Source organism: Pempheris klunzingeri, chromosome 22, assembly GCF_042242105.1.
Source record: "Pempheris klunzingeri isolate RE-2024b chromosome 22, fPemKlu1.hap1, whole genome shotgun sequence".
Classification (NCBI taxonomy): domain Eukaryota; kingdom Metazoa; phylum Chordata; class Actinopteri; order Acropomatiformes; family Pempheridae; genus Pempheris; species Pempheris klunzingeri.
This window is the reverse complement of record NC_092033.1, coordinates 4528752-4672930: the sequence shown is the minus strand read 5'-3', so window position 1 is coordinate 4672930 and position 144179 is coordinate 4528752. Positions and strand designations below refer to the sequence as shown.

General features: G+C 40.4%; 1 protein-coding gene across 1 annotated transcript; it reads right to left on the bottom strand.

Annotated features, from left to right (window-relative positions):
* Positions 1-53138: 53138 nt before the first annotated feature.
* Positions 53139-135027, bottom strand: tafa5a (TAFA chemokine like family member 5a). Its single transcript, XM_070854089.1, has 4 exons — positions 134937-135027; positions 99334-99483; positions 61149-61276; positions 53139-53177 (listed from the first exon to the last, which is right to left on the bottom strand). Exons 1-4 carry the CDS (start codon positions 135025-135027, stop codon positions 53169-53171), a joined length of 378 nt encoding a protein of 125 aa, XP_070710190.1. The 3' UTR covers positions 53139-53168.
* Positions 135028-144179: the final 9152 nt, after the last annotated feature.

Genomic DNA, 144179 nt, shown 5'->3' with positions numbered 1-144179 from the left:
AAGTCATTGAAATGTACTGCTAATGGGTAATCTCCATCCTGTCTTCTTATGGTGCATTTGCATTAATTTATTCTTTTTTCTGTGAAGGTGATAACTTTCCACTGTAGGCTCACCCACAAGGACGTTTGATCATATGAGTTACATATGAAGCACCTTACCTGTATGAGGATGAGTAAAGTGGTTACATTGGACCATGTTCTTACACTGAGCACATCCTCTTCATTTGTAGCACCCACGTACAAGAGGATTAAACAAGCCCTGTGTACTTTTTTCCCCTGATTTTACATCTGCATGAACAACACTTTCTCTGAGATCATATCCTCTTTGATAGACTATTTATATAGACAATTGACTATTGGAAATTTCCCCCTCGTGGGACTTATAAAGGAATATCTCATCTCTCCTCATCTCATCTCTGAGGGTGTTTTTTTTCATATCCATGGACATTTCTGTTTTTCTGTCGAGAATTCTTTTGTAACAATTTCTTGATTTCTGTAAAGCCGTATTGGCTTCCTTCACACAAACACAATGATATCTGCACTCTAAAAACCTTTGTTTTATATCTATCGATTTGTCAGTGAAATCCTCTGTGGTGTGACAATTTCGTCAGGGTCTGAAGAACTCGGCAGTGCTCATTTTGGCGGTGTGGGGAGATAGCTGTTGGCAAGCAGTGTTTCCATCGGTATCTTTATAGCTGACATCTTCTCAATCTACAAATGAACTCTATCCATAGTTTAGGGGGACTTTAAATTGCGATCTTTTTCATTGATTTCTCGTGAACTCTTCATTTTATTCATCTGCGTCCTCCTCAAACAGACTAAAGATGTCATCAGTGTGTCTATACTGTTTGAATATTTTACCAATAAATGGATTCTCTGTGGGATTATATACGATTCTTTCTTGAAAAATACTAACATATAGATACTTAGAACTCTGGGCTTTATTACTGCCCATTGAACAACCATTCACTCGAAGATAACAATACTCATAAAACCTCCTAAAAGTAGCTACATCTTAACACGACTTCAAAATAAGATGTAATCTCCCCCCGGGACATGGCATTCTGTATCTCTGAGATCTTATCAATGAAGTAGTATAAAATCTCTAATGTAAGACAGTAGTGATTGCACATACGGTCTAACAAAATAATCTACAAAGTATGAGAGTAGTTCTGATAATGAACCAATCCCAGCCACCACTGCTCTACCTGCATAGTTATTCTGATGAGTTTTAGCCGTATGCACTTTGGGCGCTTCACATTGAAACGAATAGAAACGATTTTATGACACAGTTAAACAAAATCTTCTTCCTGACAACTTGGTCTGACTTTTTTACTGCCGATTTTCTCATAATTTCTTCCATGTATTTGTCACATTAGTCCTGAGCTGCTATAGATCCCCTCTTGTCTGATGATTTTCTCTCACAAAGTAATTCAATGCTTTGCAGAACAGAGATGTTTGCCTCAGTCAGTTGTTTTTCAGAGAGGTTTATTGCTGTGTCCTCCTGCTGCATCACCAGGCCACAGTCTCTTGTTGGACCGTTTCCCTCGTCTGAAGTGTTCTGTCTCAAGGAGATGTGTCTGCACCGATTTAAATCTGCATGGCCTTGATGATAACTGTTGCTTTGATATTGTCTTTCCATAGTGAAGACATCTGGATATGGTATGGCACTCCTCTAGGGCTGACGCACCTTTTTTTCCCGTAGATTTTAAAGCTAAATTCACGTATTTGCTTTTAACTCATTCTCATTATTTAAGAAGTTCTTAAATTTTTCTTCTTTTCTATGATTGAAATGAGCATCTCTACTCATTTTTATGTCATTGATATCTTGGTTATCCTGCTGAAGTCGCATTTCTGACATCATAAGCACACCATCATGATAGAGAATGCCTGGGCTGCAGGCTTGCACAGGTATGAACGCACATGCATTCGTACATGCGTGTTTACTGTTGTGTGTGTTTATCAAGAGGTTATGCAAACTTCCCTTACATGCTGCCTGGTTTGATACTCTCTGTGCCGAGCTGTCTTGCTCCTGGGGGATGAGACGGACTCAGAAAGGCATTATCACCTTTCTGCCAAAGCATAAGAATTCAATGAATTATTTACGTTACACCAGGCAGGCCCCTAGACAGCTCCGAGACTGAACAACATAGGATTCAGTTAGGGAACCTGGAGGCCAGGGGCCAGCTGAGGAACCAGGGGGAATCGGTCGGGATCCCAAGGTAATGAGCACGGGGAAATTAAATGACAAAAAACACAAAGGAGGTGTAGGATCAGGGGAATGGAGCGCACATTCATACACAATGTGTGTATGTTCATGCAACCACGGATATCATGCGCAGATAAACTCACAAAGGAATACACATTTACAAGACCCTCATCACTGATTCACACACGTTTCCTGTAAACATACACACCTCACACACATAAACAGGTATCTAAGAATACATATAATAACTTGCTGGATTCCACACACACTCGAGCACATGCACACGCACACCTTAGCTATCATCAATCTCAGGCTTCAGGGCCGTTCCCCCCTTGAGTCCGTGGCTCTGTTTTTGGCTCCATCTCCATACAGGTAGGAGGTCTCCTGATACTCACCACTGGGTTATCTCAGTACACATTAATGCAACATACTCCCCCATTAAGAACCCTATATGTGCCTCTGTTCCTTTTCTTCAGCACTACGGAGTCCAACTATAAAACTGTATCCAATCTCTGCATGTACAAGTATATCTGAAAGACTGATGGTGAATCACAGTTCGAGGCCAGTGAATCTCTTGTTTTTTCTTTCTTTTTCTTTTTTTAATAAGACATCAGATGTATTGTTTGTGACTGTGCTGTGTTTTCATCTAAATGCAGACTGACTCAGAAGCCAGTACAAGCATATTCCATGTTCAAGGACCACACTCGATATCCCTGTGGGATTTTTCAAGGGGTTTCTTTTTCTTTCTGGGCAGGGTTTTACACCACTGGCCTATCTTCAAAGCTCTCACAGCCAAAACAAACATCACAAATTCAAATGGGGGGATGGACAGGGTTAGCACCATTTCCTATCACAACAAAATAGAGAAATATGTGATAACCTATTTGGGTTTCAACCAAAAGCGCCCCCGTTTTCTTTTTCTTTTTTTTCAATCCACTGTCGAAAACAAGGTGACCTGTGTTGTTAGCTCGCAGCTGTGGATGAAATCGGGACATGAAACGACACCCGGATGTTTGTGAGAGATACACATTGAAGCCTACATTGTGCCAAATTAATTAAGTAATTAAAAGCAGCAAAAGTTCTATTTAAAAACTGACTCGGTGCCAAGTACATCAGGCAGCTAAATGAGCAACATTTCAGCATCCTCAGATTCATTAAACACCAGACTGTCCACAACATGTAGCAACAGAAACACAGCAAACATTCATGTGAATGGAGCAAGTGAATAGCAGGAAGTAACTATGTATATTTACATATGTGTATTTCCTTTTTATACAATTTACTATATTTCAGAAGATTATTGTACTTTTCACTCCACTAAATCTATTTATCAGCTATTCATTACTACAGATTAAAGGCCCAGCATACCCAGAATATGATGTCCCTGGTTCTCTCCCCTCATTTCGTGCAATCTCTCCACTGCTGCTCTCTAATAAAAGGTATAAAATGCTCCAAATAGTAATAATAATCATTAAAAAGTTGCAGCACTAGAGTTAAAGGCGTGTCAGCCAAGTGCAGTACTGAGAAGGACAAAATAAGGCAGCACAAGAGAAAATCCAGTCCACATGCAGTGGATGTGCAGCGCTTTGACGTACCAAACACATACAACAGTGCAAATTCTGCTTCTACTTCATCAATAATCCACTCAAGTAATTAATTTTAAGTAATGATTCAGTATGGAGCCTCACAGTGACTGACTTTAAAGGTGTTCCAGAAACATTTCTTACTGTACTTTTTTATTTTTGTGTCCTGGAACATTTTAAGTCGTAAATATAAAGTAAATATATATTTTTGACGGATGATCGTACAGTGCAACACAAAGATTTACCCTGTAATATTACCAAATTGTTAAAAATGAGCTGTGTAATCCCGCTGGCTTCAGACTTAAAACGGCACGGTTCTGCGCAGCAGGTGGCCTCCTTTGCATTGTGGCAACATTTATTTTTAACGTTGACGCCCTCTGTATTTCTATTTTTACCATTAAAAGTAATATGTTAAACTGCAGTAAGTAGGTTTATTAATCATTTCACCACACCTGTTATAAACACAGGCCTGTTTAGGTAGCACATTATTCTACGAGACAGGCTTTTCCTTTTCTAATCCCAGAATGTTTGTTTATGCTGCTAATTTTTACTTACAGACAAATCAAACTTTCTCTCCCTAATGTTTGATCCGAGTAAAATTCATGACTGGTGATTTGATTTCATATACACTTATTTCACTATTCCTTTTATGGATCTGCTCTGTATTAATGAAAAACACCTCAAACGTAAGATGAACGTCTTATATGTTTTCAACATGTAGAGAATGTTTATACAGTGTATACAACTTAATAGAGACGGTGAAATTCTCTTTTCACTTCCCAGCCTCCACAGGAAGGTCATGGAGGAGGTAAACAGTCCAGCAGGGCAGGTGTTTTGCCAACCTGAACACCTGAAGCCCACAACACTCCATTCAAAGGCTGCTCTCCCACTCACTGCACGACTGTGATTTTTTTTTTTCTTTTTCTTCACCTTCAGAGTAAAACAGGGTCCAGAGGAAATGGGGCCGGTGAGTAGTAAAGGGTGTAGTACAAGCTTGGCACTTTGTTCTCCACAGCTGAGGCTTCGTCCTGCTTTCAGTAGACTATTCCCAGATCAGGTCCGCCTTCTCCGCTGCACTTTCCTGTCCAACTAAGGACAGGAAGAAACTTTTTCCAAACTTTTCAACTAACTTTACTGTAACTTAAATGATATAATTTATAAACTGCTAGATTGATAAGTGGTTATTTGTAATGAAAATAAAACCAATAGGTATATATATATATATATATATATATATATATATGTTATGTTCTTCCAAGTAATAGTGGGGGCAAATCAACTCAAATGAGTCCCATCAAATAGATGATTTATCTTTGTTTGATGATTGATTTAACTAAAATCTGAGTAAAAGGCAAATTTTTTTTATTTTAGCAAATGACTTTTTAGGATGCTTCCTGCTAGTTTATGTTTCACATTGAAATTGATGCTGCTTCTTGTGGCAAATCTTTTTTCATGTTAGCAATTAAGTAAGTGCAGTGTTCTGTCAATGAATTCTGGTCACTGGTTTACCTGCTACTCCGCTGTCTTGTAGGTCTGTTAATTAATAGTTATAAAATAAAACAAAATAATTATTTGCTACTATTTCACGAAGATTTTTCCTTATCTAATGATGAAACTCTCAATATCAGCTGAATATTTTATGTAATGTATAATAATATATCAGTACTGTATTGTGTAAGTATAAATCCTTCTTTATGAGAACTGAGCAAAGTCCATCTATTGATTGAGGCCATGACGACATGCAGCTGACAGCCACGGAAAAAAATCTCTATAAAAATATGTGGACCTTGAGTAAAGAACTTTTTGGTTATATTACTTTTTCCGAGGTCAAGAATGAACCTTCATGCTGCACAAGTCATCTCATCAGTTTCAAACACATTAAAAAAACCCAATGATTTAAATCTGGCTGTGAATGATTAGTATATGTGTATAAACACTTAAGTAACACACTGAAAGGATTTTGCTCACGTGTGTAATCACATATCATAAGATAGTTACAGCGATGCTACACTGTTTTATGAATCATCCCATGAGTTATTAATTATTATCGACATTTTAATATCTATACTTCTACCTATTTTAGCTCAAAATGAGTAAAACCTGCACTGACTCCAGTATATAACAAGAGACTGTAACACACTATCACAGTTGTTCTAGTATGTGAGGAGCTTGATCTGAAATTATATTTCAAATTGAACTTTAAATATGATCTCAACATATAAAACCACTTCACCTGTCATGGAAATAACATTACTGCAAAGTTGATGTGTACTTATGTATCTATACACATATCTATCTGTATACTGTCTCTTTAAAAACTAGATCAGACACAAGTGTTACATTCTCTTCAGCAGAAATATATTTCTATGTTATTCAACTGGACTGATTAGTGGAAACAAGCGGTAATCAGTGTATTTTGTTATTAAATGTATATACTTTACGAGAGGCATGGCATGTTACACATTAAAGCTGTTGAATATATACGACTACACAAACATATTTCTTTATAAATGTCTTACTTTATAGCCTAATTTTTATAACCTCCACCCTAAAATCAATTTCTAAGTCTAGGTAGTAAAACTGGGGCTGGTAAGCAGGGAGAGGGAGCGAGTACTACAAGCTATGCATTTTGTTCACTACAGCTGAGACTCCGTCCTGCTTTCAGGCTATTCCCAGGCCAGGCCTGCCTACTGTGCTGCACTCCCCTGCCTGCCTATGATTTGTGGAGCCCACTGGGGAAGAAGCTAGCTCTCCCATAGGTTAAAATCTGCAAACAATGAGTCCTGTGTCTGTGACGGATGGCCTACATCCCTCCCCATTTGTCTGCGCTTTATCCCCATCTCCGAATCAATTGTTAAACCCCAAAGTTTGCTTAACATGCACTCCCTGCTATGCCGGAGAAAAAAATGAGGGGAGGGCGCAGAAAATAGAGGCGAGAGTGAGAACGGGAAAGAGAAAGAGATCAATGTTGTCCCAAAGTAGAAGAGTGGATGAGAGGGACTTTCAGTATGACTTTCAGGGTCCTAATTAGGGACAGGACAGCGAGCTACCTCTCTCTGTGACATTTAGCTGGACATACTTGATAAATGTCACACTGCTGGATACAGGCACGACAAATGGATGCATCAACAACGGCTTAATAACCTTTACTGATAGTCCTGCCAGGAATTCAAATTCTTTATCTGCTCTCCCTTGCATCCCTAAAACACTGGGCCCTAATAATCCACATTGTGTGGGGAGTATGGGGGTGGATGCCTGTGTATTTGCTCATGTTTGTTAAGCCAAATTAAGTGTACCAGGAGGCTGTCGCCATGTACCCCCGTGCTGCATCAGTGTGTGCGGCTGCGTGCTCGTCCACAGTTGTGTGTGGCTGCCAAATTATCTTGGCCGAGTATCTTGGCCAGGGTAGCGGCAGCAAGAGAGAGAGACCTTTGTAAGCAATCAGTGAAAATGGAGAGCTGTAGACCTCCCTCGTATCTTTCTAAACTTGTATCTCTTATAGACATGGAGAGGCCAGCTGAACGAATCGGCTCCCAAGACAGTAACAATCAAAAAAACAAAAACAAAGAAGAAGCAGAAGATTGAGACAGTTCTCCGTAATGAGATCATTCAGGGAAAAATGCCATGTATGTCGTGTATAGAACTCATAATAAAATAATTACAACTTTGCCTAAATAGGACAAACAATGCTACTTGGGACTACCAGAAAATCCTCAGAGGTATTTTTAAGACTTATTACCAACGAGCCTGTCAGGGCTTTCTCTCTGTTTACTTGATTTTTAATGAAGAACACAGTCAAATTCAGACACTTTTTACCGGATCTGCTTTGGTCCCATTTGGAACTTGTAATTGGCCTCTGATTAGAAGTGACATCCCAGCAAGTAGCTGAGAGATTTGATGAGTGCAGAGTGTTTACGAGAAGCCCCGGCCAGTTGTGAGTCAACTGACAACTACATGGCATATTTAGGGCAAAATACAAATAATGTGCTGTTGGTCTTTTGGTCCATTGTGTCGGAGAGCGACTAATTAACAACACAAACTTCTGTAATAAGAAGTCGGCAGCTTTTACACTTTTCTTATGTCTTCTTCTTCACTTTTCCTTTGTGATTATTTTTAAAAGAACAAACCCCAAATGGACATGCTAAGGCACAGCACTTCTTTTCTTTTGAAGTCTGTCTTTGATATGGAGAATATGTACATTTATATTTATGGTTGTCTGCATATAAACTAAAAACATTTATCTGATTAAATTAACCGTCTAAATATATACGCCTTGGTTTGTTTCAGAGATTCTTTTATCTGTGAAGTGCATTGTGCTCTCCCTGGAACTAAGCTCCTGAGTGATTATGCCTTGTGTGTGTGTGTGTTACTGCTTGGCAACATGTGTGAAGCCCATGTACAGTGTGTGTGTGTGTGTCTAAGCATGCCTTAAGTGCATTCACAGTGTTTCCGTATACCTGCGTATGCACATGTACATGCGTGTATGTGTGTAGTATGTTTCAAATCATGCAGCCGAAGCTGCTGCGTGGTGGCTAATTGCCTCTCCTGAGAAATAATTAGGTGACAAAAGCAAACGTAATGGTGCCTTGGCTACAGAAAAAGATATATGTGATGTCTTGTGTGTGGTTCAGCATGCTCTGCCATTTGTTTGCCGGTGGTAAGGATAGGAGGAGAGGACGTAGCAGAGGCCGTACATTTGGAGGCCAAAACCTGGAGAAACAAAGATGGTGCAACAATTAATTACGGCTAATTAGATGTATCCGTTATATTTACTGGGCCAACAATAAATCAAATGGTCAAGCTATTTTTGTCCTAAAAGACTTGTAACTAACGGCCAGTATGCGTGTGTGTGTGTGTGTGTGTGTGTGAATATGCTGATGAGGGTATGTTTGTGTTTATGCACCGTATTTTTGTGCCTGTGTGTGTGTGTGTGTGTGTGTGTGTGAGAGAGAGAGTTTGTGTGTGTAAACTGCTATTTACTGTTTGCTTTCCAGGTGTTCAGAGCTGGGTCGCTGCGGACTCCCTCCTCTTAGATTAATAATCCATTAGTAATCCATTTCACTAATGAGCACTCAGCGGAGAGTCGGGACCGAGGGGGACACGGAGACGGTCAAGGGAAGCCAAGTGCATAATTAATGTCTCAGCCAATCAGATGTGCTATTACAGTCGCTCCCCTGCTGGAGTGAGATGTCACCTGTCCAATGAAATGTGAGCATTTTTTCTTTTCTGTTGAGTAAAAATGTTAGATAATGAGATAAAGTATTCTAATGATCAAAAATGATTAAAATAGTCAATAAAATGACAGTAAAGAGGCAGAAACAAAAATGTCGGCACAGAATCATTTCAAGTCTAATCGAAAGTAAAATGGCAGCGCAGCTATTTTGCATGAATTCACATTGTCAAAAGAGAATAAATCACTTTGGACATATTTTTGTAAAACCTATCTGAGCGTCAGGCCTCCACAGGAATGGGGCATGTTTCTCATGGCAGTTTTGATTGACATTTGAGTGTCGGCGTCGCTTTCAACAAGCCCAGTTAGTGTTTGTTTTAGCGATAAACAGCAACTTTACAGTACTGAGCTTTTGACACATAGTGCCATTAACTTTGTTTTCAGTCAAAGATTGAATCTAGCCACCAAGGCCAACTAGCTTTCAGTCAGAACGTGTGCTAACCAGCTTCCACTAGTAAAATGGAAGCTAACCTGCAAACATTAGCTCTCATTTTCACAAAAAATTACTGTTGGTTCACGTTATTTCAACACCTCCAGAGTCAGGGGCAGCTCTCACACACTTAGTGCTGTGTTTGTCCTGCATTATAACGAGGAGGGAGGTTTTACCAGTGTTTAGTGGGCCCACTTATGGTGGCAAATAACCCTGACGATGAAAACTCAAAGCAACAAGTAGTCCTGTAACCTCAGCCCTCCATACATGAATCATGATTTGTTAACTAACATTTAAGGCAAAATAATGTACAAAGTGCTCAAACCACAAATGGGACTAATAGCAAAAAATCAACAGCAACCAATGTCAACCCCTCAGCAGGTTCACTGCCTCTGGCCATTGAAACTGAAAAGTAGCTATTAATGTAAGACAGTCCATATTATGAACGATTATAAGTGCCCGCCTCCACAGATATTAGATCAATGAAATTATAAACAGAACAAATCACAGCAGAAAAGCAAATAAAACCAAAGATGTGTGTGTTAAAAATCTGTGTGAAAGCTTTGAATTTAGAGGTGACGTTTTAATGATTCTCAGGCTCAGCTCCTCCACTCGAGTTACGCAGACTTGATAAGTATGTGGCTGTCACGCCGTGATGGGCAAAGCAATGTTGTGTGCTTTTTACTATAGTTCCAGAGGGGTTTGTGGCACCTAAAAGCTGTTACAAGGTCTGGCACATCAAAATGAGCTGGTAAACACAGAAGATTCCTCACAGCCACCGCCAATCCAGCACGACTACACCAATCTAGCTTCTGTGTTTCAAGCCTAAACAGAAGATTTCCCCAGTGCCTCACCTGGCTTCCCCATGGATCCTCTCTCTCCTGTTTAGCAGTCAGAACATGATGGAGCCTGACAAAAGAGGCCGTTAAAAATTGAACACCGTAAGTGGGAAAATGTGGTGGGCGGGCCTATTGTTACCTCCACCAACATGCATGGGTGAAATCTGACACCCTCTTCTCCTCTCACTCCCTCTGCATCTCCTCTCTCCTTTTCTCCTCACCCTCCCTCAGGGAAGCCCTGTATCCCATTCATTCGATTGCCCTACATGATGGATGTGCAGTGTGAGGAATGGGCCGTCCCGGGGGCCATGGCGTCGTTTCTGGGTTAAACAGCATCCTATATCAAACCCATCTATACCTTCACAAGCAGGAAGCCTGTTTACTGGGGCGGGAAAGCACCGCAATCCATTTCTTGTCAGGGTGTCTCGCGCATGCAACAAAAACTTGGACAGCCACAGCTTTGGGAAGCGTTGTGAGACAGAGGCGGTGATAAATATCTACTGTGGTTTGGGGAGCTTTCGGAGCCGAGGAGCAACACATAAGCTTGCGCTGTCACTGCTAACATCATTTTAATTAACATCAAATTTATACGAATTTTGTCAAACTATAAGACTACGCTCACAGCCGGTTATCATTCAGTGAGAGTTTTAGCCAAATCACGTACTGACTATTCTGAAACACATTTTATTGACCTCATGCCGCCTTATTATTTATTTATTTATTTATTCTACAGAAAACGCAAGTCATCATTGGTCCTGATCAGTTCAGATAATCTCCTGTACATTTCTCAGATTTGGAAAACTCCACATTTATTCATCATTATTCTCAAGTAGCTTTGTTGTGTTTTAGCAGGAGCTTGATGTTTCTGTCTGGAAACCTCTGATAGAACTGCAAGTTATTGACATTATTTGCATTCTTCACAAACAATCAATAGACTAGCAGATTTTTTGCTGTTGGTCTGAAAGCTGTCCCCGATGCGCTCAGTGTAAAAGAAATTGTATTATCACACATACTGAATGCCCACACAGCGATGATATTAAAATAGTTTTAATATATAATCTAATGTATGTACTATATATGCACAAAAATATAAAAACCAACACATTCTGACCAGTCGCCAGGGTTATTATAACACTAGCTGATGTGCAGGAGAATTGATCTAATTAGCAGCTACGTATGCTCATTAACAGTTGATGTTCATAAAACTGCAGTATAAGGAAGCCTTTCATTTTCCTCCAACTATGGCAGTCCTCAATGCTGTGTGATAAATTGTAAATGCGTAATTGTAAATTTGGTCGAGTATTTGCTAAAACGCAGGTGCATTATGTTGACAAGCAGCAGATGTCCACCTGTAATGTGTGACTCACTCTCACATTATGTGCAGACAGGAAGTTAAAAGATACACAGTTTTAGATTCATGGCATGTTTTCTCCCATACAATCCACTGGTTTCCATTGATTTTCATATAAATCTATTGCTAGACTATCTGATGTTTTGTTGTGTAACTCTTTTGCGTTTTAATTGATAAACTAATGGCAGTTCCAGGAGGAGCCTTTTTAGTCATTTGAAAAATAAAACCAATTGTCTCATAAGATGACTGTTGATGGTTCCCTCAGTTGAAACCCCACTAATTAAATGAGAGAACAATACATTCCCAGTCTGGCTACCCTGTGGCTCAACGCTGTGAACTTCCCCTCTCTTATTAACACATTTTCAATAACTTATGTAAGCTAAAATGGAAATTCAGTCATGCCTTGTTGTGCAAGCATATACATTATTCTTTCTAGGATCTTTTCAAATCTTTTGATATCCTGCAGCAGCCTGGGAAATAAACTTAGGAGTGACTTCTTTCAAAATCTTTTCCAAAATGGCAGCCCAGGGATCCACTTTATATAAAAAAGGTGAGATACTATTTGATACTAATACTTGACATAATTCAGTACACACAGTGAGTGCAGCCTCTATATCTGCCTCCCTTTGAACATCTCAGCTGCTGAGAGACTAGGCTGGCTGTCATTCTATGTGCATGTGCATCCTGGAGGAATCACATGTGCATGCGTGTACTTGCGTGTGTGCTCATGTTGTCAGGTAACTCACTGTGGCATGTTTCCTAGAGATAAGACTGCAGTGCATGGCCCTCTGCAGCCTTCGCCCCAGGCAAATAGTGATCATAGGAATCTGTTCTCTTCCCTCCGCAGCCAGCAGCAAGACATCCTTAATGTTCACACTGAGACACAAAGGACCTATGGTAGGTGATTCTATCTTGCTCTAAAGTAAGATTTTGAGCAACTCCATAGCTGTTAGGAAAGTATTATGAGCATAATTTTGCCGTTGAGACCTGACGTCTTTGGGTGATAAGAATAAAGAATCAAAAGCTGTGCAGGTTAACTTCAAGCCCTCTAATGTGTCTTTTCAATTCACCAAGAGTCTGGTTCTTTTTACCCCACCAATAGAGGGGAAGACCCGAGAAGTTAAGATGATATTCCTCACCATATTGTGCGTTAAATCCAAGCTAATGCGGCGTGGGCTCACCCGTGCGCTGTGGGAAGATCAGGAGTCAATTAGTGGGATTGGTGGGTAGTCTCGGCCAAGCAGCCCAAGCCGGTGACAGTTTGTGGTGGACCACCACACGGCGGGAGCCAGGTGAGGAGCAGGGGAGCCTAAATGAAATGCTAATACAGGCCACATAAGTCAGGGCTCTCTAATTGGAACACAGCTGCTGCAGGGACCAAGTATCCCATGAAGCGCTGCAGAAGCAAAGGAACCAGTGGGTCACTGTGATCAGGTCAGGTTCTCTCTCTGTGTGCAGCTCAAAATACTTGGCCTAAAATGGCTGGTGGAATCCACTGGAAGGGAAACACTGAGCACTTTAAAGAGCAAAGAAGCCTGCCGCAAATGTTGCTTGGGGTGACATCTGCACTACAATATATCAGATTAAATGCCAAATAAATCAGGATAATGATTAGCATTACCTTTCAGACTAACAGTTAACGAATAGTTGGTATTCTTTCAAATATTCTTATTTGACATTTCATAATGATGTGGTACAATGATACAGGCGTCATGCAGAACAACAGTTATCACAAGTTTGTTTTTCATGTTGTCTAAAGTGTTGAATGTTTCCCTTTGTGTGGTTTTCACATCCACTTAAGGCAATGTATTTTTAATTAGCGAGACTTATATGTGTGGGTAGATGGATGTTTTCTTTTACTTTAGATAGAGCGAGGCTAGCTTCATTTTCCTCTTTTCCAGAGTTTTTGCCAAGCAAAGCTGTCTGCTGGTGGTAGCTTCATATCTACAGACATGCAGACATGAGTGGTATTGTATTTGAATAAGCATATTTCATTAAAAAAAATTAGATTTTGCCCTTTTATGCAAATATTGTAATTCTTCACTCTGCAGTGTTGAAGCTCTAAAAATGACAAAGGTGATTAGCAACTATTGATGGGAAGTAATTTGGCTCATGGGGATGTGCCAACACAGAGACAGATGTGCTTTTAAAAACCTTCAGCGACTTGCAAAAGATTTATACAAAAAGGAAGGAAAAAAAAATCCTGCTTCCCTTTTGGGCTATGACTCGGCAGCATGTACTCCAATCTTTATTCTTTTTTTGCTCTGAGGAGATATTCTTGGAGGAGAGGATGTTACTGAATCACAAGCCAAGCTTGAGCATTTTGACAGCTTCTTAAACCTTTTCTCAGATTTTAAGCTTCTCTTTCATTACAAGTGCTGATGTCAATGCAACATGGCATGACATAAGTTCAGATGAACACATGATTAGCTGAAAAAGCGGTGTACTGCATTTCAGCTTTTCACACAGGCACAAGTCGAGCTGAGATGGAGAAACAGAAACATACGCAGTGGGAGGAACTGAGAAATAAAGGAAGATACTGACTTGGAGAGAATTTAAGAGTCAGTCATCTTTCACTGCATTTCAAGTCCACCAGACTCTGTCCACAAGCTGTCTTCTTCATGTTTCAAGGCCTTCTCCCTTCTCGTCAAATGGAGAGGGAATTTGCTTTAGAATAATGCATGAGCTCATCGTGGGCGACGGACAGGAGGCTCCAGCCTCAGAAGTCTGACTACCTTATAGACGGCAAGGCAATTGACATGAACCACCCATGAGAGAACCTCAGGTGGCGAGGTATTAGGCGAGCCTTTAAAGCTGTTGCCTGTAATAATGAGGTCATCTCCCACAGTCACATAAGTTCTGACACAGACTCTGAGAAAATTCATAATTTGGGTTTTAAATTTCAAATGAAAGCTTATATTGCTGGTTTGCTCTGGTAAAAATCAATAATGCTCTCCTATTTATGACGCCAAACACATGCCTGCTTTTCTTCGGAGACATCACGCCAGCCATAATAAGCCTGGAGTGAGACTAATGTGGAAGCACCAGTACGCCTACAAGACTCACTGTAGCCTTCTGCCTTAAGCTATTTCTACTGATTCAAATGCAGCCTCCTAAGGGGGAAAATTGTTGATCAGTTTTACTAACATTCATCCTTGAAATTCTTAAACAAAAACGTCCTTTTGCTTTTCTCATAAATAAAACTCAATCATGGAGTAATACTAGATAGAGTAATACTAGAATAGACACCATAGAGAGCAACTGTACTGTGTTTCACAGGGAAGCTGTCATGTGTCTTGCTCGTTTTCTCTATCATACGTTTACAGCGTGAGTCAAACTGTACAAACTGTCCCTCACTGTCATTTCTTCTCTCAACTCAATAATTTCAGTGTCTTCTCTGCTGTCAGCGTTTATCAGCCACTTACAGCCCCTAGATGTACCTTGCCTGGACACCTCTGGACGCAGAACACAAAAACAAGCGGAGGGGCTGACAGATAGAAAACTGATTCTTTACAAGTGAGGTCAGAGGACTGTATCCAAACCGTCTGGCAGAGTACACTAATATCCCCATGCTGAGCAGCGTGGTGCTATTGAGCGCGACCATGCGCATCGGTCTCACTCCACTGCACTCAATGAGCCAAACCCATGGAATTGATGGGCAACGAGAGAGAAATAGGAGAAAGGAGGAGTGAGAGGAGGAGAGCGAATGATGTGCTGCACTGGCTAATGCACATTATTCCATCACATAAACATCAAGATTCTTTGAAATGGAGGGGGTGAGAGATTCAGCTTTGTTGGCCAATTCAAAGTCCAGGATGGGAATTGTGAAAAGTGTTGAGCTAAAGCAAAATGCCTCCACCGGCAGTCAGCTGGAGCTCCTTTTACCAGCTAGAACTCGTTCATTATGACAACAGCCCACTGCATTCCCACACTCCTCTCCCCGGACACTCAAGCCTCCTACCTTTTTTTTTTCTTTCTTTTTTTTAAAGCTATTGTCTGCCCCCTCTTCCAGCTTTGAAAACCATAAAAGTCTGGTGTGTTGTTCATCAGCCTCCAGTGACATTTGATGGACTGTTGGATTAGAGCAGCTGCAAGTGTCTGGAGAGAGAAAATAGAAATGGCAGGAGTGGGAAGTCACTGTACCCAGTCATGATGCGATGTTCTCTTTCCCTGCCACATTATCTCGTCCGCCTGACTTACATGCAGTAAAAATGCAGCGCTGCAGCTTTCATTAGTGCACTGAGCAAAGATTATGGCCCAATGCAGGGCTATGAATTATGCATGGGCTATGCACTGGGGTACAGCCTTTCCCTGTTCATCCTAACATGAAGAACACACCCACAGAATTTAGCTCAAGCACACGCACATTGAATGCACAAAAATTCAAATTAGCGGCACACGTCGGCTCCCGAATACCCACGAATGAGTAAAAAGACAAGTTTTAGCCCTGAAAAGTGCAATCAAGGCAGTCATTGATTCACTCTCACAGACCGTACTGTGAACTCTTAGTTTACCTCCTTTACCTTTTGATGATTCTCACTCTCACTTGAATCATCTTTGTGGACTTTGTTCAGGCAGAAAAATCCACAGAGGCAGAATCACTTGGACTGCAGTGGAAGGACAAGATTAGTAGCTTCACTTGAGTGCCCTTGAACATACAGAGGCTTTGGAGTTTCACCAGTCCGAATTCGCTTGACACATTAGATGCATCAACAGCAACCATAAAATACACCTCAGATAGTGTTGTAATGTGCATGTAAATCAATTTGCTAATATTACTGAGAGAAAAAAAAGTGTTTTCAAGTTGAGGTTGCACCACAGGGAGATAGCCCCTGAGGTGATGATGTTGAATTTTAGCTTGACAGTATTACTACCCAGTTTAGGGTGCTTTAAAATCAAAGTAAAATAAAGTTTTTGAAAGTAAGCTCTTCAAGGATTAGATGGAGGAAGTAATATCAATAAATTAAGACTCATGCTATCTCATACCAAGTTTTGTTTTTTGTTTGTCTATGGCCAAAGCCTTTCCTGAACTTTAGAGCCATTCATTTGGCATAAGAGTGTGATTTCAAAGCTTGTCCAACTGCTGTTGCATACAGTGCTGCGAGCAAATGGCAGGATATTTACTGTGGCTGGAGGTCTATCGGTTTTATGACATTTAGATCTCCACAGCAGATGGTGGACATGACAGAACCAGCAATATTAGTGAAACCCAATTCAACACCAGCCATAACTGCAATGAAATTACACATGACAAATAAAAGAGGAGATGGAAGATTGTTTCGAACTGGCTCTGGACTTACAACAGCAATAAACAGGAAAAAGGTGTCATGTTTGTCCCTGTAACCAAGCTGGATGGCAACTAGGATGAGGGAGGAGGGTGAAAATAATGAAGAGTTTTAATCTCTTCCATTAATTGATGCGTGCCAGGTGTTCATCTAAAATAAGTGACCTCTTTCACCATCGACAGGCTAAACTGACTAAAACCATAATCCTGAAAAGATGCTTAAATGCCTGTATAAACATATGAACCTTTCAGGTTAATAGGGGGACAGGATTATCAGCAGTCACATTTAGCCTGTATAGAAACGGTGGTGACTCAGACATGTCATGGCCATAACTAAACCATTACCAAGCACTCATTCATTTAAAAGCGACGGCAGTGGCAATGGTTAAGTATAGTGCCGAAATATTTGGCATAGAAGCAGTAAATTGCTATCTCAACCTTTATTTTGGTAAGAGGAAGGGGAGGACGTACACTCATTCCCTGTTATCAAAAGAATCAGTGTTTACCTTAAATAACGGAAATGATCTCGGGGCACCACCCTCCAAAGTGGAAAAATGATGGCCATTTAATTAATTTGGTCTTGACCTGAAGGTTTCCACAGAGTAATTGACTTACTTCATACAAACAAAACACGTCCATAGAAAAAATGAAAGATTTATTTAACTACAAACTTCACACACAATTAATAGCTAATAAGCATACGATACTAACTATTTAACATACAAATAAGCCCATAAATAATTCACACACAAATAACAACTGCTAAACAGACACATAAAGACATGAATAAGTACAACTATTAATAAATGCAACTATGAAGTAATGTAACCATGAATAAATGCACTGAAAGCAATTAATGATGAACAAATGAGTAAATGAAGCCAGCGATGGACCAAATTAGCGAGTGAAACCCAATCAAGCATAATATCTTAAACAGATGCATTAATTAGATGAGCAGACACACAGGAGAATGAAAAGTTTAGTATTAAACAAGAGCAGCTTAGAGAGCCATGCTAAGACAGAGAAGATTGGGATCATTAACACTGGGAAATTAATAATTATCCGAAGCAATTTAAATATGTTAGCCATGTTGATATTGGGAGACCGTACTCTGACCTAACGTTTCTTTTACTAATCAGGAGCATCACCCAAAAACTATAGAAAAATATCACTTCACCTGATTTCAGGTGTTCAGGGAAGATGTTTTTTGGAAAGACAGGAGGTGCTGTGTCGCTTCTTTTTCTTGCCTCATGGCTCTTGGGCTCTCTCTCTCTCTCTCTCTCTCTCTCTCTCTCTCTCGTTGGTATTTTTTCTTGTTTTCTCTTCACAGCCCCACTGGTCTGGGCTGTGGTGTAAAAGCAGTGGCAGCGTTTATTAAATGTTGGTTTAAGCTCAAAGTTATTTACCACCTTGATGATGATCTCACTCGGCCACAGGCGTAGCAGAAGAAGGGAGCACACTCCTCCATTCTAACGTAGGGCCGCTAGCATGAGCTCTTTTAGTGTGAATAAACTAAACTGAACTCACAGGAGCTTGGATTTTACTGCCTATCACTGCCAAGGAAGGAAGGACCCTTACTCACACACACACACTCACACACACACATAACCACCTACACCATGAAGGTGCTTTGGGTTTGACAAATAAAATCTAATTAAAAATTTCAAGCTATGATCAATATACTAGTTAGATAAAAGCAAATTCATTGTTCCTGGTCATTATCTACAAAAAGAATGTAAACACTTGGCATCTTTATTTTGATTTCATGTGTGAATATAAACATTTCCTGATTATACAGCTTCTACTTTTTAGCATCAAACATCAACATGCGCTTGTTTTTTTTAGTTGGTTACTTAAACAAAGCACATGAGATGATGTTCATTTGAACTCTACATAACAAAGTCAGTTTATGGTGTAGATGCTTGAGTAAAGAATTGCACAAACTATTTGTTTTCTGTGAAAGTGTATCATTTTTCATCATCACCAGCTTCAGTACAGTAGAATTATTAAAGGTGAAGCTGTCCTATAACCAAACATTGATCATGATGAAATCTACATGCAAGAACAACAACACTGGATCCTGCAACTCAAATATTGGCTAAAATCTAAATTGTTTTCGCCCTGTGAGTCTGTGTGTGTCATCATCACAAAATGTGTTCCTGGAGTCACCTATTGTAGCAGGAACTATCAGAGAAACGGCTTTGAATACATTGCCAGACCCTTTTGTCAATGCGATACCGTCACAAAACTTTGCAGTTGTGTAGCTGAGATGTTTTTCCAGCCCATGAGTGCGCTGATTGTTTCAGGCAGCTGTTTTCAGCTAGAAGCCCAACGTGCACGGCCTGTCCAGCACAAAATGGCAGATAAAGACAGAGGAAAGCTGGTAGCTGGTAGAAATAGTGATCTTTAGCGGCTAGTTATTTCCCCCAGGAGCTGGCAGAGTATTACCCTCATGTGGTCAGAATGTTGATGTGTAAATAGGCAGCACTTTTGCTAACAACTTAAAGGGTAATAATTTGTCAGTGTTGTCTTTACAGCTTGTTTCTGCTGTCCCCAAAACCTTAGTAGCACATTTTTAGACTTTTTATAGATTTATAGACTTGGTCCAAATGTAACTTTATACCTCACCTCATATCAACATCTTTATGTGTGTTTACATAATTGCAACTGCAGTTTGTGTTTGTATCCGTCTAGCAGACTGTTGCTTAATTCATTTAAATGGTAGATAGATATGTGTGCGTTTAAAGGTGTGTGTTTAAAGCTCTGACAAAGAGAGAAGACCTTCACTATCATCACCTGATACTCCTGTATTGTTGCATAACTGCGAGAGAGCTGTGTGAGTAAAAGGAAATGTGTAAATCACTCCAAATTCACAGGAAAAAGTGGTTTGAAAGGAAGCTGTCATTTCAGAAGTGCGCTCTCTATTACCTCGCTCTCGGCTCTTCCTGTGCGAACATTGTTTATGTAAGCAGGCATGGTTTTGAATGATAAGTGCTTCCTTTAATCAGCCTCTCCGTAAACCATCAGCGAGTTGTTTACCCCGCCTTTTAAGCCCTTGATACTAAATTAAAAGCTGGTTTAATTTTTTCCTTGTGACTCCTACAAAGCGCTTTGTCCATCAGTCTTGTTTGTCATTGCCCACTAACAACCCTGAGCATGTACACCTTCCTCTCTAGCTGCAGCACATGTGTAAAAACACAGTCACACATACAGAAGTCACGTGAATCTGCTTAGATAACCTAAAGGCAAAATCGAAATACTGCTGCCACCATCGTTTTCCCATCACATATCAAACTGATCTTCACAGAGCCGTGACAGCCCCCCTCAAATTTATTTCTCAGCCTGTTTACATTGCAGTTTTCTCATTTTCAGCAAAATTCACTATGTTTTATGTCCACAGTTATGAGGCGGTGATAAAGAATAAAGGGAAGGGAAGTGAGGGAGGAGTGAAGAAACAACATTACTTCAATTTTTCCCCCCCATTTGCTCTGTTGCGTCCTGTTGACCCCTGGGCTTTTGGCAGGCTGGCCGGTGTTGATTTTAGCCCACAATCAATTCATTTTAATCACAATGGGCAGCGCAAGCAGCGGGCGTGGGAGGGGTGGGGGGAGCGGCGTGCTAATTGATTGGCAGGTATTTGCATATACAGTATGCAACAAAATGTCACGACCGGCCTTGGTGGTGACCTGTGTGGGCTGCTGGCAAAACAAACTGATGAGGGTAATTTATCATGCGGCTTGCGCTTTGCTGAGCAGGGGCTGCCGCACCCACTATTGTTAGCGTCGCCAGTCACCTGTCACGCCACGGTGGGCACGAGGAGAGGAGAGACGAGAGGAGTAGACAGGAGAGGAGAAAGAGGGGGAGGAGCTGGGGATGGAGAGATAATGTGGGAGAGGCAGATGAGGAAGATACTGTCGCGAAATGTCAAACAATCACTGCTGCCGATCAGGAGATATAGCATGCACAGATACTCCATGGTAGCCACAATACCATGAAAATATGTTGCGCTGCAGATGTATGGCTATTGAATGGAGGGATATATGGATGGATAGATGCACCTCATCTATTTTCATTTCAAATATTCTCAAGAAGCAATATCAGATTTATTGTTTCTCCACTAGGCACGACTGGTCAAAGCACGCTATAATGAAAAATATTCTATTCATATGTCTTTATACCAGTAGAACAGGCAATATAGTCATTATGCTAAATTTAAAAATAATCCCCAAGTCACTACACCTTTAAAAAATGCTTTTCTATGTTCATTTAAGTGGAATAAATGTAACTGATACACAGCTTACTACAGCTAAATGTGGCCTGTAACCTAAAGTTATGAAGGACTTTTTTTTCCACCTCCAAACTCCAGCAGCTCTGATCCTCCTTCAGTCCTCTGTGATCCTTGAAGAAAACACATTCTTGACAGCTCAGACTGTTCACGATAAAGTCACGACTGGTAGAAACAAACTATGAGGCTTCGACTCGGCTTCAACTCTAACTTTTGAAAAAAAGAACAGAATTTTCCTCTTACAAATGAATCGTTGAATTAAATTATTGTTGAATTGCCTCCTGTTCAGTTCAGTACACTGAGGGATTTTGCTGAGTGCAGCCTTACTCGGCCTGGTCCGACCAGTATCTTATGGTAATGCTAATGTTATGACTCCTCTCTCTCAAACTCCAAACTGTCGACAGAGTTTCACTGGGATTAACACTTGTAATGTATTTACTGAAATTGACATTGCAGTCTCTTGCACTACTCAAAACTGTGTTGCCTTTGCTGGGTTTTAACGATTTGGACACATTTTTGTTGTTCCTCACAAGATTTTTCTTATACTGCATTTTACTCTATTTTCCATTTGTTAATACAGCTTAACGAGAAACTGGTAGCACTTGGTTTGATGCAAAAGATCTCCCCACTAATGCAGCAGAATCAGTGTCCCATAAAAATGAGATGGCATGGGTGCTTGCTTGAGATGTGATCTTAATTCGATTACTTGTGCGGAACATTCTGCATCAAAACTGTACATGCGAATCAAAGTAATGGTGCGATTCTGTAGCTCAATATGTAAAGTGACACTGATGGGGTTAAGGCTTTGATTCCCCTCCGCGCCATCATGTCTAGGATACACTAAATATTGGTTGCCTTAGTGAACTGAAGACCAATAGCATGAGAGAGTTCTGTCCTCTTGATTTGTTTTAATATCTCTCTATAGGTATAGATGGATCAATGAAAGTGCTGGATGTTCTGCTGTGGAATAACCAAGCAACTGAGGCGGGTGGCTGCATCGTTACTCTCACCGTTATTACAACTGTATGGAGTCTGCAGAAATCCTCCTGTGTACCGACTCTGCTTATAAGGTAAACATTTGGTCATCATCACCATAATTATGCCCAAGTACAAGTCCCCATGCACAGCCTGAGCAGAAGTATAGTTAGGGGGCTAAAGGGAGCCAATGCAACTCATTAATAGTGTGCCAGACTCAGTGTGATAACATTGGATCCAATTCCTGAGAGAGGTTTTATTTTTTGACCAATTAGCTGCCTGAACAACCTATTGGCCATGAAGTGATCTCTGCAGGGACTTTATCAGACCATGCTCTATTAAATCAGCTCTCTGGCTGAGCAGTTATGTACCATCACAGTGCTTAGAATTGCTGGCTCTGATTGATGTCACTGCCAAATGCCAAGTAATAACGGCTGTTATTGCGCGTCTCGATGCTGCTGTTTCCTTATGGGTGCATCCATCGCTTTGTGTGAGTGTGCATGTATGGGCACCTTCAGATGCAGACATAATGGGTGATTTCTTTTATTTTTTCTTTTGGTGCATGTGTGTGATAGACCATTTTCAGCTATATGGCTGGTTGGAAATATTATCATAATGCTCAAGGGTGGAAGCTGTTCTGAATCTGAAATACAGTGTTAAAGTATTCACAGTATGTCTTCAGGTGGGTCAAAAGGCCTGGCAATAGGTGCTGTATAATTTAGGCATGTGGGAAGTAATCATAATGACTTTGTAAACTCTGCATGAATGCATCCGCTGACACGTCTGAGTAACTCCACGTTCGGGGAATTATTTTCTGAAGCATGATAATTGTTGCACATATGAATGCTGTAGATTAAGGTTTTGTGCACTGATTTCATTTTAATCTAGCTCTTTTAGTTGTGGGTCAGTTGCATCATTAGTGGGTGTTTCTCAGTGAAAACAGCAGAGCGGTGAAAGGTACAGGTAACACAGAGATGATGAAATAACGTCTCCAAAGGCTTGTTTGAGTAAAAAACACATGAATTTGAAAGCTTATCAGCCGCTAAATCTGTGTACTGCAGTTTATAATACAACAAGATGAGGATTTTATCACTGTTTGTCTTTTGTTCTGTTTCGTTCAGTTAACTTTTTTAAATTCTAGATTTACCAAAATGTTATGAAAGCCAGTTACAAAGATTAAGGTCAAAATCACGGGTTTGTAAAGTTTGACTTCTCTTGAATGTCTACATTAAGGTTTTTTCTTTCAAACACAGCCGCTTTGTTTAAAAAAATCCAAAACTTAATTTAACATTCATAGTTTTAGTTGAATGGCGGTTGCATGCTATTGCTAGCTAGTACTTGTCAAGTGAATTAAAGCTTTAATATGATTATTCTCTCTGGCACCATAAACAACATCATGATACTAGTTAGCAAAACTGTCTCTAATAACTGTGTCATACTGTATAACTGTGTTGTACTGGTTGAACCATAAACCATAAAATACCAGCCACGTGTAGACTTCCATTATAGAATCACAGCCCTGAAAAATATACCAGGAGTGTGTTTTTCAATGCAGCACTTTTCTTATTTTGTGCACATGTACCTGTGCTCATATTTTGGTCATCCAGGTCCTGTGTTTTATTTCTGGTTTTCTCCCTCAGTCTGAATCACCTCAGCTCTTTAGTCATAATCCAAAGCAAAGACTGAAGCCAGCCCTTCTGGCTATGCAGACAATGGGCCAGCCTTGATCCTTCCATATGAAACACAATGAGAGGTGGCTGGCAGCAGAGAGGTTGCATGGGGTAAAAATGTTAACCTCAAAACACAAATCATACTGAGGAGCGAGCAACACAGAGCCTGTGTAACACACCTCAAACGGTGTCTGCATTTTCATTACCCCTGCCCTTTCTGTGGTATGTGCCATGTATAAGGTTGGGCTTGGCACTCATAAGGGCAGGCAGTTCTCAACCGCTATCATTGTTGTGTTGGCAGTGTGAAGGCGCACTGATCCCCCTGAGCAGGATGATAAAAATCTGTCACAGTCCCCTGCATGGAGGACCCCATTGTTTTGGGGATTAAAGGGGATTAAGGGCGGATGCTGGCGACCGAGGGGTTTGAGCAGTGTGACCCTTTCACTAATCATTATGAGACAGATACAGCGCACTCAAACTCTTAAAGCCCAAGATCGCATTGGATTATCAATTATTCATGGCTGACAGGAGCAGAGTGAGTATGAAAGAGAGGGAGAGAGTATGGGTATGTGGCGGCAATTTGAAAGGTCCCTCGGCAATGACTGTCCAGAAATGTCCCACATAAAATTTATAAATGACTCGTAAATGGGATCCTTAGTTTGCTCATAGTAGCACCCAGTGTGTGTCATTGTTTTAAACTTTTAATCTGATCAACATGCTGAGCTGCAAAACAAAAATCCTCATTGCAGCAACCCTTCTTAAAAGGTCAGCATGGCTTCATGTTCTACTGTGCCAGGGCGTGGTGAAATTGTAGTGAGGAGGGAGAAAACTGGGTTAACTGACCAGGAAATAACTCAAAGGCTACTTTTTGAAAATATTCCTCAAAGCTGCAATATCTATATTTCATATCTACATTGGAAATAATGACTGTGTCATGTGGATGAAGTCAGCCGTAGTGACAGTAGTGTATTATCAGCTGACTCTGCAGTTCCCTTTAGGAACATTCTAGCATCGTTCAGCTCATTGTTTTGGTTTTAGGGGCCACAACTTCACTGTTGTGGTCCACACTCACCGCTCTCCATTTTTACATTCTTTTCCTATGGCAGCGACAAAGCCTTTATTACCCACTGTACGCTGTCCTCCAAACAACAGACAGACAAAGTAAGCAACCAGCAAACATAACATGTTTGCTCTTAAATGTATTTGTTTTGGCTTTTTGCAGCATGTTATTTCAGTTGCCGCATTTGTTTTGGATTTTTATATGTTTTTTTTAATTTACATTATTTCTGAAACTGCACGAGGTTTCCCCCAACAGAAATGTTTTGGGCCGTGGATGATTGTTTGCCACAATAGCTAACACATGTGCCATAACAACTTCATAAGGTGACACATGTATACCACGTTTACCATGTTCACCATCAAATAACCATGAAGCAATGTCGCTAGCTTGGCTAAAAAGTCACCTTTCGGTCAGTAGTTTTCAGATGCACTGTTCCTCTTTTTCCAGGGAACATTCGATAAATACATAGCCCCCAGACATGCATTTACTTACTGCAAGTGATTACATGAAGTATAACGTCTGTTATGCAGTAGGGGAAAGAAAACACCATGAACTGCCTTTGGCATCACATTATATATGTCAGTGTTTTCAGTGTCTGTTAGCAATGGCAGGTGGATCACAGTGGTTATAGATCACCGTCACTTAACACAATGGACTCAAATCTGAATGCAGCCCAATTAAATCCAAAGTCATGTTTGCTCTGTCTGTGATGTGTGGGTGGAGGACTATGAATAGCATGCAACAGTCTTCTCCTTTCCTGATATCGCTTTTCATCCTAAAGGCATTGCAGGCATAAGAAGACACGAGCCGTGACTCGTGGTTAGCGTGGCACACTAACCGGCAACTAACTGTCTCGGCAGAGCTGTTTCAGATGTTAGCACGCTTTGAGCTTCAGCGCAGCGTTTTACAGCACAGTCAGCAGGGTCTCACAGGATAGGAGACACATAGCTAATCAAAAGCATCACCCAACTGTTTCAGTCAAAAAAACAGGTTGGTAACTACAAGGTACTGTGGATCTCTTAACACTGTAACTACAGCGTTGGAACTCACTTGACATTTCCGTTCACTGTCTTTCTTTTTAGTCGTATCTTTTTTACTCCAAAATGTTGTTATATAACTAAAAGAAATCAAGTGTTTTCAGGAGGTGATGCTGCACATTATAAGTTGCGTTTTTAACCTTGGAGGTCATCTGGAACAGAGAAGAAGTGAAGTCAAAGGTGTGAATTTGAAAAGTTTCTCACCAACCTAAAGCTGTTCACAAAAAGTTACTGGGCTCTTTTCATGGTTTTGAAGTAATAGAATGATCAAAAAATAAATAATACCAGTAAAGCAGAATGTAGTCTGTGAGAAATAATTAATGTAATCCACAGCTGCCTGTTGGCTGTATGAAGGCCTTTCCATTCAGCTGACTGAATCTCTACATCTGAAGGTGACGCAGAAAAACGTTACAAAGAAAAGGCAAATGAAAAGCTATTTAAACTCTTAAATATTTATCAGCAGTATAGGAGACATGCTGCCCTCAGAGACACATGCAGCTCTCACATTTATATTAAAGAATATTTACAGTTATTGAAGTTGTTTGCATTCCTCTCTATATATTCTCCCTATAAATACTTTGGTACCAGTGGGAAGCCACAATCATCATGGAGATGTGAAGCGGTAGAGCAAAATGACTGCTGTAATTGTTTCACTTAAATTTGAAGAAGCAGGTTGATTATTGTAGAAAAAAAACAAACCTTTTTTCCAAAATGTAGTCTCGATAGTCACTTAACAGGATTTCTTCAAGGAATTCAGCTTAAACCAGCTACTTTTTTTCCTCACATTTTTGACAGCCACTTGGTTGGCCAGAGCTAAGAAATCAAATTGAATGCAGCAAGAAGCAAAATAATGTAGCTGTTCAGAGACATTTCACTTTCACTGAACTTGTTTTTTTTTTTATCAAACTACAGAGATGCTATCTGCAAAATAAAAGCACACATCCTTACAAGTGAAAATCATGACTTGAATTAAAAAGGCACATCAACTGAATTTATGGTGCCATAAATATTTGCCACTTTACACCTCCTGGTTTGCAATGTCATTCATCACTTAATTTGCGGAGCCATTTTCATCATGTGTCACTGCAGATGACATGGCTGTTAAAACAGTACGAGGTGAGTAATATGATTGACTAAGGACATAATGATTAAACACAGCACCCATGTGTTTGAATTCCACTCCAGCTGTCCTTTCATGCACAGTGTGTATGGATGCCTGCTGCACATACATCACAGGTAAAAGCTACTTGGATGCATCAGTTGCTGTCATTGCGATTAAAATAGCACCCACTGCTCTTACAAAAAGTTCACTCTTTAGATGTATCTTCACCTCTAGTTCGAGGGCACTGAGTCCTTCAAAAGGTGTCAGGGTGCCACGGCACCACCGGCAGGCGTGCTGTGAATTGTGTTGGTGAGGGGTCACGTCCTCCTCCTTTCAGTCTCTGTCTCCCGTCATCCTCCCTGAGAGAATTCCTTGTGTGAAGCTGTTAGTGTGCTAATCGCTTCAATCCCACTCCATTATCAAGGTGCAGTGTGCCTTGGGTAAGTGCAGCCCCTCACTTCTCACCTGGTCTTTTGGGGACAGTTTCAATAAGTTGATGAGAGCTGCAGGAAGGTGGAGAAGAGTTGTGACCACCAGAACACATAGACAGCAACTGACTGAATCATCCATTCCCTGCAAATAAATGCCAGCAGCCTATTGATAATTTTAATTAGAATAACAGGTTTTACTAAGTTTCAGTGGAATGAAGGCAGTATAGCAGCAGTTTGTTTTGTAGATCACATCAAATGATTCAAATCTGTCTTACAACTATAGTCAGAAGCTTATATGTACACTACAGAGTGCACCTTTCAACATCATGAATGCAGCATTTCCGTTGCCGGGTACCAGAACCAGATCATTGTTACACAGACCAGAACAGTCCTGGACAAACCTGGACTTCTGATCACTGTACTTGATCTCCTGGCTTTTCCCATTGTGTCAACATGAGGTGCTAATCTGAGGTTTTGAGTGAAATAACTAAACAATTATTGCATGGATAAATTCATTACACACATTTATGCTCCCCTCAGGATGGATTGCAATGACTTTGGCGATCCATTAACTTCTCATGCTGCGCCATCATCGGCAAATATTTGCATGCTAATGCGCATTACACTAAAATGGTAAACACGGTAAACAGTATACATACATAATATCATTATGTTAGCATGATGGCATGCTTTAGTTGTTTGATCAAAGCAGTGCTGTGCCTCTGTACAGCCTAACAGAGCTGCTAGACACAATGCAAAAGCTTTATGATAACTTGAGATACATTTTTGAATATGTTTTTTCACAGAAAGAGGACTGGGAATTTTATCCACCCATGTCTTCCTTTGAAAGCAAGTTAGAGAAGAATCTTTTGATTTGCAGTATGAACAGGGAGAATGATTGCAGCAAGCAAAGGCTGTTGAGTGTGATATATACATGGGCATATAAGAAACTGTGACCCTATCCTTTAACTCTCCTTTTTTGCCCTGCTTCTTATACCATATTGTCAGGGAAGATTCATTTAAAAAGCTTGGACAGGGCTGCTTAACTTGGACTTTTATTCAAATGCTTCAGATATAAAAGCCCAACTGACCTGCCCACTCTCCCTTCCTCTGATTGCATGTGTGAAAATATCATAAATGACATTTAAAGAGCACATAGGCCCAGCTCGACTCTTCTTTGTCATTTCACCCAAATGGAATCACAGTCATATAACCATTAAAGCAGAAAGCAATCAGGAGTCAAAGTGATTGAAAAGTGAACTTCAGGACAGGCATGAAAACAGTTTTACATATAGGTCTGTGTTTTCCCATAATGCATCCAGTCTCCAGCCGAGAGGGATATGATGATGATGATAATAATGATATTGGATCTGTGTGCTCTGTTATTTTGTCAAATGAATAATTTAAACCCTGTGGTGTTCTTGTATCAAATTCTGCTGAAAAACATATATCACGCCGAAAGAGCAGTTAACTACCAAACGTCCAGAGCAAAAACCATCACGACAGTGAGTGAATTAAAGTCTGATGTGAAATTTCCTGCATGACAAAACAAGACAGAGAAACGTATATGGAATTACTGAGATTACCGAGGCAAAGGGGGACACGGGCTGCCTGTCACTCCTGCAGAAGACAGAAAACAGCCATTACAGTCGGGCAGATGGGCCGTTCTTCTCCATAAGCCGTTACGAAGACAAAATGCAGAGATTCACTTCAGTGCGGTGACACAAAACTCCTGTGATGCCGTAGAAATGACAAGCTGATGCGCAGACGTGCTTTTGAAGTAATAATGGTGGTTTGACAATGCTGAAATAGAGTTGTCAAGCTCCTGACCCCATTGTGGGCTGAAATTCCTTAACAAACTTTAATCCTTTGGAAACACTGAAGAATGACAATGCGATTTAAAACGCTTTGCCCTTGCTCATGGGGACTATTGACAGCAGTTGAAGCTTGAATTTACTGACTTCTATTGAAGTAAAGAGCTCATACTGTAGCTCCAGGTCTCTTTTCATTGAGCTACTCCTTCCGTTCTCACTTTCGTGTTGCTCTCTTGTGAGTAAGTAACATCAGGTCATAAAAATGTGTGTAGGTCTGTGTGTCTGATGTAGACTGGTGCAACCATGTGTGTGACCTCACTGTGTCTGAACCTGCAAACATCTAAATATCTCATCTTTTCACCATCTGCAAACCCTTTGTAAAGTAGTAACACCTAAATATATGTAACACTGTTGCAGTTATCCTCGAAAAACAATGTAAGAAACAATAACTTCTGCAGTGAGTCATTTAAACCTGCAGTATTCATGAAAGGTTGTCACCTAATTAGATCCAGTTAGACTGATGCCTAATCAGGTCATCAATGGAAAATGACTCTAGTGTCTGTTATCAGATGACTGCACGAATGATAACAGATTTGATTAAAGGTCCCAGTACAGCTATGCAGGAATTTATGTTGGAGCCTTTTATGAAGCCTTTTATAACCCTCAATTAAGCCTTAACTATGTATGCAGTCATCTGACATTTGAAACCGAAAGACACATTATAGGCAACAACAAGAGGAAAGTGCAGCTTTAACATGAATACACGAGTAATAATATAATTGCCTAATATAAGATATATCATTTAATACACTATATACTCTAACAGAGGTCATCGCTTTTCATTGAATGCTTTTACTCCTGATACTTCAAGTGTATTTTCCTGAAGATACTTTAGTACTTTTACTTTAACTATTTAAATGTAGAGCTTTTACTTGTAATGCAGTGCAGATTGAAACGAGGCCCTTCATTCATTTTTAAGTAGGAATATACAGCGACTTTGTTTGTGTGTGTTGAGTGTTTATCAAGATGGTCCATTGCATGTTTTCACCCTTATTTTAGACACAGCCTGTTAGTAACACAGACCAATCATTTATGCAGCCTGTTACTGTGGAGGACACTCATGCCCACGGTGGAGGACATATTCAGATCTTTAACTTAAGAGCAGTATCACACTGTACTATTACAAGAAATAGTGTTCATTTATTTTACTCAGAAAGTACAAAACTATTCATATTGTTAGAATAGTATTAGCGATGCACTACTGTGTCAGCAGAATTTTAATTTTTGATTGTATGAGGTGGTGCTATAATAGACACTATAAAGTTTTGTTCATTAGATCATAATTTATAGTGTCAAATCACTATTTTTGTAGCATGAAAAACCTTAATCTTCAAAGTAATTATCATAACTGTCAAACATTGTAGTGTAAAAAGTACAACATTTGCGTCACAACTGTTGTGGAGAAACAATGTAAAGTAGCATATGATGAAAATGACCTCAGTAATACTTGAGCCCACTACTTGACTAAATGTACTGAAGAGATGCTTGTGTGATCACTCTCAGAATATCAATTACATGCACAATATAATTAACCATTGCTGTTATACTTTGAGCAGAGCTCATTATTTCAGAGTGGCCAATTTACAAATACATAGAAATGATTACTTATGTTGTTTACTGCCTTATTTTAACTAAGGTGAAGATGTGACCACTGCACTCTGGATAAGATTAAACAACTCAGACATAATTTAGACCTTAAGTAGCAGCTATCACAGAGAGGTCATATGAAAATAGTCAATTCAAAGGCTTAATTGATGATTTATTAAGATGTAGATATTTAAAAACCTAAATATCCTAATATTATAATGTATAATGTATGTATACGATGATTTCAGTATAATAATACTCCCAGGCTGCCTGCAGTTCTGGGATCAGATGGACTTTATATTCAACTCAATATATGCAAAGGTCAGAAATATGCATACACACTGTTTGCAAGTTAATCAATGTCATTAATGCATCACACATGCACCTGCAAACCATCATGTTGTCACTACCGACTCACTCATTAATTGGGTGCTTTGTCACATTAACAAGAACGACACGAGCAGTGTCAATATTATCAGCAATATTGATTATTATTCATTTTGATGCAATAGGATCTTGGGAGAGGGATTGGCCCGCGGCTCAGATGTCCTCAATCTGCAGATCTCTGTGGCTCCGTGGCAGAGGGCACCTTAACGGCAGCTCGGGGCAGCAATTATTCTCACTTCTGTTGGTCAAATCCATTTCATCCAGATATAAGTTTTAGCTGCGATCCACTCGGGAACTTGTTCAACATACATTGATGGGATTTGAATATGCGTGTTGCAGTCGGAGAGCCTACCTATGCATTACTCCACCACGCCTGGGCTTTGGCCTCTCGTCCTTCTCTGTCCTTTCACTTTCAGTCTTTTCTACCTCTTGTTTGACTTTGGGCCAAGGCTCGTCTTGGTTAACGCTCCGTAAGCTCCTGTTTGTCTCAACCCTTTTGGTTGATGTTCAAATGATCAAATCTCTTGAATCTTGAAGCCTGACCATTGATAGTCAGTAAACAGAAGTGATGAGGCACTTACCAGATGTGCTCCTCTGAAAAGACTTCGTCCCATCGTCTTTTTGTTAGCTTCACCTGGGCCTCGGTGGACCTCCCACAGATGCTCCCACAGAGCCTGGACAGAGTGACTTCTATGGGGTTTTGAGGATCCTTGTTGTGGACTACTCTTAGCGCTGGACGCTGCTGTGTTGTGCCCTCACTTATGCACAGTTTGGCCATGGCAGTCGCACAGTCTTCAACACTCTCACCATTGTGACAATCCTGAAAAAAAGAGATTTGAATGGTCTGTCATTTTAACTTAATGAAATAAATACGAATAAATAGAATTAGAATATCAATAAAAATTCTTATATGGATATTACCACCATATAAAAGTAAGTATTCATATTAATAGTAAACAAAAACTAACACTCTGAACTTAATACATAAATGCTTAACCTCCTGTTCAAATGCCATTATACATTATTTCTCAGCAAACTATAGATACAAATATATTTATTAGATTGATAAATTTGACATGTAGAAACATGAGGAAACTATACGAGTATCTACTCTATCTACTCATCCAGTTGTGTGTCTGCTTCTGATTGCTTCTGTCAGTACATGTGACTGAAATATAAACCTCTAAAATCTCTAAAGAGTGTTTTGTATTGTTACAAGCCAAGCAACAGTTCAGGATGACTTGCTTGAATGAATCAACCTACCCTGTTGTCACTTGAGTTGTTCTGGTCAGGTGCAGACATGTTTGTTCAAAACCCGATTGATTCCGCTAACAAAGGTTTTAGTAAGGATCACACGAGTCGAATGTTTGGAAATTGTGACCAAACTCTGATTTTCTGTCCCGTGAACTCGAGGTGACATTAGTTTGATTCTAGAACTTGTAAAGTGTCATAACTTGGAACATGAAGTCCTTCTGTAGACCAGACTCCATTTAATTAATGCCAAAAAGAATGAAAACCATAAAACAAACACACACATGCGTGAATCAGTAGATTCAATAGACTGTTTGAACACTCAGAATTACAAGGTTAACATACTTATCGTTACCTGGCTTCTTTTCAGCTACATTCCTCCTCTCATCCAGTCATTATGATTGAAAGTGATAACTGACAGCAGATATATCTGTTCATAGAAGTGAATGTTTATTTGTCTTATGTAATATTACAAAGATTCCATTCCCACATACATTAAAATGTCCTTTTGCCCGTAACATTGACACTCTCTTTCATAAATCTAGGAACTGACTTTTTTCTTTTGTAATGTTTTTTGGGGGATTTTGAGTCCCTGCACTGCAAAAGACACACTTCAAGTGGTGTGCGTCTTCTCTTTGACTCGGCTTTAATGTTACATTACACTGAACACACATTGTTCTTACTGTGGTTTTGGGTTCACCTAATTATACCAATACAGCAGAAGACTGCAGGCTCATCTTAAGACTTCTCCTCAGGCACTTCAGTTACAGAACATAACTGAGCTCTGAGGCTCCAAAGGACCCAAAGGACTTTACTGATGTTACATCTTTTATTGAGGCCAAATGTGAACCACAGTCAACAGCGATGTTAAAAAGAGTCCATGTAACTTCCTCTTACAAATGAACAGATGGATTAATAAGCTGGTAAAAGCAACCAAGACCACAGAGTGCATGTACGAATAAAGTGAAATAAAATCAAATGGGTAACTTCATCTAAAAACAACATTGGCATAGTAGTGACAGTTAAATGTATGAAAAACCTTTTGTTGTCCTGTAAATGTTTTAACATTTTACCCAGTAAAATGCATTTAATACAACAACTTAGTGATACTCGCAGGGACGAAGGCAGAGCCAAGGCAAAATGCTCCTATAATGACATGATATCAATTACACTGACATGCCACCACACAAAGTACCTTGAAAACCCAATATTACTACCTTATATTTAATATATTGCTCTCTAACGCTCAAATGGTGGAGATTTAGGAGGAGTACAAGAACAGCATTTTCATCACTTTGGCCGAGAACCAGTCAGTCTACTGATTTAGAGCATCCTCTAGTACATAAACACATGGAGATGTAAGATAACTATGTTTCCATTTTTGGCAGGTGGAGGAATTCAGATTCTTTATAACAAGCCAGAGCCATAATAAAATCTGTTTAAACAGTCTGATGCTATATTAGTTTCCAAAACCGATAGCTCGATAGCTATTTGGCCTTAGCGCTTACACCTTAACGTACAGCATTCCCAGCAATTAAGTGTGGAGCAGCATTAATAGGTTGCTCCAATAAAAAGCAGCCAGCAGCTTCAGTGAGGACCTTTTCCACCAGTGTGCATCAGTGGGTGAAGTGAGCTGTGTTGACTTGGCATACAGTAAAGGCTCACTGCGTCTATTTCAGCTCTATTTGGCTTCAAAAGCATTTCTGTACTAAAACGCAGTAATTGATCAGAGAGTCAGCTATGGCTGTTTTGATCAGTTATCAGTTATCCTCATTGGTTCTTGCTACAGGAGATTTATCAGCCAGCTCTTTCAGCTCCTATTTTTTTTTATCTTATTTTTGTATTGTTTTGTTTTCCCAATATTTCTATTGTACTGTTATTTATTTGATGAAAGTTAAAATGTCAGCCCAGCAATAGGTTTTCTGCTGCTTGTTGCCATTAGATGCCACTTGATAGGATTTTTATCTTACAGCAGTATATATTTGCGGCAGTTGATTACAGTTGAAAGACCAAATGAAGAAGCCGCCCTCATCTGTGAATTTAATATTCTGTATATTGAAAAGCTGTAGGTGGCCTTACCATATTTACTGAGGTGATAAATCCTGCGCTAGTGCCACAGACAAATGTTGCCTTGAGCCAATAAAATAATCCACATTTGATCATCACTGAGTAATATGACTCACAGTGTCTGCAGTTTTCCAATAATCAGTAATATAAGCATGCAAGCAAGTATTGAGAGACGTTTTAGCTATTTGTTCCCAGAAACTTGCAACTGACACCCACATGATATGTCAGCATGTCCCCATTTGGTTCGAATCACTAGAGTTTAGAGAAGTGATCGCATTCATCATAAAAGCAGATGGGAACAAAGAACAGCATCTACCTGAAAGACCTGGTTTAGGGATCAACTGCTCTGCGGAGCGAATGTTGTTGAATGATAAGACTCTTAACCAAACTCAAAGACAGCTTTGGCTATCGGCATATATTGCTGCTAAAAAGCTGTTGGTGCTCAGGCGGCAACCGACACACACTCTCTCTATTCTTCAGCAGAATAACTCTTTAATAGAGATTTTATCTGTGGTACTCTGTTGCTTGTCTGAACACAGTAGGCTTGAGGCTAGAAAGGAGGCACTAGAGGTAAACTTTTTATTTTTCAGCTTGTTTTGTTTCCTTATTTACTTTGCAACGTACTGTTATGAAATAGCTGCCAGTATATAGTAGAAATTAAAGACAGACGTGGAGATGGGGTATGTCAGGGTCAGGTGTCTGCTTGCTATTGCTTTTCTTTATCTTTTACTGTCTTAGTCAGACTGGTATGGCTGTATGTTATGTTGCTGACAGAGGTTAAGTTGATTTACACCTGCAAACTTTGTGGAAAATACAATAAATTAAGAACTGATCACAAAAAAAGGTTTTAGAACAAATCTGCTCTCCTCAACAGTGATGGTGCACACTGCAGTGTGCCATGCTACATGTTTTAAGTAACCGGACAATTGAATGACTCTAATAACCAAATAAAAAGCAGACTGTTATCTCGCGTTATGTTGAAGGATGGGGCTCATGCACCTCCACTATTATGCCTGGGCTCCATGTCATCAATCCTGCCTATAGCACTAAATCCTGGCCGCGATCTATGAACCCCTATTGGTATTGGATTTCAGGACAGCTATGAAACCCTCAGTCAAAGCTTTAAAACATCATCTTTGTCTTAATCCACTGATCGATAGGTCTGACAGGTTGAAATAACACAATAAAGTAGATTTAGTGGTCTAGCAATGTGGGGACATTTCATACTTCAGATTAAAGGCCGGTGCATCGTGCTCTGAAAGAAGAGGTAAAACACTGTCTTTCCCAGCGGAGGACTCAGAGTGTCTAAGGGGAAAGAGGAAAAAAACACACCAGCTGTGTACGGTGATGCATTTATGGTGAAACACTTCAAAACCCTTTTCTAGCATGTAGGTCAGCCTGTATGGCACTGCTTCGCGTTTCCCCCACTGGAGGGGCACCCTAGAGGGCACTGCATCGCGTTTCTGCATTTTAAGGGCACCCATTTGTGCATTACGTCATATTTTTTCCACTGCAAGGGCACCCTTAAGGGCACTTCTTCACATTTTCTCCACTGGAATAACAATAACTCATATTTATAGAGCACCTTTCCAAAACAAGTTTTACAAAAGGCTTTACAAAGCAAACACAACAAACAAGAAACATTAAAGTGTTTATCATGAAAAATTAAGTTTTTTCAGACAGCCATCCTTTGAAGAATATAATACAGGATGTTCTTTCACATAACTATGAATTAAGCATAATCAAATCAGAGTGTATATTACTATATGTGTATTAAAGCTGCAATAAACAATTTTATTTCATTATAATTGTGGTTAAAATAACATTGACAATTGCATGCCACTAAGAACAAAGACGTAAGACGTGTTTTCCTCCGTTGTTTCTTTTGGGAAATACGATAAAATCATATTTTAAAGTTACAGTGACATTCATAATCATTTTTGGGGATATGTCTGCCTCCAAATGGGACACTTTCATTTTTACACCAGATGGTTCCATGTGGTTGGTTTCTCTCTGATCAAACCAAGTGCCAATCTGGTGTAACCTTGAGACAAAAATATCCTCTTACCCCAACTTTTTACATAAAAGAGGTGCTCATTTAACATTTTCAACCACTTTCAACATTTCTGATTTAGGACAGAAACGTTCTCGACTTACTTATTCCTTGACAGATTCCTACACAAATCTATCCCAGTTGAATCCTATATTAAGTGAAAATGTTGCTGCAAAATTAGCCAGCATAAATCTATGTATCTATCTATCTATCTATCTATCTATGTAGTTAAATACAAAAGAAATCTTTTATATGCTTATTCATTACTGCTGTCTCTATAATAATGACCCTCCAAAACTCATTTGTAATGTAAATGTACCCTGTTTCAAGACATGATGGAACACCTTTTTCTGTAAATATAATCACACTCAACTGCCCAGGACAAATGGGGAGATATTATTGAAAAAATAGGTTGAGTAGGATCCCATTATCCCATCTCTGCTGTATTATTCATTTGCTTGGGAGGACGGCCAATAGCAGTGTAATGCAAAGAGATATTTTTAAATAATGTTTCCATCCACTGTTTAAATAAAGTTACAAAAATATTATTCTGTTTATTTCATTATGATTTTGGTTATTATAACTTATTTTATATATTATAACAAATATTTGATTGGAGGGTTTCTTTAAGTGTCTGTCAGCACTCACCACTCTGTATTTAGTTATTCAAAAAACTGGATCGAGTTTGACTCAAATAGCCAATCAGGGTTAGCTAGCACAGAACTAGCCAATCACAGCGACTGTGTACAAACAATCGCTTCTGTGGAAACAACTGGCAATCCATGTTGAGACACAGCAGAGATGGAACAATAGGATCCTACACAGCCTAATCTTTTCAATAATATCTCCCCATTTGTCCTGAGCAGATGAGTGTAATTATATTTAAAGACAAGATGTTCTATCATGTCTTGTAACAGGGTACATTTACATTACAAATGTGTTTTGGAGGGTCATTATTATAGAGACAGCACTAATGAATATTTCTTTCATATAATTTGTAATAGTGTACTTAAGCTGATTAATGCTAGCTCACTTTGCTGCGTATAATATGGGATTTATCTGGAATACATATGTGTAGGAAACTGTAAAGAAATAAACAAGTTGAGAACCTTGCTCTTCTCAATTAGAGGTGGTTGAGGGTACAAATGTTACAGGACAGCCACTTTTATGTGCAAAATTGGGGTAAAAGGATGTTTTAGCCTCACCAAAGTGGCATTTGGTTTGATCAGGGAGAAAACTGGCCATCTAGTTAAAAAAAGATGCATAAAAGTGTCTCATTATAATGCAGATATATCCCATACATTCATCATGAGTCAGTCTAACATGATCCAACGTCCTCCAGCCAGCTTCTGACCAGCAAAACAATTTTACTATTTTAGCTAAAGGTCTGTCTGTTTTGTTATTACACTGTCAAACATGTCACTGCCATGTTTGCAGAACAAATACAGATACAAATTCCAAGCAGTTTTTAATCTAAGGACGAATGGTGTAGATATTCAGAGAACATGTTTGCTCATACATACAGAGCCTGGAGTGATGGTCCTGTAATGGTTGACAAAAGGATGTAAACAGGGAAATAGATGCTCCATAGCTGTGGCTTTAGGTGCCTCTGACATCTAATGTCACCACTAGAGCCTCAGCATTAGGCTGGCTCTAATCACAAGTAACATTTCAGGATCACCAGAAAAGAAAAAAACCCACAAAACTACAGTACAGTTGATGTACGGTTACAGTCCAGAAAAGTAACCCTCCACCTGATTCTCCAAAGCCTGACTGACTGCAAGAGTTCACTTAATATTAATTTGAACATGTACATACATTTATGCATTTATGTGTAACATTGCACGTGGTCCCAGATGCCGCTTTATATCTACTTGCTACATTGTTACTTAAACCTCCTTCGAGCTCATGGGATTTGAGCAGCAACACTAGTGGAAAGTCAAAAAGCTTTAAGACACTTAAACTGATATTCTGTCTTAATCCTAAACAATCCCAAAACGACATTGTTGAGTGTCACACAAGCCTTTCCTCTGTGACAGAAAGCCACAGATATTATCTGAGGGGGTAGTCTACTGCTATTAGTTACAAGCTGTCTGTCATCCATGTCTTCTTCTAGGCGACATTACATTGACATGTAATCTCACATAGATGTGAGTGCTGCTCAAGAAGACAGATTGAGACTGGAACCCAGGACCCAGTTTTTTTTTCATATAAATCACACTGCATGACAAGCTGCCACCACTGATAAAGGCCCATTTAAATGTATAGAGGGGTGCCATGTTAAAAATCTGTCGCTGGGAGGTTAGGGAAGTTACTCTATCAGGAGGGTTCCCCCAGGGGTAGTAAGAAGCTGAACCACTGAGTGCTCACCCCACGAAGCCTATTGTTAGTCTAATGAACAGACAGGATTTGATTAAAACATTTCAAACATCATTTGGCCCGCGATGCGGCGCAGAGAGGCTCCCCCACCGAGCGCACTTAACACCCTGATGATCTGAGGCAGGAGGCCTCTTACTCCCGCTCAAAGGTGAGCCCACAAATCACTGTAATGCATTCAGCAGGGGTCTCACTCGCCGCCTCTGTTTCCCGCTCCCCTTCTCTTTGCCACTCGCAACGTTCGTCGTTAAAAATTCATTAGACGCTGTTTGTATTGCCTCCTCAAGGATGTCACCCTTGAAGGCCGACTGTGTAGGAAACGGCAGCTTCCGCAGGCCGGAGGGGATTGATGGGGCTCCTAGTGTGTGCTGAGGTACTCTCCGTGGCTTTGATGTATGCGTCAGATCACGGTGTTACAGACATGCTTGGAGTTTGAAGCAGGTGGCTTAATGCATGACCACAGACTGTGACCCCTGTGAGTTTAACTGCCGTTAGAGTTCTTTCCCAAAGTGCACTTACAGAATATTTGAATAGGCATATTTTTGGGCCGTACTTACCTGCTGCTGTCGTGGCACACTGTGTTGTATGCGCTGTTAACACTGTGTGTACATGTACTGCAGATCCAGAACCACGACGGCAAATGTGGAATGTGTCCAGTGATGAAGAAGGCAGTAAAGTAATTGAGTTGGCTGAATAACCATACAGTAGTTTAAAAACTCCATCATGGCACAAGCTTTTTCCCTTGGCTTTTAAAAAGCCCTCTTGCAGGCGTCCTCAGTGGGATGTAGTTTGAATGAATTAACCTGCATTAATAAATTTGAATGAGGATAAACTTCCACGCTCCACCATTGCAGCTTAATTATGAATTCTAATTGTGATCTGACAGAAATATTATGATCATAATAGAGCATTAATGCGTACGTCAGGAGCGAGGTTGAACCCCTGACACACTAAAGTCTACGCAAATTGATGCTGAAACAACTCTTTTTGTTATTAATTTTTTTTTAATGAATACATTTAGCTCATGATCTTCCGCGGGAGATGGAGCTGCCCAGTTGTCAAATTTAATTTTTTTTCTGAGCACGTGGAGGACTTTTCATCCATGTTGGCTATAGGTTGGAATTGAATTGGATCAAATATTGAATTTGAGATTGGATATCTAACTGTGATATGATATGAACCACTTGCGCTCATACTCGGTAATAGGAAATATTTGTTACCATATATAATTCTCTGTTGGTCCAAAGAAAACACAGTGGCGACTGTAAAGTATTAACATACAAACACAGTCACAAAGTGATGGATGCTCCGGTGAGTCTTGAGTCTCATGATAATGGAGAAAAGCATTTACTGGTTCTTACTAAAATTAGCTGAAATTGAAGTGTATTTTTTTTTATAGTATTTTTACTTTGAGAGGCACAATCCACTAGCTTTTCACTTTCCCACCCTCCCCGTCCTTCTTTCTTTTAATGCTAACCCCCCCAGCAGATAATTTATTCAGGGCTCAGCATTTAGCAGAGCTAATCCTCTCTGCTGATGCTTTTAGGTCCACATACTGTACAGTAATTGTATAAAAGAGAAAAAGTGGGGTTTCAGGTACTCTGATAATCACCTACTCTTTGCCAAGAGCACACCGAAGGGAGTGTGGAAATGGAGGGGGAGAGAAAAGCGAAGGAGAGAAGCCAAAAAACCTTGACACAGGAGAATCAGCTGTCCACTGGACCGGTGAGCCGGGTCAGGCTGATAGGAGCTTGGCCAGCACGGGTGGTGCACTCAGGCTCAGTCCTGTCCTGCAGCTCCGGTGCAGGTCCCCGGCCATAATGGAATCTGACAGGATGTAAATGAGTTTTTAAAAGAGCTGGTGAAAGCTGGTCATTTTTCTCATTTAGTGGTCCAGTGTATTGGCCAGGTCCCCAGCTGTCACCCTGCATCCCTGCCTTTCCAGGGATACGGAGGGGCACTCAGCGAATGGTAGCAAACCTTGATTACTGATGCTTCATAGGGTGGAAGATGCATTTCACACACTTTGTCTTTCTTACTTCATTCATTAATCTTTTTTCTGTAGTTTAAAGTAGCGTATGTAAATTATTTTAATAACGAGTATATAGGTGTTTATTATATTATTATACAATACTGTATTTAAATAACCATCATATAACTAATTATTACTTTTATCTAACTGTTCCAAATGTTTATTTTTTAACTAAGAACAAACTGTTTATCCCCACTCTTAGATAAATTATTTAATTCTTAGCCTGTTAACCTGGGAACTGTTAACCCATAACCACATTTATACACCTATTAATTTATAAAAATCTATTTATAAACAATTTCAACCATTTATCCAATACTTGGATTTTTAACTTTCTAACTTCTCTGCTTGGTTTGATTAACTATGATTCATTTTCACACTCTTTCACTTGCAGCATGCAGAGTTAATGTGTTGAAACTGACTTAGGCTGATTGGCAGCAGTACATTTTTTAAAAATCGTAACTGTGCTTCCATTTGTCTGCTTACTCTCCTCCTTATGATAAATGTGTGGATTTTCTTTTAAAGTGAAGTAAATATTTCCATTTTTAAGTCAAAGGTAATTAGCTGAGCTCTCCATGTACCCATGGCAAGAAGAATCCCTTTGAGTACAAGTAGCCCTGCTTGGGAATGACTGGCATAGAGGACTTTGTAGTGAGGCTCCAAAGGTTTGTTCCTGTCCTATTTAGAGGAAAATAAACATTAGCTCTTAAGATGATTACAGGAGTCCTCATTATAATGAAGGTTTATGTTTGCAAATAACCTCAGTATAACACGCTATTAGGATTATGTATATGCCATTAATTGTGTAACAATAAAACTATCAAAAGCAAATACACAAGTCCTGCATGGTCTTAACAGTTATACATAGAGCAGTCACCTCACCCAGATGCTCTCCGGGCTGTGCAGCAGTACCAGCGCAGCATTAATGAGCAGCGATAATGACTAAAGGCAGTTAGTTAGAGTTAAATGGAGCTTGAACACCCAGCTGACAATGAACCATCTACCACAGAGAGGTTGATCGGGGGAGTAAAGGCAGAGCTCAGGCCCGAAGCCCTGGGGCTTAACCTGAAGCTTCACGTGTCAAACTCCACAGAACAGCAAGGCGCTCAATGGAGCAAAAGGTGAGGACAGCACTAGTGCTGGAAATATACACTAATTAAGATTATAATGCCAAGTGTGTCAGACTTGGTTTTCAAAAGTTCTTGTTAGCAACCGCCTAATTACAGTACGTCAATTTCATACTTGATAAAAGGTATTTACAGTCATGGGATAATGATCAGCATTTACAGCATACAAATGTTCTTGCTGTAGATCACCTATCTGAAATAAAAAATGAATTCTACAATTCAATACAATACAATACTACAATACAAGTGTTTAACTTTCATTTTATTGGCAAAAATGAGTTCTTAACATGGCACTATTCTTTGAGAAGTTTATATCTTTTGTATACTGTTGGTTTTAGTTTTATTATTAATCTTTTATTAATCTTCTATCTTCAAAGTCACTTGTGTCTTGCAAAAAACCCATTTAGAAATGTGTGAATGTGGATTTAGAGCACCTCAGGGTGCCTGTTATTTCAGCCAGTAAGAGAGATTTTTAGTACATGTCAGCTTTGCTTTCTAAGATGTGAAATCTTTGTACCTCAATATCTGTAATCTACCAGTTCACACACAGGGACTCATAATTTCAAGGTCAGGAAAGTGTTATATGTGCACATAGAAACAAGTATTTTAAAATTGTAAAGATCTTTTTGGCCTCATGGGGGCAAAGTTGTGAATACAACACTGAAATATGGCGTTATAATATGTGTTAGCATACAGTTGCTATGCAACATTAGCATTGATTTGGTGGTGTTTTTTTTTATTATCTGAGGCACTTGTTTAAAAACAGAAAAGAAAATAGTTACTAATACATTCATTCTCCATTTAGCTCTATTGGTTGTCTTCACAAAATTCTGATATCTTGCTCTGCTAAATGTTCCACCATGTTCACCAGCTAGCCGCTAGCATTGTCTGTCAGCTGTTTGGTGTCAGGAAAGAGGTGTTGGGCTGTTTTATGTTTAGCTGAAAACAGCTTCCTGCTGTGGCTGGAGGCAACATCGATGAGAGTGAACCAAAACCGGAAAGTTGTGGGCTGTAAAACCAAAACAAAACTGTGACCTGAAAAAGGCTCAAATGCTCCATAAAGCTGAGGAGAGCTGCAGCGTCGGGTGATAGTGATCTGTGGAATCGTCACTACAAGCGACCCCTTTCACATTACTCATATTTATTTGGTCCATTGTTAATTAAAAAAATATTGATTATAGCAGCTTTAAATAATACAATATTACTGGTAGTGAGGATTCACTCTCAATCACACATTAAAGAGAATAAAAACAAAATGAAAGCAACACAGGTGCAACCTCCCACTAAAGCTATCAAAGTAAAAGAAATGAGGGATAAAACCTTAAAACCACACGACTCTGGTGTAGTCATTTGTTCTTATGTAGCCAGCCTGTCACCCACTGAGGTAATGTTTTGTCTCTCGTTGCCCTTACCATGACAGATTATTGGCGACGCTGAGAAAACCAGAACCTTTTTATAGGTTGAAAATATTGGCAGGGGAAGGCATCCTTGTGAGGTAAGCAGCTGTGCTGGCCATATTGTGTATCGATCCACCTTGTGCTGCGATGGCTGCACTTAATTAGATTTATATTGTAAACAAAAACTCACACTATGAAATTTGAATTAGCAGGTAAATGGTATCCATCAAAGCAAATAATAATATTTTGTGCAGTGTGATGCAGTATTGGTATTTCAGAGATTTATCTGGGCTGTAAACGGAGGGAGGATCTTTTACCCGTAGGGTTTACTGCAGGCTGTGGAGCTGCATGCTCTCTGCAGGCGCTGCTCAGTGACACATCGACCGACATATACGCACAAACATGGATGAATGCAAACACAGCCGTATTTTAAAGCTTAAAAAAGGTGAAGAAACCCACTTGAGGCACCGATCGACTCACTCCAGAGTCGTGGCTCCAATCAGACTCCATACTCTGCAGAATCCCTTCTGACCGTACCTGCTTATAGTCGTGGCTCCAGGAAACCCCACATTGTCCTGTTTTAATCAAATTAAAACGTGTAGAGGCATGACTCCAAACGCTGTCAGAAAAACCTCAAGGATATGGAGCAGATTATTGGAATTCAATCTGATGTAATTAAACCCCCCCACCCCCTTTTCCCAGCCCCACAATCAGTCTCTTACGGAGGAAAAAAAAAAGCCTCTCAGTTACTTTGAGGTCTCATCTCCGGCTCCAGATATTCCTCTGTACACAGAGTCATAGAGGGCAGTGCACAGGATGATCCAGCCAGATTGCTGTGTTTGCTCTCTGGGTAAAAGTCAAGCGTAATGGTTCAAACTTGGATTCGGTGAGGGAGACTGGGGTTAAGACTTTTGGTTCTCCGTGTTTATCTTAGAATCAAAAGACTTTGTTTCCTGCATGAAGTCAGGGGGGATTCAGATGGATTTCTGCTTCTTGTTTGAGGAGGTTCATACATATTCCCCTTGGTCTAATGTAGCAAGTACTTACATCTACCTACAAGTGCCTATAGTGTTTTTTTCCCCTCACTGTGCAGTGTGTATACTTACTTCCGAGCAACCACTGATGTGCTTATCCGCTCCAACATTGCTTCGTAATAGAGGCGTTGTGCACAAAGTAGCTTGATCCTCAGTCTTTGTGATGTCTGCCAGGTCAGAGCGAGGGAACAAGCCAACTTCAAAGCAGCCTCAAAACAAGCAATTTTATACAATGTATACGCAAATGTACTGGTACCACTCTGGCCCCAGACTATCTAGTGTGTTCTGTGAGTCTACAAGCACCTAATTCAGACCCTGTGTCCACTTTGATGGACATCACCTGTTTTTTGGTTGGTCCAGATATTGGCTTCAGTTTACAGTAGTGACTAAAAAGACTCTAAATAACCAAACATACGAGGTTTCGAGGTCTAAGTTTGAAGAGAAGATCAGCATGACACCGTATGAAGAGGAACTGCTCATCTTATAAATATTAATTTAAAGTCATGTTGACCTCTGTTTCTTGAACAGGATATGATGATAAATGCTTCATGGTTTGAATTAAAAGTTAATTTGAATATCATTTTAATGAGGAAAAACATTTTTTTTTCAAACTCACTGTTCGTCCATGTGTAAATGATGTTTAGCAGCGTGCTTTTAAAGGAGCATAAACATCAAGCTGTTCTACTACACATTCTTTGCCTACACGTTGTTTCCCATTAATGGTTTTAAAAGGCAGTGATTTTAAATTCCCCTCCACACGTGTTGTAAGACATATACAAATATTAAATGTTACTTTATGGAACAAGCTAAAAAAATGATGACATTTTAGAGATACATGGTTCCACAGGTCAACAACAATATTACTGGCTAACTTACTTCATCACTTGCTCATTAGTTACTGTTTTTAGTGGAACACATGTAGAAGTGGATTCAAACAGTACAAAATATGAGTAAAAGAATAAATTCCTGTTTTTTAAGCAGCGCTGACAATAATGAGCCCTACTCCACTCTGGAGCCTATACTCTCACAATGCAGTCATTATTGCAAGTGTCATCCACTGAAGTCAACTCAGTAACCCTTGAAAAGCGTATTGGAAAATCACATGACAGCATTCATCACCGCACAAAACTGTTCTGTTGAATGCATAATTGTATGCTTATATGGATTAATGCCATCAAATGATATATCCTCTTTCACTGTCATGGCCTGTTATTTTGTGGAACTCCATTGTCATGAGAGGAGCTCTTTTCATAGTTTAATCGACATTAATTAACACTCACCTATGTTACCAAAGTATTCAAAAGAGGGGGATCTTTCTTTACATCGCCTTTCCTGAGAATTTTTATAGTCTATATCTTTTTATACTTGACAGAAATGTTCTGTGATGTTTTTTCAAACATTAATTTCTCTGGGAATATTTAGTGTGCATGTATACTCTTATTGTCTGGGTGTGAAATATGAACTGAACCTAACTGAGCCATCTCCACCACTCTGTTGAAATATGTGAGACCCAAAACCAGAACCAGACCTTTTTAGGTTGCTTTCTTGCAGAAAGTTAGAATTACAACTGTCACTGTTGGCACAGTTTATGATGCAGTAATAAAAGAAAATCATGTTTTTGGTTTAGTTTACTGAACAGAATTATGTATTTGAATACCCCTTAAAAAGCCTTTAAAAACATGTTCTACTAAATTGTTGCGATGTCCATTAATGAGAAAGGTGCCATTACTATTGCAATTAATATCACATAGGTTACCTTTTTTACCCCTAATTATAAACTGGTACCAACTTTTCTACAAAAAGAAATAAAAGATAGAATACAGGTGACTCCAGATGATCCACTGCCCAAAAACTGCTCTAACCATTATGCAATGTTTTCTTTTTTAATCTTTGAAAATCATGTGCTCTTGTTTATATTTTATTTCACTTCACTTACAGGTAAAGGTATGCAGGTTGTTGAAAATGCACCTTTGCTGTAAATGGACATCTCAACTGTTTGATAGAAGCTCAGAGTTAAAAATCTACGTGGTTCTTCAAAGAAACAAAAATCTCTGTTAGTGTCCAAGAAAGAAATTCAAATAATAACATTTCCATTGCTTTTTACTGGGGTATTCTTTTCCAGCAGCCACCAGTTTCAAAGTTATGCACTTCCTGACACCTTACATCTGACTAGGACCGGCTGACTGAGGAGCCTTGATGCCTTTCCCCACACATATTTTCCCACAGAGCCTCTTGGCCAGAGATGATCTGATCCTAAACCCACCTGATCACATGGGAAAGAAAAGGAAACTTTCATTTTGTGCCACTTCCTTGGTGACAGAACACATACAGTCATCAAAAGTAAGACCAGAACAAAAACATCAGATTTTTCTTTTACTTTGATGACCTTGAACACCAAGACCATCTAAATTTGCAGGGGATGTTTTTTCATGTATTTAATTTATTCTTAAAATATTTCATGATAAAAAATGTATGTAAATGACTCTAATACTTCTGCAAGGCTTCCTCTGCTTTCACTTTTCTCTCTCTCTCTCGCCTCGTTGAACTCATCGCCGTTGTGAGAGAGGCCAGATTTGTGCGAACAAACACAAGCACAAAAATAAATTAAGAGATCAAAACCCATAGAGAGGAAATGAGTCAGTATTCCACACCGTGTACAATACAATATCATAGCAAATTAGCAGATTTCAATGGCTTCCACTGACTACCATAGATTTACAATGTTCAGCTGGCTGCAGATCAGTCCTCAATAAATTGTGTCACTTTCCTTTTTTTCATTAATGGTTCTGATAGACAGTGACTTGTAGATGACCATGAAAAAAAAGCGGCTACTGAGGTGTGAACAGAAAACCTGGGACTACGAGCCAGCAGTAATGAGAACAACAGCATTTGTTCACATTCTACTAAACTGCCATTGTGACCACATTTTAAGTCCAATAAGCTTCTCTACAAAGGTACAACATATAAAACTGTTAAATATATAACTTTTTAGGGCCTTTCAAAATACATTTAATGACATTTCTTTACTCGTTCTTTTCAGACTCAACAGCATTTATACTCTCTGTAGATATTCGTCATCTCTTTGATATGATTTGCACTCCTTATCCATGACCAACGTGACAATCCTGCAAGCTGTCCCAACCGTAGCTACTGAAAAATGCAAATCAGATTTTTTTTTTTTTTTTTGATACACAGTTATACGTATGTAGTACCTATATCTCCTGTTCCAAAATACAGTGGTGGGCTCAGTCTGAGAAAAAAATGTCTGGAAAGTTTTAAAAGTACTCCTTTGATTGTGTGCGGTACACACGCCACCAGACGCAAGGTTCGGTTTGCGTCGGTCCACTTGTGCACCAAGTCTCTGTGGGGGCAGTCGTCGGTCGGTGACAACACAAACAGCGAGTTCACAAAGTCTCTGTGTGTCTTTGCCAGATGGTCCGCTCTGTCATTATGATCATATTTGTTGTTTTGCTCTTTGGTCTATAAAAATATGGGAGGTTTACTCCAGCAGAAGGCCTATTCACAGCAGAGCGCACTCAGTTCGGTTTTTATGGCCTCGCAAGGTTGTCAGAGGAGCAACAGGGTCTGGTCTGTAATGATCCCCTCTTTGTTCTGGAGCTCCTGCTCTAGAGGCTAGGATGTGATGTGGGAAATCCCTTATTCAAAGCAGTTAGCAGTTTCAGACAGAGGACTTCCAATGAGGCAAACACCATTCATGGGATTCTAAGGTGTCCAATCCTCCATGGCACGAGCAGGCGCTGCTAATTTCACAGAGCAGGCAGATAAAGTGAAGAGGAGGTGGACGCAACATTTTGACCCAGTGACAGATAGCAGGAGGGAGCAGTCACAAACCCAGAGGAGCCGGTCACGGGAAATAAAAAGTGTTTTACAGCGAGTAGTTTGTCCAGTGTCCACGGGAGAGCTTGCTCCCTCAAATAGTCACTCCCTGGTTTTCCCGTCCCTGGCTGTGTTACGAGACCTGCGGATCAACAAGAACAGAGCAAACATGAGATGATTGTTTTGGCACAAAGTCATTTTCACTGTCCTCATAGGCTCCTGGAGGAAATGAAAGCACTTCTGAATGTGTCTTTATTCCAAAAGATAATTAAAATAATTCAACTTTATTTGCATTTTCTTTTGTATTGTCTGTATATTGAGCACTTTCAGTTTTGAAATTCACGATATAAATGAAAATACAATCATGTCCTATCTCCTTATTTATATGCAGCAACACAGTAGAGCTTTTGTTTCACAGTTGCTTTGTTCAACATTTTGCAAAATAAGCTTATTTGCCTTATTTGCCATAACTCAGGACACCCAGCTTGAAAGCGGGATAGTTCTGGACAAACCGGGGAGTCTGGTCACCCTTAGCTAGAGCAAGGGGATGGCATAGCTGATCATAAAGGCAGGAAATAGGGAGAAACAGCTAGCCTGGCTCTGTCCACTGGTAACAAAATCTGCCCACTACCAACCTCGGAAGCTCACTACATAGCAGATTATATCTCATTTGTTTGGCTGTAGCTTTGTATTTAATAGACAATAGTACTAATCTGCAAACGATCTTTCCCAAAATGTTGAGCTATTCTTTTCAAGGAAAAAAATGCTTATTTCTAGAGCACAATTCTTGCATACATTCATTGTGTGTTGCTATAATCATTGTGTCTACCCGTTCCTCCTTGCCAAACGGAGGTGTTAATTATAGCACTCTGATAGCAGCGTAACAGGAAAAATAAAAACTCAACAGCTGACTCTCTGTCAAACCAAGTGTTTTGACAGTCAAATATTTGGAGTTTTTCAGCGGGTGTAACCCAATAACAAAGCCAGTCTCACAGCGAAGCGTCGGAGATACAATTAATCTACCACAGAAAGACAGATCTGGAGGCCTCCTCGCCATCTGGCCCCTGCCAGTCACACAGCCAACTCGATCGAGCCGCCGATGCCTTACAAGACTTCTGCATTGCCACTGAAACGTAATTCATAATAATGAACTCTTGATGATTTCACAAGGTGCAAATTAGCAGGAAAGAGGCAGGTGTCAGATGGAGACGACAATGTCTGATGCTCCGCGAATAATAAACATCTCAATGAGCTCGTGGCATTAATAGAGATAATGTTGTGCTTTTGTTGGAGCTTAGGCATGAAATGACCCTGAGGTACAACATCTTGAAGCAGAAGCATGACTGTGCTAACTGCTCGACTGTGACCCCTGCCCAAACAGGTGGTTAATCCCAGCGTAAAAGCACAGTTTTCTATGTCAGTGCCTCCTTGTGTGCAAGCTGAGCTTACAGTGGCACTGACTGGTCAAGGAGCAACAAATAAAATGGAGGCAGAACAGAATCACTGAATAGAAACCTAGAAATCTCAAGAGGAATGGAACGCAATTGAATTTAAATAGATGCGAGGGATAGAGAAGGTGTTGTTTATGTAAGCTACCACACAGTCTGTGTCTACTATGGTAATTTTCTTATATTCTCTCTACGTTCCTCTCCCTTTCTGTCACACCCACACTGTGGCAAATGGTTCCCCATAAATCTCACACACAAATCTCATCTCAGGGAAATGCAAGCCTTCTATTAAAAAGAGGAACGAATGTCAGATGAATATGAGATGAATTTGCCCTATGAATAAAATTCACAGGCCCTAGGTGATTATTACCTCGGGTTTATCAGGAAACGACCATATTACTCTATTTTATATCTTATAACAGCGAGAGAATATTTTACATTTTCGTGCTGGAGGAATACAGAGTTGAGGGAAATGTGGTGCAGAGCCCGTTTGGGTATTGAACACATGGACAAACTTAGAGTACAGTGGGGGTGGATGTTCAAACAAGACCAGAAAGGTCTTTGGACTTTTTGAGTGAGACTGATAACTGCTGCAAGTGCCGTAGTAACAACAGGGAAAGTTGTAGACAGTATCCATCTGTGTTAATGTCTAATTTGTGCAGACTTCTCTTGTTATGGAGCAAACAGGCAATCCACTCAATACATATTGATATGTGCCCAGCAGTGCTCAATAGAGGCCGAGGAAAACGTTTGATTTTAGGGAAGTTACATATAGTTTCCTGTCTGTGAGCAGAGCTGAAATGCTTTGATGTATAACTGAGGACATGCATTTATGCTGGCTTTTATATGCATTTTTCATGGGCTTTAAAGTGACAGTGCATGCAGCCACATCTGCTGGAGCTAAAGAAAATTATACACAATGCATATGGAGTCACTCTCCAGCTGGGAGTTAGAGGATTTAAAGCAAATGCGCCAGAACACATGGCCCTGGCATGACATTTCCTCTCTGTGTGAACTCTCACTGACTGCCTTCAAAATGTCACTGCACAGTGACCCATGGTGGACGTGTGAATGGGCACGCATGAAAGAAAATTGATCTACTGTGCCTCCAAACTCTTTATCGAGTCTCAGGTAGATGTGAATAATGTGAAATCTCAGGAGTGTGCAGTTGATTAATTGATCTGGGATTGATTGATCTTGTGCGTTTGCTGGAAGCTGTGCTACATTCTGAAGAAGGAAGGGAGGTGCCGAAACCTCAGCTGGTCAAATAAAGCCGTCTCTGTTCATCTGTCACCCTGAAGTGTTTCTGCTTTTTGCGTCAAGTCACTATATTTGTTTCTAAAACTTGTCCTGGCCCTCGCTGTTTAATGTTAAGCCCTGTGCAGTTGAGCACGCCTTCTGTTGAATCAGAGCATGCAAGCTGCACAATAGGCTGCTGGATGAATATTCATAAGTGAACTTGTAGGTTAGGAATGATCCACAGGTTAATAAGGGAAGGGAAATCGCTCATTACATGCTGTGCAGTTGGATAATGCCTGAAGCAGATGCTGAGATCAAAACACATGAACATGTATGCACGGGCCTCCAGACACTAGGCCCCATTCCACATTAAGAGAGAGTTCAAAGCTATCTGGAGTGTTATGTCATTATAAAACCTTTCATACTGCATTTCTTCGGAACATCAAAGCAAACACAGTTCACTATCTGCATTCTACAATATGATCAGAACTATAATGCTCAAGAGGGGGCTTGAGAACAGATTTAACATCACACTTCCCCCACAATAGCTTCAGAGAGGAAAGACAAAATGTCATTGATACGTCTTAGATACAACAACTTGCCTGTCCCTCCATACCCTGTAATTTATAGATTATATCTGTTCATACGATGTAAGCTGCTGCATTGTATGAAACCAGATGGTTGCAGGCGATATGGTATTATCATCCTTTATGCAGTATATTATGGGATCACATTTTTAAATCCAATCCTAGATAGCCTTCTCCTTTCATAAATAGACAATAATCTTCTATATGCTGCACTCTAAGAGTAGGACTATATGAGTTCACAGCATGCATCCTGCCTCTATTTATATTTTCAAATCTGGTGAAGACTTGCTGTCTGGACTGAAAAGCAGCAGGATCAGATTTTTTTTTTTTTTTCTTGAAAGTGAATCATAACATGGGCCATAAATGCTGACAATATTGACCGACAGAAGAGTCTGGTTTTCAGACACTCTGTGAGACTGGGCATTTTTATGACTTTGGCCTCATCGCTTTTACTGCACTGTATGTTATATTTACTACATGGCTACTCTCTATTTCCCGATCACATGCATTAATATCAGAGTCTGTCTGGCGCCTTGTTTTATAGGAGCACACAGACGCCACCTGACACAATACTTTAAAGACAATATACAAGGCATGCCAATAAAGCGGAGCAAAAACAAGCTGAAAATAAACTGATGGGTTTTACTGGTATTGTTGCACACATGGATTTTCTGTGGTTAAATGCACACTAGGGAAATTGTGAATTTATGGAAAAATGACTGAGCCAAATAGAGATATCAAACAAGCAGACAGTTGTTTAAATTGCATGTGTATTTGTGTGTGTGTGCTCGCATGTGTGGCCGTGCTTCCTGTTGTTTGCATGCTCATCTAAAACCATAGGATGATGCATTTGTGGTCTAAAAAACTGTATTAGCTGAAATGATTTTCATCCATTTCTGAAAAAATAAAAAAGGTAAACCGGTAGACCGGACTCAATTACCCACTTTATCAACCTCTACTCATTAGAAAAATTGATTTTGGAAAAACTGTATTTGTGCATTATCTACTGGCTCATAGTGAGAAAGATGAATTTTATTACTTAAATTAAAAACTATATTTCAGGATAGACATTTGGCCATGAATAACACAAAACCCAGTGTAAAACTAGCTTCACTACAAGAACTTCAGTTTTCAAATTAAACGATTTCTTGGAGATTCAGATTCAGGGGCTTTCTGTTGTACCTTGCTGCCTCCATGAGGCCCTTGGTGCTCTGTAGCTGCTTGTGTTGCTTGCTGCCTTTGCGGGACCGGGATTTGGGTGGAGTTGTGATGTTGGTGGTGGTGGTAGGGTGGTGTTGGTGGTGTTGGTAGAAGGTTTTTGGCTGCCTGTCAAGGGGTCATCAATGCTCTCCATAGTGCAAGAGTGTCGAGGGGGACTCTTGTCGCGTCATAGAGCCTGAGGGGAGAGAGGAGGAGAGGGGGAGGTGGTATGGTTATCAAGCTCATTATGAGGATGCAGTGTTTTATTTTGAAGTTTCGTTTTCCCAGATTTGGACACAGTCACACCACCGTCACCACCGTTACTGTTTTTAATTTGTCTCACCATGGTGTCTTGAAAATGTGCCTGTTTGGCTTTGTACAAACCTGATGAGCTGTTCTGAGCTTGTGTTTGTCACAAAAAACACTCCTCTGCCTATATAGCGTTGAATATAGACGAGTGGGAGCAACACGGGTCCTGATTCTGCATCCAGATGGAAGCGAAACATAAAGAGGTGTCTCATTTCCAGTGATTTTTTTTTTTCATGATCACTGACATGTTAGGCTATAAAATGAAAAAAAATTAAATATGCTACTAATTGTTTAGCGTAATATGTGTGTTAACTCTTTGATAACTCATGTTCCCCTTCCCTCTACAATATGTTGGTGGATGGTATTGTTGGTCTGTTGGTCCACTACTTTGGTACTGACTAAAATATCTCAACAACCACAAAAAAATGACGTTCTGTTCAGTGTTTATTAGCAAATACTAGCATGCTTAGATGCTATACTAAGATGTCAGCATGATAAACATTATGCCAGCTAAACATCAACATGTTGGCATTGTGAATCTGAGCATGCTGGCAGCATGACTGAAGACTCATGCTAAGTCTATATTTTTATTTTGACAAACACAACACAGTTCTCATACTTGCTAAGCTAAATAAACCATTTAAAAACCATTAGATCAACTGAATAATGGGTTGTCACAAAGCTGAAAACAGTGGTGTTTTTCTTAGCTCCTGAATAGTTTACATTGTGGAAATAGATGGTTTTCAGCTGTGATAAAATACTGTATTTAAATAATAATATATAAATATGTACATTTGTTGTTCGCTGCTTGTTGGAATAAATCTACAGTTCATCTAACTGAGAGCTGCTTGCAGTACAAACGCAAGAAAGCAATCACTTCCTGTTTTATCAAATTAATTGCCGTTTTTTTGGCCACACGGAAATGGCTGAAATTCTGAAACCGGCTGTGTGGACACTTGGGATGAAATACAGGTAGCGGGGCTTTCATTGAATACCAGAGGCCTTTAGGTCTAAGTACCACTGCTCACTTAGCAGATCAATCCCACAAGCTCTTAGGCTGTTGATAAGAACCTGAAAAAAAACTCTCTCATTCTTGCTAAGTCTCCCTTCCTAAAAAGCCAATATCAGTACCAGCTTCCCAAAATGGAGGGCTTGGTATTTTCCCAGCCGAGACAATGTGCTGACTAGGCTCCTTGTAGCAGGGAGCTGGCAGACACAGCTAATGGTTAGCAGCAACAGGGTCTCTTTTTCTCTCTCCCTTTCTCTTGGCCTGTCTGTGGTGGCAAAGCAGCTGTCTTCTTAGTGGTGATTCTGTTCAACCCACTGTTGGATGTGCCTGTAGGGCCCAGAGGGATCAATTACCAAGGCCGGTACCGACCCAGAACCACAGGGGGAGGGGGGAGGGGGGCGCGTGGTGATGGTGGGGCTTTGGGGGGATCCCATCAAGTCCAGCCTGAGCAGGATCCACAGAGACAGGAAGAAACAGAAAGGAAGTGATGGGAGGGGGCTGGGGCTGTGGGAGGGAGGCCCTCAGCACTGGCTTACAAACCCCAATCGAAAGAGCTTTTTCATACTCGGCCGAACACATGCTGTCACTGGCAGATGTATAAATGCGTTAATACTCTAGAAGCTTACGGACTGACTGGCCTGGGGATTGTCATGTGTAAACTGCAACCTTTGTAGAAAGAAGCTGTTTGAGTGAGGATGAAAAAACAGCCTTTATCTCCATGGACCTCCAGAGTGCACACAAACATGAGCTCATATTATTTAACATTATACTCAAACATGTTTTATTACTCTTCCTCTACTTGCAGAGGTACACATATTGATTGTTCTTTTTTACTTTTTCCACCTGATTACCCTTCCTAACCTCTTCATCTTTGTCTTACGATCCTCCTTTCTCTCTGTCTACTAATCTCCTCTTCTATCCTCTCTGAAAAAGTCTTGATTACAGTAATCACATGCCTTTCTCTCAGTAGGTGCCACTTCTGCTCATAGCTCTCTGTTCACAGCCCAAATACCCCAATCAGGACAGGCCTAATGGAATGTATGATTAAGACCTAGTTAGACGTTTAGGCTTTTTTCAGTCATCTGATATGTTCCGGGAGTGTTTTCTACACCGTTTCCTACAATACCTGAACCCGATGTTGTGTTGTATCATTACATGTGAAGTACAGCACAACAAGACAAGTAGATGCAGTTCACTGAATTTCAGGATGACAACTGCTCTTCTTTAGTGTGCTGCTGTCTATAAAACAATGGTTGGTTAAAGCATTTGTAATCTATTGGATGCTACTGTATCTAAATGTCACGGCAGCTGTCAAAAAAAACCAAACTGCAGTTGGATTTTTCTGCAATTAGAACTAAAAACTAAAAAGGAAGGGATGTCCTTTTCTATGAACCCTTAAACAAGAGCCATGGCTTGATGCACCCCAAGTAAAAAGGAGTGAAATAATGTTTTACAATGCTATATGTCTGCCTGCCTTTCACTCACACTGCTCCTTTCTTTCCTCTCACACTGCTTTTCTGTCTCTGTTTCGAAATTCGTCTTATCGGGCTGTCACAAAAGCCGTCAGATAACCTGAGGTGATTTTGCTTTTCTCCTCTAATGGTGCACTCACTCTCCCTCTTTCTCACCGAGCTCCCTGCGTCGGCACATGCAGAGAGAGAAAGCTCCTTGCGCCGTTTCATCTGCCAGTCTAAAATGGTGGAGGGCACAATGCAAAGCATCCTCCTCTCTGGAGAGAGACAGCAGTAAGCCTTTCACTGAGCGAAGGAGGTGTAGGAGATGACTGCTGAGACTACATATCGCCTTGCCAAAAGGGAGTGCTTAGGAAAGGCAGCAATGGCAGCATTTGACTGAGGTAACTGTGATAAAATGTATATTCAAGTCATTTAGCATAATGGAGGGAGGAAAGTATGTTGGCTTTGGGAAATTAACCCCTGGCTTCTGTGTAAAAGTGCTTTAACTACTGATTTTTTTTTTCTCACAAATGAGCTTTCCAGCAATCATGGCATGTCATGTTGTCAGGATGCTGCGTCTATTGCCCAACATGTGAATATTGTTGTGCACTGTAGGCTAGAAAACAGCACAGCATCTCACTATTTATCTCAATACAAATTATTCCGCAGCTTGGCTACTATCAAAAACTACAGTTAGCCGTCATAAACTGTACATTTGTTTTCAATTGGTTTAAAATCAAATCTATAATAAAACTGTACATTCAGTCCAAATCAGTTAACTGTAAGGGTGATGTTCTCCATCCATCTATTCGATTTTATGCAAATGCAAAAATAGGCTTCTAGCTGACCAATGTGAATGTCGTTGGCTGAGATGAGGACGGTCGCTTGCAGATTTGCTCAGCTGAAGAGCTTCCATGAAAGCTAATGGATATGTTTTTAAGTACTTACTTAAAAATACAGTCTCCTGCAGACTTTTTAATATTTGCAACTGACTCATTTTGAAACATGACTCCTCTTCTGAAAAATGACTGTACAATATTTTGGCTATGAAGTTACATGTCCCACTATTCATATATATATGCATGAATATGCTTCGTTTTTACTTGAGAAAGAATTTGAGGATGAGGAGTTAAGAGCTTAATAGAGAGAAAGACAGGTGTTGTCTTATCACTATTGTTACTCTAACTAACTAACTAAAAAGTTTTCTAACAGTAAATGTAATGTCCCACTAAATAATATAGTTGGCTAATGCATTGCCTTTGGAAATAATGCCAGGTTACTACTGTATACAGAAGTTAGCCAGGTATGTTATGTTAGGCTTAAAAAACAGACACCACCCTCTGAACAACTATTGCTCTTACTACAGACTTATGTGCATCAATTGGGCAAAGTAACAGTCTCTGAGCCATGATTGGACACTTACTATTCCTATTTGGGGGGGTGACTTGAACATTTGGTTACATCAGCTATGTTTTGACAGATCTTTCTGGCCAGTATTCCTGTAAGTGATTATTTATCTTTTTTCTCCATATGGGTCCCCATAAGGCATGCGTTTTGGCAGACGTCTGCTTTTATGTACTCGGATTAAACTGAAAATAAAATAAAGTGGTTTCTGATGGACATGTAGTTGAGTGTCCATGTGCATTTTATTGTTTCATTAACACCGTTAAATGAGCCCAAGGAGCTCATTTACAGTCCTGGAGCTTGATATGGTTCATCTGAGGAATTCCATTTTCTGTTAGGTCAGTCATTTAGAGGTGAAATTTGTCACTACATCAATGATACTGAAATAAATTATGTACTATAGCTTCACAAGTGCACCTTTATTTGATATGTGTCCTTTTCAGCTGCGGTTGTTGTGCGCTGCTAATAAAAGTAACCTCGCTCAAAACATCACTGTCAACAATAAGCAAAGTACATATCAATCTTCATGTGTTTCTCATGGAGCCGGCTGCAGAGAAATCCATATTGTGTTTTTATTGACAGGAACAACATGTTCTCTTCAAAGCAGGGTCAGACCAAGATGAATGCATGCAGAGGAGGAAAGTGAGAGAAGAGTGAGGCACAAGGACGGAGGATGGGAGGGAGAAAACGTGGGGAAAAAAAAAAAAAGATAGCGAGGAAAAACACTGAAGAGTCAAGCAGAGAGAAAACAGGTAAGCGAGGAAGTTATTTTTAAACAGAGGCACATCAAATGGTGGCCGCTGAGATGAGTGATGCTCCTGTAGGTTGAGGGAAAGTACATACATCTAATCTAACATGCAACTCGTACTGAGTCGATTGAAGGTAGAGACGAGGTCAGTGGTGTCATTCTGAACAACAGTTTCCCTCTGTTTGACAGAGAAAACACAAACTCTAAAACATTTGACCAATACACGCAAACCGCCTCCTGACATTTGTCCAAAATAGCCCTTTATGGGGCTATGGGGCTGAGTCAGATTGACTTGGTTTAGTCAAATGCCCCGAGGGACATGTCTGTTTGTCTGCATTGATGTTTTCGCACAAACACCTGACAGACAGGTCAGACATGCTCACTGGACTGTGCACAACCAACAGTCATCCTTAGGCGATATTGGGGCGGCTGCAGTTTGGGTTTAACCTTGAAAAGCCTTAGGGAAGGGGGCATTTGTTCAAAGTTAACCAGAGGGAGGCTGAGGAGTAAATTGTTTGTTTTGTTTTTGCCCGTGATTCTCCCTTGGGTCTGCAGATAACGAGAGGTTTATGTAATTTTTGCTTTGGAGAATCAGCCTTACCCTCTAATGCGTTTTAAGCAATTTTAGGTTACATGCATGGTTGTGGAGTCCTAAAATCGTCCCGACTTTCCTCAACTTGTCTGAGATTAAAGGGAGCAGTCACATTAGGCCACTTCATCCATTACATGTACGAATATTTTTAGAAGAATTTTAAACAATGACCCCAGTCTGCTTGTTGCCAGTTATTAGAATCCTTGTCAAAGAAAGCTGCTTACACACACACACACACACACACTCACACACACACACACACAGACTGGCACAGATGAGTGCACATAGCTGTCCAGCCATTTGACTAGCTGTCACCAAGCTTAAAGTAGCCAATGAAGCAAGCAAGAAATACCTGTCACGTCCCACATATTGTCAGAGTAAGCCGATGAGAGGTACATTGACTGACATCCTAAGCAGGATATGAAATGTACAAGTAGGCCACAGCGTACAGGGCCACCCCTGGACACGTATTCCTAACTATGAATATGCAAGCAGTTGAAAACACAGTAAGAGCATGTTAACACACGCATAACAATGCATGTCCATCCAATCTATTAGCCTTTCAATGCATCGTGACCGTGACATTTGCATACTCAACCCCATCCAACACACATACACTAGCTCTTATATCTGTCAAAGATAATAAATGGATCCAGCTATATGTTGGCTATGAATGTGGGTGTGTGGGTGTGTGTGCGTGTGGGCTATCTGCCTGCCCAGATAACAAATTACATGTAACGGCTGTCTCCTCAGTCTCTACCAGGTATATTCCGCTTGGTGTCAGGCCACTGTGAACTCGCAACACAGTAAGAACACAGGGGGCGCAGCTGACTCATAACGAACCACATCATCTGGGTTCAGCGTTCAGTGTGTGTATCTGCTGTATATGTGTGTGTGTTTGTCTTTCAGCAGGAAGGCATAAACAAGTTAGTCAGCTGATGACTAAATCATGACAATCATGATGCATTAATGATGCCCCACCGGCCCTCAGTGTTCACCCATTGACATTCACAGATAGGGCAGCTTTGTATGTGTGTGTGTGTGTGTGTGTTGTGTAACACGTTTCTCAACCAAGACCTCTTTAATTGCTACAGTATAGACTGCACATACAGTCATGAGAGCAACAGTTTTTACGTTTCTTGCAAATCAGGCAGTTAGAGGAAAGCAGTGAGAGGATGGAAGATGGTAGGAAGGTGTGTGTGTGTTGGGGGTGAAGTGGAGAGGAGGAGGCTTTGAGAGCTGAGCTAGGGTATGAAGGACGGGCGGGTGAATGAATGGGCGGCATCTTAGCGAATACAAACAGTGGCTCCCCATCTGCTGCCATCATTAACATTAAGTGCGTCCCTAATTCAAGCTAATTGCTGGCGATGAGGAAGTAAACAAATCGCATACACTTTGTGAAGATGAGCTGAAGATGAGGAGGGCGGGAGAGAAACATTTTCAGGGATTGCAAAGTGAATGCTAAACTAGTTTTCTGCTGTTATTAATGTTGTTGTAGCTAACGGGGAACAAGCTGGCCCAAAGGAAAGTAATATGGCAATACAACAGTAAGAGTGATACATTATTTCACTGTTTCATACATGTATTTCAGCATAGTGTAGTTTCTTGAAGCAAGACCATATAGTTTTTGCTAAAGAGGAACAAGTAGCAAGGATAGTACATTCACTTTTTTTGTATTAAAAGTTCTCCTGAGACAGCTATTATTTATCTTTTAGCAATGGGTCAAATGACTGTACTCTGATACACCCATATTTGGTTCCTGCTCAACACAAAGTTTGCTTCTACCTGGTAATCATAGTAAAAATTTCACATCTAAAGAGCTAGATGTTTCCCTAGGATCTGGTGGAGACAAAAACAGAGCTAAAAGACAAAGTGAATATTGAACTTACATCTGTCAGATGTCTGGAAACATTAATGCTGCTCTGCATAAGTGTTTGCTAACTTACTTGCTCAATCAACTCGATAAGGTGATGATAAGTCGTGTAATGTTTACAGTCTGTTCTGCTGCCCCAAAGCGGTGTCAGTGTAGCGGTAACTACACACCATAAGCTACTGATCAGTCCTTGCAAAATTAAGTGTGTTCACTTATGCAAGGGCGCCTTTTATTGTTTAGAATTTAAACTATTAATTTGCGAGTGGCAGATCTCTTTCTTTCACCTTTCATACATACTGTCATTTTAAGCAGTATGCACAATACAGTAAACAGTATATAGAATTTGTATATAAGGAAAATGTAGATAACAGTTCTTAAGCATTATCAACATTTCATCATGCAAGCTTGATATTTTTCTGTCATGTTAGGCTCATCAGCAGCTGAAAACGGTACTTAACTTTTAGATGTCATACTTATCGGCAAATCAGAGCTTTTTATTGCATCCTGTCGATGATCAGCTTGTGAAATGGCCTCTAAACAGTAATGTTTGGCGAGTATAACTATTTAGTCATTATTGTTTCAATAACACAAATTACATAAAATGTGTCCTTAGTTTTGATTTACAGCACAATTGATTTTCCACGCAAATGCTTCACTTTCAGCTCTTACAGTCATGTTGTTCTCTTCGGCACTTGTGCAGTACGTACACACATTTTGCTCAGACCTAATGGTTTGTGGATTGTGTAACCTGGGGGGTTAAAGGGGAGTCTGAACTCACCGTGGTGGTTTTGACTCGGCCTCCGGGCTGTGTACAAGTCCAGCCAGATTTATTGACTAACAGGTCACAGCCTTCGTCCTCCAAACATGGCACCATCTCACACCACTGCTTTTTCCGAACAATACCAGCTGCAGAGAACACAGGAAGAGAGAGAGAAAAAGAATTACTGATCAGAGAGGTGAGAAAAAATTGGAGGAATAAACAGGCGACGAGAAATGATAGAGAGAGGTGGATGCAGAGATGTAAAGATTACAATGGAAAGAGTGGGTTAAGGGATGACAGATGGAGTGAGACAGATATGGACACGATGGAAAATGATGGAAAAGGGGGGATTGAAAAAAAATGTTGAAATACGTATAAATAGAGTGAAAAAGATGGAGGGTTGTAGAAGGGTAGATTGGGGATAGATGGGATATGCAGTTAGATGAAGAGCAATGGAGAGATATGTAACCAGGGATGACAGTGAGAGATGAGAGTAAGATGGAGAGAATCAGACAGATGGAGAGAGCTGTGATCAGTCAGGTAAATAAAATCAAACAAATTTACAGCAACATTTCAAACAGGATGAAATATTTTGTGGGCTCTGTACATAAGATTCTACCGCAAGGGACAAAAATCACTCATATTTCATATACACTTTTAAAAATGCATTCCACAAGACTTGATCATATTTAAGACAAGTCATAATAAAATGTTTTCTTTTGGACTTTTTTCATAATAATGTTGTCTCAATCTGCTCTGCAGTATTGACTTCGGTGCTAGACTTCAGTTAGAGAGTTTCTACATTTCCCAGAAGAGCTCCAGACCGCAGCGTGTTCCACTCACTAGACGGAGTCATAATGATAACAATAAAATTAATTTTGTTCCATTTGAGGAAAGTGAGGTTATAGCTGCAATGCAATCTTTGAATTCAACCTATTGTTTGAGGGTCCCAGTGTCAAATAATCTGCAGCTCTTCTTGTGTTTGTGCACGTTTGTGTGCCAAAAAATGTCAATGTCAGTGCCAACTTCTGTTGTTGGTGACATGTGATTCCTACTATACAGTAAGGAGCTTGTGTACTGAGATTTACGATGTCTGAATAGATCCTTGTCCAACTAAAAGAGCATTGGAACCAAACAATGGAAGTGACCGTACCTCTTTCTGCCACTCCTGAATATTACAGCCGTATTTGTTGGCGAACATCGCCAAGCTATATATATCTGGCTGTTATGTATTTGTATGTGGTGCATACATGCTAAACAGTAAGCATAGAAGGTAGCCCTTGCTCTTGTCTAGCTATCCACAGTAATGAGAAAAATAGTTGCACCACCAAACAAAACAGGTCAATACATGTAAAAGAAAATTCTGAATCTTTTTTAGGACTCTGATTAAATTATTTAGTGTACTTTACCCACTAGGAAAAAGTTAACATTTGTGCAAGGTACATTTTTGTAAGGCCTTGCACAAGTGAGCATTGATAACTTTTGAGGTATGATTCATTTTTCCTGCCCAGATTTCAACTTTGCATTGTAGACCAGGGATTCCCGACCAGGGATAGTCGTACCCCAGCTACATGGATTTTGGTTTTGGTTTTAGAACACATCCATATTGAATTTGAGATCTAAAAGCAAGTGATAAATTGCATTAACATTGGTATTCATATTCCTGCTGTGAAGTCATATTGATCACCAAATTCTAATCCGTTCATCCTTGAGTCAAAGTGGACATACAGCACTGTGCAAAAGTCTTTGGCAGGTGTGAAGAAATGCTGTAATGTAAGAATGCTTTCAAAAACATGTAATAAATTGTTTATTTTTATTGATTTACTAAATGGAAAGTGTTTGCAAGTGTACCTGGAAGAACTGATGCTGTTTTGAAGGCAAATGCTGGTCACACCAAATATTGATTTAAATTAGATTTCTCTTCTGTTTGCTCACTTTGCATTTCGTAAATTGTTGAAAGTAAACAGTTAAATCTTATTTTTGAAACCATTCTTACTTTACAGCATTTCTTCACGCCTGCCTAAAATGTTTGCTCAGTACTGTATAAGCCAAATACGAAGAAAGCCCCTCAAGGCATTCCTGAGATATTGCATTCATGAAAATGGGAAAACCCAATAACAAAATGCCAAAAATCAGACATCATATATGCACTTGCATGTTTCTGTGAGAGGCAATGAGGCAGAATGAATCATCAATGTGAAATTTGAAAAAAGATGTCAAAGGATCACATATTTAAATTAAACCTGTGGCCTCTATAAAATCAGCACAACACTACATAATAACAGTAAGAACGAAGGCACAAGTCAAAACATAAAAACAATTTTCTTGATGCCTCCAAGACATTCAAGGTACCCTGTGGAGATGAAATCTTTGTAAACAAACATTATTTTTGTAAACACATATTATTTTGCTTCAAACAAACTCAATGGAGTTTGGAAAAATCATGGCTCTTGGGGGGGGGGGGAAGACAGAAAGGAAAAGAAAAGTGAATTTAAGGGTCATCGTTAAACAAGAAATTGCTTTGAAAAAAAAATTATGAGAATAAAAACTAAGCAACACATGCACACTAATATGTAAATCAGAAAAACAAAAGGAAAAAAGATGAACTGAGATAGGAGGAGAGAGGATGAAGGCAAAGTAACGGATAAGTATATCTAGATAACATTCTTGACCATTACAGAAAATAGGCAAGATAAGGAAGACTGATACATACATTTATGCTCATATTCGTAGGAATTTGTGGATGAAAAATAGCATTCTTTAATGGATAGTAAGCCCAGACTGAATTATAGGGCATACATACATCATATTCTTTTGCCATGGCGTTCATTGCATGCTGGCTCTCTTATAAAACATAAGGGAATTATGCTGAGTTCCATATCTATAAATTTGCTCTAAGGGCACCTTCAGTAGCTGTCAAAATCTTTCATGTAGATTATCAGTGAGCACTGTACCCAATGCTAATATCTGCTCTCCACGAACTATATCTATATATCAATCAATCCATGAAATTCGTATACCTTCTCAAGCACTACATGGCTAAATAAGGAAAGTACTTTGAACACTGTTTCAGCAAAGTAAACAGTGAGCTTGAAATTGACACCAGTGTAAAGCATTGTTATTGTTGAGTGCATTTTGCTGACATGGTACTTGAGGTTGAATTACTTGGTGCTACTATAGTTTGCCTCAAGGCTAGCTGTACAAAAGCAATCTAAAACATGAAAGACTTGAATATTTTCACTTCAGGGACAAACTTACATGTGAGGAACTCAGAAATCTGAGAACTATCAAGTGGTGTCAGCAATGATTTTCTTTTTCTTGATCAGTCTTCAGACATGCATAACCCCTTTTCCCCACCAGATCCTAACAGACACATTTCAAGTTATTGCTATGAACTGCATAAAGTTCACACATTAAGTAAATTGTTGGTTGTCAGACTCTGGATATCCAGAAATGTTATGCACTTGTATGTTCTAAATGTCAGCCCTTATCTGGTCCTTTGGATTAGGAGTTGGCATCCATAAGCACATGCAACTCTCTTCCATTGCACCTTTCAGACATTGGATTCAGAGAATTGCGTCGGACAATGTTTGTGACATTCCCAAACCAACAATCTGAAAATGTGGCCATTTCATGAAGTTATTGGCCAAGTAGACAATGGTGAGAAAGTAGGCCTTTAGTGTGGCCATTCGAAACAGCTATAAAACGTTTGCCATAAGATGCAGTTAGAAAACACTTCCTCTGATGAGCTTGTCCCCACAGGTGTTCCTCAGGGATGTGTTCTAGCGTTCTAGCAATCCAGTTTTTTGGTGATTTTGCCCATCTTCAAGCCGCACAGTTCCCAAGTCCCAAGTGAAAGAACCCCCCCGAACACACACACACACACACACTCTGACAGCTCTAGCCCTCGTCTTTTCATTTTCAAAGAACTTAATTTATCTATTTTACACATTTATTTTTATCATTTGTATTTTGTCTTTTGTGTGGTGTGTCCTGATGTGTTGTATGAAGTATGCCAGTGCCAAAGACACATTTCTATTAAATGTGAATGTAGAGGACAAGAAAGTGCTCTCAATCTGCATCTACAACCGGTGCTACCTCACAAGCTGTAATTGTGGTGTAGTGGAGAGGATGTAAAGCAGGCTTAGTAAATGGAAAAGGGAAGCAAGAGAGCAAAAGAAAAAAATAGAGGACATGTTGAAAAGAAACTATTCACTGAGGTGAAAGAAAAAAAATAATGTCAGATGCGATAGCCTGAGGTCTGGCAGTGTTCAAGATATTTTTTTTTTTACCTTTTCTTATTTAATCCATTACTGTGACTTTATGAATGTTGTCAGCAAGGTCACTTATACAATTCACTTTGTTTTGCTTCTGAATTACCATCCAGTGGGGTGACCCTTTGCTGATGAAGATGTATAACGCCGTCAGGTAAATAATAGTAATGAGGGAATGAATACTGTTACGTGTGTGTAAAAGTGTTCCTTTCTGCATGTGTGTTAGAAATGTCAACAGCTTTATCGGGGATGACCCCATTCTCAGTAATTTACTTAGTAGCTACGTGTTGTACCTTGAACACACTTGATCCACAGTATCATAACATTTCTAAATTTGTTTCTAGTTCATCCACAAGCCCACGAAAAAATCTCTAAGTCTAATTTCAACTGTTGTTGAGACCTAGGTTATCACAGTTGTGACAAATTATCAGTTTAAGATTTTAAAATGTAACATAAATAACACAACTGCTATATGACATCGTGTAACCTGTAATTAAAGCTATTATTAGCACCCAAGCTTGACTTAGGTATTGCAAAACACAACACTTTTGGTAATTGAAAAAGTACTCCACCATAAACTCATATTTTAAGTCTTTAACACTCACCACCTGTAGACTTGAAAGGTGGCTCCAAAAACTGTGTAGCTTGCTCCTTGTGGATGATGTAAGCTGTAGTTAGCCCGACAGCAATTACAAAGGATTCAAAATGACCCAGTTTCACAGTGAAATAAATCAAATTCAAAATTCGAAGAAACTTCTCAAACTACTTCTGCAGCACAACCCACTTCTTTGATGTCCATCTGTATGCTCAATATTTTAGCTAAATATGGCTAATACAGCTAAATGTGCTGGTGACCAATAAAAGCTGTATATGTAACCATATTTTTGTGTAGTGGGGCTATTAAACTATGGTGGTTCTTATATTCTGAGCAGCATATCCAGATCCTAAAGCGCTAGGACACACAACAGTGTGAGAATAGTTGTTTTAGCATCAACTACTTATTTCAAAATTGATCATGTTTATATTGGTAATCGCTTCCTAGCTAGTGTCATTGAAAATGGAGCGTCATGTACAATGAATCCCAACTTTAAAGAACCACACTGAATTCTGCACTTCTCAGCTACCAGGCAACAAGTTTAGTAACTGCAATTTATCATATTAGCAATCAGCACCATGAAAGACAAGTTAAGACGTAATCCTTTTAATCCATTTGGATTCACGCCACTAACTAAACTCATCTCCTAGCAACATCTTGGCTGATAGTGACACTATCTGTTACCATTCAACCATCACTGCTGTGCGGATGTGAGGGCAGTGGCTTATGTTGGAACTTATAAGATTCAAGAGTGATGTGGAATAAAAACATCCCCTAAACATGTCCACACACCCACACATGCAGGCAGTCAGGCACAAACACACCAGTGAGCACAGGCAGGCATGGGCAGAAATAAACACACACACACACAGGTTTGATGCTATGTGCAAGGGAAGGTATCAGCTGTGGTTTCATCAGCAGGAGATAAGGAGAAGAGAAGCAGTGAACATTATTACACCCTCCATGGGACACTTATCTTCCCACCAAATGGTAGATCACACTCATGTCAACAGCCAGCATCTTGGCCTAATAAATTCTGTCTAATGCCATGCCAACCCTGTGATGGCATGAGAAAGATGGGCTGGTGTGTGTGTGTGAGAGAGAGAAGGTGCACAAGGGAGTAAGAAGGTAGGGAGATAGTAAGAAAGCAGACAAGAAAGACAGAAAGTAGACCTAAAGACAGATCTGATCTGGTGTAATAAATGCAGTGCAGCACTCTTCAAGAGATGGTGCTAAGATAAGATGTGCTACGATAATTACACACTGTACAGATCAGATATGGCCAGGGCAGGTAGCAGAATCAGCAGAGTGTCAAGGGCTGCTGATGTTGGACACCAGATATGGCTGGGCTGCACAATTATTCTAAAAAATGCATCACTTTTCAACATGTCAGTATGCACACTGCTGACCACATGCAGAGGACGATCAAACGTTATTATTCCTTAGATTTATTTATTTATTGCCATGTGCAGGATCCTTATAAGGTTGTGCATTAAGTCACACACTTGCATTAGTTAGTGAAGTGGTGCACAACACTCTGTGCAAGGACCGAACTGCTGTCTGACAAGAGGCAAATCAGCATCACGCCTGATTCATTACAATGAGCTTTGTGCAAACACACACACACACACACACACACACACAAAAACAAAGCCATCATACACATAAGCATTGATATGCATTTTCTTTTATGCTCTTTGTCAATTCGCTGCCACTTCTGCCCACCTTCGCCTCTCTAATGCATCTGCGTTCCACTCAGGCCTCCTCAAATAGCCTTTTAAGCAAATTCACTGTGTCTTCATTTCACAGAGTGCAATGAATCTGTCAGAATTTTCTCCCCCGTAGTTCTTGCAACTGTAAGTGCGCAAAATCCCCAGTAGCACATAAAAGCATGTGAACATATCAGCACACTAAAAATCATTCATGCCCTACAATATAATACAATATTGGTTGCTTTTGTTGTCAGTGATCTGGAAGTTTAAGATTGCGCCGATCGCTTATTTTAAATTTGTGGGAAGTATGTCAGCTAATCAAGCACAGTAATGTACAACCAGCATTTACAGTGAACATATAAAAACACACCCATGGACACACACACACACATGCACACAGAGAATAATCTCTTTGCTGACATGTCAGGCAACAAAGTCAAACAAAAGACGGCTTGAAAAAGCCCAACTGAGTGCCATAAAGACGCCGAGATTTGCTTTCATCATGGAAATCCCCTCCCATGTCTCCTTTTACAGTGGATCTACTATCTGGATAATTAACTGTACTATCTGACCTGCCGTGGTAGGCAGATGTTCCCTAAACCTGAATTGAGCTGAACAGGATTTAGGAGGAGGCTCAGTGGAATGTGAGAGAAAAACCCAATGCAAAGAAATAAATCCCTGCGCTTTGTAATTAGCCACCAGCTCTCTATCCACTTTCCTCTGCTCTCAGCTCATCTCCTCTTCGTTTATTTCCCCTTGTCTTCTTCTCCCCTTTCCTCACGACCACTATTTTCTTGTTCTGTACTTTTATGTCTGCCCTCTATTTCCACTCTATTTCCCTCTCCCTTTTCATCTTGTCTCCTTTCTTCTGTTTTTCTCTCTTCACCTCTTTTTCCTTCCCCATGCTTGCTCCTTTCCACCCTATTGCCTTGTCTGATTTTCATAAGATTATTCCACCCGTTTGGCGGCCTTGATGAGTATCTGCACACTAAAAGCTGTCAAGCCCCTTTTTAAAAAGCCTGAGGTTTTTTGGTGAAGTGAGTTTGTGTCCCAAATAGCTCCTCTGCACTCATGAAACTTCAAGAGGCAGAAATAATGAGATAGCATGCTGACTGACATTTCCAGACCTCAGCCCTGTGTCTGTGTGCATGCATGTATGCTTGTGTGGGAGTTTTGTGTGAATGTGTGTGCACACAAGAGGGGACTCACTTAATAATCTTTTACCGCCATGAATCAGTAGTAATGCACACATGCAAATACATGTTATGTACCTCCTTTATGTATATATGCTCTTTTAAAACTTTGATATTACAAACATGAAACAGGACTAGTCATTGTGAAGGAAAACATACATTTTTACGTGACATTAATTACTAAAATTTTCCAAAAAAGAGATAACTACTTCCTCTCAACCATTTGATGTCCTAAATTAACGTTTTAAATGGGAAAAGACATTTATGCTTTATAATTGGGTGCACTTTAATAGACAGGACTGAAATTAAAATTCTCCATTTTCAAATGAAAGTTATATTACTCTGACAGAGACTATTGCTCTATATTTGTCGCTCTTTTTTCCTTTTATCTTTCTAAAAACTGCCTTCCAATAGATAAAAATGATGAAAATTGCCATAGCATTTAGCTTAATTCCAGCAAGATAAATGCTTCAGTATCAGACCATTGCCCCTGATGGTGGCGCTGCATCAAAAATGTGAAAAACCCTTAATAGTTTGGTTTCTTACCAAGAGTTGGGTAAAAACACATAACACTCTTGTCTGTTCCTTAAGTTTGGAGCTAGAAACAGCAGACTATTATCTTATCTTAGCATAAAGATTGGAAAAAAGGGAACTGGCCTGGATCAGTCCAAAGGTAACACAGGCTGCCAATCAGCACCTCTGAAGCCGGGCTCACACTGCAGGAGTTTTGGGCCAATTTATCCTTGAGTCACCCCTGCCAACAATCGGAGGAGGAATCTGGTCTGGGACCTGGGTTGGTGCTGATGGATGAGAGGGGTTTACAGATCCCGTCTTAAACTTCAGAATATGCTCGCTGACTCAACGGGGATATTCATATTAATATTGTAGTGTGAGTGTTTGAGATGAGACAGAAGAACATCTGTTAAGTTTCTCCTCGTGAGCATGATGCAACCCGATTTTGGTTAGGATTATAAAACTCCTCTAGTGTCAGCTTGGCATGACGCAGTCTTTTTAGTTTAACCCGTGCCTGAGACTTCAGGAAGTCATTGTGTCTGGCAAAGAAATAGTCCTGAACATAACCCCCATAAAACCACAAACTGTTGTTTGTGGTAAGCTAAGCTAACTGACTGCTCCACATGAGAATATGGCGGTATTTATCTTCTTACCCAACTCTCAGCAACAGACCATAAATCTCTCAATTTCTAATATCTTTTGATACAGCAGTGTACAGAATAAAACTTTATTAATGAATTGAATTCTAGGAATTTGAATTACAAAAACCACAGACTCGTGCCACAATAAGTCTTCCTCTGTTCCGTCATGTCCAGACATCTACACTGAAGTCCAGGTGCCACATTGCTGCTTCCAGCTACATCCTTTCCTGTATCCTATTCATGCTTGGTGCCATTGTGGTGCATAACTGGCAGGTTGTGTGGCGTGCCATTGCTCCAGGCTTGTTTTCCCACAGTGTGTGTGTGTGTGTGTGTACAAGTCACCAGGTACTGCTGATATCGTTCATTCGCAGATGTGCTCTGACATTTCCTCACAGCTGAACTCCAGCAGCAATCCCTGATTTGTAGACGTACACACACAGACACACACAAGCATGTGCGTCCACCAGACACACACACACACACACACATACAGAAGGAGTGCCCAAAAGCACTGTGAGCCAGAGGAGGAAATGTCGATGTCAACAGGAGTCAGTGGGAAGAGATCATTTTACCCCAGTGTCTACAGAGACACCAGTACATCAGCACTGAACAGTAAACCTGTGACATAAACACCTGGAAGCAGCTGGTGAACACATATTTACCTATTCAAAACTCCTACACAAAAATATTTGCATTCTAATTGATATTTTAAACATGTTATTCCTGGTTTATTGTCAGATATGTGAAATTGAAAAAAAAAGTAAATTGGGACACTCACACAATCTGTGCTAAATATGATAAAAGGATCAAGAACCCACACAATACACAAGCTGTTTACGCTTCAAGGGTCAAAAACCAAAATATGTCACTGTAAGAGACACACATGGCCACTTCAGCGTAGAAACAATATTAACTTAATTAGAGCTGAAAATGCACACTTCCTCTGTGTGACACAACGGCCTTATGTGCTGCAGTGTTTTAGTCTGTCACAAGTACATGTATTCACGCCTACACAACAGATTTGCAAAAAACTCATTAACATACATGTTTACTTACTCTTACACATTTTCTCACACACGCAGCCAAAGCTTTTATTCATAGAGACATGCAGACAAGAAATGTAGGGCTTTATTCTCTTGGCTCTCTGGCATTTTAAAGTTTAAAGAGTAATGTAACACTAAATCCACTTTTTTGAGTTTGTAAATTAAACACCGCTAAGATGTACAAAAGACATCCGTCACACCACCCTCCATTACCTCTGCTGCAGCTGCTGAAGCCACACTAAAATAGCAATTTAAAGCGTTTTAAATCACCATTTGGACCAGTTGGTCATTGTTACTGCTTTAAGTGTTTGCCAGTAAAATATAACGTTTTGGGTTTTGCGAGTGAAAGCGGAGCCATAACTGTATCCAGTAGACGTTAAAGTGGCAGTACATGTGTAGGTATGGTTATGTAGGCATGCACAGTTTACCTATGACTGAAATACAGTCAATGTAGATGGAAGAAAGTGACTCATTGAAGCAACAATCTGAATAAGCTTGGAGTCTGGTGGGAGTAATGGAACTGAAGGGGAGCAGAGAAGAGTCTGTTTTAAATGTGGGTTCAAATGATTTTTTTCAATTTGTGGTGGTCAATTTGGTGTTTTTGAAGTAAAACTGGTTTTTAAGTTGTTCTGAACTTGAGACAGCACAAAAATAAATTCATATCACTTTAACACGGTGCACAAAACATAAAATAGATCACTTCAGCCCATCACCATGTCATTACCGTCGTCTGGTCTTTGTATCCATCTCAGCTCGAGACTCACTGCCGTGTGTTATGTGACAAGTATTAACTGCTGTTTGACTGATGGAAGTTATAATAACAGAAAAAGAAAAACACAGTTTGCTTCTACCGTCATTATCAGCAGCTGAGAGAACAAGTTGTAAACAACAAAGAGCGAGGAAATGTGACAACGGTCACACACAGCAGCAGCATAGTATGGCGCTATAATGATGGGTTACGATGAGTTGTGATCATGATGTGGCCAGCAGTAATGAAGGTGGCCATGTTGAAGTTGATGATGAATGACATAGTGACATAGATTAAAGTCGAACAGTGCCTTTAGGCTAGAAACAGAAATAAACACACCGATATAATTAGTTTGCACACATATAGTGTGCAAACTGCTCACGTGTGTGCTGATGTATGAGCAAGGTGTATGTGTGTGTATGAGTGTGTTGATGCATGTGATCTAAAGCATGCTCCTGCACGCATGTGAGCACGCCTTAGTGTGTGTTAATAAAGAGTTTGTACAGCTGGTAGAGGCCCAGACCCTCAAGACACCCCTTCTCTTTCCTGGATGTTGATGATTCTTGTCTATTTAGCCTTATTGACCTCTACATCCAAACTAATCCGCCTTAAATTATGCATAACCTTTTACTTGGCAGAGCTCCCCATAAATCTGTTTATTCCCTGTTTGCTCCCTTACAAAGCCCGCTAAACAAATTCCAATTAAGCAAAACAGCAATACAGCATGAATGATAATTCAACTCAGTACAGTCCCCCAAGCAGATAAGAGCATAATCATTGCTGTTATGAGTAAGGCAGCTTATAAAAGACTGTTCGGTTTCCCTCGAATGTGGTTAGTGCTTATTATTTTCAGGTCATTTGGTTTTTGTGAATACTGGCAGCGAATGTGTGGACATGTTTTCCTGTTTATGCATCCATGTCCATGTATCAGTATTGTCTGTGCATATGGACATACTGCATGTTACAAAATGGCCGATACTGGATTTTTAAGGCCAGTAAGTAAGTACAGAATGTTGAAACTGTTTCAAAACTGATTTCTGGCATTTCTGTACTTCACTTTTTTGTCATTTAAACACATCAATATGTATATAGGTGCAATAAGCAAATATCAGGCTCTACTGCGTGTATAGGCATTTATGCATGTCACAGATGAAATGCCATTTTAAAAAACTACACACACTACAAAATAAAAGCCCTTTGTTTTGCCATTAAAAAACATTTAGTGTGAAGCTGTTTGATTAGGAAATGTTTGCATGAGCGCTGATATCACATTAGATGAGTGAGCCGCAATGTTTACTACAGCGAGGCCGATACCAATGAGATAAAATTAAGATCAGTGACGTTGGATCACATGAATGCATTCAATCTGAATCCAGCCCAGAAATGGTGGACTACCTATGTAAACTACTACATATACCATACAACCATGCAGATGATTTGGGTTTAATTATAGATTTCATTTAATTTAATTTTAAAAAAAAGCAAGGCCCTTTCATTATTTATATTCTTTGTGGATCCTTCCGGCACCCATAGAGACTCAAACTGCCACACTCTCCCTCTAATATCTCAAATTATGTTTTAGAGTTGGAACAACTTGTTTCACTTTTAATGCATAAGTGCATAATAAATTGAAGATAGCGTAATTAAAACAATACATATTAATGGGGGAAACAAAATCACAATAGCAACACAACAAACACTTAGGAAATGGACTTCCAAATTTATGGAAAACATAACGACTGATAAATATTCAAACAACTCTCATCTTGAACTGAAACTTTTTGTTATGATGCAGGCTAATGCTAAGGAGAGACTTTTGGTAGAGTTAATATAGAAAGGATCCAAGTGTATTAACAAAACTGAAACACTGGAAAAGGAAACATTCTTAACCCACCGCCATTTGTGATCCCCTCCCATGTCATCATTTTTGTAAAGTTCCTTAAGGGTTTAAAGGATTTTAACTTGAAGGATCTAAATATTTCTTCCATTACTCGGTCTGATGACTTACAAATCTGCTTCGACCAAAACTGTTCACTTACTGCAAATTGTTCTCATCAAAAGTGTCAGCTGAATGTCATGCAAAACATTTACAGGCCGTGATATTTATCATGGATAATCCCATGGGAAATTTTAAGATTGTCAATTTCATTCTGGCTGCAGGTTGGGCAGTTGTGTGCCGCAAGGCAAGAGCGTCAAGTTGCCTTCAGGTTTGTTGCCATCAGCTAAGAACTCATTGCCTATTCAGCTGCTACAGTGTATGATAATTCAATAATTAGAGCAAGAAAACAAAATGAAATAGTAATGGAATATGTGATGTTTTAAGCCAAAACATTTCCCCCGCTTCAGATAATTACCTTGGTAAAAAGGAAGCTCACAATGTGTCAGGCACATAATAATCTTAAGCTTTGATTTAGAAAAATAACAGGAGGAGCAATGAATCTAAATGTAATCAGAAAAATATATGAATGGCTGAACAGAAGCTCATCATGCACAGGGTAATGCAGTGAGTCATAAAAGTTCTGATGCTAGTTCTGTTATTAGTTTGGTCATTTTTTGAACTTTTCAATTCAATTGAGGCAATAAAGTAATTTTTTACTGTTTGGCTCTTGTCATTTTCCCTACAGAGCACACTTGCCATTTCTTTTGTTGAAACATTGCCTAGTATTAAGGAATGCATGCTCTTTTGAATGCAAGTAATGGTATTTAAGGATTGCAGCTATACTCTTTTGTATTCTCAAAAGGACAACAAATTATCTTCTATTCTCCCTAACCCACTGTGTTCAGGAGGAGTACTTCTTCTCAGCATTCTAGTTCTCTTTGTTATTAGATTTACTTAATGCGCTGCCTCTGAGTGAACTTTTGCATGTTGCCTTTTTCTGATGATTCATTTCAGTTTAAAAGGCACTTTTCTAATATCGAAGACTTATCAGGCTCTAATAGTCTGCATGCTTTCAAAAAAAATTACACCTTTTTCTGTCTCTGTTTTGAGGAGGTTTTCACTCAATATAGCAGCCTGTGTTGTTCATTTCCTTTGACAGATGTTGGCACAGAAAAAGCCAGGGAAAAAAAAAGAGTTCTTAGACTTGAACTAGCTCACAGAAATTGTAGATTTTTGAAAATTGTAGATTTGATTTGAGAAACAGCAGCAGGACTTGGATCATTTCATTGCTATGTAATTGGAGCTCTTCTCAACATGTTGCTTTGAATGTAGAATACTCCTCATATTGTGTCCTAAATGTACTAAAGTACACATTCAGCTGTAATTTTAGAAGCTAACATCATGCGACATAGTAGTTCAAATGGAGGATATGGACGCTTGTGCATCCAGCATGCACCAGGTGTCCTTCACTCGGCCGCATGTGTGCATTTCAAAGGATAAACGGTCCAAATATATCTGTCCTGCTACTCCGAATTTCCAAGACCTCTCTCCATTAAGTGTGAGTGATAACAGGGCCCCAGCTGTGCTTTCTGCCGTCACCGCTGCTCCAAAGACAGAGAGGGAAAGAGAGGCAGAGAGAGGTTGAACTGATCTCCCCCTCCTCCTCCTCCTCCTCCTCCTGCTCCTCCTCCTCCTCCACCTCCTCCTCTCCACCCCCACCCCAGTGGTCTTGACCCAGTTAAGACGGTTCTGTGACTGATAACCGATGCAGAGGCCGTCAGACAAGCTTTATTGAGACAATAAATGAGCCGGGACTCTAGTTGCACCGCAAGGAACATTAGTTATGTATTTAGAGTACTGCTTGGCTGAGCTCTGTATCCATCCTCCACCTCCCTCCTCCTTGTCCCTTTGCCTCCTCTCTATCCTTTGCTCATTGCTTCTTCTCTGCCCTCCACTGGCTATTCTCCGCCTCTCTCCTCTCCGCTGATGTCTGATGTCATTTCCTCTCAACCTGGCATGGCAACTGCATCAGGAAGCAATCTAGTTCTCACTCCTACACAATTCCTCCACCCCCGCACCCTCACCCTCACTCCGTACCAGAAAAGTGCTGAGTTACAGATCAAAATCTACCCAATCTGCCTCTAGTCTTGATTCTATCTTTTTTCTTTTCTTTTTTTCTATATCAAACTGCCAAGTTTAGATTAATGCCACAACTTTCCCAGCTCCCAATTTTGATGCATTTTTACCTCATATGGCCCTTGTCATTGTCTTTGTGCTGCAGGTATCCCACAGGAGAAAGCTGAAATTATAATGGGGATGTTTACAGGACGTATTTGCAGTTGTGGAAAGTGACCAAGAGCATTTACTTAAGTACTGTCTGAGAGTAACATTTTGAGGTACTTTTATTCTAATTGAGTATTTCCACTTTCTGTTGCTTTATACTTAATGACATTTCAGACAGCAACATTTGCTTCTACTATTATCAGACTGCTTGAGACTACTTTTCAGATTAAGATTTTACTTTATAAGTTTATAAAATGATTGTGACCCTTGACAATAAGGTCATTTCACCTTTCAGGTGTCTAAGATGCTTGTGAGCAGGATTTTCAGCAGAAAAACATCTAAGATGAAAGGAAAGTCCAAAAGATAAGCACAGATTTATGTTGCAGTTCTTTATTTCTACCGTTAATTAACTCACAAACCCTGAGGTTTATTCTGTGACCCTTTGGAGGAGCCAGCCTGAGGCTGCATACAGCCGCCTCATTGGTTTATGCCGTAGTTGAAACTAGCTCCACCTTGACTAGCTGCTACAACAACCTGCTGCTTAAACATGGATCGAAATGTATTAATGGTCTATATAATAATCAATTAGAGCCAATTATGCAGAATTGATTCTTTGAATACATTCAGCTGATAATACTTTTACACAAGCACAATTTTGCAGGACTTTACTTGTAGTGGAGTATTTTTTACATTGTTGTACTTTAACTTAAATAAAAGATCTAAACGATTTGTGCACACTGCATATTTGTTGTTGTGATCTCCCAAATTAAATGTAAACAATTTAACACAGGATATGAACATTTTTAAGTGAAACTTATAAAAAGTCAAAATATTGAAAAAAAGGTGAAATACAGTGAAAACATTTTCCACCTTAACTGAGCAGGAAAGGTTGGGGTATCAAATAAAAAACAGAATACAACAAAGTGCAATGGAACCAGACTAGGCGAATAAATCATACCGCACATAAAGCATGTGACTTAGACTTTCACTGAAGTAGAAAAGAAAAGTTGTGACAGATGAAAACATTACATATGTATGGAGCATGGGGGAGTCTGAATCCTTCCTTATATTAATACAAGAAACAGGCAGAAATGCCATATTTACATGTTTTCCACATCTTTTTTGTTTTGACTGGTACTCTTAATTGCATCATCTCATTCTTTTGCAATGATTTAATTGCACAGGTTACAGAATTAGTATCACCAACTATGTATACGATACGATATTCACATAACAGTAGTGTGTTCATTTGCATTTTCTGTTTTTATGGAAATGTTCACAAGACCTGAGTATTAGCCTCCACTACTCACACAATGCCTATGAGCCAGGCACTTAACCATAAATGGCACATTGCACTACCCCACAATATACCCAACTGAGAGACCCATGTGCAAATGAGGCAGTGTTGTAGGCTATGTGTGTGCATGTAGGAAGAATACAAAACATTTATTTCAATTTCACACAGTCTTGTGTAAAAGAGCCAATAAAAAATCTCCTTTGCAAAAGCCCACTGATGGTAATGAACAGTGTTATGAAGACACGGAAGAATAGGCTGATGATTACGAGGCTTATGCATTATTTCACATCCACAGACATCATGCAATACACCAATAACTATCGTAATTAGACGTACTTGGCACACAATGATGTTGTCTTATAATTACATTTCCCACTGAAATTAGGTTAAAAAATTGCCCTTTTGTTCCCTCTCTCCGTATATGTGTGTTGCATGTTTGCATGTGGGCACTGTAGTAAGTAAGTGTGGCTGAGGCTTGTGGAGTTTTGAACTTGACATTTCTAAGGATCAGTGGGAATCAATAGAAAAGGTCAGGGGAACAATAACCTGGCTTGTTGTGACGCTCTTTACAGAAAGTGTGCCCGTGCCTGCACTGATGATTTCCTCAAGCCTTTACTGTATGTACTCCATCTGCGTCTATCAAAAACTGTTCCATGTTTGGCGGCAACGGACAGACAGACATTGAGGAGGTTTTGATATCGACTTCCTTGTATTCAGTGAAAATTGCCAAACACTTGCTCGGTCTATTTGGTGTCCGAGAATAGAGAAAGAAGAAGAGGGGCTATTACCTTCAGGCTGCAAGTGTTTGTGCCACTTCCTCTCTTCTAGACACCTTTTTTTCTCCGTGCACAGGTAGGGTTCCTATCAGAATCAGCTTTGTTTGTCATTTTACGTGGAACAGGGGACAGCATCTGAGTGCTAGACATAACAACAGGGTTGGACATCCAGTACTGCTGTGGGCGTTTTGCGGCCTGGAGAACTGTCAGTAAGCGGTGAACGGTGATGGTAAACCTCAGAGACCCAACCATTATGAGGTCCATCATGCGCACTGAGGGGGCATTGTGCACCCGGATTGTAAACAACAAATCGATAGGCTCATTTGTCATTTGGTTTGGAAGGAAACAAGTTTTTTGGGGGGAGAGATCCACTTTTCCAATCCAAATGAACCGATCAATCTCGGCTCTCTCTTGGGGCCTCCCCGCCAGTGAGCAAGTTGGGGAAAGAGCGTAAAAAGCGCTCTGCCTTCCTTTTCTCACTCATTTCTTTTCCCCGTGTCTTATCTCCTTTCCTTGCTCATCTCTTTTCCACTCTCACTAATACTCACTCTGCCTGTAAAGCATCTTTCTGTCTGTTTTCCTTCTCTGAGTTTGTCTCTTTCTCCGGTCTTTCTACAACACCACCCACGTTGCTTTCCTGTGGTGCATTTGTAATCCAGAGAAGAGAGGAGGAGGAGGAGGAGTAGGAGAAAGAGCGGAGAGGAGAATGGGTTCTACTGTTCCGCACTGATGGTATTTTGTGTTTAAGTGGGGGGCAGAATGTTCCTGCCAGAGTGCTGCTGATGCTGAACGGGAATGGCAGGTGGATTATACCTTGTACCGCTTTGTCCCTGGACAAATTTAAAGGCAGCCCAACAGCTAGGCACCATGGGAGAATGTAGGTACGAGAGAGGCTTGGTCTGTCTTTCGCTTCTGTCCCCTTTTATTTCCCTTCTTTTCCAAAGGCCATGCAACTTTTGTCACAACTTCTGTGATTGATATCTTTTCACCCACACACACAGACAGTTAAAACAACTTGTCTTGTTTCCACCCAGTTTTAACTCTCTTTCTGGGAACAAAATGCTAGTTTCTGCTTAGTTTGTAAAAAATAAATCCAACTCCACTCTCTGTCATGTTCTGAGCATCTGCTTGGCTATCTACATAAGAGCTTGTGGGGGACGAGATCAAGCAAATGTGAGCTGAAACACTTTTAGTGCTCTTCAGACACAACAAGTACTCACATGAAGTGCTAGTGTAGAACATTACCAACATCCAAAGATACTTCGAGGCCATTATAGTGAGATGAAACAACTCATGTAATTGAAGTGATTTTCGTAATTCTTTATCCTGGAAACATTTTGAGAACCAGATGAAACTTGAACAAGCAGACTATAATCGGTCATTTCAATGAAACCAAAGCCCAGTTTAGCTACTATTTATGGTCTCTATATGAGTTTTCGTGGTTAGTGGCATGGTCCACCATTAAACACAATTAAAATTGCCAATATTAGCCCTGTTTACTGTTGCCAGTATTATTGACTGATTTCTTTATTAACCCTTCGGAGTCTAGGACCGCCACACGGCGTCAAAGTCACATGTCGCACGTTTGAAAACGTAAAGCTGTGACACAAGCACGCAGGTGCTCAATTCAAAGACTGTTGGAAAGCGGACACGTCAAACTTTTTACAAGTGTTTGAATTTTGTCGATCGGCCTATTAAGACTAAATTTATGAAGAGCCGAAGTCGCGCACTACAGCTCTTCTACGAGTTAGAAGATGCTGAATCTGGGGAAGAACGTTCTGATTCTGAGGAAGACTCCTTTCAGAGGATGAAGTGGATGCTGCGCGTGAAGACGAAGGAGAGGAGGTGTCCGCGCAGACCCCCGCTCCTCCAAAGATCCAACTAGTTCCTACTCGGATTTTGTGTTTCTTTTGCACTTTTACATACAGTGTGTCCATATATTATGTCAAAATAATTAAATACTTGTAGAATCACATAGGTGAGGTTGTGCTGAAAAGAAAGACACAAAGAAAGGCAAGCTAAGCAGTTTTAATGGGAAACACAAAGGTAAAATGAAAAGTAGTAAAAAGCGTTTTACCCCGGACTCTGAAGGGTTAAAACAATGACAGTTTGTTTGGTTACTAGTAGCTGCTAAAGAGTGTTTGCTGTAGTCGACAGATCAATTAAAACCAAAATCAGAGATACAACTCATCAGAGTTAAGCCACTAATTTAGCAATGTCAAAAGGTCTAAACCTTATATAAACATTAAATACAGTGATAACATTTCAGTATTTTAGAATGTATTCTAATTATAGCTGACACATTTTGATGATGATTTTATTTAGGGCTGCATTTAAGACTTTTTTTTTCAGGCCGAAAACATGCATAAAGCTGAGGGGAAAACATGAATGTCACAATGATTGTACGATAACTTGACCAATGTTTCTGAAATATGTGAAGTCCCATTAAAAATGTAACTATGCCACGCAGAGAAGGGCAAGAACAGTTTGTTTTAGCATTGTAGATGAATCATGGTGAGGCAGAGATAATGGAACACTCAGAGTGAATTGCCTGAATAAGAGGCTTGAAAAGTATGCAGATTACTATACAACCCTCAAACTATATTTAACGTCATCAAATTATAGGATCATAATATAATGGTTAATTTAAATCTTAATAACTGGAAACCATTTTACTATATTTAGCTTCTTATTCACATTGAAATTTATATATGTTACTTTAAGTCCAAAAGTAATTCCAATAAATAAAAGTGTAAATACTATTAAAAATAGAATGAAATAATAAGTCTCACACAAATTTACAGCACTGTTCTTCTTTTGCTTAATGAGCTGCAAAAAGGTTGCTTTACGTGCATGTAAGCCATTAGGTGAATGAATAAATGCAAACCACATTTTGATAATGTGTTTACTTTCAATAATTCTCTGTTAAAGTGGGACTGCTAATGTGGCTTTTAAGTTCCAATGTTCTGATTAAGAAACGACAAAACTTCAAAACCATAAAAACTTGAAATTAGAGACAATTAGAAAACCTGAACTTCTTGTTCTAGGATTGCTGTGGCTGTACTTTCCCTGCTGCTAGACTTCTGTATCAGTACACACACACACACACATACAGCAGTACAAACATATACTGTAATGATATCTTACCAAAAAGTCAGTTCCCAACGGGTAACAGAAGTTTTTGGAAAAAAGACGACTTCAAATGCTTGATTAAATACATGACAACTCAAGAGCAAAGGAGAATTCATCACTGCTATCCCGTGTATGTGCTGGGTTTTATGCAAACCAACAGCTGTGTGCACTGGATTTACAGTAAATTTAACAATTTTTGCCCTCTCTCTCTCTCTCTCACACACACACGGAGTAAAATCTCTTTTCTCTTCCTCTCTTTCTTTATCCGTTAGTATAAGTCTGGCCTCTGGTGGCCTGCTCCCTGTGGGCTCTGTCTAACTCTCCATATTGACTTTGTCCTGTCTCAGGAGATGATCTGGTCTCCCACAGGAATCCCACTTTTTATGCACATCCACATGCACCCATGCACATATCACAAGAACACACACACACACACAAAGGAAACTGTACGTTTCCAGTGGATTCAAAGCCACAGCACCTCACAGTATGGCAGTGTCAAAGTATTCGCATGCACAATCACAGTCTCCGTTTCAGCTAATGTCCTGTATAGCATAATCAAGTAACATGTAATTAAGAATTAAAATTACAGAGTCACTGACAGGCATTGAGCATTGGGAAGTTTAGTCTATTGTCAGGGTCACAATTCATCAACACAAAATTGTAGCTATTACATATATTATTAGCATTTAACTAAAATCTATAACAATGCCAATTTGAAGTCCCTAAGCCAGCAAGCATCCCCCTACTGAGGGTCCTTGAGCAAAACACTCAATATCATATTTACTGAGCTGTACAAGTGTGTCTCATTAATCAGTTTTATAATTTCATAATATTAAACACTGACCGGAAACATATTGAGTGTTATCTCTGTGTGTTATTACACACATACCTGCTTGTGCAAACTTTTTTGTTTTTAGTTTCAGTGACTTTCCACTCCACTGCTTCCAACATGGACACGCAGCTCATAAATAGCATACATTCTGTCGCCATGCAAATGAGCTTGTTAATATTAATGAGTGTAATTAGTGGCAATGATATGGGGGTAGGGCCACTAGCTCACTCATTAGCTCCATCCTACACAGCTGGACTCCATGTCAGAATGTAAGCCCTGTTCACTGATACACCTTTGGTTGTGTCTGTGCTTCTACTGTTGTTTGAAGCCTTTTGTTGTTGAAAAGAGTCAAAAGAATCACATGATGGACAAATACAGTACACAGATACATTTTGCCAACAAACGGCAACTATTTCTGTAGCAGTGTTTGCAGTGAGAATGTGTGGTAACAATATTTAATTCACACTGTACTGTAGTGGTGATAAAAGCTTTAGAGCAAAGAGAAACAACATGGATAGCGTTAATATGTAGTCCTCATAAGGACTGACATATAAGATGTATGTGCGTGCATGCTTTAATATTCTCTATAGGTAATATTACTCATAGCTGTGGGACAGGAGGCCATTTTGCATAGATAAGAGGAGATGCAACAGTTATTGATTCATTTTCTAGGTGCACAAGACTCAGTGAATACTTTGTGCTGTCTTGGAGCTGCTGAGGTTAAAAGCTGATTTGCAGAGAGTGTCGTTCACCTCCCAACCATTTACAGACTAAGGACCTATTGAGAGGGTGCTCCTTTTTAAGAGCCTGTTGGAACACTGTTGCCGCTTCATCTGAAGAAAAAATACAGAAAGCAGAAGAGGTTTTTTTAATGACTAGAAAGTCAACTTTCACTAAGCACATATGCTCAACTAATAGCAGGAACAAAATACTTTTGGCCTTGTTCACAATGCTAACCTTTATCTTTAGGGTTTGATCAATAAATCATTACCACATCATTTTTTTTAGAAACTGGTATAATTACAAGGCTGTTGCCAAGACCGTTGGCAGCCTTTCTGTACACAGTTTTTTATACTATAGAGGCACTGGCTAGAATTTCAAGGGGAATCTGTTCACTTTATGGCAATTATTGCTTTCAATCCTGGCCTTCAGGACACGGAGTACTACTGATTTTCTAGCCCATGATAGTTAACTGCATTCACCTAAAACCCCAGGTGTAAAATAGGACCCATAGGACGGCTAGAATTAAAACCAGCACAACTCTATGTCCTGAGGCCTTCAATGTGAAGTGACTGCTCTTCTGCAGATTGTTTTCTTTGAGTGCAAACAAAGAGTTTAAAATTTTTCAGAATGGCTGCAGTGAAAGCCATATAAAAGGTAATTTTCATTATGTTCTCTTCAGTTAAGTCCTGTAAAAGAGAAAAAATGAATGCAGTGTTTGCCATGGTAGGAAGCCAAGATGTTAACAGTAATTACACTTGAGTATCACAACTTCATAGCAAAATATATGTTGATGTTTAATAAATGCAATAGAAGAACATTTATACCTCAAACATGTCTTATTCTGCACACAGGAACACACTACAATGGTTGGCTGCAATTTCAGTATACACTATACAAGTGAACATTATTATTAGTTTCACAACAGTGGTCCATTACAAAACCTGAGAATATGAGACCAGTATTTGGTAAAAACCCATTTTGGTACACAGCACGTTTCAACAACCCTGGCTCTTAAAGTGCCATATCCACAGTAAGTGCTCATACAAAGTGTTGTTCCCCTTGGGACCAAACCTCTGGCCTCAGTTTAGACTCAGAGAGATTTGAGTGGAGCGAGGTTTGCTTGCCTGGGGGTGTGCATGCAACACACAATCACCTGATGTGAGGCTTTACCTTTTCCTCTACCATCTATCAATCTGGACGTGGCCTCTGCACTCTCAAATCAGTCTAGCCTGGTCCCATTACACCACAGTTTATCCATTTTTCAGGAAGGAAAAGGGGAACCATTTGCTGTGTTACGTGGTCAGAGAAGAAATGTTTGGATGTGTTGATTATTTTCAAGTCATTAGAGTCAACATGTGCAATATAATGCCAACGAGTAGGGCAGGATTGGTGCACCCATTGGGTACCAACAGGGTCTGAGGCAGAAATGGCTGATTGTGTCCATCTAAAAAAGACTAAATGTGCATCAAATATCCAGACTTCTGCTCCGATTGCTGGTTGACAACTAAATCTATTATTTATTGTGTTGGAAGCCTTAAAAATGTTAATACACAGAGCAGACCTTGGCCATCACAGCAGTAATGTGGTTTTAATGGGATTTGGTGGTTAAAAAAAACATAGAAGGGAAATTAACACACTACCCTAAAGCAACTCATGTCCATCCCGTATGGTAACTAAAACATCCAGAGACCCAGTTTTACCCATGAGGTTCAAACTTTTCACCCAAGGCCCAATCATTAGCCTACATTTGAAGTGGACACAGAAGAGGAGCACATATGGGGCCTGCGCCTCACTTATAGCCCACTTTGTCCCAGTCATTTAAAGTCACAACCCCGTGGTAATCCAGGCACTTGCTGTGACACACACATGCCCTCACATGTACCCTTTCTGCCTTCTTATGAATCATCCATTAATAAAACGTCACATCCTACTTTTCAAGTTCCTTCTACTTAATAGTTGCATCTCCCCTCTCTCCTCTCCCCCCGTCAGTGGACAAAGTGTGCAGTCCCTTTTCACAACTGTTTCCTCTCCAGCTTGCTTGTGTTGGCTTAGCTCCATGTTTGCATGTTCACTGTGTAGCCAGGAGATTCTCATCCACTATAACATTGAGATGGATAACTGAATGGAGTTAGTGTGCACTACTACAGAAAGTGTGTGATTTTCGGTTGCACCAACATAAGGTTGAAATGACTCCTGCACAGTTGGTGCCGGCATCTATGAATTGTTTGCGATCCGTCATTTAAACCAAGAGAGACAGGGTTGTACCAACGCTATGGCATAATTGCAGCCTTGCACTGTAGTCGCAGCAGCCACTTTCAAAAAGTTTTCTCGTTTTGGGGGAACACTCTTTCAAGTAGATGATTGTCAGGGTGGTTGCTGGTAGTGTGAAAATGCCTTTACTGCTACTCTGCAAAGCTTGTAACTTGAGGCACTAGCAGAAGTCTATCTTCTGGCTTATTTAGTTTTGAAGAATAACAAAATTAAATGTTACATCTGACTTAAAGTGTTTTAACAGGTTCATAAGGTAGATTAAATTCACAGACGCTTTGAACAATGTAACTTATTGTTAGTTTTAGACGTGACTTTACCCTAAAACTAAAGGATACATAAGAGCCAAAACACAGCTTACAGTAGATGATCACATCACGACGGCAGCTCTGTTGTTAAAATGGAAACTGCTGTTTGAATTAATTTGAAAAGCACTGAATTACTCACATGTTCCTAGTAAAAAATAATTCAACAATAGGAGAGTGCTTCAGCAAGTCTTAGAGGTGGAGGTTTATTTGTGAATGTGTGTTCACCAGCTGACCACATAAGTAAGATAAGTAACCATAGAGGCATCCAACAAGGTCTGCTGCATTCCTCCAGTGGCATCATGACACCTACATACAGTAAATACCTCTGCTTTCCCCCTCACCTCTCTGAGCGGATTATTAATACAGAAGGACACTTTGTAGCTAACTTAATCAGATGAAGTGAGTCGGAGAATGAAAGGCAACGAAAAAGAGAGAGAGAGAGAGAGAGAACAAGAGCGTGTCTGTGTGTGACGACCAAAAAGCGACAAAGTGAGGGAGAGAGAGGGAGAGAGAGGGAGAGAGAGGGAGAGAGCACACACCACATTAGTCCACATATGATTTATTCCCCCCTCTAGGTGAAGGAGACACCATTTGTATTCATTTGCCTTTATTTTTATCCCAGATTCATCTTGCCTTCACATGCCTGTCACCACCATACTAATATTATTTTGGCCATGTGATGTCCCATAACTGGCTCTTATAAAAATTGGTCCCGTGCGACGGCAGAGGATGATGCGCAGAAAGCGGGGGGGAGGGAATCTATTTTACTTCATTCATCTGATTTTGTTCTTTTTTTTTTTCACAGTGAGATTAAAAGGTTCCCCTGGACAAGATGGTGTGAAGGGTGGGGATAATGATGTCTGTCCTCCTACTGAGGGACACACTAACACCCATACATGTGCGTGCACACACACACACACACACACACAATTTTATGTGCGTGCTCAACAGAGGGCCGGGCTTTTTTTGAATTTTTTTTATTACTGGCAAGGTGAGCCAGTGGTGCTCCAACCCAAGGACAAAGACAACTGTGACCACAGTCCTCCTCGCGGGGCTTTGCAGAACAATTAGATGAGAGCGGAGGGTGACTGCAGTCGTGTTTCAGGACAGTACACACACATGCGCATTCAAACACACAGACGAGGACAGTCACAGGGCATGAGGAAAACTGAAGCAGACTCACATGAGGCACAAATGCATATTGACGAAACTGTTTGACTCTTTGGGAAATATGCTTATTTGCTTTTTAAGAACACTTAAGCCACTCGTGTCTGCACGATAAATACACTGCCAGAGCTAGCAGCTGGTTAGCTTAGCTTAGCACAAAGACTGGAAACATGGGGAAACAGCTTGTCTGGCTCTCTACAGAGGTAAAAAAGAAATCCAGCTATCATCTATGTCACGTCCAATGTAGACGATTTACACATCAAAAACAAAAACATATCCAATTAATTTAATATATCACCGAGTCTTCAGATCCTCCTGCTACTTTTATTGCCATTTTTCTGTGTCTTCCACACAGAGTCCTCGTATTCAGCTGGTGCATCCATCCAGTCGAGTGCACCCAGCTGCATGGCAATTACAGGTGGGGTTTGGAACGGTACACAACAACAAGACGCATACATTATTAAATGAACCCATGTTCAGATGAAATTGCTAAGCCAACCAATAAAGGTAAATTACCAAAGACAAAATGCGGCAGCGAGAAAGAGAGAGAGAGCCCTGCCTGAAATTGCATTGCTTTAATGAACAACATCATTTCTGAAAATGGAGGGGAAACACGGAGTTGCACCTATCAGCACAAGACAGAACGAGGGGAAGAGAGGGGGGGTGGGGGGGGGGAGAAAGAGAGAGATGGAACACAACATTGACTACCTAATTATGCATTTTATCATTTCAGTCACAATAGAGTGCCTCCCTTCTTTAGTTGCCCAGTGTACTCGTGCAGCTGTTCCTCCGCTGCTTTAATGAGGAAGATAAAGAATAATCACAACCGTGTTATATTTACATCTACCGACCACCAAATTACTTCCTACTGCCGCATCACACACACACACACACACACACCACCTCCCCATCATGTGAAGGCCACATAGTCACAGTCCCTGCATTTTTTTAAACAACATAGACGAATGTATAAAGATGTCTAAGCTTATTTTTGTCCGTCATTAAAGTGCACTGAAAATGAGCAAACATGAGCTTAATAACATGATACAAGGCGATGGGTAATTGCTTCCACTGTGTTGTTGCTTGTGTTTTGACTCTGTAGAAATGAAGACGATAGTGCAGATCAGCTCCCCTTTCCCCTCTCCTGTTGACTTTCCCCTCACGTCTCAGGCAGTCAAAGCTAGCACAGATCCTTGACTCCCGGCAGAGCTGTAATATCATGTTGCCGGTCCATCAGGATGTATCCCCTCCATCCATCCGTCCGTCCGTGCACCCATACATCCAACTAAAAAACTAGGGTCCCAACCACCTGATTTCCTTGTGCTCTTAAAAGAAAAAAGAAAAACCTAACTGTAATCACAAGGAGGAGATGAAAGGAAGATAAGTGGGTGCGGGAGAGTGGAGGAGATGTACACTGCAGGGCTCTGACACCCATCATATGGAATCAGCACCTTGTGAGTAATGGGGGTTAAAAAGGGAAAGCACTCTCTCTCCAGATGCCAGATGGGCTTGTGTGTGTTGGGTCGGAGCTGTGAGTGAGCGAGTGAGCGAGTGAATGAGTGAACCGTCACTCAGTTGATGGCAGAAATCAAATTGCACAGAGATTCCAGAGATGATTGGCCCCACCTCGTCTGAGCTTCCATCAAGAACTGGCAATAAAAAACACTTTACAACCAAGCGTGGATATGTTTCACTGACGTTGTCGCAAGGCGGCATTTAGACAAATACAGGGAATTACTGAAGAGCAAGCTGTCTTTTTTACATATCGCATCTCCATGGTTGCCAGGAGGGGAAGCATGAACATGTATGTGTGCTTCTAAGAGACTGTGGCATTTGCAGGGGCCCTTTAGTGCTTGTCGATGACAGTGATTTCAGATTTTCCTGAGGTGATTTAAAGGAGGTGATTAGAAGAATGAAGTGAAGACACAGTGCATGCATCAAAACAACATCTTCATGTTGTGTATTTATATTTTTAGGAAGTCTGTGCTGTAAAACCACTGCATGCATTTCATTAAATATTCTCTGGTTTTTCAACATTTTTTTATGTTAGTATCTCAGTGTGCTGCTGTCTTCAGCTAGAACCAGAGCTGATATAACAGATTTAATTAGATTTTGTAGTTAATGAATAGAAGGTAACTGAGATAACCTTCTACAGCCTCGTTTTGGCCGCAGACTTGATTGAATATTTACGGCCACTTAATCATGTAAACAGGCATGTCAGTCAACATCTGTCACAGCTGTGTGCTACGTTGCGTTAAAGCTGTGGTAGGTTATTATCTGGAAATGACAAAAGACAAAGCCAGAAATTGAAAAATCCAGCGTTCCCTCTGTAGCTCTCCCCTCTCTGTCCTAATCACCTCCCACCAGTTGAGCACGAGCACGAGCTTCTCACAAGCAGGAAATTGCTTAAGTCATTGAGATCACAATCCCAATGCCACAATACAGTAGATCGTGGCAGTGGTCTATGAGAATGATCATCCTGTTGTCTTTGCAAATGTGTGGGCCTGTAAAGAGCTTTGACATTATATACTGGGATTCAAGGCTTAACGTTAGCTTGCTGCATAAACTTGAACTTGAATTAGCTGCAGCGGTGAGCCTTTGATACGGTTAACAGTAGGCTAAATCTATGTCCACAACCTAATAAAGCAGTGCAACACTTTTAGATATATAACAGGTAACCTTCAATCATCCTTATCATGATTGTGATCCTGATGCACATTACATAAACATGAACTTAACCTAGCATAGCCTTTAGCTAACGTTAATGTTGGCAGAAGGCCAAACCATTAACAACATTCAACCACAACTTATCGCCTCCTTTCATTGTAAATCTAAACGCAACCTAACAAACCACTGCAACACATTGAGATGTTACATGAAAATGAGGCTAAAGTTCTCTCCATCTCTGAAATTAACTCGTGTTTTCTTGCGTTTATGGTCTCTTTTAGACTTTCTTTTTGATCTTCCTGTTTTTCTCTGCAGTGTAGGCAGTTGTTGCCAATGTTGGAATAGCGACTTTTTCAGCAGGATTTTCCACCACTGAATCAGGCTTTCAGGCATCTGAAGGGAGATGCAGTAGGAACTCTCTCTCTAAGGACCTATGATTGGCCAAAATCTCCCGTCACAGGCTGGATTTATAAAAGCCTGACGACGACTTTTCTCTCAAACCACTGGAATTACAATATGCTGAAAGCTTATTATGAAATATCTGCCTAGTGACACTGCCTACCCCAACTTTAAGTGATTAGTGAATATTAATTATCATCAATTCCATATGAGCTACTGTGCATGAGGATTTTGAACTGTATATATTCTTTTAGAGTCAATATTTTATTATGTTTTATTTTTACTATTCAAATTTTTTTCTCTTCGCTGCTCCAGTTTTTTTTTTTCATACTGTTTATTCATAAATCCTTTGCTGCACAAAAAGTATGTTTTTTGCTTTGTGTGCAAATGTAGGAAAGAAAAGAAGCACTGGGCCACAGTGACACAAGGAATCTTAACTATTAACAGAAAAGTCGGGGAAACACACACAACAGTACCGTCCAAACTGCTGGATTAACAAGCAGTGCAAAAACACCTGAGCAGCTGGGATCTTACAGATAGACAATTTAACCATTATGCAAAGACAATGTTTCTGCAACAGTTAAGGCCACAGACTCACTTGACGCCCTCCACCAGCTGTAAATTGGAGCCTCGGTCATAATGGATCCACAGAAGCAATAATTATTAATTAATTGTTCATAGCCCGTGGCGGCACAAATAGACATAGCCCCTCGGACCTGCGTTCACAGCAGGGGAACTTTTCTCTTCCAATTAGACCAGCGAGGTGGAGAAGGCGACAGCATGGATCATCGACCACGACAGTGCCGGTGAGCGGACTTGTGGGAAACAGGGAGGACAGGCGCACTGCCATGTGTGGAGCCACCGTCCTTTCTGCCGCCCTCGGCTGCTGACGAAGAGGGCGTCAGAAATGAGAGCAAAAGGGAGAGAAGCTTTCTTTTTTTTCCTCCATGTGTTCACATGATTTATTTCATCTGAACACTTTTATGTTTAAGTGCATATATGTAATGTCTCAATTTGTGGGAGTCTGTGTTCTCAGAGGATGTAAAAGGCAAGGCGGGAGTGAGTGACAGTTGAGCTGAGACATATTAGCTCTTGAAGATTTATAAGGCAGAGATGTTAGGATGACTCTGATGAGCTTACCAAGTGATTGGTGTGCTGGCCTTGCTCAGAATCCCGTTCTATGGAGAGCGCCGTAATACTTCAACACAAGAGCCCGATAGCTCATTTGAAAGCCAGATGCAGAACATGAAGTCAATCTACCGAGCCAACATCCCTCTTCATAAACACTTAGTACATAGTTGATCTTCAGCTGACTGATTTGGCACAGAATCCCGCAAGAATTATGCATAAATTATTTTTTCCCCTCCCCTCCAGGACAAAATCACCGGTGACTCACAGTTGCTTGGGTAACAACCTACTGTGTGCATAAGCATGAAAAGAGCAGGAAACAGACCCAACGAGAGTGAAAGCTTCAGGTAAACGCAGGTAGCATTTTTAATGCGACTCCTTTATGTTATATTCACTTACACTTATCAAGCACTTTTCAAACGAACTTTACTGGCCTCTTTCTCATTCAACCCGGATTAATTATAATAAAACACAGCGAGCAAGATGCACAACAATGGGGCATCAATAACCTCTGACGTTATCATCAACTCAGAACCTTGGAACACCTGGGTCCACTTCATCACCTTGCGCCTGTAGATTTATGAACACAGAGTGCAATGGGTACCGGGCAGAAGGGATATGTGGATAATGCAGCTTCATTAAGAGAGAGCATAACGGCTTGCTGAATGCATTATGGCGTCTGTATGAGCTATATCATCTAGGATATTAAATATTTACAGTCAATGTATGCATATGGAATTACTGCTGCGCAAACACACATCCAGTGGACCACTTATTCATCTTTGGCTGCATCAACATCCATCATTTGGAGCAAAAAGAAATGGCAGCAATCTGATTTTTTATTTTATTTTATTTTTTTTAATGATTGGAGGCATCAAAGTAAAACATGGTGAACTAGTTCAGCTCAGTTATCAGCCATTTAAAGTCTGTGCTGGCATAGTGGCATTCATTTTGAGGATTACATAACCTCAGTGTATGCTGAAATATGTGATAAGGAATTTCATGTTACCTCAGTATGTTTGATGAAGAAAAAGATGAAGGAAAGTATTGTATTGTATATACATTTATGTGTACATATTGTGTGTTTTGTATCCTTTAATGAGATATTTTTTAAAGAGCCATGACAATAGATTTTCTTTATGGAGGAATTCAGCAGGGAGGAAGCTACAAAGCAACATAATGCAAGGTTAATGGATGGAAAATTTACTGTAATTCTGCCACAGAATGAAAGCCAGAGCACGACACTTTGCATTATTTTTATGCTAATGTGCACCACTCGTCAGCTTTCTCACCCTACAGGGAAAACACAAGCAGTCTTTATATTATATTTCTGCTTGTCATGCTGCAAAACACAAACTGGCTCAGTATTTCTGTGTGTAAACCCACAAAGAAGCTGTTTTTATACCAGTCACTCTGGAGACAGAGTGCCGCATTAATATTTCCAAAAATTCAAGAGTGCCCAAAAAAAAAAAAGGGGGGGGGGGGAGAGAGAAATGAATAAAAAAAAAAAACACTGTGGTTCTCATTCTTTCTCATACTGTGTAAAGGCGATGGCTCGACAGTTGGAGCAAGTTGCCTCAATAATGTTCAGGGGGTGTGTGTGGGAAAAGACAGAGGAGCTCTGAAGAACAGCGACAGAGAATCACTTTTCTAACTCTCAACACTTCTCAGTGTTCTGAGAGCTTCTCTTACTTTAAAACAAATATCAGAAACACCAGCGGAAGGTAATGTTTCCAAATGACTTCCTTATGTCCTGATGTAAAAAGAAAAATCTACACAAATATGAAGCAACACAACTCAACTATGATTAAAAGCATTTCTTTTTTCTACAAATATTATTAAATACTCCCCTTAAGTATTACGCTACCTACTTTATTCAAATGAAACACCCACCACTGGAAATGGCAAAAACCTACATATAAAAACTAGGTATTCATAATAAAAATTAGATTCTGGCTTTTGAATGCTGCATAATAAAGATGTTCCTAAAGATGTTTAATTAAATTAAAAGCCTAGCAGTAAAAATACAATCTTTAAATATCACTGCCTGTAAGCTTTTCTTCTTCTCTCTCTTTATAATACTTTATTCTCTGACCTGATTCACAAAGGGAATAGAAAAATAGATTTCTTCCCTCCAGAAGTGGTGTTCTCATTTTTAACCCGTCAGGTGTAGAGTCACAGTGTCCTCTCAGCACAGTGAACTGCAGAAGACGTGAGTAAAGCTGTTACTTTAGCCTACAATATCACCCTAAAATCAGTCAGTCACAACCATGTTTTGCTTAGTTATTTTGTCAACTATGTCCTGTATCATCTCATCTTTTTTGTTTTGTTTTCGGCTTCTGTAACCAAATAACTGCAGTTATTTCTGTAAAAGGTATTTGGTGGATGCATTTCCCAAAATCACAGGCAAAGGCTTAGATCCCATGGATACCATAATACTACACAGATACTGGCTTACTTTATATTACACTGGTGCCAAAACAAAAATGTTACTATTTGGACATAATTGGACTTTTTACAAAATGATGTCTGATATGGAAAAAAAAACAAACAACGCTGGGAAATGGTTGTGCACATGATGCTGAGATTGTAATGGAAGATATAATCAATTTGAACACACAAAAGCAATCAAAATGTGCTGAAAAATCTATCATCATTCCAAATTGGATATTTTGCAACACTAAAATATAAATTGGTTATTTCTGGAATGTCTGCAGGAGCAATGCAGCACGCAGAAGAGACACACGGGGAGAGTTACGCATCCTGGGTGTGATCGGTATATAAAAAGCGCCATGTGATTTAGTGTCCCGCTCCAATTTAGAGGCTACAGCCTCCAAACCAGCACACCCAAGGAGAAGCAACCCACCTCAGGCTGCGGTTCCCATCTGCCTGCCCTCTCCCCTCCTCCCCCTTTGACAAGGCCGCAGCCTGTGGTCATCAGTCTTCAGTCTGCATGTGTGTATGCGAAGCAGAAAGAGAGAAAAGGGCCACGAGAAAGGCAAAATAGAGAGAAGGAGCGACATTACAGATTTACCACTGGACCATCTTTTCCAGTCCTGCTCCCTCTGGACAGCGCTGTGGTAGTGGCTAGCTTGCTAACTGGCTGCCGGAGCTGACATGACATGTTTCCCCAACAGACCGCAGCCCCCTCCTTTCCTCCCTGGATCAAATCAAACCAGTGGGCTGATGCAGTATGATTGGAGCTCTGGTACTGTCTAATAGTCCAGAGACCGAGCCTGATGCATACTGTTGTCTCTATCACTGCCTGATTCACTGGAATAATTCCTCATATGCATGCTACCCAGGGATGTGCAGGGTGAGAGTAATTTTATATCTTGCAATGCAGCTTTATAGATATGACAAAGCAAGTTAATGTTAGAGGTACTACAGTTCTTTACTTAGGTAAAAGTAAAAAATACTGCATCCAGAATCCTACAAAAGTATTGTCATCAAAATTTACTAAATCAAAAGTACTCATAATGCAGACAAAAAGGCTCATTGCATGTTGTATGATACATACATATATGATAGGATCATTATTACTGATGCAATAACAGTAGTAGTTGGAGCAAAATTGAATGATGCGAAAGAAGTGATAGCGATGAACCTACAGGAAATTATTAACCATATCTGCAGCTCCCCTCAGCTTAAAGGAGCATTTTAGCGTCTTTCAGCACATTGTTTTAGTTTTTCTTTACTTACTTTACTTGTTTGACTCATAGCGTTGTTTGTGTCTGCAGCAGGCAGCTGTTTTCAGCAAGAGAAAACCCTAAAAGCCCACTGAACGCTACCTGCTCAGTACGGAACTGCAAACATAAAATGTTAGAGAGCTTAAGAGCCAAATATTTCCCTCAGAGGCTGGTGGAGACCAAAAACAGAGTTAAAAGAGCATAAATATTGCACATGCAGTCAAGAGGTGGCCAGAAACACAACTCCAAATGAATGCTAATGTTGCTCCTGTAAGTAAGCAATTTATATAACAAGTAACAGCTAATGCTACAGTTGTGACATACATTAGTGCAATAAAAAGAATGTTTGCCTTTGAAATGCTCTTAAGTAGAACGATGAAGTAGAATGAAATGAACATAAAACTACAAACACCTCAAAATGTAAGTAAAGTACTTGTGTAAATGTGCTTTCCATGTGTGTCATTCTTCCTATTTCTGGCACACAAGCAAGCACACACACAGTATTATCCGCAGGCCTAAGCCTCTCAAAACTGGTCACCTTTGAGGCTTTCATCAATGTCAACATCCCAGCAAAAGGAGACCAAACACAAACACATTCACCTCAGGCAGGGACTCCCCACTGAGCTATCACCGCCACAGCCAGTGACCCTCAACAAGCTCCTCTAAGTCTCTGGAGTTGCCCCTTTCTGCAGCTCTGTCACTCCGTCCTGCAGCCAGCACAAGTAGGTAACTCTGCGTTTCGCTAAAGCTGTTTTCTCATATGACAATGTCCAGAGATGCCCTTTCACGCATGTACCACACAACAGAAGATTATCCATGTCAGACACCTTCAGACGGTTTAAGCGTTTTATCCTTCTTCTTTACTCTCAAATGTTTTTATCTGGTTTCGCATCAGTCACATGGTAGAAACAGGCCCACTCGCCTGCTGTAATTCTTTGGACAGTGATCTCTAGTCAAACATGGGCTCAACCGGACATTATGGACTTTGTACTAGGGACCTGGCAGGCTACAGTCTGTTTAATGTCCCCTCCAACAGATTCAGACATTTGTTCTCTCAAATACAGCTCCTCCGGGTAATGTCTAGGTAAGTTCAGGGTTGCAGTGCATGTGTGAAAGGGGCTTAATAGGCTCTCTCGGTCTCCCACCCTCCTAATAAGAATCAATATCAGCTCTCTTAAAAGTCATCAAGCACAGAGGTAAAAAGGCTCAAGAGCATGAAATTGCAGATGAGAGAGGGTGTACTTATACAACACTAGGCTCCAATATAGGCCTCAAATTTGTAGAGCCATCGCAGATATACAGTGGAGAGAGAGAGAAGAGAAAAAGAGCAGAAGCAGAGAGGAAAAACTGAGAAATGCAGAAAGTGAGGGGGTCAGACCAGAAACAGCATTTCATTCCGTAGAGATGTGTTCCTTGAAGGTTTTGTTTCCTTCTTTTTTCGTCTTAGAGACTCGCGCATCAAACAGCGCAGCTACGAGAAGCTTATCATGTCGACGGCTTATCTCTCATTTTCACCTCCTCAAAGCAATAAACACACACAGAGCAACTGGAAGACGGGAAGTGCACAACAACAAAGAGTTGACTCTTCAGGATCAGCGGCACTACAGCACTCTCTCTCTCTGTTCATTACCACATACCGTCCTGGAACAGCCAGGTGGGACGGCTGATGGAGCTATGGATTATCCAGCATGGATGGGATGCAGAGTTTGAAGCATGAAGGACACAGATCATGTCAGCCAAGAAAAAAAGGCATATTACAACAGACAGTAGACCTCAAGGACTCAAGTAGATTAAAACTGATTGAAATCCCATTTGCGGCCTTTGGGGTCTTTTATGTCAGCTCTCTTTTTCTCTCTCTCTCTCCCCCACTCTCCCCCTCTCTCTCTTTCTCTCTCTCTCTCTCTCTGTCCCTAAAGTGAGAGCCTGAGTCTGAATAGACAAATAAGATTGCATTTGCAGAGACAAGCATCTCAGATTTGCATGGCAGTAATGTCAAGCTGTGGGATTTTGTAATATGAACAGCAATAAAGGTGTGTGTGTGTGTGTGTGTGTGTGTGGGGGGGGGGATCAACAATGCACACAGACATTTTGAGGGGCTGTTGCTTCAACATGAAGAAAGGGCAACCTTTCATGACTGGCTGCATGTTAGTTGCAATTGTTTTTCTAGTACACAGTAAATCCCCCTGCTGATGGGTATACATACTCATACAGTACACTTACTTCTTTCCATATTGATTTGTGTCCAAAGCTGGACAGTTAGGCCAGTTCACTAGAAGGATAATCCTGTTTACATTCACACCTATGAGTCTCCAATCAGCTTGTATGGCTTTGAACTTTGGGAGTGAGCAGTGACACCACGAGGGTTGAAATTCAATCTTATTGCCTCTTTTTTGACAGCAGCTGTGCAAATAACCACCCACCCACTTATGCCTGATACTCGTACTTCAAAATGAAATAATTATGGGGACTGATTATAGGAAATTGTTGCACCTAAATTAAAACTGCAATTGAGATTAAGAGTTCCTTGTATTCTCTGATTATTTTGTAATGAAATTAAATGTAATGTTAAATGAAAAGATTATTTTAGGTAAGTCATTAAAAGCAGTAAAAACTAAAAGACAGCAGCCATAAAACATTACATGTCATTTACAATGACTTAACTTCACCCTAACAAAAGCTCTTCGCTGGCAACAGGATATATAAAACATTTTTTTAGGTTTGCAGTTTGTTTTATTCATTTATTTATTTTCAAGTCCGGTAGTACTGCGAACCTCAACAACTGCGCAGGTGTCTGAAAAGTCAGCTGATAAGCTTAAGCTCTCTTCAGAAACATGAGGAGTATCAAGCCTACACAAAATGCCACAGTGCTCCGCAGAGCCCACGTGGTGACAAATGCCTCCTGATATCATCAGTATACTGTGGGTTTATGCAACATCCATCCAACTTGTTCTCTGACAAAAGAGGCATGAGTAAGACCAGCGAAGTGACTCCACAGTGCAGGTGGTCATGATGTCGTCAAGAGCAGCTTTTTCTTTCTAGGACTCAAAAAGTGCGCAAATCTCTTTGTGAAGCAGTTTCGCCACAGGAAGAAATTGAAGTTGGACAAAAGGTCACACACAGGTGTAAGGTTCTGTCCTCTCACGCTTGGTGGAAAGCCTTCTCCTCGTACGATCAGCAGGTAAAACCAGTCAAACAGTGCACTGAGGATAGGCAGCCCCTCCAATCAGAGACACAACTGTGAAGCCACCGTTGCATCTCAGGCAAAACAAGACATCCAAAGGTACGGTTCACTGCAGGTCTTTCCTAACTAACAGAGCTGTTCATGCTGACTTCACCTGCGCAAATAACCTCCCCTCCCTCCCCTGGCTAGAGGCCACATCATGTGAGAGAGAGACTCAGTGACAGGCACCCTAAGAGGCAGAGAGATGGCAATGAAGATGTCATAAAGAGATGTTAGAAAACCCAGAATCACACCATCGTCCAGCCCAGAGGTCTAGTGCTTTTTGTTCCAGTAGTGCAGTTGAGGCTCGTTTCGAAGGTTATGTAACTACTGCAGTGTCAAGTTTACATAAATGAGTGGACTATAACCAACCACACTGTCAGATATTAGACTAACTTAATGATAGTTTGTTTCATCATGCTTAGAATATTACACGACTGTCCGCCAAACATCTGGAAAGTTAGGAAGGTATGCATGGGCCTGGAGCCAAGCAGGGTTTCATCTGTCATCATCTTAAACTTTGACCTTTTTTGCTGTTCCAAAAAATGAAAGGATGCTTTGCTGCCTTTTCAACTTTACTGGTTAATGTTAGCTAGTTATACACTGGAAAATCACCGTGCCACTCAACGTCTACCAGCAGCCACCAGCAACTTTTAAGGTAGAATGGTTTCTTGCGCGTTACTTAATGCATGAGCTGAAGTTCTGAATCAATCAGCACACCTTAAATGTCAGTATAATAACTTCCATTCCATTTGATTTTATTGGCTCTTTTGCATGACATACGCTTTAGCGATTATTGGATCTTCAAGCACTCAAAAAAATGTATATGATTTCAACTGAATTATGCAAACTTCTCTCCTCTGTACACAAAGCACAACATTATTAGCATACTTGCATCTCTTTTCATTTTTGTACAACAGAAACTCTTCTACCTCTTAAGCTACATGCACCATTTAAAAACTGTTCATATGAAAAAGTAATTATCACGAAGCTGAAAACTGGGCTGATTTTCTTGGATCATGAATATATTAGTTTTATCAGGAGATTTTATTGGCATGTCATACAGGAAAAGTGATCTTTACACAACTGTGTGGAGGAAAATATGCAACTATTAACATTTTAGAAGATAGAAGCAGTATGATTTTGGTATTTTTGCTTATAAAAAAATTTAAATTATCCATTTTTTGTCAAAATAGTTGCAGTTACTTTTCAATTTATTAATCAACTAATAGTTTAAGCTCTAACAATGATTATATTAATTAAAAAGAAGCACTCAGTACTGAAACGGACACTGTTCCACAAATATTGTCATTTTTCCATGAAATATAAGCCCATCTGTTGGTGGGGGATTTAGAAACCCCCTGCAGCCACTTTTTAAAATGATTCAACTGTAAACTGATTTGTTGCAGGCTTTGCTAACATCACAAAGACAGCCTTGTGATCCACTTTGATCCACATTGTAGGTTTATCCACCTTAAGCCCCGACTAAAAAACTCCAATTGCCCTGTGACTGATGACATGATTCAACACTATGATATGGCTACATTTTACACTTAATTTTCCTCGTCTGCTTCAGCACCGCCACCATTCAATGTAAAAGTCAGACATGCCTCAGGAAAAACATGGTCATGTTTGAGTGGTTCTCACTGAAGTGGCCCCCTTAAAGAGAGCAGGCTAAGCTGGGATCCCCCCCCTGCCCCCCCCTCCTCCTCTTACCGTCCACACAGGCAGGTCTGGCTCTTGTAGTTCCAGCGATCTGGCCCTTCTTACAGGCGCAGCGGGCCGTCTGCCTGGCGATGGTCCGCCGTGGTTGGCTGCTGTCCCTGTCCAGCGTCACAATCTCACATGTCCCCGCTGCCAGCTGGCCTGGAAATGACATTGCACCACAGAACGCGAGGTCAGAGAGATGAAATCATAAACAGGGTGAGAATAAACTAGTCTGTCTCCTCTGTTTCATTTGTCCTCCCTCACATGTTCATAGCTCTGTTACATTTCATAATCCTTTGTAGCTCAATTGGCAGGGCGCAGGACGAACATTAAATTCGAGGGACTGGGCCTCACTACAAGTGCACGTACTCTAGTTGTGCAATGTATTAATCTACAGTAAGACTTTAATACATGGCTAGAACATTCATTTTACTGTCCGGCAGCCAATATGGCCACAAGTGGCATTAACAGGACAAATACACAGTGAAATTTCCTTAATTTTCCAAGTCAGTTGTTTGTTTTACATTTGTTACAAAACCTCTGAAACATTTATCTGGGACATGTTCAATTGTGGTGGAACAGTAAAGCCAAGAAGATCACATAGTAAAGTCAGTTACACAAAAAAGCTAGCGACAAGCCAGTCAGCCATCATTAGCTAACACTAGTTCCTGGTCACACCAGGCCATATAAGGTAAAACCTCTGGGTGTGTTGAACTGATTAAGGGTTTTCTTTACTGCTCTGTTTTGTAGGAGTACAATTTTATTTAATATTTCAAAAGTTAATTACTCTCACTTAAATGACAGGGTTGAAGACATGGGGGGCATTAACATTAATAAATGATGTGATCCCATTTTTTTAAGGGAACTTCAGTTTAACTGACTTTAACTACATTGGCTATGCAGACCACCATTTTGAAATGTTAGCAGAGGAGAAGTGTGTTCGTTTACCCTGAACAGTTCCGGTGGAATTGCTCAGGTGCCAACGGAGGAGCACTGCGGTGGTGCTGAGCAGCTCACAGACGTGACTGCATGTGTGAAGAGACAATGGTGAAGAAATTACTTGTAAATTTCCGCTACCTAAAGAGTACCCACAAGCTATTTCCCATTAAGGGCCATATCCTATCAGCACAACTCTTTGAAGGTAATGTACCCATTAGCCATGAATGAAACGCATGAATACTGATGAACTTTGTAATTGCTGCCAAGCACCCTCCCCCATCTTTCACACACACATTCTCCATGTATTCAATCAGGTGACCTTTGGCCCTGTAGCCGGGCCCTTGCTGCTCACAAATTAACCTTTGCCTGTGTGTGGAGGCCCTCGGGTGCCATCCTGGAGAGTCTTATCAGGATCTAATTGTGATTGGCAAGAGGATGGAAGTTGTGATTAAATCTGGACTTGAGTCCTGAACACTTGGTGGCTGGCTTAATGAACTGAGCTGCAAGGGGTCACACTCGGGGTAATGGGGATCTATCAGGATTCATCCGCACACCGGCACCTGTGGTGGCCATGGCCACAGATGGAGAGAATGACTGTGTGCATTCAGTATGTAGCCATTTTAAATGCGTGTCTGTATAAAGACGTGCTCTTCTTTAGCGTGTATCTTTTAGGGGAAAACAAATAACATCACAAACTTTGTGCAACTTTAGTTACCTGAGCTATAGTTGTCCTATAACCTGCTCAAACTTCCCATCCTGATTCGTTTATTTATTTAATCTTTACCCTTGTAACTTTTTTCCTCCATAACTTGTGTTTATGTGTGAATATGTTGAGGGAAAAAAATGAGTATAGGACACTAACAATGCACTGATGAATGACCACATAACATGGGGGGCACGGGAGCACCATTACAGTAGAACCACATGCATGTGCAGAACCACATAAGCAAACATAACAGACTAAGATTTATCTATTATCTATAACCAGTTATTTTTCCATCTTGGCTGTGCTGCCCTTGACTTGCTGATTTTATGAATACGACATTGAATATACTGATTAAATATTCTTTAGATATTCTATATTTGTGTGATTGTCTGTTTGGTATGTCGGTATGTTGATGGCCGGACAAACACAGACTCTTAAACTTACATGAACATATGCATATTATTAGAACTTCTAACTTCCATCACCCTGCTGGCCTGTGAAAACCATGTAACTCCAAAACGTCCCCCCAGTTTTCAGCTTTGTGACAATGCATTCAGATTATCCAATGGCTTTTTAAATGGTTTATTTAGCTTGAGAAATAGATTCTTTTAGCACATAAAGCAACAGTTATTGTTTTAGTACATGTTTTACTGGACAAGTGCTTATTATTCTTGTTAATTATTTTTTATTGGTAAAAGAAATAAGGTGTTGAGACCACTAATCTTTACCCATTTCTGGCTTTACTATAGTGCGATTACTTTAAAGCCAGTAGTCATACACTAGTGGTATACCATGTTTATACCTATAAATAAAACTCTACTAAGAAAGGAGAAGTCATTGCAGATCTGTGGAAGGACGTCTGAACACTAGATGCCTTTGCTTAAAAATGCATGCCAACAATATCCAGTCTGTCATGTCTTCTGCACTTGAGAGATCAAGACCAAACCCATCATCTTCACACCCCCCCCTTCCCACTGCTCTCCTCCTCTTCCTCCTTTTTCTTTTACATTGCTTGTTCTTTTCTCCTTCGTGCCTTCTTACTCAACTCCCTCCTCCCTCTTGCAACTCTTCTGTCTTCTCTGGGTGATGCCAGATAATGACTTGTCATGTAAGCTCCTCTATGTATATGTGCAATCTGTTTGTGTGTGTGTGTGTGTGTGTGTGTGTGTGTGTGTGTGCATGTTTACTTCCTGCATGCTACCCCACCCACCATCTCTGCAGATCATCTCCTCGCAGCCTTCTTCCTGCTTCCTCTCTTTGTCAGTTCCTTCTCCTTTGTAACTCTTCCATTGCAAGAAGCTGAAGACACTGTTTGGATGTCTTATGTAATTGCACAGACCACTGTGGCACTGAGGTACCATGTGTGAAGTCAACTAGCGCAAAGACTGCGAATGATTTGACGTTGCAATTCTCTGTTGTTCTTCCTTCTTAAGTGTATGCGGCTCATTAGTTACCTACATTTCATCAAACAGGGCCTGGCTTTTACTGTCACAGCTGTAGCTGCCACAGAACTGATTTAATTTCATTTTCATGTTGTTGTCTTGCATTGTCATGTATATTGCCTTCCATACAGCTGCTTCTTTACTGGCACCATAAAGAATCTTCTAATTTAAAACTCAGTATAAAAATAATTGTGCTTTGCTTAATGAAATATTTCAGGTGCAACATCTTTGCTGTCACTGTGCACACAGGTCCATGGTGAGGTTAGGATTGAGGAAAATTTCTTTTTGTAGGCAAAATCCACAATAATTAGGGCTGCATAGAGTATTATTTATGCTTCTTCTGCTGTTATTCACTGTATCTTTAAAATGTTGAAACTTCATATTATATACATTTGTTCATAAGAAGTGTGAATCTCAAGTATTTGGGATGACTTTCTGAAGTTTATTAGAGTTTTAAACAAGTTGGTTTCAGCTGCAAACATTCTAGGTGTTTCGCAGGCTTCTCAAATATTATGCGAGAGAATTTGTGAGGACAAACTGGTCTCAGTCCCCCAATAAAGCAGGAGTTGACTCCATTACTTCTTTTCTAAAACAAACTGCTCCAAGCGTCCCTGTGGCTCAGCCTCCAGAGCACAGTGCCCGGGATACCATGTACATTGCCACTCTTATACATAGTGAAACTAAACAAACAAAGCAAAAAACGAACTGAACCAAACCTCCCCGACACAAGAAAGTATTCTTATTTTTGTAGGCCTGGAGGGATCTGCAGAAAAGGTTAGAAAACATTACAGGATTCACAGCACAGACAAGGAAGTTTCCAGAAAGCACGACTACACATTTGGTCCAAAAAATAACTTTTTGCTTAGAATTAAATTGCATAGTATTTTTTGTGTAAATTTTTATACATGCAAAAATGCAAGATGTAGTCCAATCTCTTTACATTCATCGCACAAAATATTGGACTGTGAAGAGAGGAAACAGTAATCCTGCTTCTTGGAATAGCCTCATGAATAGTGGGAAAAATCTAAAATTGGCAGGTGTCCTCAGAAACAAACCAAAAGCTTGTACCAGTGGTGCTATGATTTATCATCACCCTTATCAGCTTCTGTTGTTGAGCAGTTGTCAGCATGGCCAGCCAAATGGCTGATTAAAATGTATGTGTGGCCACCCTAGAGTGAAATGAAAGCTCTGACTGTGGCAGAAGATGGATTCATGTGGCAGAGCGTACGGCTTAATACAACGTAATGTTATTGACATGCTCCTATGCTTTATTATTTCTCCTCCCGCTCCTCAGCACATTACAATTGCTCTGCCATACACGGCCATTTGACAAATGTCCAGCACTGCTACAACGCAGGCAGACATGACATTTTTTTCCTCCTCTACTCCTTGTATCTTTTGCTCTGATGTCTGAGAGGTGCTTTTTCATACATTTTTTAAGAATTATTCTTGTTTTTGTTGCTCAAGAGATTGCAATACAACTAAAAGCTGCTTCCTAGAGTCTAAATCTGCTGAATGAAATTCTTAGATATTCATAAATTGTGTGGTTCAGGCTTGGTAGGAGGGGTAGGTACAGTGCATTTTTGTCCTTTGAAAATCTGCAGTGTTCTGGAGCCATGCTGGGATTTCATACTGTGATGCAAAAAAAAACAGCCATTTCCAAAGTATTTCTGAGTGTCCTTCTAAATTCTACACAAAAATGCATTCTGCTATGAAATTTACTGAAGACACTGAGGTGCAGTCCAACAGAAGGAGTTTTTAATTAGCCTTCATTTGTACAGTATTTGTGGCAGCACACATAAGGAAGATGAGGGCTTCCATCCAAAAAATAGCAAACAAATATTTGCAGAGTGTAAATCAACCTCTTGGGTCCAAAGCAATAAATTATATGTATTTTATTTTGAATGAGAGTAATATATTTGCTCTCAGCTGATACTGGCATTGTTAATTTTTGATTTAGTTTTAGATCAGTTTTCTTCTTTCTTAAAGTACATATTAGTTGTAGTCACATTTCATACATTTAAATGTTCTCTATCCAAATTCCCAGCATCTCAGACCAATGCAAACGTGCGTCTCATCCCTCCCCATCCCCGACTGCTGTGGCTCCTCGGCCGGGTCTCTCATCCGTCATCTGTTTTTCGTCTTGGGTTTCACTGCGTGCAAAAATGCTTTATCAATGTTCTGAATGTATAGATAATCTTTAGTTACTGTATGATTACAGTTTAAGTCAACAAAGAATGAAGACGGTTTAGTTTAGACTACAACAAAAAAATCACTGATACTCTTTGGAGTATGCAAAAGAATTGGTCCTATTATTCTGAAACATGGAAAACTGTACCAATGCCATGAACATCCACCTGAGACTTTGTATCAATTTAGGATAAGATGATGTAACATAATGTTACGCCCACACATTTTATTGCTCTCATTCTCATATTTCTTATTGTTTTCCTAGTATCATTTAGCCCTTTGTTTCCACTTGTCTAATTCTCAGTGAGACTGTAGATGCATTTTCGTTCATAAATTGTTACTTTTTTCCTTCAAAATTTTCATAATCTTAACTAACATTACTGGCTTAACAATATTGAAATGCAGGACACTAGCTAAATCCAGAAAAAGAAGCATCTCGTCTTTGTCTACTAGGTTAGGAGTTTTTATGAGAAAGTATAAAAAGACTCTAACACAGTGAACTGATTGGGAACAGTTTAACAAATTTAAAAACCTCAGTGCTAACAGGTAATGGGGGGCTTGCTGCTAGCCTCTTGTACTCAGCAAGACCAAGGTGGTTTGAACCAAGCAACTTACATCGGCATCCTTAGAGGATTGTGATCTCGCCAGCAGGGCTAAAAATATGCAGTGTAAGGTGAAGAACATTAACTGCTGAAAAATAAGATATTGATTTGTGTATTAAGCAAACTGTGTTGTCATGGTGCCTCTGAGGAATGGAAAGACTCATGCATGTGTGTGTGTGTGTGTGTATGTTTGGCTGTGAGGCAATATGAAATATATAGATGCCAACACACAGACATGCTCTTTCTTAACATCAGAAGCATGCATGTAATAGCTAAAGCCTTGCTAACAAAAAAATCTTTTCCACATATTCTGCACTTAACCCAGAAACACTACATGGCAGCTTGATGTAGTCAAAACCTAGCATCACATCTGTTCTGCTGCAGAGGACAGAGTGTGTATGTGTGCGTACATGTTAGACATTGCCACACTAAAAAGCTATATCACTCCAGCACGCTACAGCTGTTCGGAATGAGAGAGGAGAGTCCGGCGCCAAGATTGAGTCTGAAATCCCATTTTGGATCCAAACGCTGCATTAGTAGAACCTTGATGTCATCCCTCTACCCTGAGGCCTGGTGGGCTAGTTTTTAAATGAATCCTTTTAACAAGCCTAATCAGGGGCTGGATGAGCCAACTGAACAGCATGCGGTGTAACGGGAAGGAGAGCGGAGCAGACGAAATTACAGCTTTAGGTAAAAGAGCAGTCGGATGATGTACGGCCTAAGTGACATCTCCAAAACGACCTACACTTGAGTAGGAGGAGAGTGAGGTCCAGAGACAATCACGCCGGCCACTTGCAACTAATTTATTTGTTGTCTGGACCTTGACGATCAATGAGAGCAGTTTTGAAGAGTGTTCAGTGTGCCCTTGATTTTTGCAGGTGCGAAAAATGAGTTTAGTGCAATGTGGTGAGATGAATAAAAAAATATTTGAATAAAACAGATTACAACTGATGAATGACTATCAGTGAGCACAGTGGTATAATGATTTGTACAGAGTGGCAGGAGAGCCGCATATTTCTTTTGCAGAACATCCATGTGTTGTTCTGAAGGGGGTCTGCCATTCTGGAAATATGCTTATTTGCTTTATTGCCCAGTTAGATGAGAAGGTTGCGACTCTGTCCAATTTGCAGCTCAAGTCAGCTGCTAGTGAGCTTAGTAAGACAGGAAACGGGGGTTCATCTAGCCTGGCTCTGTGTAAAAAAAAGCACAAGATATAATGTATAAATTGGTCTTGAGTTGGTGGAAAGTGCATTTTGTTACCTCTGCACAGAGACTGGCTACCCACTGTTTCCGGTCTTTAAGCTAAGCTAAGCTAACCAGCCGCTTTCTCCAGCTTCAGGTCTGAGGGAGTAACTGGTTACATGTAGTAGCATTTTTTCAAAATAACTGTAATTGAAATCCCTTAGAAACAATATGCAATTAAACAACAGTTACTAATAAAAATGTTGGTGATAACAAAAGTGTTACATCTGAATTAGTGATGCACAGATTGCAGTAATACCTGCAGGCACCGCGGATAATCCACAAATGGGGCGGGTCGGGTCATAAAAATTAACATTCTGATTAATAGTGAATGGGTTGCAGATGGGTTAAATAATACATCATTAATGAGAAAAATATGAATTACCTGCAGCTATCCCAAGTCAGCTCAAACAACAGGTACCTCTCCCTATTAAGAGAGACGCTAGGCGCATTAACGCACAAAGCACGGCAGCGTAACGTCACTAATTATTTAAATCTCCAAACATGCCGATAGGATCGGTTTAGGATTTAATGTTGACTAATGATCTGTGTTCTTCTCCACATCTGGAAGGTCAAACACAGACACAGTCCAGGTTCATACAGTGAAATTGTTTGGAGTAAACAAGCTCATGATTAATTCTGAGCCAAAAGTTTCATTCTGTCAGTCAAGTTTCTAACTACAGTTTTTAGTTTTGCTGCTTAAATGTCCCACCATATTTGATACAGTCACATAACTGCACAATTACATCTCCAGTTACTGAAAGCAGCCTCTCTAATCTTTTACATACATTATTAAAGAAAACCCTCGTACATCAATAAAGCACATTAAAGAAATCACCTTTTGTTGCTGTCTAGACAGGCTCCATTCATTTGTTACGCATTCAAAATGAAATGTATGTTTTTCATGCTTTCCTGCTTTATTGGCTGGTTTAAAACATCTGTTATCAAAGTAGTAGTCAAATGTAATAAGTCAGCATAGCATTACTTTGCTGAAGCAATTAGTTACATTAGTCTCATAATCTGTAACCTATAATATTTCAAAAGTAACTTTCCCAACAAGGTTCATACTGAACTCACAAATATCAGAGTGATGTCGATCCTCTCATTTAACCATCAGTAATAAAACCAATAAGCTTATTAGTCCTTTTCAAAATGTTCCCTCAAAAGCACAAATTAACGTCGTACTTCTTGCAGATGTCTTGAGCTTGACTCTTGACTAGCTCTGGTGTCTAAACTTAAATAAAGTCAATGCCTTAACTGGAAAAATAATGATTAAATGAAAAGGAAAAAAAAGCTATAGGTAAAGTTCCTCCATCTTGTATCGTGGAAAAGACACAAGATTCTAGATTGCTGGAATTGAACTCCCCTCTACTTACAGCAGACATTCATTTTCCCCCACCCAACACTGATTGAATGACCAAAAATTCATCATAAAGCTAGCCCTGAAATTATTAATAACCCGCCTATGCTGCCATGAGTCAGAGAAAGTTGGGGAGACAGTCCTCATTGGGAGCACTCTCTCATCATGACGGGGGGAGAAGGAGAGGGAAAGAGAGAACTGTGGTCTGGCCGATCTATTTTGGGTTGAGGCAAGCTTGTCTAAGCGCTTTGCTTGCTTTGTGAAGCCACTCTGAAAAGCGATTTGATTTTCCCTTTTCTGCCCTTTTTTCCCCCTAAAATGCTTGAACAAGTAGCAGTCTAACAGAAGCACTAACACGCACCCTGAAACAGACACACATGCACTTATAAAAGAATATAAGCACAAACGCAGCACGTAAATGCCAAATATAACCACAAGATAGACCTCGGCCTATCTCCCTCCATCTCATACATATGCACACACACACACATTAGCTGAGTGAATGTTGCCATGCAACCACAGCTGCAGCTAAAAACTAAACTTCCCCTGCTTCCTACACTTTTCATGAAAATAATTTTCTGGTTTTATGAAGCATAGAGGAAATGAAATACCTCTGCTTTAATTTGTCCACGTTTATGACCAAATACCAGCAAAATGAATGGCATTCCCATCAGCCTTAAATATACTGGGTTAAATGGTAATTATCACTGTGAGGACTGCTTTCTGACATGTTTTGGAATAAGCAGATAATCGATTCATTGCAAAAATAATGAAGATTAAAAAACAGTAGTCCTGGAAGGGAGACTTCACCATTTTACTAAAGTCCTATATGCCTTTCATCTGCATTCAGAATACAAAGGCTTTGAGACACATTCTTATCAACCTAGTGCTTGTTTTTTTTCTGTTGCATTGACTTACGACTAAAATAAATTCAACTGAATCTTCATGAAGCTTAATGGGTTTTTCATAACAAAGCTGGGGTGCCTTTTTTTCCACTGTGACCTTGTGTAAAGCACGTAAAGAACAGCGTTTTTCCCATGAGACGCCCTCTTTTCCCCAGTGTTACTGTTTTAGAATAATGAACTCTGCTTAATAACAGTGTGTTGGCATGAAACAATGAATGATCATCAATTAAAACGGCGAGAGAAAAGGGAAAACAAATGACCCCTGTAACCCTTGGTGATACAGGAGAGCTTACGCGCATACACACAGGAACACCAGTGACACTTCGCTACTGCAATTAAGCACATTTTGCTCCCCCAGAGGATACATCACAACAGGGCGATGATGATAAGGTGAAGTCCCTTAAATGTTGCTATGATTTCGCAGACTAAAGACCCCTGGGTGAACATGTGAAAGTCCAATAATTTCTCTCTTTTAGCACCCTTGGGGGACAGAGGCAAGGTATGTGTTAGACTCCTGATCAGAGATGGCTGGGCTCGAATGTGTAAAAATCTATAATAAAGCATCTGTAAGTGTGTGTTTGTGTGTGTGTGGTTGCATGTGAACCTACTTGAGTGCACATTATGCATGGATGTGTTCATTAATGTGCAGGAGGCAGGTCGCTTACAGTTGCCATTTTACTTTTAGAAGAATATTTGTTCTCTGTATTTATTTTTTCTGAAAAATGTCCTGCTCCCTCTCTATCTTCTATTTATTCTCTCTCTCTCACACACACACACACAAAGAGGCACTCAGTAGGGGGTGGGACATTCACAATTTACAACCTTTCCGGCTTTTTGCCAACAAAATATCAGTTGAACAAAGCATTTCTTTTTTTTGGAGGAAAAGTCTTTATCCCCTCCTCAAATAGGTTCACTCATTGTTGCAGGGACATTTTGGATTCTGTAAAGACGACTGCCATATTTTCAAACGTGATGTGAAGGAGAATGCAGAGCTGCTGTGATGGCCAGGAGGAGGTTAGCAAAACAACATATTTGAGTCACGGAGTCACAGAGGCTTTGTAGCTCTGCCAGAGGGGCCGCCAGAGCTGAGGAGCACCTCTGTGCTATGAGGTCTACAGACATGGGGGCCACTGTAGATGTGAGTCGGGTTTAGCTGCTCCTGTTTCCTCCAGCAGAGATTGTGGGTGGTGAAGATAAAATGGAACCACTTGAAGGAGACTTATATTTTGTATATTAGGGCTATGGCTGTTTTGTAATTAGTCAACCAAAGAAAATCTTGGTTGACTGAAATACCATCTGCTCTTCAACCAATCGATTGGTCGATATGACAGATACAGATGGACAGATTCCACATAGACCACCGTCAATATGGATGATCAAAATGGACGATTTTGTCATTGACTAATTGAAAGATCAGTAATTTGCAACTCCAGTCCACGTCGAAGTGTCATGGGGACTGATACTGAATCCATGTGTGGTAAAATATTTGAAATATTGTTGAGATTAAATGAACACATTTGAGTGCAAATACTGTAAATGTAAACCACGACCTCAGTTCAACAAGCAACCTGAATGAGAGCAGTAAGGCAGACTTCAGAGCAGCATTAAACAGGTGAAGCAGAGGATCGCCCTGAGGTTACAGTTAAATGTCAATGAGCAATGCTCCAGTTGCTCATAGCACCAAAATAACATACCAAAGTGGCTGTATGCAGTGGGCATCCCTTCCCTGTCTGTAGCAGTTATAAACCAGGGTCAGCACTATAAAGATAATCAGATTTAAAACTGAAGATATCCTCAAAAAAACTCTGCACTTTTAGGAGAAATTGTTGAAATAATGATATCAGAAGATAAGAGTGCATGACTGCAGTATATCTGCAGTTCTGTTTTTTAAATCAAACTTAACGTATGACAATAAATCCTAGGCAAAGAAGGATGTATTCCTGGGAAGTAATATGTTTCAAATCAAGGCAAACCTTCAACCCTACATGCCCTACCCATCTAGTGCAGCACTGGTGCTACAACAAATCAACAGGTGAAATTTTACACGGAAATATAAATACAGATGTTAAAGATGAATATTTCATGTTATTATAATGATGTTGAGATGCTGCCATTACTTTGATATTTACGGATAAGTGAAAATCTGATATCAGGACAGCACAAGTGTGCAGTCTTTGCACTTGTGTATGGGAGTGGCAGGGTGCATGGCTCCTTTCACTGCAGCTTGATCAGCATGCAGGCTGAGGTGTGGGGGAGAGCTGTGATTGAATACAGAGGCTGCAGGCCCCGGCACTGCCTTTAATCTCTCCTCCCCATTTAACTTGGCCTCTGTGCTGCTGCTGTACCGAGGCTCAGCTGGGGCATAAAGGCACACACACATACACGTCGCTTCTTCTGCCAGCCTCTCTCAGCCCTATCTGTCTTCTGATCTGTCCGTCTTTCTGTTGGTGTGTCTCTTTCTTTTTTCCCTTTCGTTGTCGTTAGCTTTATGTTTTCGTCTTCTGTATACATTAAGTCTAAGTAACTACACCTAAACTGGGAAAACACAGGCACTGGAGTCCTCAGTGCAATGATGGGGTTTTCCTTAAAGGTATTATGTCGCTTAAGTACATGTCAATGTCAGTTTCAGAGCATGATCCATTTTATTTTATTAGCCAAAGGGGAACATTGCAGACTGCATATAATAAGATCAGTGGTGTGGTCTGGGTTGGGTTGTAGTTACAGTTATCTTTAGCAATAAAGCTCTCAGTTGTATGATTTAGTGATCGTCTTATTGCCGTAACCATGCTCCTGAAATCTCATCATTTTCTACGCTTTTAAAATGAACTCTTCATGCTGGAACACAAGTGTCTGTGGTGCACGAGTCGCCTCGCTGGCAGATTCTGCTTCAGACTTTTTGGACTGATATCAGGAAGGCAGAAGAAGTGTGTTTCAATTGCACCAATCAGCATCTTCCCCTGAATATTGCTGTTAGGGTGTTGTTGTCTTTCATAGAGAGGTTGCTGAAAAGGAATTAAAATTGACAAAGAGCAGCTTCCGTAAATAGTCTGTTTTGTGTGTTGTTATTGCTGCCGTCCTTGCATTTAAGAGAAAGTACAGAAGATAAAACATCTTGTATCTGCAGCTTCTCTCTCCTCTGTTTAATTAATGTTGACCTACACGTTGCTCTTTGTTTTTGCTGTTTTGCATGCAAAAGACGGCAAATCCTATTAACTGTTGGCCCTGATTCATTGTGGTGGATTGATGACAGCTGAAAAACTGCTGGAACCTCATTCTGGTTTATTTGTATATTTTTGCTTGAGGTGACACACCCGGCAAAGTGGATCTCCATAATAGAATAACAAGTCTTTGAAAATGTTGTCCAAAAATGCTTAAAAGCTAATAGTCAAATTAGTGTATGGAAGACTACTTCACTCTTATTGTCTTTTCAGCATGCATACGGCTGTGAAGTGAAAAATTCAGTTTGCTGAAGATGGTGACCCAGGCAAGCAGAGGGAGAGGATAACGGTTCTTTAGCATTTAATTATTTAAAGGCAAAAAGTCTTTATATGAAAAGGCAACTCTCTACTTCTTGCACACTAAGAAGAAAACAGCTCCTACAGCTGATGTTAATGCAAGGGCCTTTTTAATTTAGTACTCTATAACTGCAATCTTTGAAAGAGACGGACACACACACTACAGTATAGTGCAATAATATAGTGAATGGAGGATGGAGTGGGCTCCTGTTTTTAAAAATCAAACAGATCTGTAAAGTCAGAATTCTACCGGTTTAGTGGAACACATTTAAATGAGTCTATTAAGTGATCGACCTCTAAAGAAAAAGAGGGTAACGGTGCCAGAACGCCATCTAAAGCAGTGCCTGTGATGGACAGAATGTGCTGTTGGCAGCCACACTGGGCTGAAAGTTTATATTTTTGTGCCCCAGAGAAAAAAAGGAGGCTGTAAGCACAACTTGGGATACAGGAGATGAAAGCAGAGAGGCACAACCCATCAGAACCTCCCCTTTGCTGATGGGTGTCAACTTTTGGCTACTTTTCAGGTTAACCGTCCCAGCTGTGGGCCTGCACCGATAAGCAATGAGCCTGAGGGTGAAGCTGATTGCTGCATAGCAGCACTGTAGAAAGGCCTGCTATTTTGAAATGCTCTGAATATCCTGTGTAGCCAGTATATACGTGTGTACACAACAAATGAACAATTAAAGTGCGGTGGGTGTTTTTCTAAATGCCAAAAACACAACAGCAAAACCAATTAATGGATTAAAAAGTCTGTTTATCTGCTCTACTCTAAGCTGCAACACACATTAGCATGTCCAGCTAACTACCTACAGGGGTACGCTTGTGTACTTTGAAAGCCAAGGAACAAACGTTAGCTTAAGGGGGTTACAAGTTACATTAAAAAAAAAGCTTCATCCACAAGTAGCACATCCACTGTGTAGTTTGGAGGCCAGTCCTCGATATTATCAGAGTGTAGGCTATGTCCAGCTCCTAATAGGATTTGGGGAGGTTTCAAGTCTTTACCAACACTTGCCAGCACAATGCAACATAATAGCATCGGCTAGTTTTGCCAAACACATTGGTTAATCCCCAAAAAGTGAAAATGTTGGTGAAGTAAATATTGGTGAATGTTGCCTTTTTTTTTGTTGCTTTTTTCATGTAGCATTAGCCACAATCTCATGGAGTGCATGTTTAAGAGTCTTTTTACAAGATTCTTTTAAAACAAGCCTGCTGAAAACATAAAAAAAAACAGCCAAAGACAGTGTTTTCAACCATCACATGTAGTTCATGTTAGCCTTATTAGCTAGCTAGCATAATTTCAGCCATTCGATGGTCGCTGGCAGGAAATAAGAAGCCTGCTTTTGTCAACCGCTGTCTGAAATAAAACCATTGTTGAGGAAATTACAGAGAATTATGAGCCATGAATCTGACATTGTCATGTGAGAATGGAAAGCTTGACAGGCGTAGAAGTACTAACTAAGGGGGTGAGGTTAAGTGAACAGTCAATATTCAGATGCTATTAGATGTTTCATGCTGGAAAATGGTCGTCGTACTTAAAAAAAAAGCTGTCACTTCATTCAGACTTAAGTTTGCAATTTATGTTTCTGTGTGTGAATGTCACTGTGTCAGAGAGGAAGACCGGGAGGAAAAGAGATGACGGACAGAGAAAGAGAAGGCTAGAGAGAAGACAGAGGGGAACGTGTACCAGTAGGAGATCCAGCTAAGGCAGATGTGGGGATAAAGAGAGGGAGAGAGAGAGAAGACGACACAAGACAGACAGAAAACCAGTGAAAAATAACAGCGTGGTCTGCGCCAGGACCAAGTTATTCAGTGAGATTTATCAGTCCTTACTTCTCCTCTCCTCTTTACCCCCTCCTCACTTCCAAATGAGCTGAATGGAGATCATTCTCCTGCCTGAACAAAAGGCCTTCTCCTAATCATCGCAATAATGCCGCTGACAGCTGACTGACTGACAATGAGACAACTAGGCAGAGCATGAAGCACACAGATCATCTCATGTCGGACCATTGTTAAGGGTGGCTTTCATTCATGTACACACACACACACACACACACACACACACACACACACACACTGGTACATGCTACGCTCCCTCAGAGCCGTGTGTCAGTGACTGTGACAGATTTTGGCTTGTTGGACACAGAATTACCCACACTCAGGATTGAAGGACGTAAGCGAGAAGAAGAGAGAGAAGTGTTTGTCTGTTTTTTCCTCCATTTCAAATGTTCTACAGATGAATAATTGGTGTCCGTGTGATGCCTGCTGGGGGGAACGCGATGAAAGGCACGTTAGATTGTCAGACGCAGGGAAAAGCTGTCAGGCAGTGTGATTTTTCTGTTGTCACATAACAGTCCTATATATCTTAATTTCGGGAGAGAAGCTGCGTTTCATGCAGGTGCAGTTACAGAACGAGACCGTGTGGCTTCGTGGTGAGAGCGACTGTCAAGTGCTTCTTTACAGGAAGGTCACATTACTGTGCATCTGCTGATCTCCTACCTGCCCACTGATTGTTTTCTCCTCATATGAGCTTCAGCTAAAATGAAAATAATATATATTATAAATAAATAAGACCTAACAAAAACTGTCAGGCATTTGCTTAACATTATAAGCTCTTATATATGTAATGCAACATAATGGACAGTGTAGAGTTTAAAACCAAATGCCTGTATTTATTAAAAATGCTAAATGGAGCTCATTTTAACATGTTTTTGCTTGAAAATTTAAAAAACAAACAATCAAACAAAGCAAAGCAGGAGCACAACCAGGAGACAAGATTCACAATGCACATTTCCATTGCACTTTAGTAAAGACCCCCACCAGACAAACTTTAAGAAACTAAAATAGTTCAATTACTTTGTTAAAAATTCTTGAAATTACATCGAGTCCTCCCGCCTCCTGAATATGCAGCCATTTACACTGGTGTAAGTTGCACATTAGACGATTGGCTTCCAAGCCAGTTGTGATGTCACAAAATCCTGCTCGCACGTGCACGTTTTTTTATCTCAGATTTAAAGTGAGCACAGAGCAGCTTTCCTCTTAGAGATGAACGGGAAAACAGACTCCTGGTGTTAGAATCTGCACATGCGTCATTCTGCACGGTGAAAAGTCACATTGGATGTCAGAGAGGTGATGAAGCTTTACTGACCCAGTCAACACTGCAGCACAGTCCTGACTGTGATATCAGTAGCCTGCAATCACACCCAAAGACTGCAATGAGGTAGTGAGGATGAAGCTGCTACCAGTGTCACACAGAACTCATAGCCACTCGTGTAAAGGCTTAGTTTGTGACTTGTAGTAGTTACAATGTTTTTCTTTAAAATGCGCTACTGGCGTGTAATTATACTCAATGAATCATAAACATGGTAAATGACTGTGTAGTATATATTTTACATCATATTAGAGGCCGAAGTAAAATGAATGTGAAAGAAATAGAAAACTCACGGCATATTAAACATCAGTAGGCAAGAGGCCATTAATAGAGGAATTCCCTTGAGGCCTTTTTTGCACAGCATATATAATTGGGTTACTTAGCAGTTACTCCAATCTTATAAACCCAGCCATTTTGTTCAGCTAAGCTAGAATCATCAGGTTTCCTAAAAGGCGCTCATTTATCAATATCCAGAATGAAGCTGTGTTATAACCAAGAGGAAGAGCTGACGTAGAGCTTTAGATGCCAAACAAAAGGAGATTATTAATGGAGTCCAGTAGGAGTTGCTTTTCCTTGGCTCCGTTTGCAACACAGGGAGTGTTGATAAACTTAACACCTTGTGCTGATCATAACTCCTAATGTTAAGTCAAGAAGATTAAGGCTAAAAAGTGGAGTTTTGCTTCAGGTGAGGTTTAAAGGTCATTGCGGATAGCGAATTTAAATGTCATTTAAATGTCTTTGCGCTACGGCTGACTTTGCGGTATATTTTTGCAAATATAATGCAGCAGCAAACACTTTGTAACTAATGAAAACGTGACAGGATTGTGACAACCTGGCACTCCTCATCTCCCATTCTCTACACCTGCCATCAATCTGCTATCAAGTCATTCATCCGGAGAAGAACTGGGGGGAATAAATGAAAAAAAAAAACACTTTCACCGTCTTAGATTTGTTTTCATGTGGTTGTATCTCTGAGCATGGCTTTCTCCTTTGTCTAACTCCCACAGTTACATGAGAATCAGAGAGTGGGGTCTTAAACGGGGTCAGCGCTCACATTACGTTTGATTGCTATATCTTTGTGCAAAAAGAGATGTGATAGAGAGGCATTGCACATACACAAGAGTGTTAACAGTAAGCATCAAAAACCGGTTAGATCACCAACAAAGAAAGTAGATTTGATTTACGGTAGTGCAACACCGTTCAATAAAAACGCTGAAAGGTATCAGAGGGGCACTTGATTCCAACTGATAAAATACATTCAGTTTACTGTTTTGTTTTGCTTGTAAAAGAGTGTTAGTGATGCATCTCTAATTTGCATGGCAATATGTCATTTATTGTTGTAACCGTGATGTATGTGCCCCATCTCTGCAAAATAAACCTATCAAAAGCTGTTATTTTGCTCATTTTTCACCCTCAAACACCAGCCCCTGGGCTATTTTGAAAAAAACTCAAGTGGGAACTACCTCAGCGAAGTCGTCTGCATAGTTGGAAACAAACTTCTGCACCCATAATTCTCCTTGAGACATGTAAATACATCATCTCCTCCAAAACTCCCCACCCATTGCCACAAACAGCAGTGAAAACAAGCACATAAAAAGGCAAACTGTGTCTTATATTTCACTATTCTGGCGGGGGAAGCTGTTTGGCCAGACATTTGCTCATGAATATTTAGGTGGTGGTGTTATGAATATGCATTAGGACGCTGGAGCAGCGCTATCAGCACACAGATTTATGAGCTAGTGTAGGAGATAATGATAAAGGAGGAGATAACCTGGCTACTGGTGTGATGAACAGAATGCACGTAGCAAAGCAGAAGAAAACACATGTATGTACAAGGGCATATGCACACCTCACTATGACTTTTGTTCATGTTAAATCCGCCATCTGGTCTAAAACGCAGTAAAAACATTTTAAAAGAAGAGTTTAGAACACAGTCAATTTCAGCAAAACAAAACCAAAGAGAGCTCAACTGCCAGTGGGAAATAATATGAAATGGCATTTCTGTCATTTCCAGGGTGTGACTGTGTGGCTTGCTTCTCGTCTGCCCCTGAGGTACACCGAGGAGGAGAGTGTCACCATCTTTTTTATCTGTGCAATGCAGTTCCTGTATGTGTGTGTCAGCTGTGCATGTGTGGTGCCTCTTAAAGTGTGTCAACAGCGATAACACACCTTACTGCCCACCCCGTGGTTGCAGAGATATCGCAATCTTGTGCCTCAGGTGCAGGAAAAACCAGGAAGAAGAAGAGATGCATATAGAAAAATATTGAAATAGTTTGGAACATTCCCTGCAGGAAAGAGGTGCAGATTGGCATGGACACCATGCTGGAACCTCCAGGATACAATTTCATTTTAAAGAGAAGGTTTTGTTGTGTACAGTTCTGATTTTCTGCACCTGCTGCGGTTATTGGCAAATATATTCAGTGCATTACAACTGAGCAGGGTGGGTTGTTAAAATAAACAAAATTCTAATTTAAGCATTAGAATTCTTTAGCAATATTAAACACACTGTGACAGATATATTCTTGTCTTAATATTCACTTCCACCGTGATAAATATTAAGGTTATGCATTTGGATACGCTCCATAGGGCCCCAATAAAAATCACTGCAAAATATGTGACAGAGCTAATTAAACTCCTAACATTGCTGGGTGGAAATTAAAAAAACAGCTCAACTTCATTTTTCATGCATGTGAGTCACTGTGAAATTATTTTACTTAGCTTATGCAACAGAGGCAGCTGATGTGACCTCTCTTCAAAAATGTCAGAGGAATTAAAATTTGACTTTCAAAAAACCCCCAATCTTTTTAAAGTCTGCTGATCAAACATGGCAGCTGTGCAAAATAACTTCGGCCGGTAGAAGTCCAGCCAGGAATTAAGGGCTGTGGCACTCCTGTTCGCTCTCGCTTTTTGAACATATTTCACTATCACAGATCTGAACCGTGTTTTTAATCAGACTCGTTTCGGTCTCAGAAAAGTAAACCTTGGTTCTAGGTTCAACCGACTCCTGCTGCATCCATCTGTGCTCCTGTGCCTCTTCCATGTGTGTTTGCAACCCGCCCCTTCCTCTCCTGCCGGCTCTCCCCTCTAACTGGCAGATTCTACCGTGTCCACTGATGCCTGAGTTCAACAGTTTCATCAGGTATGCCTGTGGCAACACAAACCCACAAACCACGAATCAAAATGTGTGTGAAGGAGTCTTCTAAATGACATGATAATGCTAGTATTAGCTGCTAATGCTATTGTCAAGGATGTGTGCCGATATCCTTGTGCCATATGGGCATCCATACATTGTTTGAACAAAGATGTATGGACAGGACTGACATGGTAAGAGAGGTAAACATTGTTTATTAATTATAGCATCATGGTGTACAGTTTCAAAGTCTTTGCCATGCTAACAGGCAAGGGCATAATTTCCATCGGGGCATGTCCCTCTGACTTTAAAAATTCTATTTTTGTCCCCATCAGTTCTATTTTTTCAGTTTGTCTTACTAAAGTCTGACTCAACATTGTTTAGTCTAGCTACCGTATGCCACATAAGAGAGAGATGACAAACAGGGCTGCCGTGCCCATCTGACTCACCTACAGTTATTAGTGTGAGCTGTTATTTGCTATTATGATTGGATGAGCTCTGTGCATTTAATATTTTTACAGCCACAGATATGAGAGACAGTTGAACAATGGGACGCTGTAAAAAGTGCTGCTGAAATCGTTTAACTTAGAACAGGACAAATTATCAATTTAATCCCACACGAGGTCACCATGTAACTCTGCTTACTGCAACAACAACAAAAATACTATTTCATCTAACAAGGAAATATGGAGTTAAATAAATGGGAAGAGGACAATATCTTGCAGTGCAGAACTATGTACACCATGCACACAATTCCTGAGTCCCACAATAACTGGATAAGCAGAAGTTGATGGCTCATAGTTGCTGCTTTTTCAAAGCTGGCAAAGTCTTTGTGGCAGTCACAAAGGTAGTGCTTGGCAACTGACTCCTGCAATAAGAAAATAAAAAATATATATATATATTAAATAAGATAAAAAAAACTACTGCTGCACCGCCATTGAGAGAAGGAAGACGATAGGCATTGTGCTGTATATCAGAGCAAGTAGTGACACAATGTGAGAGCTTTGGGAGTTTAAGAGTTCACTCCCTTCATTGTAGCGCCTCTCAGAGAACTTCAGCATTGCAGCGTCCAGTTTTTTTTCCAACCTGAATTCTCCTCTGAACACAACACAACACAACACAACACAACACAACACAACACAACACAACACAACACAACACACTGTGCTCCCGCAGAGGACACAGCTCTGCTTACTATGGCGACGGCACTTTGCTCAACAAAAGAGACTGAGATGGGGAAGCAGGAAAAAGAAGGAGTGATGATGTCAAGGATGTAGAGGAGGGTCTTCTTTTATGAATATGTTAGTGCGTGTCTACATTCTTGTGCATGAGTAGGGTAAAGCCAGGGGCTACAGCTGGAGCACAGGGAGTCAATGTGCTTTATACGAGACTATGTGCTCACTGCGGCGCGGCATAGAAAATAAATTATTCATTGGCTTCAATACCAGAGCTATCATCAGGCCTTTGCTATTATTACCAGCTGATGGTCAGCCAACGCTGTAAGACACAAAGGAAAAAAAGTTGGTCCTGGACAGCAAAGGACAAGGGATGAGGGGAGTGGAGCCTTGATCACCTTAGAGAATGAAAAGTTGTAGACAGACGGAGCACTGAGAGACTTAAGTGCCAGTTCTTTGTTGTTTACTGCTCCCAAAACTCTCTCACAATCCGTTTTCTCCCTTTTATCAGTCTCCTCTCACCCATTCTGCCAATTCAGCCTTATTCAGCACTGTTTTCTCTTTCCTTTTCCCGCTCTGTCCTCTCCCATTTGTCGTCATTTTATAGAGTATCCACTCTGTCCCCCTCTGTCCTTGCATTCATCTCTCCCTCTGTTCCTCCCTGCCACCCCCCGCCCTCCCAAACCGTTGCTCTGTCTTGCTCCCACAACCCCTATTTCTGTCTCTATCTCCAGTGGAGGAGGTGCCAGGCCAGTGTAATTGGTATTCAGGCTCTGTCAGAGCCAATGCAGAGCCCTGTTAGCGGAATAAGAGAGGAAACATCCTTATCTGGATTTCCACGGTAACCAGAGGGTGGGTGGGTGGGGGAGTCAGCTACGCTTGCTGCTCTTATTATTTTTTATTTTTCTTTCATATTTTTGTCTTGTTTCCCTTCTTGTTTTCTCTCATCGTCCTCCCCCTGATGTCTGTGCTAATTATTGACTAGCTGTGTTGCACTCTCTGAAGTTCCCGCACACACACACACACACACACACACACACACACACACACACACACACACACACACTTTAACTGGAGTCTGTAATAATACACCGTAATGACACACTGCATATTGGCGCACGTATAGAGAGGAAAGCACGCAAGAACACCTGCCTGCATGCACACACACTTGCACAGGCATTACACAACCATATACAGCCCCCCGCGGAGGCTTTCAGTGGCGCACATCTGCATCCATCACACACACACACACACACACACACACACACACACACAGTCTCGCTCTCTCTCACTCTTTCTCTCCACACTCTTACTGTGTCCCCTCTTCTGTCTCTTCTCAGTTCCAGAGGGCTACACTACGAGACACATGTACTTGCGCTGCACCATTATGGAGCTATTTTGAGGACGTTGAGTAAAAAGCAACTGGCTCTTGACTCAAACTGCTGAATCCTCACAAACTGTAAAATGCGACAGCAGCATGAATGAAAACCAAACAAGGCAAATATTTATATATTAGCCTTTGATATAGAGAACATGATGGTATAAGATAATAATAACAAGACGAAAAAGAAGGAGAAGACGACAAAGAAGAATTTTATGACAAGATGATGACAAGAAGGCTAAATCTGTGACTATGAACAGGAAAAACAGATGATTGACAAAATTGCTACAAAAAAGACAACTTAAAACAAATGAAATCACATTTTTAGGCTCAATTCTTTCTTCTCAAGTTTGCTCGTTACTGAGCTTCACTTTTCTTTTTTAAATAAAAGGTTTTCAAATAATGAGGCAGAGACTGATGGAAATGCAGACAAGCACCAGGCATGATGCATCATTAACGTGCTTCACCTTTGACCCAGGTGGAGCAGGATGTTTAGTCTAGTCGTAGCTGGAGCTCGAGGCATTCAACTGTCCAGATAACAATGAATTCAGAACAATGGATATTATGCTCGACTCAAAATTCATCACTCGAAAAAGATCAATACAAAGATGCTGTTCAACATTCCTGATAATAACATTTAGGATTAGATATTGTTTTATTTTGAAATTTAGACTTAAATTATTCTAAATAATTGATATCATTTCACAATTTATATCAAATAAATCAATTCTCTATTGCACTGACTAAAGTGCTCGAGTCCAAATCTGAGGTTTGATACTTAAATATTTCCATTTCATGCTACTTTATACTTTTGCTCCACCACTTTTCAAAGGGGAAATATTCTGCTTTTTTGTCCACTACATTTATTTTACAGATTAAAATTTCAGATAAAATATTAGATAAAAAAAAATGGTGATCTTATAAAATCATTGTACGATGCACTGTTTTATGTTAAACTACCCAACAGTATACAGACTAAAATAGTTGTAAATAGCTTCATCTCAGTCAAGTACAACCTGCAAACACATTAATGCATCAGCAATATTAAAGTAAAAGCACCGTATAATAGTACAACAATCACAGGGGCCATTTTTCTGTTACTTTAAGTATTTTCTTAAATACTAATTCTGTACTTTCACTCAGTGATTTTCAGTGGAGGACTTCTTCTTTCAATGAAATATTTTTATATTACATTATTCCTACTTTTACTTGACATAGTTTAATGCTAAACCTATCTTTAACAAACAGTTCCTCCTTAAGTTTGCCACAGTCAAACCTCTTAATGACGTGTTTTTGCGTGAGCAGGGTTTGACCCTTTGTTAGCAGTCATTTTAACACGAGCACATTAACACCACACAGAGACCAACCTGTGACCTCTGCCACGTCTTCCCCTAAATACTGACAGTGTTAAGCACCTTTAAGAAGCGGCTAACTCTTAGTAAAACCAGTATATTAGCAAAGTTTGCAAGAGAAAATGATCTAAGTAATCTCAGTTCTTATCCCGCTGATGAGCTGCAGGACAACAGTGGTTGTGGTTGAACCAAATCTTACATGGATCGAAACAGTACACAGAATTTGGATAATATCCTCTTTCTCTCTCAGCACTGGTGCAGGTTACTAGCACAACCAATCCCTGTCTGCCGTTACCTGAGTTGCCATGGTAACCCTCCCCCAAAAAGAATTTATTTCAGGAAGCAACCCATCGGCAACAACCTGTGACTCTCTCTGTCTGTCTCATTCTCTCTCCTCTCCTCCTCCGTCTCAGTCATCAGTCGGCTCGTTCACGTTTTCCTTCGTGCACTTTTTACTCTTTCCTCCCAGTGTTTAGTGCGTCCTTTCCCTCTCTCCCTTGTCTTCCCCCATCTCTACATTTTATTCCGTCTGTTCCTTTCCGCCTCATTTGCTGCCACAGTCTGTCCATATTCAGCCACTGGGTTACTTCATTTACAGCTACAACCAGAGGAAATGGTGCATCAGGCTCCTTCACTAGGCTGTTATCTGTACTCATGGTTGGAGCTGTGTGTGTGTGTGTGTGTGTGTGTACACGCACAAAAGAGTGTAAATCTGTGGGATGTCTGTGTTTGTGTGTATTTAGGGGCCTTCGACAGCGCGATCGTGCGCATGTGTGTACAGGAGCCCGCATGTGTAACCGCTTGTGCCAATTATTTCATTACCGGCTGACAGATTTCTCTTTCCACTATTACTGCTCCCCAAGCTAGGGCACCGGCAGAAAACCCCCAACACACACACACACACACACACACAGGCTAGCACACAGCAACCAGTTCAAGTCCATCAATTAAGGAGGCAATTTGCTCAAGTGGTTCCACCTGAGCCAAAAGGCAGGTGGGTGGTTATGCTCTGTTTACCTATCAGACACTATTAAGGGTGAGATGTCACTGGTTTTACTTCTGCCCTACCTCCATGATGTCACTTCTGCCTTTTTGTCTGCCTGCATGTCAGGCAGGCTGTGTAATGTATGTATGTGTGTGTGTGTGTGTGTGTATGTGTGTGCGCGAGAGAGATTATGTCACACAGGTCTTCAGATGATAACTGGAATGTACTGTATCTGTCAATGTGTGGCAACCAAATGACAGATGACACTAACATTTTGTGGAGCGATTGTGTGTGTGGGTGTGTGTGTGTGTGTATATATGCATGTTATGTGTCAGGTTATCAAGCTGCTGACATGTAGAAGAAGTAGCAGATGCCTCTTTCAGTTCCCACACATCTCCATCTTTGACAAGATTGCTTCACTGATCCCTTGATGTGTGCGTGTGTTGATTTTATCGTTTTGGTGTGCTTCCATGTCGACTTGTGTGCATGTGTGGCCTCTGCAGCAATATTTCATCCTCTCCAGAGTCTCATAACAACCTGCCGCACTCTTTGTGTGTGTGTGTGTGGGCGAGTGACCCTTTGTGGCTGCGTATGCATATGTATACAACGCTGCCCCTGTATGTGCACATCTGCACTTGCTTGCAGCATTTATTCACTATCTTGAAGAAGAGTGTGTGTTCAGAATGTATGATGAAACACACACACACACACACACACACACACACACACACACACACACACACACACACACACACACACACACACACCACACGCCACACACTCACACAGTCTGTTTGATAAATTAGACTTGGAGCTACAGGAATTTGCTTTGCAGTGTACTAAGGCAAACACAAGATAGTACATACAAGCTGTCAAGCTCCAGTGTACATCTGCAAGAGTGTGTGTATATGCATATGTCTGCATTTGTATTTGTCACCACACCTCTGCATGTTACCTTGACGTACACGGATGTTTGCAGCCTCGACGTTGATCTGCAGAAAATGTGAGGCCGCGTGTTTACACGCCAACCTCGTCGCGTAGGCTTGCTCCGAGACACGCCGGAAAACACATGCAGGAGGTAAATCGCACCAAAAGGACCCACATGTCAATGTTTCCTCTCCCCGCCATTTGATTTAAGCAAGGGCATTACGTTTCCTGCATCCCACAAGCCTTATTTCCTTTCAGCTCACTGGATGTGGCATTATCCTTGAGCTTATGTGGCAGTGCACTAGGTATAATTTATTGTCTGTTCAGCAAGGCAAATGTGCAAGCCTGGCATATTTCATTTGCTGAATACATATCATTAAAATATGATTTTTTCCCCACCTTTTTTGTGTTTCACACTGTGTGGTGAAATGCTATCTAGGGTACTTCTGATTCATGCCCTTACTGTGAATTTGCTCGTGATAATAACCTCTGAAATATGGAATATTGGCTACACTCTGTGTGAGGAGAAGAGGCCAGCTAAGTCAATGTTATGAAAGGGAAAAGACGTGTGGTAGAGTCAGATCACATCAGTGCACATCAATGCATACCAAATAGAAAAGTGTGCATTGCTTCTCAGATGATGAAATCAGGTTAGAAAAAGCAGTGACCCTCCTAACCTCTTATGCATACTTCTATTTGAGCTCAAACAGACAGCTAGCAAGCCCATGCTGCCGTAGCACCTATAGCAGTGAAACCAGCTTAACTTGTAAATTATTGTGTGCGCAGTGTGTATTCTATATGTATTACCTTTAAGTGAAGAATGTGGCTTTAAAAAGCAGCAGCACTGTAAAGAAACAACACAGCACAGACGAAAGCTTTCTGTATTCATGAGTTTGGTTTTAACAGTCCCTGCAGGTACAATAATGAAGTTCCTCTCCCCCATGTGGAATGGACCGTAATGATTATGATGAAGCAGAATCGCCGGCTGTTTTTCCTTTTTCTTTTTTTTTTTCTCTTTCTTCCCTTTCCCTGCTGTTGTATTGACAGAGCTGTAAAAAATAAGCATAAAAATATATGTAGCAGTGATGTAACTGTTAAAAAAGGGCTATTAACAGTGGCAGAGAGAAGGGTAAGCCTAGTTCTGCAAGACCGGAGAGTCTGCAAAAACTTGAGCTATTCTATAATTGCACAAACAATGTCACAAAGCAATATGAAGACTAAGAAAATCTGCATTTTCAGTTTGTCTCAGCAGAGCATACATCAGAATATCTGTCTGCTTTTTCTCTCTTAAAACTTCAATAATACAATGAAGTTAGTGTACTACAAGACTCGTCAATCAATTTGGGGAGTGATAGCTGGTTCCACTTTTGCGTTTTGAATTTCATGGATCACAGATTATGCATTCAATATGCTGCACAACTTCCTAAGACAAAGAAGCTCCAATGAGTAAACAAGATAAAACATGCAATCATTTAAATAATGTTATTCAAACCACCTGTTGGATCACAATTTGACACTGTAATGCTTGCCAGCTATGTCAATTATGTCAATGATGATCATCATAAGTGCGGCAAACGTGTTGAGTTATCTCGCTTTGTTGCATGACTAACATCCATGTCAGCACCTTTCCATCCGCATGCCATAATGGCATTAGAAGATAAATGAGTGGCACCGCTTGTTATGACCCATAATGTTATGGCTTGTCCTTTACAGTGAGCTAAACCCATTTTCTGTTACTGTGTTAGATAGAGAATAGGAATTGGAACCCCACAAGCAATTTATTCAAGGGTGCAACAAGCTAAAGAGATGTGACATGCCAATGTTTTTTAGTGATTTTCATTATGTGTCATTCTATTCTAATTCATTTTCAATTGGACCATAAGAGCTGCCGCCGTAAGCAGTACAAAAGGCAGGAACAAACGAAGGAGGATCTTGTTTAGCTGCAAGACATTCCAAGAAAGAAAATAATGATCTTTATGAAATTGCTTTAGACACAATCTGACAGCCGAGACAAAGCAAGTGGCTGGCCTTGTTCGAATCGATAAAGCCTCCATTAGATTTCTAAAGAGTAACATACAATTTGTTTCGGTGGAGCAGCATAGCATCGGTTATATTCTGCCCCTTTGACACGAGAAGCTAATGCTCTATAGCCAACCTAATGCAAGATTAAACCTACATTTCTGTCAGATGGAAATGGAAAAATGCTTCGAACGCACTGGGTCCATAAAGCATGACCAAGCCAGTTATCACAGACACCACATTTGTGTCACAATGGCCTCCAGGGCCAAGCTTTTGTGAAGCAAGAAAAAACCCTGTTTCCAAATCCATTCAAATGACTGTGATCTCACGCACAAAGAAGATCAAACTTCTTAAGTAGCTATTGATCAGCTAGATGAACAGAGACACAGCGATTGATCGAAAAGGGGAATGACCTCAGCTCTACCTTTGACACAGGAGGGAAGCACAAATTGAAACCGCAGAAAGGTAAGCACACTTCTCACCCATCATTTCCTCGAGAATGTGTGGATGTATCACACTCAAGCACCGTGGTGGTCACTAAATCAATAGTCTGGAGAGTTAGCTTATGAATAAAATGGACGGAGGGTCTGGCTCAATTCCCTCAAATCAGCACTCTTTGAGCTTGTATATCTTGATGAATATACTATAAGCTTGGGTTAGATCATCTGAGGGGAGGGACGGTCTTCTGTTTGAGAGATGGTCATGATGGACATGTTGCCAGTGTTGCAAGAATGAAGTCCAAAGGAATCCGCCCTTCCTTAGAGGAAAATGCTGATCTGAGAGGATCTTTCTCCCACCAGCTGACAAGCAGATAGACAAATGGCCTCACTAGTCTCTAACCTCTCAAACTACTGGCCCTCCTTCTTCTTGTTCTACTCGTGTGTGTGTGTGTGTGTGTGTGTGTGTGCGTGTGCATGCTGCCTACCAAACACTCCCCCTACTTCATTCAATCTCATATGCGTGTATGTGTGTGTATGTGTGTGTGTGAAGACACACTTACATGACTAATTTATACAGTCGAGCTCTATCGCCCTGACCAGAACACGTTCCCTGGCTACAGCATGAGGTTTTAATTAAAGATACAGCTGCAGTTATTAAAACCACTCAATCCTTTATGCATTTTTACACATCTTACATTCAAGAAGAGCACCATCTAGCAATCTGTGCTAGCTTGCTTATCGGTGCCACAATTTACTGCACGTTACACATTTTATCATCAGCATCTGTATTACATTCATGCGCCTGAGGATGGTAAGATGTAGCATTCCTTGCTGATTCAAGGTTTTACAGAGTAGCTCAATTCCATGTCTTCTATGTCTTCACTGGTGGGGCCTCGGGGAGTTTTAGACGGCACTTCATGGGTGGAAGGGCAGGAATGAAGTGTGTTAGGTCGATGTCTTTCTGACATCACTATTTCCAAAGGCCAATGAGTCTCTCCAGTAAAAAAAATGGAACCCAGGGAGGATCCTCACAGCCAGCTTTTCATTAGAGTCGAACTCCAGCCACTGCCCTTTTTTATTGTCCCACAGCACTGCCAAAACGCAATCAATAGGACTTTAGGAAAACTGGGTGCAATAGTGCACACTTTTTACTGTCCCACAATCAATAGGGACTGTGATAAACAGTGCCATGAGTAAATATCTGTAATTTCACCCAGACACACACACACACACACACACAGATAAAAAGTGCCTCTGGACAGAGGACACAGGGGGGTCATTAGGAGTACGCTTAGATTACCTTGAAAAAACCACCATGGGCCTCTGCTGCAACTGTGATTGATTAATTGAAGTGAATTAATTAACAAACCCTTGAAGTAATGAATCAATTACGCAATTGATTATTGCACGTTAGTCTTATGGATTGCAGCTGATACTGACCATTTAAAATAAATTATGCTCAAATGAAGTCAGTTTTCAGCAGATTATATGAGGAGGAATGCTCTGATTACCTGTGTGCTCCATCGCTGTGAGGGATTTCACATCAGAAAGGATTTGCCAAGTAAAACACGGTGATTGTGTCATTGCTTCTGTATTCTAAAGGAGTATTACTGCAGCATTAAATACACGCACATTATTTTACGTCACTTGAGCCTACAGCTGTGCCTCTGGGCTAAGCTCTCTAAAATCCCTCCTTTCTGCAGATTAATAATAGATGCTTAAAAAGGAAGAAATGCTTAATGACTACACCTCTGCTGTTGTATCTCTAAGTCATATTCAAGTCAGAGCTCATACTGCCATTCAGTCTGGCCTTGACTGTAATTAACCAATCTACATCTTTTAGATGCAGGTGACGCTTAGCAAACAACTACGCCTTATAATGGCTGCGCCTAAAGTGAGCTCTACATTCTGCTTCTTTAGCACAAGCACAATTGATATTCTGATGGAAAAATGAAACAGCGTTCACAGATGGCACAATAAAATTGAATGGTTGGAGTGAAATCTCTGCAAGAATACAAAAACAGGAAGACAAAATAGTATAGCATAACGAGGCAAACAGGAACAACAGTCTGTGTAAACAGTTGCAAAGCAGTCCTTCGGTATCTTACATAATCATCCACTATAAGACAATTTAATGAATTTGTAGAACTGGTCCCATTCCTGAAAAAAGGCTTGATGAATCGACTAGTCATTAACAGGCAATGGGGTCATATCTTGACAGCTGCAAGGGCATGCTGCATTCAAGGCATTGAAAGCACTGGTCTTTTTCTTGCAGTGACCCAGGCTTTGAGTGAAGGGCTTTGTAAAGGTGACCTGATAAGGCATCATTCCACAAGCACATCTTACAGAAAAAAATCCACCTGATGGCCTCTCATGTGACTGGCAAGATACAATGTGTTCCTGCACAAGCTGCATCGCCAATCATAGGGCATATTCAAGCTGACAACCTATAGACTCCAATTTTCCTTTCATTTTTTTTTTGTGAAAACTGCTCAGGCTAAAAAAGAAATGGTGAAAGACAGAAGCTACTTGGGAATGCAGACATGAGGTGCCGTCCTTTCTAACTCATGTCTAAAGACTTGACGGGGCTTCCCTTTCTCCACGGGCCACATACAGGCTTGACACCAAACATTCTCCACTGCTTGACCCAAATCTGCCTGAGACTGCTCCAAGCAGAGCTGCCACGCTACAGAGGGCCATTCAAATGTCTTTCTAATCCACACCGGGACAGCGCATATGTCTGTGGTAAAAGAAAACCGATTTTGGTTGCCTCATGTCAGGAGCAGTATATGAATACACAGATCGCTGTCGCTTTTGCCCATTATGGCTCACCCTGTGGTTTTACCTGCGGATCAATATCTGCAGTCGTCAGGCAGATTGGTGGCCTGTTTGGAGGAGGTAGAAGACATTGAAAGGCCACTGGGGTGTACAGACACAAGGATTTATGAATGAATAAAAAGGAAATATGTGACGATACTCCTGTTCAAGTTGTCAGCGCCACAGTTTAGGCAATATGCCTCTCTTTGAAGTATGAAACTGCAATGGTGTCTACAAGCAAAATGGGCACAGTTAAAATTGAGTAGAGGTTTACCAGGGATTCTCTTCATAACACCACAAGTCTAAATGGGGTATTTTTAAAAAAATCTACTTTAAATCAAATTCAGGCCTGATTTCACATATACTTATGGAGGTGTTTATTAAAAGAAAAACCTATGCCAAAGCGCAAAAAGTGACTGTTACATGAAATGTTCATTGGTCATAACCCAGATCATTCTATCTAAGGTAAAAATTTGTATTAGTATTAGTATACATGGTTCCATGTACACCAAGAAGCAGTACAGATCTATTATTCAAGATTATTCCGTTTATCTTCTCACAGCAACAATCATCTTTATTTATAGAGCACTTTTCAAAATCCACATTACAAAGTACTTCATAAAGGCAGCAAAAATAAAACAACAATTTAGTGTATGAAAACCAATGCAATGTAGGAAAAGTTAAGAACAGGGGAAAAAAAAGTTTTTAAAGAAAATAAAACCCAATTCAAAGAAATTTAAAACTCAAGTAAAAGCAAGAAAGGCTCTCTTATAAAAGTATGTTTTAAGAAGAAACTTCACAGACTCAGCCGGCCTGATTTCCTCTGGCAGATCTTTCTAGAGCCTCAGGGCCCTGATTGCAAATCCTCTGTCCCCTTTAGTTTTCAGCTGGGCCTCTCTGGGACACAAAAGACCTCTGGCAAAGGATCTCAAAGTATGTGCTGGCACAAACAGTACTAAGAGGTCAGAGATATAGCAGGGAGAGAGACCATGAAGAGCCTTAAAAGTAAGTAGCAAAATCTTAAAATCTATTGTAAAACACACTGGGAGCCAATGACAGTGATCTCTGTTTTATTCGAGTTCAGCAGAAGAATTTTTTTGGCATGCAGCTTTTTCCAAGGTCTGCAGATCTGACAGGCAGGTACATCTGCGTATCATCAGCATAAAAATGAAATGAAACACCAGGTCTACGAATGACGTTTCCAAAGGGAAACATGTACAGTATAAAGAAAATAAAATTGGTCCCAAAACTGACCCCTGTGGAACACCATACTTAAAACAAGAAAAATAAGAGATGCAGTTCTTCACAGGAATACAAAACCTCCCATTCAACAGGTAAGATGAAAGTCATTCTAAAGCTGTACTAGACATCCCCACCCAGGAGGGCAGTCTCAGTACTGTGATACTTCTAAACGACAGTGAAACTTTTTGAAAATGTTTTCATTTTCCAGTCCAGAGAAAAATTGCTTGGCCACTGTGTTTTCGAATTTTTTTTTTTTTCTTAAGTTGAAAAGTTGGTTAGTTGGAAATTGGTTTGAAGTTTTGACGGAGAGAGTGAACCAGACCAATTTTTTAGCAGTGGATTCACACAAACAGTTTCAAAATAATCAGGGACACAACTGACAAGAAACCGTTAAAACAGAAAGCAAAAGGGGCCAAACAGAAAAAAAAATGTTGCTGGAAGACATGGTAATGGGATAAAACAGGTTCAAACTACCTTGTTGCAGGGAAGGACATCGAAGTAAGTGGCACTAGGGGTAATAGAGGCTCTAACTGACTCCACTTTGTCAGTAAAATAAGATAAAAACATTTCACACTCAATATCACTTTAAGCTGGGGCACAAGGAAAGGCTAGATGTGCCAGCTGATCAGTAATTTCAAATAACAATCTAGGGTTATGTTAATGTGCAGAAATAAGTGCTGAAAAATGTGTTCTTGCATCCATCACCTTATTGTTAAACTGAAATAAAAAAAAAATGTTCAATCTGCTCTCTGCTCTCTTACATTCCTGTTCCCAGCTGCCAATATTGGTGTTTATCCAATGCTGCTTTCTATCTGAAAACTTAAACCTACCCTTTAGAAGTGCAATAGTGTTTTGTGAGTACAAGCAAATCAAATTGAAATGGTCAGACAGTTCACTGGGTGTGGGTTTAGTCAGACGGAGGTGACCATCAAACAATGCACAGAACTTTGAGGTGCTTTGCTCATCAGTGATGTAAATACACAAGGAGCAGGGTGATAGTGTTAATAATTAGAAATTCATAGTTAAAAACTATACATGATCGTGATACGTGATCAGATGCAGTCATAAGAGTAATTCCACAGTGGATATGTGACAATGGTATGCATTTGTCTGAACACACACACATACAGAAAATTCAAAATTAAAAGAAAAGTAGCATGAACAGCTATAGACGGACAGACAGACGGACAGACAGACAGACAGACAGACAGAGCTGCAGGCCCTACAAATGTCCTCATCATTTACAGCATCATAAGATAACTGTCTTTTCAAAAGATGTTTTTCACTAAGAATAAAAAGTTTTGACAACTTAATAATAAATAATTTTCCCACTACTTCGCAGTTTTAGTACTGTGTTAAGAGAGAGGTAGAGGCCACTGAGACACTCTTCATAACTTTTTAACTAATTGTGACACACCGGGTGCCTTAATTGCATGCTACACTTCTTTTTTTTTTTAACAATGAATAACATAATATCATTTTTGGAATGAAAGTCTTCATTATTTTACCTTAACCTGTGCTAGAGGAGGATTTACATTCCCATACCGAGAACGGTTCCATGAACCTGTCAGACTCTCTATTGCCATGTGACAAATATCTCGGCCAATGAAGAGCAAAATGGGATTTGCTCCATTGCCTGAATTATTGAAGTGGGCAGTGTGAGAAATTTATGGCGCAAAATTCATCCACATTCCCTATGCATAATGTTTTAATATGTTTCCATTCCCAATCCACCCTCCCTGCATCCTCATTCCTCATTGCACGGGATCCCATGTCACATTATGCAAGAGGCCTGACACAATGAGGTGTGCGACTCCCAAAAATACACTCGCTGGTGTGTTCGGCTATCTGGTGGGCTGGCGGAGAGATGACGTCTTGTTTCTTCGTGAGCACTGCCGAAATAACCATTCTGGATATGTAGCTAGCTAGCATTTCCACCTTTACTGGTATGATGATAACTCTATGTGCTAACATTTCACCTGCACACACATCTGCACCACCTGCAACAACACACACGCACACAAACAAGAACGCAAACACAGACATAGACAATCAATTCTTGGCATGATAGAGAGGAAACTAAAAATATTCCTTCCTTTTGTTCTTGCGTGTAACTCACAGTGGAGAAAGTTGTGTCGCAAAACCCTGATGTTCTCATAAAGGAATATGTGAGACAAGATTAAAAGGGGTCTGTTCTTTTGAACGCCTTTCATTATCCTCATCCCCCAAAAGACTGTCTCTAATGCAGTCCTTTGAATTCATTTTATCAGTTTGTATTATTAGCCTTAACAGCTGCTTTGACCTTGGCCACTCGTGTAGCCTAAAGTGAGCATAATTTCAACCCTCCTTTGTGTGCCTCTCTCCCACCATCTCTGCGTGGTAGGTTTCAGAAACCATGATGAACTTAAATTGCATCTTTTTGCCATAGAGCGACAAGCAGTTTTGCCCCCCAAAGTTAAAAGCTATTCGGTGTCAAGTTTGAAAGCAAAGAAAATGCAGGCTTAGGGGAAAAACACCTCGGTGTAAAAGCACAACATGATACAGACAAACAACTCTGCGGTGAAGGTCAAAAATATTGCCTTGCCAGTCAACAAGCTCGACAATGCTGATGGCTTGAATCTGATGAGTCCCTCGCATTAGCAAAGCCATGAGCAGCACATTTTTTCAAATTGTTAGGTGGCCACACAATCCTCTCTTTGACCTCTGTGGAAAAGGCTAGCATGCCACAGTAAATTAAAACTCTGAAGGAAGGCTTCGGGACATGTGCCAGTACAGAATCCTCAACTCCCCTTGTCTACCATTTTGGCTGGCAGGCAAATGTTTTTTCTGTTTCCCCCCTGCGGTATAGCTGGACATTCTCCTACCCTGCAGTGGTCCTGGACTGATCACCACGGTGAGGAGACTGTTTGCCACTGCTTGACCTGAATATTTGCCCAGGGCCGGAGGCAGGGAAGAGATGGCGGGCCATTCCAAGCCATGCTTCTCAAAAAAAAAAAAAAAAAATGGCACAAAAGGAAACCCATGACCGCTCTTAAGTGCCAAACAGACTCTGCTTGCCTGGGGTGTACATGTATAAGGGGAATATTAAGTGCTGTTTTTTGTGCCAGGTTCATACAGAACAGTAATTCCCTGGGTTACAACATTTGACTTTCATAAGGAGATTGAGCAGTAAGTGTACTCAACCTCTGTGTGTAGATCCCCCGTAGACAGGTATGATTTGTATTTATTATGCTACGTTGTAGGCGGAATTAATGATTTGTTACAAGGGGATAATCTGCCACAGTGAAACATCAGTTATGTTCTGATGGATTTGGTTTCTGACGATTGCCAGACTCATTAAATCACACGTCATTCACCCAGCTGAATGTCAGCAAATGAAACTCAATTAATTATCCCCAAAAGCTGCAGCCACTTGCCACAAATGCAGCCCTGGCCGCAGGCTGTGCCATCCATACAGCATGGCAGCGGTGACAGACACATTGTGGACAGCGTGCTGAAGCACTGAGCCTCGCTGTGAACTGTGTGTGTGTGTGTGTGTGTGTGTGTGTGTGTGTGTGTGTGTGTGAACGATGATCGGGATTGAAATGCATCCCGCCTTTAACATATATGGGCCAGAAAGCACAATAGAAGGTAAATGGAACGACATTAGAACCGCTTGACCTCAATGTTACCCTAAAGCTAGACTCTAGTGCCATCTATTGAAAACGTTTACAACAAATCAGTATTCTGTACAAACAGGGAACTGCTGCTTTTTTTGTCAGCACAGCTTGAACTTCTTTCTTCGATCGCACAAAAAAAAAAAGATCAATCGATCATCTTCTGACTTGTTGATGAGGACAATTGGAAATCACAGCCCAGCAAAGCCATCTGTGGTATTCATGCAAACTAATCTGCGGGCGTTGTGTTGGTGGGATTATTATTTTACACTGATTAAAAGGAAAAAGTCGACATTGGGTTGAGATTGCGCCGGACGACGGACACATTGCGCATTGGAATTATTGTTGCGGAAAACTTCATTTAAACTAGATGGGAGGCGATGGCGCATTGAAACAGTGCAAAAGTGCCATAGAAATCGGCGGAGTTCGGTGTGATTACCTTCTTTGAGCAGGCGGGAGTGAATGAGCAGGATGAGAAAGCAGCAGATCGCCGCTCCGGTCAGTGCCCACGCAACTCTGAGCAGCTGCATCCTGGCGTAGGAAGGTTTGTGGCGGAGCGAGAGACAGCCGTGCAGCGGGAGAGACGCACTCCACCTCAGCTCACACACGCGCGCTGACTCATATTCTGTTGGAATTCAGCATTCATCCCCTTCGTGCAAAATCCCCACTTGATAGTCCGGTTTGGATGTGATGGAGCTGGCTGGAATTCCGTGTGAGAACCAAAAATATGCGCTCTTGTAGCGCCGCCGGTGCGTCAGAGTGGTTCCAAAAAGGAGGGCGATTAACCCCCAATCGCCGTCTGAGGGGCTGACATCTTTTCCTCTCACCACTTCTCCTTCTCTGTTTTTTCCTCAACAGTCTGTCGTCGGCGTGTCGGTGGCGTCAGGCTGGGCAGAGCGGGCTGCGCCCCTCGGTGTGGCTCCGCGTTCGAGTGCGCACGGCAGTCCACGGCGATGCGGCGCGCAGATGATGATCACCGCTCTCCGCTGCATGTTACGCACATCTCTCCCACTGCTGGAGAGGCAGAGGCAGATACTGCCAACCAAGTCGCCTTGCAGACCCCCTCCCTCTCTCTCACTCTCTCGTTTCCCTTCCTTTCTCCGTTTCAGTCGCTCTCTCTCCCTCTCTCTCCCTCTCTTTCCCGTTTCTCCACTATATTGCTCCGTCGTTCCGTCACCTCCACCCCCCCCACCCCCCTGCCTCTCTCTCTTCCCCGGTTGATTCAGTCTAATGCAACTCTTGCCATTTACGCACGAGAGCTGCCAGTTTCATAAACTATGCATCTCCTGGATAATCCCTGTTCTTCTTCATCTGCGCGTCGTGCCTCTTAAAAACATTTTTAATTCCAACCCAGAGGCAGTGTGGATGGCAGCTTCCCTCTGACTTCCCCCTTGAAGGCAAATCAAACTGACCAAACACCAGGCAGCGCAGGTTCTTTCTATCCAGATAATCTAGAAAGATCAAAACAGTTGCTGGCGTGAATGTCTGCACATGTCTCCCCCTCCATCCCCGTGTGTGTTCCTCACAGGAGATCGACTGTTTTTCCTCTCTGCTTAGCTCCAGGTTACGTCACAACTCCCCCAAATAATCCTCCTCCAGTTACAAAGCATGAGACAGTCCTGCTATAAAAGGATGTTTCCACTGATAAATAAGTGAGTAAACCGCGGGCTGCCTAACAGACTGCAAACCGAGAGAAGTCAAACTTAGAAAAAGTGTTTTCACCTTCAATTTAAACCCCCATTTTGGTAAAATGATGTCATAAAGATTTATTTCTAGCCAAAGAGTTGGCATCGTGCATCCCAGATATTTTCAAAGGGAGCTGATTTAAGGTAGATTTCCTGCACTTCATTAGTAGATGCTGCAAAAGAGAAAAGATGTTAAAAAAGGGATGTTGCTGAGGAAATTCTGCACGTCCATATTAGCCAAGCCTCCCAGTTATTGACACAGGCAACAGGCTTTGGGTAGCCTAGCCTTAGGCTCATTCTCCAAGAATATTCAACACCCCCTGAAACCCATTACACATGTAGCCCAGAATTTCATCATATTACAAACATGACGAATTAATGCCATTGCAAATTCCTAAAAGCCTTTTCTCCTCTATTCTGGGTTTGATCCTTAAAAGGATATCAGGATCCTGTAAATGAAAGCAACCAAACTGGAGGACGACCAAAACAATAGCTTGTGTAATCCTCCTCTCCCTCCCGCTGACTGCTAACACAGCCATTGTTTCTGTTTTATGTGTGTTTGTTTGCCGTGTAAGTCTCACACGCAGCAAGAAAACATTCATTCATTCATGTCTTCAGCCAGTCAGTGAGCCAGTCATTCAGAAGAGACTGGTCAGTTAGCGAACAGTAACCCATATGGCCGCTCAAGTGCTCACGGCATTTGAAAGCAGCGTTTTCTCCTTGGGGTGCCTGTGAGTTTCATCCTTGCGTCTGTGTATTTATAATTGAATCAGAATGACATGGTCTGACGACTGACGGTGCCACTCAAACCAGAAAACTGTCATTGCAGTGTCAATAAGGTTGGCCCCTGCAGCTACTAGCACTAATTAGCTGATAACAGCCACTGCTGGCTGGCATGTGTGCCAGACTTTGCATGTGTCTGTGTGTGCACGCTGTGAATGTCTATGCCTTTGTTTGCATACCACTATGTGTGTGTTTATATCATGTTTGCACGGATGGGTGTGTGTGTGAGTGTGAATTGAAGAGGGCCTTTTTTTTTTTTTCTTCCCTGACACCTCCCAGCCTCTTCTGTGACGCTGTGATCCATCCATCTACTGCATGGAAAGCAATTAACAGAGACTTGACCTCTACAAGGATTTAGGGTGGGAAGACTGTATGTGTGCTTGTGACTGCGTGGGTGTGTGTGCATGTCTAACATTATCATCTGCTGAGCCTGATACTACTCTATACACTATATACAAGGCACTGCAAACTATATATATATCTGTGCATGAAGCCTAATTAAGAAATAGTTGGAAACACTGAGAGGAATAATAAAGTTTGATATGCCAGAGGAACCAATTACACCTATTCACAAGGTTGCCATCTTTACGTCCCGACATCTCTCCTGAAGCACTTGAACCAGTGAAACAGTCCCAAAGCACCCAAACCATATGTACAGTATTTGGAACGTCATTTCTTAACACCAATTTAAGGTGGCAGCAGCCATTTGTGTAACTGTGAGGAAATATTTAGAACATGAAAAGAATCCAGCTTTGCTCCTCTTACACCTACCAATAGCTAATTAGGCTTTTCTGTTAAGTTATTTATAAAGCAGAAGTGTGTGGATCAACAGTCTCTACACTCACTCTGAAGTCAGCTGGAGCTTTACTTGGCACAACACAACCTCCACAAGCAGCGCGCCTACGGCGAAGTATATAAACTGGAGTGTGGGGAGAGAGCAGGGGGAACGTTGCTGGAACTGTGCTCCGTTTACATGTCTCGTGTGTTTCCCTTATAGGTCAAGTGTCACCATGAATTTTCAGTAAAACAAAGCAGCAAAACACGCAAGCACAGATTTTCCTGTTATGAGTGTGTAGGAAGCAGAATGAAGCAAGATACAACTGTCCAAGTGTTTCATTTACTTGTGTAAATCAGCATAGAAGTCCCTGTGTTTTTGACACTGGATGTATGTGTAAAATGTCCTTTGGTTGGCTAAACTTAAGCAATTTAGTATCACAATTCCACAAATATAGGGAATTTATTAAAGAGTGTTTAATAAATAGTGTTTTCATGTCGTACTTGTGTATAATGATGAGTAAGCTGAATTTCATGTGTAAAACCGGTGAAGTTATTTTTTTCTTCTCCTCTGATCTTATTAAACCTGTGTAGAAATGATCTAAAATTAAAACCCCGTCATTGCTACAACCTGAGCTTCCACATTTGATGAAAGCGACACAATTGTTACTGTTATTACATCAAACATAGAAATATTTGATGTTTTATTATATGTTAAAAGGGCTCCGCATGAACAAAGATATGTTCCTGTTGTTTGACAAAAAGTCCTTCACAGACCGAGACACATTCAGTACGTTGTTCTGCACAGTGATTAAGTTAGAGCCTAGAGAGGACTACACTTCTGATGTCTGAAACTTTCACCACTTCAAAATCATACTTGAAAGCAATTATCCAAAAAGTCATGAGGAATCAAACTGATAAAACAATGCTAAGTATGCTTTTGACTTGTTAAAGATTCAAGACTTAAAGTCTGTTCAGGAGACGGGTTCCCAGGACTCCCAGGACTGTAAAATGTTGTGTCACCTTTACAATAATAAAGGTGAAGACGTACTGCATTAAAATAGTTTGTAATAACCAACTTTGTCTCCAAACTTTACTTTTCACTAAGTACACAGGGGCTCACTTTTGTGCTGCTGCCTTGGAGACCAACTATTCTGTCTAGACACTATTATACTACTATTATAAATCCCTGTTATATGTTTGCTTGCATTTCCTCAACTCTCTTTTTTACATTACAAGAATATAGCAGAAATGTTTTGAGATATGTTTTGGAGCACCGTGGGATCCTTTTTTCTTTTTTTCATAAATTATTAAACCATTTCCTTCCCTTCTATCCTCACACCGCCCACCTACACTGCTGCTACGTCTCCTCTCTCACTTTCTCCTCCTCTATACTGCCACCCCCTCACCGCTGCTTTTCCTTGCCAGGAGCCAGGAGAGGCGTTACTTGCTTTGTCCTCTGTGCAGGTCACTGGCTGTGTGCCAGACAGAGCCCATGCCAATAAAAGCCATGAGTAATGGCCTAAAACTTCTACATTCGCTGTGTTTCCCATTATTTCCCATGGCCAATAAATTTGAAGGAGGGCTTAATCAGATGGAAAAGTTGGAACATACGGCTCATGTCCAGCAGGGTGTCCAACACAAAGATTCTTACAGTTTAATCAGAGATAAAAGTTGAGGTGGCAGCCACCAATATGGTTTCCCTTGTGACCCACTTTGTCTTCTGACAGGTGGAGCCATTATTGTTTTGGCCAGATAAACATACTCCTGCTGCCTGTCTTGAAATAATGGCCGTCTCTGGGCCTCTGAGATGAGGTCGCCTCTAAATAAAGTCCTTTAAGAACCGAATAGACAGATAATTGAATAAACGTTTCATAATCCATCAATTACCAAGGAAGAATCCACATTTCAAAGCAGGTGCAAACACATCTGTCAGAGTCTACATACACAACTATACAGGTTTCCTAAGTAAAGCCATTCAAAACACAGAGTGTATTGTACTTTGAGGAATTTTCATATGAACTTATTTAACTTCTCTACACTTGTTTCAGGGAATGCCTGGTTTTGTACCATTTCATATGTCTTATCAGGTTCAATATATTCCTTCAAATTATTATGTAACAAGCTGTTTATTCCAATTATCAAGAAAATGTAGTTAATTTAATAGCTGGGTGAAAGTTGACTAACAAAAAATATATATAATACTTTGTGAAGAATGCAAAAAAACATGCATCATTGTACTGATGTTGTATGATCACCCTGCAATAATTGATTTTTTTGGACACTTGGGGGCAGCAGAAACAAGCAATGAACACAACATTGACATATAAATATTATGAGTTGGTAGTGTATTTTTCTCTATTGACTCATACAGCAAATACAAAGCAACATGAGCCATGTTGGTAAATCTGCTGTCTGCTGTGAGTTTCTTAGGTCTGTTTTCTGGCTCTTTGTAATGACCTAAAGAACAACAGGCAGGACTCAAAAGTACAACTCAAACAGCAGGCAGTTAAAGTAAAAGTCTTTACTTGCAGTGGTCGGTACACAGGCAGGCAATCAGAGATCAGGCAAACAATTCAGTGAGGGCAAAGCAGAGATGAGGTCAGAAAACGCTCCAGGATCAAATAAACCAGGAACACAAGGAAAAAAACTACTGGAACGTTTGTCACGAGGAATGAAGACAAACTGGCACAGAAGGAACAGAAGAGACGGACTAAATACACAAGAGCCGGCAGGTAATGAGACAAAAAGGTGAAACTAATTAAGGGTCGAGACACGATTAACAGAGGCGGGAATAAGACAACCAGAGGAAGTGAAGACTCTGACAAGACAGGAGAGGCGAGTAACAAAATAAAACAGGAAATGATGATTACGTGAAAAAAGAACATGAAGTATTCACTAAAAACTGCTGCTGCTGGAAAAATGTGCCATAAAAGAGTGAACCAAAACATTACTTCTCCAATCTGACAATCAAAACAACAAGCTGAAAGACGCTTAAATAAGGGTTCATCACCACAAGCAATCCATTTCATGTTAAAGATGCTGCTGCCCTTCACATCGTCCGCAGACGAATTTGCACTCTCTACACTACTATATTGGGAGATACCATGGAACAATAAGGAGAGCAGAAAGCACCAATTTGGCTTTGCAGAACTTTCTGTTGAGTCAGGATTTCCTTGTGCTTCATATAGCATTGCATTGTGTTGCTTTGTCTTACTGTCAGTCACATCACACCCACAGGAAAGAAAGTGTCTGCCAGGAAATAATCCATCAAAAAGACATCACCGTAGACATCTGTCACATTAATGTCTTTGTATTTAGGAAATATTAGCTGGGACGTCAGGTAATATGTCAAATTTCACAACATATACTTATTATAATTATAAGAAAGGAACAATGTACAGTGAACTGGTCATTATTACAAAATGAACCCCAACAGGGTGATGCGGGACTAGAACCATCCTGAAGAAGTTTGACTTGCATCTAATGGCCACCGCTACATTATCCCACTTATTGACATAAAATAAGCATAATAAGACATAAAATAAGCTTGTCAGTCTAGTTTCTATCTGTATTTTTATTCATGTAATACAGGTGATGACATATTTGTACATTTCAATCTAAACATCTTCAATGCTTTAACTCCCTGCTCGTTTTAATTGGAGGCAATGTCACTCATACTGACTTAAGCAACAAAGTTATTATATCATTCATTATTACTAACCATGCACATGCAACACACAGTTAATTAAGTGTTATTACAGGAAATGAAATACATTGAGCTGACAAACACTAGTGATAGAAGTCATCCCCTTGAGTCTCCCACTAAGCTTCTTACATTTCCTGTAGTTGGAAAAAAAAAATACAAGCACCCACACGCACCCATCTGGGAGCTTCCTCTCCACTCAGTCTCCATTTGCTTGATCTTCATTCATCCATCATCCCTCGGCAGTGAATGCTCACCTGGCCCCATTCCATTAGTTACCAGTTAAGTGCTGCAGTACCACCATGAATCATTGGTATTATAGTCTGTATTAAGTTTACCTGATTAATTATTAATTTCCTTTTCATCAGCTTTCACCAAGTAAGTATCACATAAACAATGAAACCAACGGCTTGTCAACGAGGTGAATCCCTGACACTGGTGTCAGCAAAACCAATACAGTAAGTAAAGAAAAACTACAACCAAACTCACTCACAAAGTTTTGTGCACCAGGGGTTAGGGTTAGTCTGACTTTGTCTTACTCTGTTACTGTCTTGCTCTTGATTTTAGGCACGAGTTGTGGAACAACAGTTCCCATAATTTGTGGGCTTTGCGGGATGTAAACAGGAGTTATAATGCTGCTATGGGGTCATTTAGTTAGCTGTGGGCTGCAACAAAAATCATTTTCTAAACTGTTTTTGCACAACGTATGCAGAATTAGCTATTAGCAGTTCCTGCTTGGAATATACTTATGTACATACAGACAAGTATCAACAAGGAGCGTCTATTCTTTATGATTTCTAAGCAGATTTACAGCTGTTTATTTGCAATGGCCACTGGAGATAATGACATCGTTTGAAAGTGTAAATAACACTAAATCTAAAAATATGTGTATCATGTCTGTGTTCAGATTTGACTGAGGCATGACTCAGAGGGGGAGTACGTACCAACCACGCGTTAGGGGTTTTAGGGTACCTTCATTTCCTCCATGAGCTGTGTGTCATGGCCACTGCTGATGCTCCACATGCTGACGCTGTTGGTTATTACAAGCAGATGCTACAACTAAAGCGGGAGCAGACTTTGTTAATGGTCAAATTAAGATACCAATAACTCAAGCTCTATTAATAACTGGAACCTCTAAGTGCTATGAGGACCTTGAATGTACAAACACTGTTGTGTTTAATGTGTTGGTAGAATATTAACAGAAATTAAGTTGTGAGCATTGAAAAATATGAGTCATTGTATTAACAGGATAATCTCGGTTGGGCAAATTCAAAGACAGAACTCAAGAAATTACGTTAAATTGCTTTTACTCAAAATGTTATTGAAGTCTCTCTCCTTGAAATGTTCAGTCTTCTTATGTCTTTCATTTTTTCAGTGTCTTTAAAGAACATATTATGTCTTTGAAATAAGCAAACTTTAAACAGATGACAATAAAATGTTTAAACAGATAAACTAAGGCTCTAAATGGGAAGCCAATAAAGAAAACAAATCATGTCTTGCTGTGCGGCAGTCTCCCGCTGCTTGTTTATCTGCCGTCTCAATGGACAAAAGACAAATAAAAGCAACAGCATTAACCATTAAATATTTAACAAAGTCTAAGCAACACCAAACACAAGTTTATCTACAGAGCGTTCCCATTGTCCTGGAGGAGAGGTGAGGACAATGAGACCCACAGGACACAGGAAGTCTCTTCATGGGCCAAAACTCTGGACACAATGTAAACCAAAAAAAAGTGAATAAAACTGGAAACTTAACCAACAAAGAATATTTAATATTGCCTCTAATCAATAGTTGCAGGTTTGTATAGATGCAAAACTAAAATATGGGGAAGATGATAAACACTGTCTCTGAGATCTGAGAAGTTTGTTCAATAGGAGGGAGAATGAAAAGTCACTTGTGCTTTAAATATCCTCTAAATATGAATATAGACCTTACCACTGACCAGACTTTGGAATGTCACTTTCCTTTACGACAGCACGGCATAAATATGCTTAAAAGAACAAAATGGTTTATTTATAATCAAGCCATATTAAAGCGGTGGTACAGAATATATTAATGATTACAATATATCAATAAAATGTCCAATTAGTGTCAAGCCAAATTGCAACACAAACATTGCTATTAACTGTTTTGCTTTTGTTTTACTTTTATGGCCAAGAAACTGTCATCGCTGATAGATTGCCTTGATTATGTAGTTCACAAAAGCATCTCACATCAGTGGCAGCATAGAAATCACACTAGCGCTGGCTTCAGCTCATTTTCAATACAAGCAATTCAGGAAGAAAGCTGACTTCATCATCTAAGTATTGATCAACTTTTGTAATGACGATGTCATATTCAATCTGTTAGGAAGTAATTAAAAATCAATAAACTATCAACATTAAATGAACCAGTTTCTATTTTATTCTGAATTGAGTGAAAGAGTGTTAATTAACCCAAGGCTCAATTTTCATACCAATCCGTTATGTATGGAGCATCCTTCCTGGCGTTAAACATGGTGAAAGTCTCCTAAAGGCATCATTAAAGAAAAGATCACTGAGCCTCATGGCATTGAGAGGGAAGGAGGGAAGAGATGCAAAGAAAAAAATCTTTCAAGAAGAGTGTTTGGCCTTCTATGTGAGCACTTAACTCACTGAAGAGCTCCTCTCAGACCAACTGGTGAACACAACAAGGGCTTGCGCATACAAGGCAGGTAGGAAAATATATGCGTGGAGATGAGAAATAAAAGGAGGCA

Excerpts from the sequence above, each read along its gene's own strand:
- tafa5a (XM_070854089.1), bottom strand. The coding sequence starts at position 135,027 with ATGCAGCTGCTCAGAGTTGCGTGGGCACTGACCGGAGCGGCGATCTGC. Across the intron at positions 99,484-134,936 it reads CTCCCGCCTGCTCAAAGAAG|GCCAGCTGGCAGCGGGGACA; the intron begins GTAATCACACCG and ends TGTCATTTCCAG. Across the intron at positions 61,277-99,333 it reads CAGACCTGCCTGTGTGGACG|CTGGTATTGTTCGGAAAAAG; the intron begins GTAAGAGGAGGA and ends TGTTCTCTGCAG.